The sequence below is a fragment of the Pelophylax lessonae genome (genome assembly GCF_965119305.1).
Source record: "Pelophylax lessonae genome assembly, chromosome: 13".
NCBI lineage: Eukaryota > Metazoa > Chordata > Amphibia > Anura > Ranidae > Pelophylax > Pelophylax lessonae.
In genome coordinates this window covers 150,261,041-150,382,936 of record NC_138780.1, presented here as the reverse complement: position 1 = coordinate 150,382,936, position 121,896 = coordinate 150,261,041, and the positions used below count along the sequence as shown (strand labels likewise).

The 121,896-nt window shown below is 42.5% G+C and overlaps 1 protein-coding gene across 1 annotated transcript; it reads left to right on the top strand.

The window, feature by feature from the left end:
• The first annotated feature begins 1,577 nt into the window (after window positions 1–1,577).
• On the top strand, window positions 1,578–80,985 carry LOC309569417 (coiled-coil domain-containing protein 170-like). The gene is made up of 13 exons (XM_082275236.1): window positions 1,578–1,718; window positions 6,388–6,440; window positions 19,365–19,404; window positions 28,283–28,396; window positions 46,512–46,756; window positions 48,949–49,093; window positions 52,905–53,090; window positions 61,789–62,106; window positions 66,695–66,895; window positions 75,677–75,850; window positions 78,231–78,470; window positions 79,993–80,229; window positions 80,688–80,985. The coding sequence occupies exons 1-13, from the start codon at window positions 1,599–1,601 to the stop codon at window positions 80,904–80,906; spliced, it is 2,292 nt and encodes a 763-aa protein (XP_082131362.1). The 5' UTR covers window positions 1,578–1,598; the 3' UTR covers window positions 80,907–80,985.
• The last annotated feature ends 40,911 nt before the right edge of the window (window positions 80,986–121,896 follow it).

Sequence of the window (121,896 nt, the reverse complement as noted above, 5' to 3'; positions counted from 1 at the left end):
CTCAAATCTCACATCTACACTAAAAAAGAAAAAAAAAAAGTCATTTTATTTCATGATGAAAAAAAGGGGCTCTTTAAATCTGTTGCTAGTAAACGACATATGATGTTGCTCCGGTGTAACGTTAGAAAACCATACCTCGTCACTTCCGGTGCCACTTCCGGTGCACATACCTCATGCAACAGCTGAGCAGGTTACCATTGCGCATGCTCAGAGGTCCGGAGGGTAGGGAATTTTGACGGGGTAGTGTGTTGTAACGTTACACCGCATCAGCTGTTGCCGCGGTAACATTAAAACATCTCGGCTGCAACATGAAATCATCTCCGCTCCTACCCCTGTCACTTCCCTGATCTCGGCTACTAAATGTAAAAGCGGAGGCGGGTCTATGAAAATATAATTCACGGAGGCGAGATCTCCGTGATTTATATTTTCATACACCCGCCGCTTTTAAATTTAGTAGCCGAGATCAGGGAAGTGACAGGGGTAGGAGCGGAGATGATTTCATGTTGCAGTCGAGATGTTTTAATGTTACCGCGGCAACAGCTGATGCGGTGTAACGTTACAACACACTACCCCGTCAAAATGCCCTACCCTCCGGAACTCTGAGCATGCGCAATGATAACCTACTCAGCTGTTCCATGACATAGGTGCGACGTAGGCGCACCGGAAATGACGAGAGTAGGGAATTTTCAAGGGTAGGGTTTTTTCACAGAACACCGGTCCTCCAAGGCCAGAGAGTCAAGTGAGGGCCATCTTGCCCTCACTCGATTTCCTGCCTGAGGGGACAGCGGACCGGATCGTTTTCCCCGCTACCGACGGGTTCGATAAACGGGTGAAAACGACCGGGAAGGGGGGGGGGGCACCTCTCTCGCCACCCATAAGGGTGATCTTGCGGCGAATCTGCCTCTGGGACATCCTTATTTTAAAGCTGACTGCCCACCGTTAAAAAAAAAATACCGGGGTTATGGCAGCTAACATCAAAGTACCGACATAAATACACGATGCGCGGTCTGTAAGTGGTTAACCTTAAATAAGGACATGCATGTTCCAGTGCGTTTTCTGTGCATTCCAGTGCATTTGTGATGTGTTTTACAGTGTTCCAGTGTGGGGAAAATGCAGCATGTTCTACTTTTTTTCTGGAACTAGAAAGGCACTGGAACTGCAAGCACTGGTGTGAACTATGCCATTGAAAACCATCTAACATACTTTCCATGTGTTTTTGATGCAGAAAAAAAATGCACTTTACTGCATGTGGTGTGAACTGGCCCTAAAGTGTATGGAGGGATGCACTGCAGGTAAAGGACCCCTTGTGCAAGGGGCCTAATCCAACACTGCATAGGAGTAGGCCTGCGCTTTAGAGAAATGTGATGAATATACAGTAGTGCATTGTAAACAAATACTAGCGTTACCAGTATGCATGGCACTTGGTGACAAGAGGTTACCACAACAGTCAGGTATGAGGATAGGTGTTGTCAGGTCCCTATAGGAACACACACCGCCCTCTGCTCTGCTAATAGTAACCTGTGTGCATTCATCCCTCAGCTACAAGCCTGTTCTACCTGTGAGTATCAGGGCACAGAAATCCCAACTCCCCTGCCAACATGTCTGACGTCTCCAATTCGTACAGCTATGATGACAGGATTGACAGGCTGTTCGACAGCAGTGCATCCCCCCACAGAACGCGTCCTAAGTTTGGAGATTCACGCAAGAAATTTTATGAGGTATGTGTGAATGGGATATATACTGAATGATAAGGCATCTCTATGGGTCCCTTCCAACAGATGCATAGACCCACACATCGCAGCAGACGGCTGTGTCTGTGTACTCAGGGAGTGACATAATCAATGACAGCCAGAGAAACGTAGTATGGATCTTACCGCACATTCCAGTGTATACGTTTGTACAGGAAAAGGGTGCACAGCTCTGGATGTCATCCATGTACCCATCCTGTACAGATATCACCACTGGGATATGCGGAAAGATCCGTACTGCGTTTCTCTGCCTGTCAGTGGTTTTGACAGGCTGTCACTCCCTCAGTACATAAACACAGCCGTCTGCACAGATGTACGGGTCTATGTACCCATGTCAATGATCCACTATGTGTAGGTTGGTGATTGCAGCGCTGCTTAAAATATACTGTGCAAATTCTCTTACAAATAAATACTAGACAGTGACAATGATCCCCTATGTTGGCCATAAATGCTTCGATTTTTTTATCTGTCCAGTGTGTGATATGATCAAAACGACTGAATCCGCAAACAAACAATAGCCAAAACTTCCCTTCTTGAGTAGATTGGCCACGATCAAAAAGTTATCAATCGTTTGTATCAATCAGCAGCACTGAGATACTTTTATTTATGAGTATGATTGTTTTTCAAGTGATCAGATTGAGAGATTACATGGTGGAAATAGAAAATGTGATTAATTACTTATGATTATATCCTAAAGTGGTTGTAAACCCTTACAGTACACAGTTAAGTGACTGGCCTCAGGTGATACACAGAGATGAAACAAACCTTCCTACATAAGTTGTACCTGTTTATCTGCAGTAATCTGCCCTGTACATCCATTCGGACTGCAGAATTTATACAGCTTGTCCGAGTACTCAAAAAGCAGGAGGTGGGGATCTGACGTTACACTCTGCAGAGCTCTGAGAGCTGATTGGAGGGCAGGGACACACCCCCTTCACACAGCACACAGGAACAGAGCTGATGTTATCAATCACAGGTTGCGTGCTGGAGCTCCCTCCCCTCACTGTTTTTTTTTTTTTCTTGGTGTCAGGAAAACTTGTTAGTAGTGATTCATGCTGATAGCAGAGGAACAAAGCAGCAGACAGAAATTACACTTTGTGCTCTGAGACAAGTACACACTATAGAGGAATATGCTTTGTTCATATTTTATGTCTGAGGTTTACAACTACTATAACTATAGGTCAAAATCCACTTCTCCTGTGCATATCAATTGAATTGATTGTCAACTGTGAAGAGACCAATTTGAAAAGAAATTGGTTGTTCTTTGACGTATGTTTGGCTGCCATAAAGGCTTGTTCCACACCGTGTCAGTTGATCTGTATAGATAAAGTTGTTTTCTCTGTGCCCTGTCCACGCCATGCATGTGTGGTAGTGTGCTCTCTGTACAAGTGTGACGTGTATACATTCTTACGCAATGTAACTCACTACACTGCATAGAGTTGAATGAGGTTTCAATTTTGTGACACCATAAGTGCCCGTTCACATACGAGCGACGCTACTTCCAGGGGCGACCTCGGAGCAGCCGGCACGGACTTCATAACATTGAAGTCTATGGCGGTCGCCTCCGGGTCGCCCCAAAGAAGCTCCGGACCCTTTTTTTAAGTCGGAGCGACTTGTGTCGCTCCTATTAGAACGGGTCCGCAGCTTCCCTATGGAAGGCGACCTACGGCGACCTGTGAGGCGACCAGGTCGCCTCACAGGTCGCCCCAGTGTGAACGGGGGCTTAACCATTTTACCATAAAGTTAAAAAAGTAAACAGTTTGATGCTTTGTAACAATGCATCTCACTGTCCCTACACATTATTTTACACTTATTTCAGTGCCGGGACCAGTGTGAACAATTTTCTGCTGTCACTTTGTCAGTGTAGCAGGTACTCTTTAACCACTTCTGGACCGGAAGGATTTTCCCCCTAAATGACCAGGCCATTTTTTGCGATTCGGCACTGCGTTACTTTAACAGACAATTGCGCGGTCGTGCAACGCTGTACCCAAATAAAATTGATGTCTTTTTTTTCCCACAAATAGAGGTTTCTTTTGGTGGTATTTGATTAACTGTGCGATTTTTATTTTTTGCGCTTTGAACGAAAAAATAGCGACAATTCAGAAAAAAAAACCTATATTTTTTACATTCTGCTGAATAACATTCCCAATAAAAATAATTTAAATATCAAATTTTTTCATCATTTTATGCCGATTTGTATTCTGCTACATATTTTTGGTAAAAAAAAAATCCCAATTTTGATTGGTTTGCACAAAAGTTATCACATCTAAAACTTAGGGGATAGATTTATTTAATTTTTATTTATTTATTTATTGTTTTTACTAGTAATGGCAGCGATCTGCGGTTTTTAGTGGGACTGCGTCATTGCGACGGACAGATTGGACCCCTAACTGACATTTTTGACACTTTTGGGGGGACCAGTGACATTACTACAGTAATCAGTGCTAAAAAATATACACTGTTACTGTACTAATGACACTGGCAGGGAAGGGGTTAACCCAGGGGCAATCAAAGGGTTAAGTGTGAGCCAAGGGGGTGTTTTCTAACAGTGTGGGAGAGGGACTTGTGGAATCAACACAGAGACCTGTGATTCTAAATAGGAGTATCAAAGGCGCTCTGTGTTCAATCCAGAGAGAACAACGGTCTGCTGTGTTTACAACAGCAGACTGTCGTTCTCTCTCCACGGGGAGCGATCGCGGGTGCCCGGTAGCAATTGCTGCCGCCGGCCGTGTGGATCGGCTTCCCCGCTGTCTAATGGGGGCAAGTGGGGGCCTCTAACGGCGCGTGCGCTCCCCCAGGAGCGCTCCCGTGAACCTACATACCTATACTTCGGTCCGCGCAGCCGAGCCAGCCTGCCGCAGTATAACGGCAAGTGTTTAAAGTCTGCAATCCCTACTACTTAGACCATTCACATTAAAGTGGTATTAAACCCAAAAGCAAACATTTACTAAATTGCAACTTACGAATTCTTAGATGTGATGGCTGCATTAGGCCCCGTTTACACTGGGGCGATTCGACTTCCCGGGGCGACCTCAGAGGTCACGGCGCGCTGCTCGCACCGCGACCTCGGAGCGGCCGGCACGGACTTCATAACATTGAAGTCAATGCAGGTCGCTCCAGGTCGCCCCAAAGAAGCTCCGGACCCTTTTTCTAAGTCGGAGCGACTTGTGTCGCTCCTATTAGAACGGGTCCACAGCTTCTCTATGCCAGGCGACCTACGGCGACCTGTCAGGCGACCAGGTCGCCTGACAGGTCACCCCAGTGTGAACGGGGGCTTCATTTTCTTTTTTAGTCTCTTTCCTTTTTCCACCTGGTGATCAAGCCAGTAAGTCTGTTGATTTTCAACAGAAGAAGTTGTCCGTCAGATATAGTAATTAGAGGTTTGAAACAAACCATTTTCCACTGAGGGGTGCTTACAGTCATCAGCTTTTATTTATTTCTATAAAACATTTATCCCAAAATAAACAAAACAGTTTGCTGTAACTGTCTATAAATGATTAGCTGGTGTTAGGCTTCAATTTGTTAGTGTTTCTAAATCTTCCAGTACATCCATTACTCCCCTCCCCCAGATTGCTGTCCAAAGATGTCTCTGTTCTTTATCCAGAGTTCGGGATTTCTAATACAGGAGGTGTGTTACAGGACAAATCATCAGGTAAATACAGAGGGAAACAAAGCCTAGAAAAAGAAAACGAATGCAGCCACCACACCTAAGGATTAGTAAGCTGCAATATATTACATTTTTGTTTTTTGGTTTAATAATGCTTTAAGGGATATCTAAACCCAGGAACAAAATGTAATACATTGCAGCTTAGCGGCCCTTAGATTTGGTGGGTGCATTCGTTTTCTTTTTTTTTTCCATGCTAAGAACATTTTCAGCAAGTATAAAAAGTAACTGTTAAGCCGGGTACACACGGGCCAAATGTTAGTAGACATTTGCCGGTTCAAAAAAACAAATGTCTGCCATTCGGCCCGTATGTATGTCGGTCTATCCAATTGAAGCCGGCTTCTGTCAGACAAGCATGCTGGAAAACCAGCAGTCTGCCGACTCCAGATCAGTGCTCTCAGCCAATGACAAAGAGCTCTTAGCCAATGACAAAGAGCTCTTAATTTAGTGCTCTGGTGGGGGTGGGGGGGGGGTCGCCTTCCCCTGTCAGAACACAACAGCTCAGCGGGGGGGGGGGGGGGGGATTGCTGTACTAATGTCGGATGGTTAGTACAGTGGCTCAGACCATGTGTACCAGGCTTTAATCTGGACAGAAATGCAATGTCCTTGTTACTTCCTGTGAACTGATAAGAAAGCACAAACAATCTTATCTTTATTGTGTAATTACTAGTCCCATCAATCCACCAGATAATAGAGATGAACAAAGGCAGGCATGTTTGAATTCCAGCCTGTGTGACAACCATGACTTCCTCCTTAGATACAGTGGAGATCTGAAAGTAGACGTGAAAGGACAGGATGTGTCTTATTCACCAAGTGGAAGAAAAAAAAAAAAGAAAACAAAGGCAGCCACCACAATAAGGACCAGAAGGCTGCAACATATTACATTTTTCTTTTTCGGTTCACATAGACTTTTTAGCAAAAATTTAGATGTATTAATATTTTTTAGCCTAAATCTGCTGTGTTTCATTTCTGTAGACTTATGATAAAGACGATGTGTACACCCCTGATGGCTCCCCGAAGATCCCAAGGTAATTCTTTCTTTCAACTAATAAATGTATTGGAATGTAAGTGGAAGGATTATAGTCTTATCTCTGGAATACATCCCTTTCTTTATGCATGCTAATATTCTGCTGGCTTTGGCAGCTGCCGCTTGAAATTGCATGCTGTTGCCTAGTCTATCATCCACCAATACTCCCAGATCCTTCTCCATTTTTGATTCCCCCAAGGGTTCCCCTCCTAACGTGTATTGTGCTTTTATGTTTTTAGTCCCCAAGTGCAAAACCTTACACTTCTCTACATTAAACCTCATTTGCCATGTCGTTGCCCACTCCGTTATTTTGTCCAGGTCATTCTGTAGGATATCTGCTTCATGTTGTGAAGTTATTGCCCTGCCCAATTTTGTGTCATCTGCAAAAACTGATATCGAACTACTGATCCCGTCCTCAATGCTGTTTATGAATAAATTGAACAAGGTTGATCTCAGGACTGAGCCTTGGGGGACCCCGCTTACCACCTCAGACCAGTCTGAGTATGCGCTGTTTATTACCACCCTTTGGACACGCCCTTTTAGCCAGTTCCGTATCCAAGAGCAAACCCTGCTATCGATAACTGCAGACCTTATTTTATAAATTAAGTGCTTGTGGGGAACTGTATCAAACGCCTTAGCAAAATCCAAGTACACCACATCCACTGGTCTGCTACTATCTAGCTCACAGCTCACCTCCTCGTAGAATGTTAGGAGATTGGTTTGACAAGAACGCCCATTTGTAAACCCGTGCTGGTTACTGCTGATGATGCTGTTGTCTTTAGCAAACTCTACGATATAGTCCCTTATCATCCCCTCCAGAAGTTTACATACTATCTATGTCAAACTGACAGGCCTATAATTTCCCGGGATATGCCTCTGCCCCTTTTTGAATATTGGAATCACGTTAGCTTTCTTCCAATCCCCTGGTACATCTCCTGTCCTAATACTGTCAGCAAAGATCAGGAACAGTGGTCTGGATATAACCTTACTGAGTTCCTTGAGTACTCTCGGATGCACGCCATCCGGGCCTGGGGATTTGTTTGTGTTAAGTTTATCCAGCCTTTCCCTGATTTCACCCTCTGTTACCCATAGTGGCAAGTCCTGTGTTTTACTACTAACCATACAGTCATGGTCAGTGTACCCCTCCGTTTCCTGTGTAAAGACTGACGAGAAAAAAGCATTCAGCACGGTTGCTTTTTCAGTGTCCTCTGTAACCATCCTCCCATCATCGTTAATTATGTGTGCAATATGCTCTGCCCTAGTTTTTTGCTGTTGATATATTTAAAGAATTTCTTTGAGTTTTTTTTTACTATCCTCCGCTATTTGTCTCTCAAAGTTGATTTTAGCCATTTTGATTTCGTGTTTACTTTTCTTATTTGCCTCCTTGTATTGCTCGAAAGCCGATACTGTCCCCTCTGATTTATATTTCTTGAAGGCTAATTTTTTTCCCCTAATAAGTTTTTTAACGCTACGGTTTAGCCAGCCAGGTTTGGCTTTGTCTCTTCTAAATTTATTTCCCATAGGAATGCACTGCAAGATGCCTTTGCTTAATATGTTCCTAAAGCATTCCCATTTATCCTCTGTGGTCAGGGATCCCAGGGTTTGGTCCCAGTTTACCCTTTCCATCAATGAGTACAATTTTGGAAAGTTTGTCCTTCTGAAGTTTAGAGTTCTTATGTTCCCCACTTGCCTTGTTATATTGTTATTTATACTAAATGTGATCATCCTGTGATCGCTAGAGCCCAGGTTGTCCTGGACTCCTACCTCCGAGATTAGGTCTGGGTCATTAGTGATCAATAGATCCAGGACTGCGTTTTCTCTAGTTGGAGAATCCACCAACTGTGACATGTAGTTATCCTGTAAGGTTTCCGTGAATAGACGGGCCTTCTGTGAGTGTGTAGTCCCCTCTTCCCCTCTTCCCAGGGATAATTGAAGTCCTCCAATATGATGACTGATCCCAGTTTTGCCACTTTACCCAATAGTGCTAAAAATTCCAGCTCTACTTCCTCCCCTTGGTTAGGTGGCCTATAGCAAACCCCCACAATTACTTTTCCCCTTTCTCCTTCCCTATGGAGTTCTACCCACGCGGATTCTAAATCCATACTCATCCCTTCCGTAATGTCACTCCTCTCTATCACCCTTACATTGTTCTTGACATAGAGACATACCCCTCCCCCTCTTTTTCCTACCCTGTCCTTCCGGTACACCGAATACCCTTGGATATTGGCCAGTCATATGAGGGGTTGAACCAAGTCTCCGTTATTCCCACAAGGTTTATGTCATCCTCATGTACTAACATTTCCAACTCATCCATTTTATTAGCTAGGCTCCTGGCATTAGCATATACCCCTCTTAGTTTTACGGAAGTTAATCGTGTATGGTGATTATGTTTATTCCTGTTTGGTCTGAGGTTTTCCCGCACAGACCTTCCAATTGACGTTATGGAACTACTGTCGCTGCTGACTCTACAACTGCCTTCAGTCCTTTGCTCCCTCCTGACTGACTCTACTTCTGAGCCCTCCCCTCGTCTCCTAGTTTAAAAGCCCCTCCAACTTGGTGGCCATCTTTCTCCCCAAAAGAGCTGTACCGTCCCCATTAAGGTGCAGCCCATCCTTACTAAAGAGCCGGTAGCCGACTGATAAGTCAGCCCAGTTCTGTGATATACCTGGAATGAATTTCGTTGAATTAAACTGAGAGTGTGTTTAACTTTAATAATAATACTGAAGTCTTTTAAAAATGAAGGGTTTGTTCCAACTACCTTGCTGAATTTGACAACCAGTTCTCAGCTATTGGGAAGCAGAAACAAAGGTCTTAGTGAGACTGATGTCTTTGCTGTTATGAATAAAAACAAGGCCAAGCAGCTCAAATATTATGTGTCTAAACTACAACACCACACAGTAATCCCAACCTAGAACTAAGAGCGATATGCAATAAATTATGAAACACTAGAATTGAATTTTTATTGAATTCATAAATTATATAAAAGTTATAAGACAATTTCTACAAATGACAAGGTTATTATAGCCTTCTAAGGGATATTATACAAAAAGTTGTTAAGGAGAAGAATGTAGGTGATGGCCGGTGTGAATCTAGTAAGAACAGAAGGATAGTTGTCCAGTTGTCACATATAAATCATGATTTTACCTTGGAAAGGATGTCCCAGTATCTCTAGGATGTGTTTCCCCCCTGTTTGTTTCCCCCCTGTTGAAATGATGTTTCAGTATCTCTAGGATGTGTTTCCCCCTCGTTGGTGCTGAAGGTCACATAATTCATATATGCTGATCTTGCTTTTGTGTTTGCTCAATAAAGTGTAGTAAAGTCTTTTTTTAAACTTGTACATACAGGTAAGCCTATAATAAGGCTTACCTGTAGGTACAGTGAATGTCTTCTAAACTTGCGGTGTTTAGGAGATACAGTAATCACACTACATGCAGCCGCTGACGTTACTGGCGCATTTGCTCCGGAGGGGACAGCATGCCCGTGCCTTCCCTTCACATCTCTGTGCTGCGGCTGTGACTCCCACGTGCATGCGTATGAGTGATGCCATTGCAGCTCGGCCAATCAGGCGACCGGAGTACCTGAACCCAGAAGAAAGACTGGGTGAAGATGGAAGCCCTGTCAGAGATGACAGGGCGCTGCTAGAGGGCTTTATTCTAAGATAAGCGAACGTAATTGAAAAAAAGAACAAATGTTAAAACCAAACAAAATTTTGAAATATTTTAGAACGGCATTCGTCAAGTCATCCAATGTACTGAGAATATTCATATGAATGTTTGGAGGCACATTTGTTTGCAAACTTATTAGTTTAAGGCCAGCTTAGCCGCTTGTTGACGGTCTCACGTAGGAGTACGGTGGCAATGCGGCTCTCCCGCACTGGATCACATACTAGATTTGTAATCTAGCACTTCTGAGTAGAGGTCGTGTCCAGGTGGGGCCGCCACACCCACTGTGCTGTGATTAGTTACATCATAAGCTGATCACTGGGGGCCCAGCCAATGGATGACCCACAGCACCCCGCTGATCATCGTAGAGGATGACAGGACAGAACTCTATGAGTTTAAACAATATAGAGCTCTGTCCTGTAAACAGGGATGTGCCATTTTTTGTTTCCCTGCAAAGCACCTCGCAGTGAATGCACCAAACACTGTTAGGCACACGTTTAACCCTTTGATTGCCCTAGATGTTAACCCCTTCCCAGCCAGTGTCATTAGTACAGTGACAGTGCATATTTTTAGCACTGATCACTGTGTTAGTGTCACTGGTTCCCATAAATTGTTAGCTAGTGTCAGATTGCCCGCCATACTATCGCAGTCCCGCTATAAGTCACTGATTACTAGTATAAAAAAATAAATAAATAAAAATTCCAGTATATATGCCATATAGACGCTATAACTATTGCGCAAACCAATCAATATATGCGGATTGGGATTTTTTCAACAAAAATATGTAGCAGAATACATATTGGCCTAAATTTATGAAGAAATTTGATTTTTTTTTTACATTTTATTTTGGATATGTTTTATTGCAGAAAATCTTTTTTTTTTTTTTTTACCAAATGTATTTATTTTTTTTCATTTATTGTGCAAAAAAATAAAAAAAACAGTGGTGATTAAATACCACCAAAAGAAAGCTCTATTTGTATATAAATTATATAAATTTAATTTGGGTACAGCGTTGCATGACCGCGCAATTGTCAGTAAAGTAACGCAGGGCCAAAAAGCAAAGAATTGTCTGGTCATGAAGGAATGTAAATCTTCCAGAGGTCAACTGGTTAAAGTAGTAGAGCCTTCTTGCTTTATTATTAAGTAAGTACCTGGAGCAATGATGATGTGCAATAACGTACTAATCTAAAATCAAAGCACAATGAAATCTGGTTCCTATGGATTAATGACTTTGCATGTTAATCTTTTAAGTAAATTTGTTTTTGTATGTTGTATTTAAATACTATAATAATCTGAATCCTCTGTGATAACTGAGAATGAAAGAACACCATTATGCAGCCTAATGACCCTGAAAGGGAAGAGATCACCCGTCTAACCAGCTCTGTGACTTATTTCTGGCAGACACATTTGTTTTGGTCAGAGGTTGTCGTGCTATCAGACACTGGGGCTTTTTTAGGGATTTTGTATGCACAGCAATAGTGAACAAAGGTTGTCAGGTCTGCTGCTTACTGCAAGATACAAATGCACACACACCTTTATGATTTAGTTCAGACTGTGACAGAATGGTGACAAAAATTAAATGGTCAGCTAACCCAAACTGATTTAGTTTTGGATGGATGGTAGTGAGTTTAGATCCCCAGAAGTTCCTTTTATTGAACATTTGTTTTCAGCTCAGCTACGTTTTGACACAGGAGTGTATGAGGCATGGGCGTCTGCAGAAAATTTTCCAGGGGGGGGGGAATTATGTTAAGGTCAGCCATGCTCCGCCCCTTTTCAGCAATGTCATGAAGGGGAGGGGCTTAGTCATTAAAACATAAAGCACGGTCATTCAAAGGTTTGAGAAACCTGATGCAAAAGCAAAGCTGACCCTCTCTGATTTGGGCTTGTGCAGGCGGTGCATGCAGGCACGTAACGTCAGTACAAGCTGTGACATCACGTGCCGTGCCTCTGTGCATGGGGCCACAAATCTCCTCAGTTTTCTTGCCCCGGGCTCCCCCTCTCCTGGAATGATAGCACCGGGCCCTGGGGCTGAGGACAGTGGTCCGCTCGGCTGCTGATGTCAGTCACCACACAAGTCGCAAATCGCGAATATTTGTTTTTAAAGGGGAAAAATAAGCCACTTTTTACCAGTTTTCAGAGCGCTGATCGCCGCTCATGTGACCCGCTGCCTCTCTCCTCCTCTCGGCCTCTCCTCCTCCCCTCCCAACTGATGTCAGATCATGTCCTCGGCCCCGCCCACTGCAGGCAGCTGTCAGACAGGGAGAGGAGAGAGCTGGCGGGTCACATGAGCAGAAAACTGGTAAAGAACGGGTTATTGTTTTAAAGCACATACACATACACAGGGGCACGGGCAGACAGGATTATTAAACAGACCAGACAGGATAGTATAAAGTGGCTTAACAACCACTTTAAAGGGGAAGTTGAGATTCCAGGGGGGGGGCACTTGCCCCCCCCCCCCCCATGCAGACGCCCATGGTAGGAGGTGTCAGCAAGGATAAAGGCAGTTTCATGCTGCCCTGCTGTGGTTTGGCCACAGTGGTAGTGCAGCGCATTGTACCCATGATTTCCTATAGACTTCTATCACATCATGTGTTTTTGGTGCATTTTCTGAAAGCGCACCACAAGTCCTGCATGCTGCATCTTTGTTGTGCTTTCAGATAACGCACCAAAAATGCATGATCTAATATAAAGTCTATGGGAAACAAGGATAACCCTCAAAAAACCCACTGGAACACTATGCTGCAGCCAAACAACAACAAGGCAGTATGAAAGGGGCCTAAAGTGTTCATTGGGTAAAGCTACCCAAACACTAGTAGAATTTTGTTCAAATATTTTCCCTTTAAAAATGTTAATTCAATTTTCTAACCCTTAGTGTCCATTCACACTAGTCCGACTTGCCAGGCGACTTGGTCAGCCTGACAAGTCATGCACTGTCGCGGTCCATTGACTGGTACAGGAACCGTTCTAATAGGAGCGACACAAGTCGCTCCGACTTAGAAAAAGGGTCCTGTACTACTTTGGGGCGACCTGGAGACAACTTGCATAGACATTCATTTTATGAAGTCCGTGCAAGTCGTGCCGAAGTCGCGCTGCACGCGACTTCACAGGTCGCCCCTAAGTCGGAGCGACGTAGTGTGAACCAAGCCTTAATGGGGTGAAATTGAAGTTGCCAGATAGCAAGGATAACTTGCGTCAAATTTGTTGCAGTGTTGAATTGTAAGGCTCCTTTCACAACAGCGGACCGATCGGGTCCGCCTGTCTGTTTTTCAGGCGGACCCGATCAGACCACCTATTTTTCTCTATGGGGTGGCAGATGTCAGCAGACATGTGTCCACTGTCACCCGTCGGCATTCGATCCTATCCGATCCGCTAAAGAAAGACGAATGGGGATACGTTTGCCATCTGTCCGGGAGATCGGATGACAATCAGGTGGAAACAGACATTAAGTCCGTAAATGATGTGCGCTCGATCTACCTTTCTGAAACACTGTATCCAGACTAACCATTTTGTAAACCAGACAGACCTTTTGCTTGATGGTATTTTATGTAGAAAGAAAAAAAAGACACACCCCTAAGGGTAATAGGACTTTATAGGCATCCACTGTTAATCTCATAAAGAAATATTCGATACTCAAGTGTATAAAAACATACAACATTTTTCGTGGTAGCATATTAGAAAAGTTCAATTCATAAAAACTTGGTGGTATTTTATAACCACTTTTTTTTTTACTTTTTACTATGTAAAAGAAAAAAGACCAAAAACTTTGAAAAAAAAAACTGTTCACCAATCACCATACTTTGATATAAAACATATCACATAAAAATGCCAGGACAGTATGAAAGTGTCCAAATCAACCCTTTTTCCAAAGTAGACACCCGAAGGTGATCAAATTTTTGCCACTATTTTTTAGAAATTAAAAAAATGGTATTAAGGGGGTAAAAAAATGGAACTTGGTTATGGTGTTCTGGATAAAAAATAAAACAAAAAAGTTGCATTTAAAGTGTTACTAAACCCACAACAGTAAAATCAGTCGATATATGCAGTAAAGCATGTATGCAGGTTAATCCTCCCCATTGTGTAAAAAAAGGCTGCTTCTCTGATCCTCCCCTTCTTCCACTGTCCCCAATCTATCACCTGATAAGACAGCCTTTGGAGTCACTCTGCACATGCTCAGTTTGGTGTGTATTGCTAGCGAGTTTTTTTCTTGGGAGTGTGATCAGCACAGGGCTAACCAGCATGATCCAGTTAGAAAGTCAGGGGTCCTGCAGCCTCAAAGGACAGTCAGCGGAGAATGAAACTCCTCCTACAAGCTTTAACCAGACACTGATAGAAGTTACAAGACTGCTAAACAGGGATTTTTTTTCTCAGAAAATAGGTGCAGGAACTCCTCCCTTTTGAGTCACCCTTTTGTTTCTGCCCCCTACTCACCTCTGAGCACCGTTCCTTGGTTCCACCCCCTACCCACCTCCCTGAATTACCCCTTTTAGAAAATACAGAACCAAGTATCATTTTGTGCTACTAAGTCATTTGTATGGAACGTGATAGACCCCACCCCAGCAACAATAGACCTCCTAACAACAATAGATACCCCCCAGCAACAATGGACCCCCAGCAACAAAATACTGCTCCGGCAACAATAGATGCCCAGCAGCAACATTAGCTCTACCAGCAGTCAGCATCAATAGACCCTCCAGCAGCCAGCAGTAATAGGCCTCTCCATCAACAGTAGATCCCTCACAGCAACAATTGACCCCCCCAGTAACATAAGACCCCCTGCTAGCAACAAAAGCGCCCCCACACAAAAATTGATCCCTACCAGCAACAATAGATCCCCCAGTAGGCAGCATCACTAGACCCTCCAGCACACCTCAGCACTCCTTACCATAAAATACATTCAGCGCCGGATTTACTGGAACTGCTTTCCCCTGCGTTCCCACTGAAAAAAAGCCCTGCTGCTATATACTGCTGATGAGAAAAGGTATTTATCAGTTTATATTTACTAAAATAATTGCATTTACATGTTCTGTGTACTGTGGGAGACCAGATATAGTGAATGCAGGGTCCTGGGCCTAATAACACTTTAAGTCTGGGGACTCCTGAGAAGAGTACTGGGTGCTGTGATGTTTGTACAGCCCCACAGAACAGCACAGAGACCTAGTGATGAAAATGGAAAAGTTTTTCTTTTTTTTCAAAATTTCACAAGCCATGACAGGTAAAGGAGGAACCAGGCAAGGCAAAATATAAACAGATTAAACGCCAACTTTTATAAAATAGTGAAAAAAACAATATGCAGTAAAATGCTATCGCCAACCAAGTTTTACCTTTCATCTTTACAGAGAAGCTGGAGAAATGAAATATGATCTTTGGTTGGTTAATATATCTTTCTGGTACTTTGCATTTTGCCCTAAAGTATATTCTAAAGCCAAATGTTTTAATGTTTTGGATAGGTTGCAGAAGGGTTAGAATACCTGTCAGGTTTTTATTACTGTTTGGGTCCTTATTATGAAGATTTAATAACCCTGTTTGTTGACCATTGTCACTGAGGCAGAACATGATGTAAAGTCCAACATTTTACTGTTGCCTTTAAAACAAGAATAATGGGGAAATCTTCCAGCAGTTCTGATGACAGCCGTCTACTGCTGGCCATACATTATACAATTTTCCTTTAGATTTACCAAAACCATATAATATGAGGTCAAGCCAAACACTTTCAATTTGTATGCAAACAGACAGGCCCTTCCACTACATAGCTGAAGGTAAATCCAAAGGAAATTTAATAAGAAAATTGTATAATGTAGGGGCAGCCTAATGGTGGCCATACACTAGCAGAAAAATCGTTAGAAAATCTATAATGGCGATCGTTCGCCCGATATTCTTATAGTTATTGGGTGACGAACGGTAATGGCTTTCATCTTTCCGGCCTTAAAAAATTGTTTGAGAAATTGGAAATATTTTTGCTGATCTACCGACATTCTTGTGTTTTGTGGCTGCCTCGCCCAAGAACAATCGTGCGACTTTTCTTGCGCATGTGCCAAAACCTTTAACCCGGAAGGTAAACATATTACAGGATGATCATAATAATAAAAGAAATGTATGATCCCCCAAAAAACGTTTTATGTAACGTGCATTTAATTTCCACGAACGTTCATTGCTAAACTCATCAAACAAGGGCACATTTAGTGGTGGGATTCAGCCGGTTCGCACCGGTTCGTTGGAACCTGTTACTAACATTTCACAAGTTCCCTGAACTGGGGCAAGCCAGAGATCGGGCCAGACGTTGTTGCCACCCAGCTATGATGGCCTGCTGGCGTCTAGCAACCAGTGGTGTGCAGAGGAGGAGAACGGAGAAGACCCATCATGCACATGAATGTCTGGCTCCACCCACCTCCTCCCTGCATCTTCACAGTGTGGCCTCTGCAGAAAGAAAATTTGCCTGACAGAAGACACAAACTGATGTTTCGGTGAGTCTCTCCCTCTCACCCCTCCTCTCTCTCCTCCTTCTCTCTCTCCTCCTTCTCTCTCTCTCTCTTCATCCCTCTTTCTTTCCCTCTGTCTCCACCTCCTCTCTCTCCTCCTTCTCCCTCTCCCTTCATCCCTCTCTTTCTCTCTCCCCTCCTTCTCTCTCTCTCTCCCTCCCTCCCTCCCTCCTTTCATCCCTCTTTCTTTCCCTCCCTCCCCCCCTCTCTCTCTCCCTTCATCCCTCTTTCTTTCCCTCCCACCCTCTCTCTCTCTCCCTTCATCCCTCTTTCTTTCCCTTCCCCCTCTCTCTCCCCCTCTCTCCCTCCCTTCATCCCTCTTTTTTCCCTCTCTCTCCCTCCCTTCACCCCTCTCTCTCTCTCTCTCTCTCTCTCTCCCTCCCTTCATCCCTCTTTCTTTCCCTTCCCCCTCTCTCTCTCTCTCCCTCCTTTCATCCCTCTTTCTTTCCCTCCCTCCCTCCCTCCCTCCCTCTCTCTCTCTCTCCTTCTCCCTCTCTCCCTCCCTTCATCCCTCTGACTTTTGTTCTTTCTTTCTCCATCCCTCTTTCTCTTATACTCTCAACCTACCTCCCTCTCTTTCTCCCCCCTCTCTCTCTCTCTCTCTCTCTCTCCATACAGGGGAAGGGGGGAGGTTGCTGTGTCCACCACCACTTACTGATGTACTAACTCCCTGCTTTTAATTTAACCACTTCTAGAACGGAAGATTTCCCCCCTTAACCTCCCTGGCGGTATGATTCTGTCAGGAATTACATACCAAAAGCGGTACAATTCTTTTCATGGAAATTTGGCGTTATGTATTATAGGCCTACAATTCTTAGTAATTACTGACTTAAACCTGACCAAAACAAGACTCTAGTAGACATCCCAGATGTGATAAATTTGAAACACAAACGCATGAATTATAATCGAATCAATAATATAATTTTATTATATAATATATAATATATATAATAAAATTATATGTGTGTGTATATATATATATATATATGTGTGTGTGTGTGTGTATATATATATATATATATATATATAAAATATATAACGCATGAATTATGATCGAATCAATAATATAATTTTATATATATGTGTGTGTATATAGGTATATATATATATATATATGTGTATGTGTGTGCATATATATATATATATATACATATATATACACATATATACATATATATATATATATATATATATATATATATATATATATATATATACATATGTATGTATATATATATATATATATATATATATACATATATATATATATATATATATATATATATATATATATATATATATATATACATATGTATGTGTATATATATATATATATATATATATATATGCATATATATATATATATATATATATATATATATATATATATGCATATAATATATATAATATAAAATGTGTAATGTGTTTTGTGCAACTTTTTTTTTTTTTTTTTTAATTTCCCTCCCTAGTTCCGCTCCCATGCAGCATTGCTGCTGCAGGGAACGGAACTAGGAAGTGATCACACCGACGGAGACCAACGGAGAGCGGCGGGGATCTCGGCTGGCGGTCACAGCAATGAGAGATCATCGCTGGATTGCCAGGAGAAGGTAAGAGAACACCGCTGCACTCTCTGCACATCCACCCCGAGCGTGACTCTGGGTTACCGATCCTGGTATGAAAAATCAACCCCGAGTCACGCTCGGGATGACCGCCAGGGAGGTTAATGACCGGGCCATATTTTGCGATTCCAGACTGCGTTACTTTAACTGACAATTGTGCGGTCGTGCGACGCTGTACCCAAATAAAATTGATGTCCTTTTTTCACAGAAATAGAACTTTCTTTTGGTGGTATTTGATCACCTCTGCGACTTTTATTTTTTGTGCTATAGTCAAAAAGAGCGACAAAAAAAAATCCCAAAAAGGGTATTTTGATTGGTTTGCGCAAAAGTTATTGCATCTACAAACTAGAGGAAATATTTATGTTATTTTTTTTACTAAAAATGGTGGCAATCTGCGATTTTTAGCGGGGCTGCGACATTGCGGCGGACAGATCGGACCCCTAACTGACAGATAAAAAAAAAAAAATGACACCATGCTTGAAAGTTGGAACTGGTTACTAAAACTTTTGAATCCCACCACTGGGCACACTGCTAGCTTTTGCAAATATAGAGTATACAATAACCAACCAAAATTGTGCAATAATAAACAAACTTTATTGCACATAAAGCACAGCATGTCACAAACATGCTATGGTCCCAAAAATACAATGATCATTATGTAGGTTGTAATGTTCTACATTGATTTATTTTCAAATAAAGTCTTTTTTATTCAAAACAATTATTTGCAGTTATTATTCTTTCAATATTTTCACAACCAAACTAAAGATAAAATGGTTAATTTATGTTCATGGAACTTTTATCTTTCGAAATTTGATCGTTCCATGATGGTAGTATCTTTTGCCATTCCGATAAATCATTCGATTTTAAAAAAACTCGCACAGCCGATTTTTCTGCTAGAGTATGGCCAGCATAAGAGTTGTCACCCTGCCCTGTTGTGTCCCTTGAACAAGCAAGGGGAAATCTCCCTAATGGAATGCAACTTGCAAAAAAATCAAAAGTTTGGCTTTAGGTATGTTTTAATAGCAGTAGGGAGCGCTATTTCTGTTGTTGTACAGGGAAAGCCCAGGTACTATAGGGTGACTTGATCCTGAAGAACTTTCTAGCTAACAATTATTGCTCTGTAAACAGAATGTACATTTTGTAACTCATTGATTGTGTTGTTTTTCAGACATTACCATGACCTGCCTAATGGCCGTGGAGAAGCTAGGGTAAGTTGTGGTTTGCATTTAATAAAAATATATTAGATAGTTCATGCAAGGTAAACCTACATCATGTAAATAGTATTTGCAGGTCTTTTACATTTTGATCATGAAGCGACTATCAATGAAAGACCTACATTTCCTGTTTAGTAGTTGCAGGCCATTTGAATTAATGGCTGGCCTCTTATGTCTGTTAAGGGATCTCTGGGCTGCCGTCCTGTAGTTTTTAAAATGGTTAAAGTGTAACTCTAGGCAAAATTTTCTCTTTTTTCTAGTATTCATGTGCTGAAGGGTTAGGCTCTCTGACAAGTTTTTATTGCTGTCTGTGTCTTCACTGAGGCGATTCACCTTCTTATTTGTCCTGGGGATCATTTGTCATCTAGAAAAAAAAGCAAGGGAAAGTCTATCGTTTTGGAATTGTCCTCAGAACGGGAGATGAGGGGAAATCTTCCAATGGGGGACACCAGTTCCAGGAACAACTCTCTAAAGCTGGCCATGCAAAAGAGAAAACTGAACCATTTCCGCCATCCACACAATTGAAGTGGCTAGGGGAGTCCTCTATACTGCACTTTTGTACTCCTCCACTGTCAGAATACACTGATTACTGCTGCAGCCTCTGTTGGAGCAGCTTTATTGCCAACAGGTCCGTTCAACAGAAGTCAATCAAAAGATCGATTTCTGTTGAGCAGCAGTGGCAACATTTAGCGCAAAAGCAACATTTGGATCGAAATTTGGCCAGTCCCTGCTGAACCGGGGAAGTCTGAGCAGATCCAGTGTGGTTCCCCTACCAGCCAGGAGGCTAAAAAAACTTTTTGCTGTTTATTGGACTGCGCCAATCTACCCCGGGGAGGGAAAATCTGGAGTTTTGGTCGTGTTTTCTGCAATGCTGATTAACAAACATGGGCAGGGAGTCCTTAAACTTGCCTTGGTAATCGGATTACCTCGCCGCTTGAAGCTGATCACCCCCAAGTCCTATGAACCTGCTCCAAGAAACCACTAAAAAGTATAAATATCTAGTATATACAGTAGCTGTGTTCCTTGTGGCCTGGTTTGCTGGAAACCTCAATCTGAGCCCATCTGACATAAGGTGTTCCGACCTACAATTGCCTACAACATATGAGGCTGCAAATTCAGCAGACGATGCTATGGTGGCTGGTTGGCATTAAGGATGTCCCATAATCGGAGTTTCCTATAAGTACCTGGTCATATTTCATTGCCGATGAGAAGACAGTGATAAAGATGGCTTGGAGCCTTTATGGATATAAATGCTGATTATGACCCCCTGTAATTAAGGGGTCATATTCCTCTGGTAAGAAGTACCTAATCAGAGCACTGGGTGAAGGTTTTGAGGTGAAGGTTTTCCATCATTTCCACCAAGTCCACGCTGTTCACTTTGCTGAGAATATTCATCACTTTGAATTGAGCACTTTAAGGACTTTATCTATTTATTACATACAAGCTGGTATTTTGCTTTTATCCATTGTTGTAGTTGATGCTATTAATGATTTTAGCAATTTTAGATCCCATATCGGCTATTATATTTATGCACATTAGCACTTTATTGTGAGCAATATTGTTGAGCGCAATATTCACCCCTTTTGTTTCATATTTATCACGTTTCACACGTTTTTTGTTGCTGCTCACAGTGCGGAAGAGATTCCCACAAACCGCATACTCACCAATTTAATATTTATCAATTTTACAAAAGTCTATTTAGCACTTATCAGTGCAACATTGCCAAATAATATCCACTTTGCGCAGTTCATTTTTGGTTAATTCACCAATTTTTCCTATAAAAGAAAAAAACTGAACCATTTCCGCCATCCACACAATTGAAGTGGATAGGGGAGTCCTCTCCACTGCACTGTTGTACTCCTCCACTGTCAGAATACACTGATTACTGCTGCAGCCCTGTTGGAGCAGCTTTATTTCCAACAGGTCCGTTCAACAGAAGTCAATCAAAAGATCGATTTCTGTTGAGCAGCAGTGGCAACATTTAGCGCAAAAGCAACACTTGGATCGAAATTTGGCCAGTCCCTGCTGAACCGGGCAAATTTTTTTTTTGTTTTTTCCCAAAAGCTTTATTAAACAAAGTGCACATTAAAGAAGAGTACAACCGTTGGATCATTCCGATCAACATTCTCGTTGATCCAAAACTAACTAAATAGGTAACAAACCTAAGATACATAATATAACATGGAAATTATCAGGAAAATAAGTTCAGAGGTAAATGTCTTGGGTATATTGAAGTGAGGCCAGGAGTATATCATTGGATGTTCACTTTTGAGCCCCTAATGGTGATATCACGTGATGTTTATATCCCAAATGGCAAGCTCCTCAGGATGTTCCTTTAAGAATACTTCGCTCCCAGGTTTATGTGTCTTTAAAACAGTTCCCAGAATCCTTGCGAGAAGCAGAAGTGATCTGTAATTTGCAGCCTCAGGACCCAGATGAAATTTGGGGACCAGGAAGGAGTATAAAGGCTACAAGGGATCCTCTGCAATAAACCCAAGAACTGACCCATTGTGACGGGAGGAAAGAGCCCCTTTCCTCCCGTCACGCCTCGGATTTTTATCCATCTGGTAAGAGGCCTCATATATCTCTTCCACGAGGTATGGGAATAATGTATTACCTCTCACAGCACAAGGAGTCTACATTTTTGAGGTGGCTGTTTTTCTGCCTTTAACTTCTACCTGCTGGTAAAGGCCTGTACACACGAGTAGAAATTCGGCCGGGAAAATTCGTCTGACGACCCATCTGCCGATTTTCGGCTTGTTAGTATGGTGCTTCCAACAACCGACTCCGACTTTTCGGTCGAAAAAATCCTGGTGTGCAGGCTATATAATTTTTGTCGACCGTCAGCACACGTCCGATTTTCGTCTCGTTAGTAGAGATTTCGACAGGGAAAAATCTTATGAGCAAGACTAGGCATGCTCCGAGATGAAAGAACACATAGAAAGCAATCCAACACATGACATCACTTTTGAAGTAGAATTCTGTCGTACAGGAAAATTTGTGTGCAGTCTAGAGCACATTCCATCCAACCGACACGCACTCTGGACAAAAGACGGGCGACCGGTTGGCGGAAATTCGTTGAGTGTGTACAAGGCTTTAGAAGTAAATCCTTAAGGTGGTGGGACACAAGATATAAGCACCCGACACATGGTTTTGTTTGGAGCACCTATTATACCTTATTTTCATCTCATCACCTGGAATTGTTCACATTTGTTTTCTCAGTATTTGGAGTTATCGGACGTATATTTGAGACACCATATATGGGACTTTTGCACACCTCTTTTGGGATTATTGCACATTTATATAACAATTGTTAATTATTCATTAGTGTTTTTATATATCACTACATATGATTTATTGTTTAGTAACTATATGGTTACATTTGTTGGAGTGCACCTATAGTTTCTTTGCCACTCTGTGTGTTTTGACAATTTTAGACTGACACCAATATTATTTAGCGCACCAGACTATCTATTTCTATTATTTCCAAACCAATATTTGGATCTTTGGTTGCAGCAAAATTCACCATATCAGCGCACCCTTTATACACTTTTAAAAGTAGTTTAATATTGACTGAGATAGTTTGGTTCCGATTTAAGTCAATTGGCACTGTCAATATTGAACCACTAGAGGGAGCCCTTGTAATAAATATAAAAAATATCTAAAAAATTTAAATACAAATGAAATATAGAGCTCTCACAGTTCAGGGTTGCAGCGCAGCCACTATTTCCAGTAGTTAAATCTGGTGGATTATTACAAAATAAAAAAAATATATTCTGCCCACCTATTTATAAAAAGTGCAAATTAAATTTAACATGACCATCAATTCTCGTTTATGTGCTCTATTACGGCAAAAGAAAAATCACCAAAGAGATGTTTCATGGTTGTTGTCTGAGTGCTCACTGGCCTGGGTACAAATGGCTGAGTGGTGTATGACTGTTGAATGTTAGGGATCTACCCAAAGCCGCTATGATGAGTTATGTATTTTTCAGTGGAATACTGTGAAGGCCTCTTCTGGGAATTATTCAATTTAACCCAGGAGAATGTTTTTCTATTTATTGAGTTGAAAAATATGCTTCATCCCATTCTGAAGTTTGCTTTGTACTTTTTTTTTTTTACTATGCTCTATGGTCTTCTCACATGTTAAGTCATTCTGCTAGTATTATACAACTGTTAGCCGCATGAAGGAGGGCAGTTAGGTCTAAAGTAACCCATAGCAGCTTAATGCACAATAAAAAGCTATGTACATCATCAGATTTGTTCTTAAAATAAAGTTCCATGTTTACTTTTTACTTTAAATAGTTTGGACAAGGCTGGCTCAAACAAATTATTTCCATTACAGGACAGCCTGGCCACCAGGGCCCCTGTTAAAGACTATAGTGTATAGCTTCTTCAGATTGACCAAGGTCAAGAGGTGGGCGGAGAACGTCTTCACAGTCTCCACTTCACCCAATTAAAGTGGTAGTATACCTTGTTTCGAAAAAAAAAAAAAAACTGCCCCCCCTGCAGGCTCGTGTCATAATGTGCTAGTATGTAGGGCATGTATGTGTACATGTAGCACATGCACATATACTATATTACCAAAAGTATTGGGACGCCTGTCTTTACATGCAGATGAATTTTAATAGCATCCAAGTCTTAGCAAGATTCAATATTGAGTTGGCCCACCCTTTGCAGCTATAGTAGCTTCAACTCTTCTGGGAAGGCTGTCCACAAAGTTTAGGAGTGTGTCTATGGGAATATTTGACCATTCTTCCAGAAGCACATTTATGTGGTTAGGCACTGATGTGGTTGAGAAGGCCTACCTCACAGTCTCCACTATAATTCATCCCAAAGGTGTTCTTTCGGGTTGAGGTCAGGACTCTGTGCAGGCAAGTCAAGTTCCTCCACCCCAAACTCGCTCTTCCATGTCTTTATGGACCTTGCTTTGTGCACTGGTCCAAATCATTTAGTGGAGGGGAGATTATGGTGTAGGGTTGTTTTTCAGGGGTTGGGCTTGGCCCCTTAGTTCCAGTGAATGAACTCTTAAGGTGTCAGCATACCAAGACATTTTGCACAATTTCATGCTCCCAACTTTGTGGGAACAGTTTGGGGATGGTTCCTTCCTATTCCAACATGACTGTGCACCAGTGCACAAAGCAAGGTCCATAAAGACATGGATGATCGAGGCTGAGGTGGAGGAACTGGACTGGTCTGTCCTGACTTTAACCCAATTGAACACATTTGGGAGGAATTAGAGTGCAGACTGTGAGCCAGGCCTTCTTATCTTCCTATAGACACACTCTAAACCTTGTGGACAGCCTTCCCAGAAGAGTTGAAGCTGTTATAGCTTCAAAGGGTGGGCCAACTCAATATTGAACCCTACGGACTAAGACTGGGATGCCATTAAAGTTCATGTGCGTGTAAAGGCAGGCGTCCCAATAATGTCCAAATTGGGCCCATTCAGCCCTCCTCAGTGTCATGTGACTCATTAGTGTTACAAGGTCTCAGGTGTGAATGGGGAGCAGGTGTGTTAAATTTAGTGTTGTCGCTCTCACTCTCTCATTCTCATACTGGTCACTGGAAGTTCAACATGGCACCTCATGGCAAAGGACTCTCTGAGGATCTGAAAAAAAAATTGTTGCTCTACGTAAAGTTGGCCTAGGCTATAAGAAGATTGCCAAGACCCTAAAACTGAGCTGCAGCATGGTGGCCAAGACCATATAGCGGTTTACCAGGACAGGTTCCACTCAGAACAGACCTCACCATGGTCGACCAAAGAAGTTGAGAGCGTCATATTCAGAGGTTGTCTTTGGAAAATAGACGTATGAGTACTGCCATCATTGCTGCAGAGGTTGAAGGGGAGGGGGTTAACCTGTCAGTGCTCAGACCATATGCTGCACACTGCATCAAATTGGTTTGCTTGGCTGTTGTCCAAGAAGGAAGCCTCTTCTAAAGATGATGAAAAAGAAGGCCCGCAAATAGTTTGCTGAAGACAAGCAAACTAAAGACATGGATTTCTGGAACCATGTCCTGTGGTCTGATGAGACAAAGATAGATTTTTTTGGTTCAGATGGTGTCAAGCATGTGTGGCGGCAACCGGGTGAGGAGTACAAAGACAAGTGTGTCTTGCCACAGTCAAGCATGGTGGTGGGAGTGTCATGGTCTGGGGCTGCATGAGTGCTGCCGACACTTGGGAGCTACAGTTTACTGAGGGAACCATGAATTCCAACATGTACTGTGACATACAGAAGCAGAGCATGATCCCCTCCCTTCGGAGACTGGGCCGCAGGGCAGTATTCCAACATGATAACGACCCCAAACTCACCTCCAAGATGACCACTACCTTGTTAAGCTGAGGGTAAAGGTGATGGACTGGCCAAGCGTGTCTCCACACCTAAACCCTATTAAGCATCTGTGGGACATCCTTAAATGGAAGGTGGAGGAGCGCAAGGTCTCTAACATCCACCATCTCCATGATGTCCTCATAGAGGAGTGGAAGAGGACTCCAGTAGCAACCTCTGAAGCTCTGGTGAACTCCATGCTCAAGAGGGTTAGAGCAGTGCTGGAAAATCATGATGACCACACAAAATATTGACACTTTGGGCCCAATTTGGACATTTTAACTTAGGGGTGTACTCACTTTTGTTGCCAGCGGTTTAGACATTAATGGCTGTGTGTTGAGTAATTTTGAGTGGGCAGCAAATTTATACTTTTATACGAGCTGTACACTTACTACTTTACATTGTATCAAAGCGTCATTTCTTCAGTGTTGTCACATGAAAAGATATAATAAAATATTTACAAAAATGTGATAGGTGTATTTACTTTTGTGAGATACTGTATATAAACCCTCCTATACAGGGAGTGCCTCAGTTTTTTTCTACAGTGTCTTAAAGGTGATGGTCACAGTTGGAGAAGCTCTCCATGTTTTATGTTTTTTTCAAAGAAGAAGAAAGAAGATTATGCTACAAACCCGATCAAGGTCTCTGATCTAAGAGGATTAGAAATCAGATCCATCCGAGAGTAGAAGACTAAAAGGATGGTACCCGAGCCTCGGTAAAGGAGAAACAAGGTTTTGCCTGTAATGTGACCTTAGGCGCTGAACCCTGGGATATGGACCCTTGGTAAACCAACCCCAAAGGCGTTCCGGCAGGGTGCTCTACAGGTCCAAGGGAGTGGCCCCTAAAAAACAGGGGGACCCAGTCCTTGAAGGGCGACAAGTGACAGAAACCTGCCGTGATGGGTGAAGATTGGATTCTTGTTATAAGCAGAATCCTGCGGCGGGAATAGTAAATTCACTTTAAAAATATATATATTTTTAAATATTTTTATGTACTGTTCCCTTCTGAGTTACAGATACTGAGTGCTATGTTTAGTCTCCACCTGAGACAATAGGTGTATCAACTGTGACAAAGTGTACCTTGTTTGCTTACATTCTGCTCTCACCCCCTGGTGCTTGGCGTGCAAAATTTTACCTGGGCGCAGATGCGCCTGCGCATTCTTCCCCTCTGTGGCTCCAGGTCAGGAGCGCCTTCAGTGGCATCCCTGTGGCGAAGGATAGTATGCGCGCGCGAATATTCGCTATTTACAGGCACAGGAGTGCATGTGGAGCCGGGAGGGGCATGTCTTGACGCGATTGGCGTGCACTTGGATGCGGACATGCACGTAGCAACCCGCACATGTTCAGTAACAAGCGCAAATGGCGTGACTTTTTAAAGAAGTGTTCCCAGCGTGTGAGCTTCTGTCAGAGGCTGGAGGGGATGCAGAGCAGCAGCAGCTGAGTGCGCGAGTCACTGTGGGTGCATGTTTACATAGATAGACAGGTTCTGTTACTTTTGGATAAGTAGTGCTGTGTGTGATAAGCTTATAGCTTGGCGCAAGCCTTAAGTGCACTAAAGTTAGTACCTCAAGTTTTCTTGCCTGGAGCAATGTCCTTCCGAAAGAGGAGTGGGGGGGGGCATAGCTGGAAGGGGCACTATGGTGCCACCATCAGGATTAGAAGATCCTATCCGTGCTGCCTCTGTGTTTACCTCCCCTGAAGGGCCAGAGGTGACTAGCCAATCTGAGCCATTACGGTTGTCAGGCATAGTAGCCACATCCAGTGCTTCTGTATCAGCTTGCATCACTATGGACATCGGATTTGGCATCGGCATCAATTTAGGAATTTAGCAGGAATTTTGTGAAATTTGCTGTGTTTATATTTGCTAAAAATTAGTTTAGAGAAATTTTAGCAAATATATAGTTTTGATAAACATTTGTGCAAATATCGCAGGGTGTTAAAATCAGTAGCACCTTCTTTTTATCCTACAGGTCATGTGCTTTCAGAAAATATATGGTTTGGGGGGTATTAAACAAACTCTGAAAGCTGTAAGGGAAAAATGAAAATCTCTAGATTTTTTGAGAAATTTTGTATATTTCCATTTTTTGCATATGTTCGATTTTCCCCATTTCAAAAAAAGGCGCAATCTAAATTTTATAAATAATGGGTATTTATTAACTCAATACAGGTTAGCTTTTATATTTAGCAGGAATTTTGTAAAATGTGTGGTGTTTTTATCTGCTAATAATGATTGTAGTGTATTTTTAGCAAAAATATTGTTTTGATAAACATCTGCCCAAATATCATTATGCCCTAAAAATCAGTAGAACCTTGTATGAATTCTACTGGTCACATGCTTTTCGGAAAATATATGGTTTGGGGGGGTCTTTAACAAACTCTGAAAGCTGTAAGGGAAAAATTAAAAAGCAATGGAAAATTTGCAAAAATTGCCTAGCCAGCTAAGTTTAACAGTGGAGCACAGGGCCTGGCAGCGAAAGGGTTAAATTGTTATTTGGGCAAGCTTTTATGCACTACATAGAAACTTTAGTTGAGAACTCTTTTTTCTTATAGACTTCTTATAATTCCGGGATTGAAGACCAGTTTGTGAATTACAAGATTATGGCTGAAGCTGCCCAGAGTGAACATGCTGCATTGCTGGTGAAGAATACAAGCTTGCTGGCTGAGGTGAGGTCCATATAGGTATCACTGACTGAGAGCAAACAATACATGATGATAAATGATTTAGACTAGAGCAGTATTAAACCCAGAAGCAAACATTTATTGTATTGCGGCTTACCAATTCTTAGATGAGGTGGCTGCATTAATTACTCATTAAAACTTTTTTTCTTTTATTTTCCCCTGGTAATCTATCTACTAAGTCGGTTGTTTTTCAACAGAACAGGCTGCCCTGCAGATGTAAGAGAAAGTTGAGACAAACCCATGAACACTGATAGTGATGCTTAAATGATCAGCTTTTTTTATTTGTGTAAAACCTTTTTCTCTATCGCTCATTGACAGACGTAGTCTTCTTGATTCTCAAGAGCTGGGTTATGTTGTCTCCGCAGGAGTAGGACTAGGCAGAAAGACAAAACGTTCTGGCTCCACCTTAGGGGCAGTCCCTGAGGGTATATCCTCCCTCTCTCTGCTACAGGGAATCAGTTTTTTTCTGTCTAGTCAGGAGTAAGGACCTAAGTTCCTTGCTGGGATCTTTTTGGTCCTGGCAAGATTTTTTCTTTAAAAAAAAAAAAAAAAAAAGATTTTTTTTTAGGCAGTTTTTCTCCAGTGTTTTTTTCCTGTGAGATCTTCAAGCAAATACGCCGGACTGGGCGACACTAGTGGTCACCCCAGCCGGCCTACGAGCGCGCGCAGACCATTGCATTGCGCTTGGTCGGCCGCGACACATTCAAGTAAGTATGCGGGGCCGGGCGACGGGCTGGGTGTTGAGATCCAGTGGTCACCCCGGTTTCTGCCTACGAGCGTGTGCAGACCAGAGCTCCGCGCTGGGTCGGCCGCGACGGAGTCCCAGTGGAGGGACTGACCTGGCGAGTTAAAAGTCTCGCTTGGACGCCAGGAACCAGAGAGTCGAGGCGTCCGGAGTGGTCCACAACCCCCCACCCCGGTGGAGAGGGTATTGTGAAGAGAGGGTGCCTGTCGGTTCGGTATGGTGAGTAAAACGTTCCCTTTTTTCTTTCCTCGTTATGAGGCAGTATGTATTATGGGCCCCTCCATACATGGTCAGTATATATCTGACACTAAAAGTCCCCCTTGTAAATACAGCATGTGTTTGGTGGGAAGTGGACTTGGTTTGAGAGCTAACACTCTACCCAGCAGACTGTAGTATTACAGCAGACATAGGAGGTATAATCCTACCTTATTTGTAGTGTATCTCCTGTAGATCAATAAATCGCCACTTAGCAGAGATGCAGGTGGATGTGCTGGGAAAACGATTTCGGCGGTCCGCCACCATTTTGCCGTAGACCAAGTGCATGTATGTCCTCAGGTCACGCCGGCCGCCATGTTTTTGGAGTCTATTGTCTCTTGTATGGGGGCGGCCATGTTTCATGAGCCCAGCTACCTCGTGGAGAGCTGGGAACGCCGGAAGGCGTACACAGGGGGCGGAGCCACGTCCTTCTACCCGGGAAAAAGCAACAGCTCCTTCCAGTCTGTAAAAGACAGACGCTGACTGCAGTTGGTTGGAAACTTCACTGCATCGGTTGGTGAGCCTTGGGGGTCCCTCTCTCTCTCTGTGGGGATCGAGAAGCAGGTACTCTGAGGGGCGCTATTGCGCTAGGGGGAGACACATAAAAAAAAAAAAAAGTTTTTTTTTTGTTTTTTCTGGCAAAGGTGTCCTGAATTAACATGGACCCTGCCACTCATGTATCTCCTCCGGATCCCCTCGAGGGGTCTGCAGGATCCTCCAGCACCCCACTGACGATTGAATCATTGTCAGCTATTATGGAAACTTTTGTGTCCCGGGTGGAAGTGGCTTGTCAGGGACAGGGCGCAAGAAAGCGACCCCCGCCTAACCCCTTATTATCTGAAACCTCGGATTCAGACTCTGAGCCTATTTCTGCAGTTGCAGGTACTTCATCTGGGATTGGTGTCTCGTGTACTGTCTCTTCAGACAGTGAGGAGGATGTTTCGGCATCAGCCATAGCCAGAGAGGAAGCGTTGGTAAACGCACTCATTGTATCTGTTCAAGAAACCTTAAGATTACAGGGTATTCCGTCGGAAATAGCTGAAACTGAAATCCCTTTTGGGACTAAAAAACGCATCAAAGTGGCGAAGGTTTTTCCATTGCCCAAATGTTTTGGCAATCCAATCGAAGAAGAATGGCGTCTGCCAAAACGCACTTCTGCTATTTCTAAACGCATTAACAGGCGTTATCAGTTTGAGGAAACCCTCATTAAGAAATGGATAGAACCACCTGTGGTGGATTCACCAATTGCTAGATTGAATAAAGCCACGGTTATTCCTCTAGAAGACGCTCCGTCTTTTAAAGATCCAGTGGATCGCAAGATAGAAGCTATGTCTCGCACCATGTTTACCTTGATTGGATCAGCTTTCAGACCAATAATTGCTATTGGTCTGGTTTCGCAGGCTGTAACTGAATGGACCAAGTGGTTACGCCGGGACTTAGAAGAGGTCCCTCAGGCGGTATCAGATTTGTTGGAACAAATGATACAGGGGTTACAGTTTGTGTGTGATGCGGCGTTAGACGCCACTCCATTATTGGCGCGAGCATCAGTCTCAGCGGTGGTTCTCAGGCGTACACTGTGGCTAAAAGGTTGGTTAGCCGACCAAGGTTCCAAAAAAGCATTGGCTAATATCCCCTTTTTAGGGGAGCATCTTTTTGGAGCCAACTTAGATGAGATCATTAAGGATCTCACGGGTGGAAAGAGCACCTTTTTACCGCAAAATGTTAAAAGTAAAGGAACTCGTCAAAAACGAGGGCCTTCTTTTGCTGCTCACAAAAGGTTTTTTCGTCCCGCGGGTGAAAAAATTAAGTCCTCCAAAGCTCCTTCAGGAGGCTTCAGGGGACGTTGGTCGGGCAAGCAAAAGCCCGCCCCCTCCAGACCTGAAGATAAATCGTCCAAAGCCTGAAGGTGCGCCCCCACCCATAACTGGGGTGGGGGGACGTCTTCGCCGGTTCCCGGATCCATGGCTTTCCAGAATCCCGGACAAGTGAGTTTGCGAAGTCATAAGGTCAGGGTACAAGATCGAGTTTCGATCTCTCCCACCGGCGCGATTCTTCCCTTCCAATATTCGACTATCCCCGGATCGTTTAGAAGATCTGCGGAGAGCAGTCACGGATTTACTACAACAAGGAATGGTAGTCCACGTTCCTTGGACAGAACGTTTTCAGGGGTTTTATTCAAACCTATTTACAATACCCAGGAAAGAGGGCAAAGTGCGTCCAATTCTGGACTTAAGGGCACTCAATTCTTTTGTCAACATAAGAAAATTCAGAATGGAGTCCATTCGCACAGTAGCAGCCTTCCTGCATCCAGGGGATGTCCTAGCATCCATAGACATCAAGGACGCATATCTTCACATTCCCATTTTCGCAGGACATCAGCGGTTTCTACGCTTTTCCGTAGAAGAGAACCACTATCAGTTTGTGGCGTTACCTTTCGGTCTCGCCACGGCTCCTCGGGTCTTCACGAAGGTGTTGGCCCCAATGTTGGCACTACTGCGCCAAAGAGGCATATCGATTCTTGGTTACCTAGACGATCTTCTGCTTCATGCAGAGTCTCCTCAGACCTTGCTACAGAACATAGGAATTACTATAATTTCTTTACAGGAATTCGGGTGGCTGGTGAACCAGCAAAAGTCATTTCTGGTTCCCACCCAGAGGCTCGAATATCTGGGTCTAATTCTAGACACAGTCAGGACAAGAGTTTTTCTTCCGGTAGGGAAACTCCGGAAGATTCAGTTAGCAGTCCAGTTGTTACTATCCAACAGCTGGTCTTCTCTTCGAACTTGCATGAGGGTTCTGGGGTTGATGGTGGCTTCCTTCGAAGCAGTCCCATTTGCCCAGTCCCATACCCGAATTCTTCAGCAAGAGATTCTTCTAAGATGGAATCGGAATCCGGAATCCCTGGACAATCAGATCCGATTGAGCAAACAGACCAGAGATCGCCATTTTATAGAATAAAATGGCGATCGTTGCAATCTTTTATGACACACTGTTTTTGCGCAGAAGTCTTTCAAACTCAGTTTTTTGGGGGAAAATACACTTTAATGAATGAAAAAAAAAAAACGAAACAGTAAAGTTAGTCCAATTTTTTTGTATAATGTAAAAGATGATGTTACGCCGAGAATCATGAGAAAATCCTGATCTTTATTCTACGGAAAAAATCGTGATTCTCATTTTATCCAGAATTGTGCAGCTCTAACATTAACCCTGGTGTTAACGTTTATCTACCTCCCTTTCTTTTTTTTTTTTTTACTTTTTATTAATTTTTGTACACTTTTTTGTTTGTTTATATCTTTTTCTCCTGCATGAAGAAAAATATACATTGGGGTTCACTTTTTAAAACTGGAGAGTGCAAAATCTGGTGCAGCTGTGCATGGTAGCCAATCAGCTTTTAGCTTCAGCTTGTTCAATTAAGCTTTGGTGGAAAAAAAAAAAACCTGGAAGCTGATTTTCCACTCTCTAATTTTAGTAAATCAACCTTAATGTATCTTTCTCTCAATTTAGAGGAGAAAGAAAACACATGGTCGATAATCTAAGGCTATCACAGCGGTCAGTCGGCTGGGAACCCAGAGTCCTGGGTCCCAAACGTTAGTATGGGACCCGGGCCCTTGGTAAGCACAGCGCGCTCCCAGCACAAAGCACAAACAAAAGAGTGATAACGCTAATGCGCACTGGATGATTAGGGTATGCCTAGGCCATCTGGCACACCCTGTGCACACCCCTATGCTGCTAGTATATCTAACACCCCCCCCCCCCAGACTGACAATGCTGCTGTCCAAAAGTGTCTCAGTTTCTCATTCATCCAGAGTGTAGGCACAGAGGGGAAAGGCCTAAAAAAAAAAAAAAAAACTGATACAGCCACCACATCTAATGACTGATAAGCTGCAATATATTACATTTTTGGTTTTGGGTTTAATGCCACGTTAACATTTTATTGTAATTTAAATAGTTTCTGAAATAATTTTAAATCTGCAGCATTCATTAAAACATTATTTGGTAAACCTATCATGAAGATCCTTGCTCAGGCATAAATGCTTTGTCCTGACTTCTAGTGGTGCTTCTGTATTGTCACCATGTCACACACCCTTCTGATGGAGACTCCAAGTAACTGTTTCCACACATTTTGCACGGATGGGCCACTGTTGCTATACAATTTATTTGTGGCAATTCTCTTCATCTGAGGTTTGATAACCAAGCCAGATAAGTGACCCACAACACTTCATCTATTGAATAATCTCCATATTGATTACATGAAAGGAAATGTGATACAGAAAACATGTAAAAATGTGATAGTTGCATAAAAATATACTTCAAAGATGTATGCTGTGTAGCTAAAGGCCTTGTTCACACCGGGTGTTTTAATCTGTGCCCCATGTGGGCTGAGTCTTACCGGCATAGGGATGCACAGATGCCACATGCATCCCCATGCTGGCAGTCCCATTGCTGTCTGTTGGGAAAACAGCATCTACATGGACACAATTACATCTCCGAATGTGACATCTGTGCAGGTGCACAGCCCCGAACACAACCTGGGAGCACTAGCACGAATGTCACATTGGGAGCAGCGGTTGTGTCCGTGCAGCTGCTGCGTCCCAAAAGACAGCAATGGGAGTGCCAGTAAACATGACTCTTCACAGGGCACAGATTTAAATGCCCCATATGAATAATTGCAAAAAAAAAAAGCAAAGCTGATTTCTATGCAGCTAAAAAAATTATCTATAGAGGATAAACTGGAGGGTTGGCATAGAAGGGCTACATCATTAATCAGGTTTATAGCTAAATGGAGGACTTTGGGGAGTGTTGTGGACAGTAGTAGAGGAAGTACAGTGGAATCTCAGAAAGTCCTGTTGCCACCTTTTTATTAGATTATAAATATTGTGTTTGTCCAGATTAAAGATGTATAGGCTAAGTTATTGCTATAAAGCAAATGCTATTTAAAAAAATAAAATACAGTATATACAGTTTACTAGGGATCTGACACTCCATTAAGTGTATAGGATTCTGAAGATTTAGGTGGCTTTTCTCTGCATTACAACAAAGTTTTGTATTTTTTTTTTTTTTTAATCTTCTTTTAAAAGTATACTTGGTTTACATTTTTATTTTCATATTCATTTATTGAGGGAAACAGGAAGTCTTTAGCTGTATTATTAATATTTTACAGGATTTATATAGCACCAACAGTTTGCACAGCACTTTACAATATAAAGGGAGACATTACAGCGATAATACAATTCAATACATTTTTTTTGTTTATCAGTGTCCAATCCTCCTGCAGGCAGCAGTATAACTTTGTTTAGATTTTGTGAAACTTCAGTGGAAACGCATCAAAAATGCATCAGTGCACTTTTGTAGTATGATTCCGGCGTGTTTTTTTTCTCCCAACTTTTCTCCTTCTCCAGAAATCGCAGTAGTATGAAAATCGCATCAAAATGTGTTAAAGTCATACTGCAGTTGATACTGGAAATCAGATAAATTCACAGTTGCAGCAGTGTGAATCAGACCTTAAGAAACATTTCTTTCATTTTACCACTCCCTCAATATCCTGTTTTTTACCCTCGAAACTTGGTTCTCAGTCTGCCTGCAAAGTTTGGCAGTACAAGTCTGCCAAACCCTCAGACAAGCCACACCCACTTTGTGTGTAAGGATGTTTGTTAACCTTTGGGGATGCTTAGACAGCTTGCTTCTCCAAGGCTTGGGTTCATGAGGTGGTATCCCAGGACTACAAAGTAGAATTTTTGGGGGGATTCTCATATCCAACAGTGCTCATATTAACAGTGCTCATATTAACTACAATGAGCCACCTCAGGTCTTCTGGTCCAAGGTGTCATTGCCCCAGTTCCTTTGGCAGAATGGTTTCAAGGATTTTACTGCAAGCTGTTCATCTGTGCTTTTGTGGCATCCCTATTGTGGGATATTTGGATGACCCCCTGTTAAGGTAACAGTCGGTGTGGGCTCCACTGGAAAACATGACTATGACTGTACAGATGATGTTACAGCTGGTAGATCGTGAACCTTCAGCACTCATTGCTGGAACCAACTCATTGTTTACAGTATCTGGATCTAGTCCTGGAAACAGCTGAGGCCAGAGTGCTTCTTACAAAGCAGAAACTTAAGATTCTATGATCTAAAATTCAACCTCTTGAGTCCAGGATTCGTCCAGTTCTCCTATTTTATTTATTTTATTTTATTTATTTCAGGTACTTATATAGCGCTGTCAATTTACGCAGCGCTTTACATGTACATTGTACATTCACATCAGTCCCTGCCCTCAAGGAGCTTACAATCTAAGGTCCCTAACTCACATACATACATACATACATACATAGTAGGGCCAATTTTTTGTATTTTTTTTATACAGGATCCAATTAACCTACCAGCATGTCTTGGGATTTTAAACAAGAGTTGTGGGCCTGATGATAGCCTACTTTGAAGCAGCCCCATTTGGACGAATTTACTCTAGACCTCTATAATGCAACATTTTGTCATTGTGGAATGTCAATCAGATCTTTGGACTGATCTGTTTGTTTGGCATTGAGAACCAAACTGTCCCTGTCTTGGTAGCTCAGGAATCCAGCTCTCAAGTGTGGGAAACCTTTGCTTACCACCTATTCAAGTATCCTCACAATGGATGCCAGCCTGTCAGGCTGGATAGGATTCCTAGGCACCCTGTCTGTGCCAGGCACTTGGCTGTCTTTAGAATCTCGCCACTCAATTAACATGCTGGAGCTTCATGCAATTTGACTTTTTCTGCAGCATTGAGTTATCCTAATGGAAGGTCATCCGATCATGATTCATTCAGAAAATACCATGGCAGTGGCGTATATCAGCCATCAGAAAGGAACCAGAAGTCTCATTGTGGCAAGAAAGCTAGATCTGATCCTGTCCTGAGCATAACTTTGTGGGCAAACCTTGCCCACTATGTACATCTTAAGCATAGAAAAGTGACAGCAGACTTCCTCAGCCAGCAACATCTAGATGGATGGGGAACATGGGATACTCCAAACTTTAGATCTTGAGGACTGCTTGCTTTCTGGCTGCTCTATACAAATTGCTGTCTGTATTGTTCAACCTTAGGCTGCACTGTACTATCTTTTTGATGACTTGCACAACTCCTGGCTGTATTACATAGCTCCTGGCTGCACGAGGCACACTTAAGCAATATGGCAAACTCCTGGCTGTCCTGCACAGCTCCTGGCTGCACTGGGCACACTTAGACAGTATAGCATGCTTCTGGCTGTCTTGCACAACTTTTAGCTGCACTATTCTAGGTTGTAAGGTAAAACACCCCACAGACACTTCCCCACTGTGTAGCAGGATCAAGTACTCACTCAGTCCCAAAATAGTAAAGCCTCCTCACACCAGCTTTCCTGGCTCTATCCAGACTCTGATCCAGACTCTCTTTGGTATGCCCCCCAGCTAAACCTAGCTGGGACTTCGATGTCTCCAAAATGAATCCTCAGGTTTCTCCTCCCTGTCTCTTTCTCTGCCCTGGGGGCAGAGCCCCCAACATAGGGGTCTCCTCCAGAAGGCTCAGGCTGGACCCTGGAGTTCTGCTCCTTGGCTGCCAGGCCTCCAAACATTTATGGTCTCTTCCTTCAGAGACCATAAAAATAAAGACTGCCTGCCCTGTCCTCGGGGGGGGGGGGGGGGGGGGTGAGTAGCAAAACAGAAGTCTGCGAGACACTGAACAGCCTAAAACAATCAAGCTCTCCTCCTCTGCTTACAGAGGAGTTAAATCAATTTACCAGAAGCCTGCTCTAAACTAGGAGGGTGTTACACTTGTAAGAAAAATATATAGGCCTGCTTGTCCTGAGCCTAAAACTTAAATATACTGAAGCCAAGCAACTAGCGCTTTGGAAGGAGGCCAGAAATGTTGGTCTCCATATCTCTTTATTAATTTTAACAACAGTCAATTTATTCACTGAAATAGGCACAGTGAGGTGAAGATCGGGGACGTGGCCTTGGATTATATGCAGAGTTTGTTATCCAATTGGGATAGTGCTACTTATAACAGGAGCAATTTCCAGCTACACATTGTACCTGACCTTCCACTAGTTCCAAAACAGAGCCTTTTCTACTATGTCAAGTGAGATCAGTGTGTCATTTTTACTTCCATAACCTTTACTTCCTTTCATCATGTAATGGGCTCTGTAAGTCCACCCCCACCTAAATCAACAATGTAACATTTGGCTTTAATCTAAGATTGTTCTATCTCATCTCCCTTTTCACTCAACAAGTTCTTTTTTATTAAATGAATCTTTTGCAGGCAATAAGATTTTGTTGGCTTCTATAACTTGCTGTAAAAGCTGTAAAATTTGTGCATGATGGAAGCCACAACTGTGTTTTGCTGTAAAAGCCGTAGGAAAACAGAAAGGGTTATATGTAGAGATGTGAAAAATGTGTTTAGTTTCGGGATAATTCCTTAAGTCATTCATTTCATTTAGTTATATTTGTTATGTTAGAATGATTCATTTTCTGGAACTTGTTTTGTACATTTGTTGTTCCAAATTGATTTGGATTTTCGGAAGTTATTTTGAAAGTTTCAGATTCATCCCTTATGCTTCCAGTGGAACTTCACATTGACTGCGCAATTGTACATTTTCAATTAAAGTAATGCAGTGCAGTATCCCAAAAAATGGCCTGGTCATGAAGGGGGGTAAACTTTCCAGAACTGAAGTGGTTAATGCAGATAGAACTTCCTGATAAATATGTGCTTGTAGTGGCATCCTTACCACCATACTCATTTTGCTTTTACTCATTGGGGATTATTTACTAAAACTGCATTGTGCAAAATCTGGTGCAACTCTGCATAGAAACTAATCAGCTTCCAGGTTTTATTGCCAAAGCTTAAAGCGTTTGTTACCCCATAAAAAAAAAAAAAAAAAAAAATCGATCCTGTTCCCTTAAAGCATGTTATACAGCACAGTGCTTGTGCTGTGTAATTTGGCCCTTTGTATCACCTAAAAAATCAAATCTGGCTGATCCTGCCTGGTTCTGCCTTCCCCCCTGTAATTTGACCATGGTATATCATGGCTGCTGAGCCCTGACACCGTGGTCAGTTTATGTGCCTCCGTCATCTGCAGCCCTCTTCTCTGCTCTCCTGTGTCCCCATCTATCCTCCTCCCCCATCCCTGACTGTCAGCTCTGTGTCAAGGCTCACCCGCCACTCCTGCTGAAATACCTATTAATGTGTTTTTATTAAAGAAATGCTGTATATACCTGATTTCAGTGTGCTGCTCGGTGATCACGTGACTCACCGGCTCTCTCTTTCTCCTCCTCTCCTCCCAAGTGACGTCAGTAGGGGAATCTCGGCCCCCGCCCCCTGCAGCTGTCAGACGGGGAGAGGAGAGAGCCACCCGGTCACGTGATTGCCAAGCAGCACAGTGAAATCTGGTATTCACAGCATTTTTTTTAAACACATAGACAGAGGTACACAGGCCTAAAAAACAAAGATGATTATGCAAAGTGATGCAAGTGGCTTAAGAACAACTTTAATTGAACACGCTGAAGTTAATAGCTGATTGGTTAACATGCACAGCTGCATCAAATTCTGAGTTCACCGGTCTTAGTAAATTTACCCCATAGTGCTGGTCTCCTGATTCATTGTGCACTACTCAAGAAGGTAAAGCTGGCCATACACTGCTTAAATATTATCAGATTCTTGCTGGTTTTGACTAAATTCGGGCAGTTTATGTCCCTGCGGCACCATTTTGTTTCACAAAAGTTAATTGTTCAGTCAACTTTTATCAAAAGATACTTTTGAAAAAAAAATTTCTAATCAGATGTAGGCCTTGTTTGAGTATTCTGACTGCTGGTGGAGCCAGCTCCCAGAATACAATAGCCCGGCAGGGGAGATTCAAACATACGTGCTATTAGCTTGGATGGAGGAACCTGTTCTTTAGTTCAGCCTACAGGCTGACCAGTTTTGGAGCAGATGTAAGGTTGGGATTGATCCAGAGCCTGGACTGGCAGATTGATGTTAGCTGAAAGTGGGCTTTTGCCCACTATTGCCTAAAAACGGGTCACAGAAGTGCAGAACAGACTGCACTCTCCTGACCTACAGGAGCAGTATAGCCAAAATAGCTTTGGCTATACTTCCCCTTTAACATGTGAAAATGTATATAAAATATTATTGATTGAGTTTACATGTACATTAAGTTGCAAAAATGCTGCTATAGTCAAAAAGAGTCCTTCAGAAACTCAATAGGGTGACATTTTGCAGGCAACACAATTTGACAGAAATCAGGCTAACTCTCATTTAGCATAGTATATGTGACAGCTTGCGACACCTGGGCCTAGAATCCCGAGTCAGATTTGCTAAGATTTTTACTTCAAACAAGCACACAATAAAGAAGTGGTCAGGGGTTGGTTTTAATATGTCATAATGCTATTTAAAGCAGCAACAAAGACTACATAGCTTTATCATTTCAACAGAAACGAAAGGCAAGAAAACGCGCTCTATCAAATACCAAATCTATAAAGTGATATGCTAAAAATGAATGAAATGCATATAATTGATAATGCTCTATAAACAATTAGTAAAGTGCTGGGATTTTACTTAAAAAATGCTCCTTGCAAAAAAATAATTTATAACACCATGAAATTAATATAAGACATTCCATAAAGTTCTTAATAAGGTGCTTGCCGTGACATCCGTGAATTCCTGATTGTGAGGTGCTTGTTAGGATTTAATCTCAGAGTGGTGATTTAATGGTAAACAAAACCCACCAATCTGTGTTCCCAAGTGACAACACTCCACACTTACCAGAAGAACCTGACCTCTTTTCTCAAAGAAGGTCAAAAATGCTTTAGGTACAGTAAGTGTGTCCTCAGTTAGAAAGAGGGAAAGAAAGAGGGATGGATGGAGAGAGAAAGAAAGAGGCAGGGAGGGAGGAAGGAAGGCACTTCTAGCAATTTTTAAACATGTTGGAACATAACACACTTCTCAGTTGCAGAGCAGCTCCCTGCCACTTCACAGGAAGCCTGCTGGAAGTAATGGGCAATGCACCCATTGGCTGAGAGGCAAGGGAAGGCGGTGCAGCCCGCCTCCTGCTACCTCCTCAGCCAATAGGTAGCTGAGTCTCAGCCCAGCCAGCTTCCTATTGAGGAAAACATCAGTGCCAACCAGGAAGCAAAGTCTGCCTGCAGTGCAGAACTTATACTCGGCTCGTGCAGGACAGGGAGAGCGGAGTGCTGCAGCCTTTTTTAGGAGAATCGGACCGGCCCAATATCCGGCTTGTATTGGGTCGGCAAACTTGTAAAATGTTAATAACAGGTTAGAACAAACCAGTGCGAACCGGCCGAATCCCATCACTGCCTAAATCGTTTTTTACCTTCTTTGAGAAAAGAGGTCAGATTCTTCTAGAAAGTGTGAAGTGCTGTCGTTTGGGAGCATGGATCAGTGGATTTTGTTTTTACATTTAATCGCCACTCTGAGATTTTATCTTAACAAGCACTTATATGTCACAAAAAGGATTTCAAGGATGTCGGGCAAGCACCTTATTAGGGATTTATGGATTGTCCTATAGACTTCATGGTGTTATAAATAAATATTTGGGCAGAGCACTTTTTTAACCAGTTGTCACCCGCCCACCGTCAAATGACAGCAGAGCGGTGCGGCTCTCGTTCTGGGCCGACGTCATATGACTTCGGCCCATTCAAGCAGGACATGCACGCAATTGGGTATACGCAGCCCTGCACTGTCAGTGGCGGCGTGTCCCAGAGACACAGCTCGTCACCGACAGAGGGTAAACAGCCAATGAGGTTATCATGTGATCGGCTGTGATCCAATCACAGCCAACCACATAGCTCTGCCTCCTGTGTAGACTGCACATGCGCACGATCGGGAGTGCACTGTGCAGTCATGTCGGTGGTGGCATGTTTCCAGGAACACAGTTCGTCACTGACAGTGGTAAACAGCCAATGACAATGGCTGTTTACCACGTGATTGGCCGTGATCCATTCACAGCCAATCATAAATGTAAACACAGAGCAGTAACTGACTGTTACCAGCTCTTCTCTCCTCACAAACCATTTCCAATGTGAGGAGAGAAGATCCAGGAGCAGTGAGTTACTAATCTGTGTTTGTCAGTTTACTCTACGCTAAACACAAATAAAGGGAACCTGTCCCTATCAGATGTGTACAGTCTTCAGCCCCCCCCCCCCTGTACCTGTCACCCAACAGTCACCACATCAGTGCCCATAAAGTGCAACTGTCACCCATCAGAGACTGCCATCAGTACCATCAGCGGTGCATCTGTCACCCATCAGTGACCATTGCCTGTCACCTATCACCCATAAGTGCCGTCTCCAGTCACCCGTCAGTCACCCATCAGTTACCGTCATCAATCACCCATTAGTGACCGTCACTTGTCACCCATCAGTGACTATCACCCATCAGTGCCATCACCTGTCACCCATCAGTGACCATCATCAATCACTCATCAGTGACCATCATCAATCACTCATCAGTGACCATCACCTGCCACCCATCAGTGGCCATTACCTGTCACCCATCAGTGACCATCACCTGTCACCCACTAGACACCCACCATTGACCGTCACCTGTCACCCATCAGATACCCATCAGTGACCATCATCTGTCACCTATCAGTCACCATCACCTGCCACCCATCAGTGAACGTCAGCAGTCATCTGTCACCCGTCGCACAGCCCATCACCAAACTACCGTCACACAGCCACCATCATGTCCAAAAAAGTTTACAGCAGTGAGGAGGCGTTTCAGATCCTCTCCATGACGGATGAGAGCAGCGGGGAGTTCTCATCAGATTCCAATTTCAATTCAGAATCCAGAATTTGAACCAATTAATAGCAGTGGATCGGTGATGGAATCAGAGGAAAAATGGTTCCCTCGTAAAAGAGCACAGTAGAAACCAGGCAGCCGCCAGCAATAGACCCTAGGATTAAATGCCCAGGCCCAGTACCAGCACTGCCACCAGCGATAGACCTAAGGATCAAATGCCCAGGCCCAGTACCAACACTGCCACCAGCGATACACCCCAGGATCAAATGCCTAGGCCCAGCACCAGCACTGCAGTATCACCCCTTAAGTAGCAGCGCAAGAATTTCAAATCCCCCAACTACCAGCACTGGAGTGTCACATCCCCCAAGAGTCAGGGCCCTTACATACCTCCCAGATGCTCTTGCCAACCCAACATGGCTGCCTTCCAACTCAGGATCAGCAAGCAATCACCCGTTCACCGCACAGCCAGGTGTTCAGGCCAATCCTGAGAATTTTTCAGAAATTGATTTTCTTTATTTTTTTTACCCTGCAATTTATTGCGGACCAGACCAATCTCTAAGCCCAGTAGTATATTGCAGACAACCCCCAATCATCCTATGCCCATCCATTTGAGTGGAGAGATTTGACTTTGGAGGTGTTCAAATTGTTTATGGGCCTCAATATAAACATGGGGCTTCCAAAAAAAAAAAATGAAAGACATGCCTATTGGTCCACCAACTCTATCCACCACATTCCCATTTATTCTGCCATAATGTCCAGGTCCCGATATGAGATGATTATGCACTTCCTTCACTTCAGCGACAACACCCAGTGCCCTCCCCGAAACCATCCAAACAATGACAAATTATGTAAAATTTTGTTCCCAAAGGGTGGCAGAATTTTATGTCCTTGATCAGAACATATGTGTGGATGAGTCCCTGGTACACTTTACAGGCCGGCTAGGAATAAAACAATATATTCCTAGCAAAAGGGCCAAATACGGGGGTCAAAATTTACAAGTTATATGAAAGAGCCATGGTATATCTGTATGCGTTCCGCATATATTAAGGAAGAGATTCCCAGCTCCATCCCCCTGAGTGCCTGGCCTACATGGGCACAACTGGAAAAATTGCATGGGACCTGGCATACCCACTGCTGAACAAAGGTTATTATATATATCTGGATAACTTCTATACCAGCCTGCCCCTTTTCCAACACCTACACCTTGCAAAATCTCTGGCCTGCAGAACCACCAGAAAGAACAGGAAGGGCTTTCCACAAACTTTGGTCAACAAAAAAATGTGAAGGGGGGGAAAAAGCAGCTTTGAGAAGCAACGAAGTGCTGGCTTTGAGGTGGAAGAATAGCAGGAATGTATATATGATGTCCACCATCCATAATAACACCACAGTTGAGGTTTAAAGAAGACGAGGTCCCATTTAAAAGCCAACGTGCGTCCAAGAATATAATCTTTACATGGGGGGGATTTCAATGACCAAATGCTTCAGCCCTATTTGGCAACATACAAGAAAGTAGCGATTTATTTAATTAATTTGGCCATTTATAATGCATATATTATCTACACCAAACCCACAGAAAGTCCCACCCCCTTCCTAAAATGAATCAAAGAAATTGTCACGTCCCTCATCTCTCAACAAAGACCCCCCCTCCAGAAAACCTTTGCTCTGATGCTGTTAGCCGACTTCATGAACTCCACTTCCTGGACAACATTCCACCATTTGAAGCAGGCCGAAGACACCAAAAAAGATGTTGCATATGCAGCAAAAGAGGATTTTGTAGAGATACCAGTTACGATTGTCCCCAGTTTCCCTCCTAACCGGCCTTTGCATTGGAGAATGCTTCTGACTTTATCACTCATCCTTAAAATATTAGCCCATATTTTTAATCATTTCACAATTTTCATCATCTGTGTTGACCATTTTCCATGTTTTCTCAAATAACCATGCCACTGCCTTTCAGGTAAACTGACCATGGCCTGTTTTTCGACTATGCCTCTGCCTACCGTTTGGACTGCTTTCACGTGAACTGACCCTGGCCTGTTTTAACGATTACACTTCTGCCTACCATTTGGACAGCTTCCCCGTGAACTGACCCTGGCCTGTTTTATTGACTATGCTTCTCCCTTCCGCTTGGACTGATCTGTTGCCCTGCTACTGTAGTACACAGGGGTCTGACATATGTGAGGGGCTCAAGAATTGTTTTTTTACAGATCGAGAAAACAATATTTTGGTTCTCTCCAGGTTTTGTAATTTCCGGATTAGGGTCTGGAGTCCAGAGGCTTCAAAGAGATTCAGGTGGGAGAAGCCTCTATCCCTGTGCCCAGGTCTTACCTGACAGAGGACCTCAGCCTGCTGCTGACTAGTAGCCATCATGCCTCTGCCTGCCACATGAACTGACCACACCTCTGCCTGCTATTTGTACTATGGGAATAATGTAGCAAGAGGCAGTATGTTTATGAAGGGCTGGAGAGCGGTATAATAATGAGTTTCTGGACCAATATTAAGGCTGTGCTGACCATGTCTCTGCCTGGCCAATTCCTTTGGACAAATGCTTTGGCTGTGCTGACAATATCCCAGTACTGAAAGTTCCTGCTTGCTGCCTGGATAATTAATATTGTTGTTGCTAAGCATGTCCCTGTCTGCTGCCTGGATTAAATCCTCTCCTCTATGGACAATTGCACTACTAAAACCACGGGTAATTTTTTTTTTTTTTACCCTTTCTTCAATAGAATGTATTTTGGAGTGTAATTCTTGGTATGTACATGCTATGTGGGGCCTTCAAAAATGATAGGTTGTCAGGAAATAAGATGTGTATTTTATGTTCCTAGAATGCGTGATGGTGCTACTTGAATGTTGGGCTTCTGTATGTGGCTAGGCTGTGTAAAAGTCTCATGCATGTAGTATCGCCATAATCAGGAGGAGTAGCAGAGTGTATTTTTGGGTGCAATTTTTTGCTATGTTCATGCTATATATTAGAAAATTTGTATAAATGGACAACTTTGTGTAAAAAAAAAAAAAAATTGTGTTTTCATTTTCTTTCCACATTTTACAAAAACTTGTGGAAAAAAAATGACGTATTAAAAAGACTCATTATGCCTCAAATATTATGCGTTGGGGTGTTTGTCAGGAAATTATATGTGTAATTTATGCTCCTAGAACACCCGACGGTGCTACTTGGATGTTGGGCCTCTGTATGTGGCTAGGCTATGTAAGTCTCACACCTGTGGTATCGCCATATTCAGGTGTAGCAGAATACATTTTGGGGTGTAGTTGCAAGTATGCATATGCTGTGTGAGAGAAATAAACTGTTAATACAACAATTTTGTAAAAAAAAAAAAAAATCTTCATTTTGCAAAGAATTGTGAGAGAAAATTACAACTTCAAAAAACTCACCATGCCTCTTACTAAATATCTTGGAATGTCTACTTTCCAAAAAGGGGTCATTTGGGGGTTTTTGTACTTTCCTGGCTTGCTAGTGTCTCAAGAAATGAGATAGGCCTTCAGTACATCAGGTGTGATCAATTTTCAATAGCTTGTAGATTCTATAGCTTTCACAAAGACCAAATAATATACACTTATTTGGGTTATTTTTACCAAAGATATGTAGAAGTATACATTTTGGCCAAAATGTATGAAGAAAAGTTATTCATTTGCAAAATTTTATGACAGAAGCAAAGAAAAAATGATTTTTTTCACAAAACTTTTTGGTATTTTTTTATTTATAGCACAAAAAAATAAAAAAAAAAACAGTAGTGATTAAATACCACCAAAAGAAAGCTCTATTTGTGTATAAAAAAGGACACAAATTTTATATGGGTACAGTGTTCATGAGTAATTCTCATAAAAAGTGTGAGAGTGCTGAAAGCTGAAAATTGGTCTGGGCAGGAAGGGGGTGAAAATGCCCTGTATTGAAGTGGTTAAGTAAAATCATAGCACTTTACTAATTTTTTTATAGAGAATTATGAATTATATGCATTTAAGTAATTTTTAGCAGAGCACTTTATAGATTTGGTTTTTGATAGAGCACGGTTTCTTGTCTTTGGTTTTTGTTGATTTTGTCCAGTTTTCATAACTGTTAAGACACACACCTCTTTGCACACATTTTAATATTGCGCAGGTACCTATCATAAAGCTTTATAATAATCTTAATCTTAAGAAGCTAAGTTCTTCAGCTGAAATGCCCAGTTTATTCATCCATGTAAAAACGCTGATGGGTGATATGAAAAGTGGTTCAACCCATTATTATGCCATCCACCTTCTCCACTTTGTGTAGGTGACTAGTGCTGTTTATAATACATCATATACAGTATGATGACTATGTACAATTCTGCCCTTTTCAGGTATCTGATCTGAAGGATAAATTGTCTGTCAAGGACGCCTTCCTAAAAGAACTAAAAGAAGAATTAGAAGGCTTCAAGGAGAAGAATGCTTTTCAGGCTTCTAAGATTAAATCCCTGAAAGACCACATAAAGGATCTAAGTCATGTGACCAGTGGGAAGGCTGAAGCAAATGCTGAGATATATATGTTAAGGAGAGAGAATAAAGAACTAAATGAAAGGATAACTGAACTGGAGAATAGAGTAAGGTGGGTAGAACTTTAACATACAAATGCTCCCGAAATCGGATCCTTTGGTTCTAAATGAATGTCAGTAGGTTAATTACTCTGTACTCTGTTCTTATACGTCCTAAGGGCAACAATGGTGAGGCTTTCCCGAGAAAAGTTCTTCCATATGTGCAGTGGCCAAGATAAAACCAAGCATGAGAGTCTACAACACCTAAAGGTGCTGTATTCTCTGTAACGGAAAACAAATACGAGACGGAAATCATCCATAAAAACTACAGCAGGTGCAAGGTTCTGGGAAGTCTGATGTGGAAATTCCCCATCTCACCTCTTTGTCTGTGTTAGAACTGAGCCATTAGTTCTCTGGTCTTTTGGTGAAGGGTTCCTAGATCAGAGGATAAGGACATTGAAAATGCCACCCAAAAATACTTTGCACTGTTACAGCTTTCACTACTCGTTATACTACCTTTCCCTATTATGCTATATAGAAATGAGCTGGTATCAAATAGAAATCCTCTGAGAAACAAAACTAGGTCTATACCGATAATTACAAAAAAAATATTTGACCTTAAACACTCAGTATTGTAATTTCTTAAATATGAAGACCTGAAAAAAGCTGAACTGAAACAGATTTAAAACAAACACTAGTTAATGCAATTATGTAACTGCAATTGCAAAAAATAAATAAAAACTAATGGAAGCTTAAAGCCTAAGTTTACCTAACAAAGAAAAAAATCAGCATAAGGTATATTACTTACCTTCAGTAAGATGTGTCCCTGTGGTGCTGTGTTCCTACCGCCTAAATCTTTCTCCTCCAATGCCCCCCGCCCCCCACCATACATAATCTTCCTGTGCCAAATGGTTATCAGAACTAAGGGGCTGTGACAGGCTCTCATCAAGAGTGTCCGACTATGCCTGCCCTTTCTGCCTAGCTACTCCATTTAAAGAAGCAATAGTTCAACTTCCATGAATGAAACCGGATCTGTGAATGGAGGATGGATAGATGATTGATCGGTCTATTCCCTTCTTTCAAAGATCCTATTTCATTCATAGAAACTGTTGTAACAGATTCTATGAATAGGGAAGCTGGGTGGAAAGGGCTAGCATAAGTAGACACTCTTAATGTGTGCCTGTCACAGCTTCTAAGTTCTATGAACCCTGCTGCAACGTGAGATTATGGCTGTGGGGTTGGAAGACATTGGAAGAGGAAGAAGCACAAGGGACACATCTCACTGATGTTAAGTCATGGTTCTTGTGCTGATTTTTTGTTTTGTTTGATGCCCCATACACACGTGCAGATTATCTGCAGACTTTTGTCTGCAGACTTACCTTTTCTATGTAGTGTAATGCCCCATACACACGTGCAGATTATCTGCAGACTTTTGTCTGCAGACTTACCTTTTCTATGTAGTGCAAGGGCCTGCCGGATTGCATACAAATTGAAAGTGTTTAGGTTTGACCTCATATTATATGGTTTTGGTAAGTCTGCAGACAAAAGTCTGCAGATAATCTGCATGTGTGTATGGGGCATAAGGGCCTGCCGGATTGCATACAAATTGAAAGTGTTTAGGTTTGACCTCATATTATATGGTTTTGGTAAGTCTGCAGACAAAAGTCTGCAGATAATCTGCACGTGTGTATGGGGCATTAGGTAAACTAAGGTTTTAAATGCAGCCAGTGTAAGTGCCTGAATTCATCTTGGTATTGGCCTCCCGTAATCACCTGTACAGCTCATGTTCTTTCAGATGTCCGTTTGTAAAAAAAATTGTCTCAACCTACTCATGTGTAATGTACAGTAGTGATGGTCTTCTCCATCTGATGTGCACACTACTTAATTCAATGTTATCCCACTAGAACGTGCTTGAGAAATCTGCTAAGGGGCTACAAGGTTTTGACTACCTAGGGGCCTCCACAGAGTTTATTCTGGAACTATCCTCCATATATATTTCAACCAGTAGCCATTTAGGGCGCAGGGGCACTGCTCCCCAATCCATGTGTCCGGTCCCCTAATCTACATGCAGGGTGCCAGATGCATGGATTCCAATGGGTTTTTTTTTTTTGAAGCACATGATTAGAGTCAGAGGCTCTAATAGGCTTCAAAAAAGGGTGGGCTTGGGCCGCAGAGCACTGAAAAAAGTTTGAAAAAACACTGACCTAAGGTATAAGCTATTTTAAAATGATACAAGAATAATTCTTAATGTGTCCACCATATACAGGTTACACTTGATGGAAAGAGAAAAGGCTGAACAAAGAAGTTTTAGCTGGGAGAAAAAGCTCCAGGAGAGTATTGGCAGGCTGTCCTCATGTCTGAGTGTGAATGTTGAGGAACAAGAAGATCCCCTCAATGTTTTGGTGACAAAGGTAATTCCAATAACCAAAGGCAGTTGTCTTAGTTCATTTGACCAGTGGGATTGTTGTTTTTCCATCAGTCATAAAGTAGTTATATAGTTAGTAAGGTTGAAGAGAGATGAGAGGGTATGAGAGATGATTAGGGCCACACACACCTACACAGGTTGAACTGGATGGACTATTGTCTTTATTCAACCTCAACTACTATGTAACTATATGTAACTATGAATAAAGACACCAGTTAATCCAGTTCAACCTTGATATGATACAAGAAAGTCAGTCAAACTACACTCAAGTATGTAGATCATCCCTGTGTACCACATGTGATAAGAACGGGAAAGAAGTTTGTCTGAAATTTTTGCAAATGTATTAAAAATAAAAAACAGGAAAAAATGTACATACGTTTTCACAGTCTTCGCCATGACACTCAAAATTGAGCTGAGGTGCATCCTGTTTCCACTGATCATCCTTGAGATGTTTCTACAACTTGGTTGGAGTCCACCTGTGGTAAATTCAGTTGATTGGACATGATTTAGAAAGGCACACACCTGTCTATATAAGGTCCCACAGTTAACAGTGCACGTCAGAGCTCAAACCAACCAATGAAGTCCAAGGAATTGTCTGCAGACTTCCGAGACAGGATTGTAGCGAGGCACAGATCTGGGGAAGGGTACAGAAAAATGTCTGCAGCATTGAAGGTCCCAATGAGCACAGTGGCCTCCATCACCTGTAAATGGAAGAAGTTTGAAACCACCAGAACTCTTTCTAGAGCAGGCCGCCCGGCCAAACTGAGCGATCGGGGAGAAAGGCCTTAGTCAGGGAGGTGACCAAAAACCCAATGGTCACTCTGCCAGAGAACCTTCCAGAACAACCATCTCTGCAGCATTCCACCAATCAGGTCTATATGGTAGAGTGGCCAGATGAAAGCCACTCCTTAGTAAAAAGCACATGACAGCCCACCTGGAGTAATACAAAAGGCACCTGAAGAACTCTCAGACCATGAGAAACAAAATTCTCTGGTCTTATGAAACAAAGACTGAACTCTTTGGCCTGAATGGCAAGTGTCATGTCTGGAGGAAACCAGGCGCTGCTCATCACCTGGCCAACACCATCCCTACAGTGAAGCATGGTGATGGCAGCATCATGTTGTGGGGATGTTTTCTAGTGGCAGAAAATGGAAGACTAGTCAGGATCAAGGGAAAGATAAATGCAGCAATGTACAGAGACATCCTTGATGAAAACTTGCTCCAGAGCACTCTGGACCACAGACTGGGCGAAGGTTTATCTTCCAACAGGACAACAACCCTAAGCACACAGCCATGATATTTGAATGTCCTTGAAGGATAGCTATTGCTGGAGGGATGGACTTTGTCGGCACAGTATCTGACAGCAATTGTCATAAAAATAAATATTTTATTAATAGTTCATTAAAAATATTTCCACAAGTATACAAGTATCTCGACAGTACATAGCAGATATAATTAAAGCTAAAAACAGATCAAAAATGTTACACTCATGTTAGTGTGGATATCCCTCATTCACCGCTATACTAATCTAATAATCTTATAAACAACTGATACTTAGAGGAAGATCCTAGTAGATGCGGATATATTTCGGATGTTGAGGGAGCCACAATGGTGTAAATTTCCTCTACATGTTTTGCGTATGCTTTTACGCTTCTTCAGGAGGATTAATACAATGCATTTTGTTATATAAAGGTAAGATCTGAAGAAAACAAAGGAAAAAGTGCATGAGTACCATACAGCATATCCTAAGTTCATACAATGTCCTTATAGGGCCTAAATGAAAAGCCCATTTGTCTGTATTAATCCCAAAACATTTGTTTTGATACATTATAGCAAGATGTGAAATAACAATTTATTTGCTTACCAATGTAGAATGTATGAATCCCAAATGACAACAGGTCACAGGATGGACTCAAATTAAACCAGTTTGTATCTAAAGTGCTGAGTGGATGGACATCCAGAGCTATAAGTAGATAGAGGTGGGAGGCGTTGTATTTAGACTTATTATGATTCTAGTAGAAAAGAGGTCTATTTTAATTGTATACCATCTATTGATTAGATGGTACCAATAGAGTACTAATATATTGACCAGACTTATAGAAATATATATAAATGACTTAACACTCTTTTATGCTGCCTTACCTATAAAATATTCTTGTGTTGGAAAAAAGATATTTTGATGTAAAGTAGTGAGTTTAAATAAACAGGTTTATATGTTTTCTCAACGTCTTGAATCCTGTTCAAGAAAAGAAAATTGTAAAATGTATGATACACTGTAGATATATGTAGTGAATGTATATACTAGCGCACACCAATAGGGTACCGCTGTAGCGTAGAAAACTACAGAAGTTTTTATTCTAATATATATAAAAGCATAATTAGCGTACATATGTATTAGTTTAATTGATTAAGTTCCAATACCTGTCCAGTATGGGGTCTAGTTAATCCCTTGCCCTTGGAACATAAGGTGGTGATTAGGCATTAAGTAGCGTCAATGTTTTTCAGGTATAGATTAATTGTAGTATCACAGGATCGTCCTTGAGTGGACCAGCCATAGCCCAGACTTGAACCCGATTGAACATCTCTGGACAGATCTGAAAATGGCTGTGCACCGACGCTCTCAATCCATCCTGATGGAGCTTGAGGGGTCCTGGGAATGGGAGAAACTGCCCAAAAATTGATGTGCCAAGCTTGTAGCATCATACTCAAAAAGACTTGAGGCCATAATTGGTGCCAAAGGTATTTCAACAAAGTATTGATCAAAGGCTGTGAATACTTATGCACATGGGATTTTTTTCCTTTTTTATTTTTAATAAATTTGCAAAGATTTCAAAACAAACATCTTTCCCGTTGTCATTATGGAGAAATGTTTGTAGAATTTTGAGGAAAATAATTAGTTTTATCCATTTTGGAATAAGGCTGAAAAAGTGAAATGCTGCGAATACTTTCCGGATGCACTGTAATAGAGTTAAAAAAAAGTGTGAAAACTTTTTGAAGAACCCTCGTATTTTCTAATCTTATTACATTATTACATTTGTTATATGTATCTGTTATTACTTAATAAAATGTTATACTTCTAAGTATTTGTGTGATCTCTCTTTGCACATCTCGAATACAACTCCAAAAACATAAGCTCATGTAACCGTGAAACAATATACTTCATAAACAAGGTATAAAAAATAAGAGAAAGGACTGAAGTTTATTAGAGTTTAAGAATTCAATGCAGGTACACCATATTTTCATCAATTTAGCATGGCCTTCCTGTAAGATAGTAGGTAAATCCTCCATCCTCATGATATGATTAAGCTCAGTCACCCATTCTTTCACATGGGTACTGTAGTTGATCTCCGATGCCAAGGAATCAAAGTGCGGCCTGCAGTTCAGGAATTCAGAGCCCTTCTTAACCTTGGTGACCGACCCAGGGATGAGTAAGAGAAGTTTTGCTTATTTTTAGATCATCCCCTTAAAATGAGAAAATAATTCATCATCAGCTGGGCAGGCACAATTTTATAATTGTATTAGCTTCCTGGAGTTAAGCTGTAAGTTGTCCATACACCCCTATGATTTAAGTCAAAAAGGCTTTCCAATAAGAGTAATAAGAGCAGTTCCTGGCAGTAATAACTATAGGGAAGATTTATGAAAATTGTGCAGTAGAAAAAATTTTTGATGTCTATAATAACTAATCTGAATGCTTGTTGCAGTAATTAAATGTCAAAACCAATGGCTTGCTTTGGGCAACAAAAAAAGTTTCCCTGTAGCCTACTTTTCATACAGCTCCTATGTGTACTCTATTCCAGGTAGAAAAGATTGTGAGAGAATATATTTTGCAAAAGTCCAAAGTGACAAGTCTTGAAGACACCTTGGCCAGCCAACAAGTGGAGTTTAAAGCCAGTCGGGATACCATAGTGAAGCTGGTCTCAGAGACTGAGAAACACAAGAAATCCTTATCCAACTTTCCAGCAGAGCTTAAATCGCTAAAACAGGTGAGAGAGTGCTCCTGGGTTTGTCTCTTGTCCTCTGACACACAACAGTCACAACATGAAACCAAGATGTATTCCTTGTCTTTGTTTCCACGTTGAGTGACACAGTGGGTCTCCATAACCCAAGGTTACTCTTTATAGTGGATGTCTGGAGAAAAAAGATGATCAATTTGACTGTTTCTTCTACAAATTCCAGGGTCACATTTCATGTCATTTTATTGCTTAGCAGATATAACTGCATTTGTGACCCACATTGTCATGAGTTGGGTCACACTTCAATCTTATCTGATGTGTTGTTTTCCAGTAAAATATAGAGGATGTTGTGTTACTATAATGCCAAAGTTTCTTGCCCTTGTTTCAGAAATATGTGATTTTGTTTGGAAAGAATGGGTACATGCTGTATGCTGTTTTATTTATTAAAGAAAAAGGTAAAGACCTTTATCTTCAAGGTAAAACCCAGCCATTTTTAGTTAAATAGAGTGGGTAAAGAATTAGCTGACCATACACTGTACTAATTTCAGCCGGTTCGTGAGGAGTTGTCCAAAATTTGCTCAGTGGGTGGCTCTGTTGGCCACCTTCAGCCCGACATTCCTCAATTTAAAGTCAGGCAGAAATTGACGACCAAAAAGCTGCTACATCCAAATAGATGCAGTGCTGTAAGGGTGTTTTGACAGCTGGCGGGACAAGCTGTCAAAACACAATACACACTCAGGGACATTCATCCATGCACACTGTATAGCGTGGATGGAAGAATCTGTTGTTTCAACCTGCAAGTTTCAGTATACGACCAGCTTTAGACTCTGTTTCCTGTTTCTGTTACAGAAAACGAGAGCGAGAGGGAAGAATTTTTTGGGGGGGGGGGGGTCAGATAAAGGATTCCAAGCCTTTCCACTCTATACAAAACAAAACAAAAATGATTTGGCTGGAGTTGGGGGTTAAAACATTTAAGGACCTATGATAGCATACAGTATCTCACAAAAGTGAGTACACCCCTCACATTTTTGTAACTATTTTATTATATCTTTTCATTTAACAAAACTGAAGAGATGACACATTACTACAATGTAAAGTAGTGAGTGTACAGCTTGTATAACAATGTACGTTTTCTGTCCCCTCAAAATAACTCAACGCACAGCCATTATTTGTCTAAACTGCTATCAACAAAAAAAAAAGTGAGGGGCAAGTACTATATTGAGGAGGGGTGATGTATAAGTGATTACCATACAAAGGATTTTACAACTGTAATTCCATTACCTCTTGGTAGAATCTTGAGATTCACTTGGAGATACATATCTAACTTATTTTGAACGATATTACAAGGGTATATATCCCCTATTCCCTTATTGTTTGATTTTTTGACCTGTATGGGAATTGCAATAGATACATACACAATTACAAGGGTATTACAAGAGTATATATCCTTTATTCCCTTATTTTTTGATTCTTTGACATGTATGGGAATGGCAATATCTATATATATATATACATATATATACACATATGTGTGTGTATGTATGTGTGTGTGTGTGTGTGTGTGTGTGCTGTATACAGGTATACATTTGTTTCTTTCTTTTCCCCCATTTATGGGATTTTGTTGGCTGTCATCTAAACTATTTTTTCAGCATGCAAAACAACTAGATTTTTAAAGATTTGCTAATCAGAAATGTAAAAAAGGTGAGGACAACTAGAGCAGACTGTGAAGTAAATTGTTCACTATCCTATAATAATCGAAAGAGATAAAAACTATATAGTGTGGTGACTTCAAATGTATGGGTTGTACAGTGCCTTGCAAAAGTATTCACCCCCTTGTATTTTTCGTGTTTTGTTGCCTCACAACCTGGAATTAAAATGGATTGTTTGAGGATTTGCATCATTTAATTTACAGAACATGCCCACAACTTTGAAGATGTTTTTATTATTTTATTTATTTTTTATTGTGAAGCAAACAACAAATAGGACAAAATAACAGAAATAGTCAATGCGCATAACTATTCCCCCCCCCCCCCCTAAAGTCAATACTTTGTAGAGCCACCTTTTGTGGCAATCACAGCTCCAAGTCGCTTTGGATAAGTCTCTATGAGCTTTCCACATCTTACCACTGGGATTTTTGCCCATTCCTCCTTGCAAAACTGCTCCAGCTCCTTCAAGTTGGATGGTTTGCGCTTGTGAACAGCAATCTTTACGTCTGACCACAGATTTTCTATTAGATTGAGGTCTGGGCTTTGACTAGGCCATTCCAACAAATTTACATGTTTCCCCTTAAACCACCCAAGTGTTGCTTTAGCAGTGTGTTTATGGTCATTGTCCTGCTAGAAGGTGAACCTCTGTCTTAGCCTCAAATCACGTACAGAGTGGTACAGGTTTTGCTCCAGAATATCCCTGTATTTAGCACCATCCAGCTTTCCCTCAACTCTGACCAGTTTCCCAATCCCGGCTGCTGAAAAACATCCCCACAGCATGCTGCCACCACCATGTTTCACTGTGGGGATGGTGTTCTTTGGGTGATGTGAGGTGTTGGGTTTGCGCCAGACATAGCGTTTTCTTTGATGGCCGAAAAGTTCAATTTCAGTCTCATCAGACCAGAGCCCCTTCCTCCATACATTTTAGAAGTCTCCCACATGCCTTTTCGCAAACTCAAAATGTGCCATTTTGTTTTTTTGATGAAAGTAATGGCTTTCTTCTGGCCACTCTGCCATAAAGCCCAACTCTATGGAGAGTACGGCTTATTGTCGTCCTATATACAGATACTCCAGTCTCTGCTGTGGAACTCTGCAGCTACTCCAGGGTTACCTTAGGTCTCTGTGCTGCCTCTCTGATTAATGCCCTCCTTACCCAGTCTGTGAGTTTTGGTGGGTGGCCGTCTCTTGGCAGGTTTGCTGTTATGCCATGTTCTTTCCATTTGGTTATGATAGGTTTGATGGTGCTCCTGGGGATCATCAAAGTTTTGGATATTTTTTTATAAACTAACCCTGACTTGTACTTCTCAACAACATTGTCCCTTACTTGTTTGGAGAGTTCCTTGGTCTTTATGGCAGTGTTTGGTTAGTGGTGTCTCTTGCTTAGGTGTTGCAGCCTCTGGGGCCTTTCCAAAAAGGTGTAATGACAGATCATGTGACACTTAGATTGCACACAAATGGACATTATTTCACTAATTATGTGACTTCTGAAGGTAATTGTTTGCACCTGAGCTTTTTATGGGCTTCATAACAAAGGGGGTGAATACATACGCACATACCAATTTTCTGTTTTCTATTTCTAAAAAATTGTTTTATGTATATATTTTTCTCATTTCACTTCACCAACTTAGACTATTGTGTTATGATCCATCACATAAAATTCAGATTAACAAAACATTGAACTTAAGGCTGTAATGTAACAAAATAGGTAACAAAAAAAAAGTCAAGGGGGGTGAATACTATATACCATATTTTGCGATTCAGCACTGCGTTACTTTAACAACAATTGCGCTGTCATGCGATGCTGTACCTAAATAAAATTGATGTCCTTTTTTTCCCACAAATAGGGCTTTCTTTTTGTGGTATCTGATCGCCTGTGCAATTTTTATTTTTTGCGCTATAAACAAAAAAAAAAAGCGACAATTCTGAAAAAAACAATATTTTTCACATACTGCTATATAACATTCCCAAAAAAAAATTTTAAAATCTAAATTTTTTAGCATTTTAAGCCAATTTGTTTATCGCGTCTACTAACTACAGGAAAGATTTATGTAATTTTTATTTTATTTTTTATTTTTTTACTAGTAATGGCTCGCCCCCTAGCTGCAGGCGTGCGACCGACGTATACCTACGTCGGTTTGCGCAGGAGCGGCTGCCTGCCACAGAATAACTGCGGCGGGCGGGCGGCAATCGGTTAAACAACTAAAATAAAAGCTGTAAGGACTTTTTATAATTGTCTCTGTTATAAACATATATAGTCACCTTAAGTCCCATAAACATTTTTGCATTATCTATTGTCTGAAATTATAAATAGGGCTGTTGGTTCATGACTTTACGGCCCCAGCCTGACTGGTAGTTTGTTTAAAGTATTAACTTTAAAGTCTATGTAAAGCCACAAATGTTTTTAGTTTTAAGATAGATAGATAGATAGATAGATAGATAGATAGATAGATAGATAGATAGATAGATAGATAGATAGATAGATAGATAGATAGATAGATAGATAGATAGATAGATAGATAGATAGATAGATAGATAGATAGATAGATAGATAGATAGATAGATAGATAGATAGATAGATAGATAGATAGATAGATAGATAGATAGATAGATAGATAGATAGATAGATAGATAGATAGATAGATAGATAGATAGATAGATAGATAGATAGATAGATAGATAGATAGAGTAAATAGATCGATTTCCACCAGCACAGCTAAAGTCTCATCTTTGTGAGCAAAAGCTGTCCATACTTATAGTTTTATGTAGTGTAGGAAAGGGTTTACCCCTCTGCACTTTCACTTAATCAACCATGTTCATTACTAGGTTTGCACCGATACCACTTTTCAAATACTGAGTACAAGTACCGATTATTTTTTCAAGTACTCGCCAATACTGATTGCCGATACTTTTTTAAAATTTTTATGTGACCGTTTTCAAAGCACAATACACTGATGGGGTGGCACTGATGAGGAGGCACTAATATTCAGCACAGATGGGCACTGATGAGGCAGCACTGATAGGGTGTCACTGATGAGGAGTCACTAATATGCAGCACTGATGGGCACTGAACTGATAGGTTGCACTGATGGGCGGCACTAATGGGATCTGAAAGGCAGCACTGATTGGCAATAGGCATAATGAGACAACTAATATTTATAGAAGGAAAAGTCAGCAATGAAAGCCTTAACAAAAACTGTTACTTCTGAGCAGCTCAACAGAGTACTCCTTTTTTTTAGTATGAAATATTATTGCCAGATTACCCATCCAGTTTTATGTATGTTGATATACAGAAGACCTGTCATATTTATTTAATCAAAAAGTTAGAGTGGGCTACAAGTCTGCCCATCTAGTTATTTGAAACGGTCCAAAAACCTTTTTCGCATCAAATGGCCTTTCATAGGTTTTAAATGTAACTGTAAAGGGCTGCTTTAGATCCTGAATGCAAAGTATGGGAAGCATGTTTGCCATTGTCTAGATTAGAAGAAGTGCTTTACTTACTGCATCTTATTTGCTAACTGGATTTGTTTCAATTCTGCTAGTAGGACAAATGCCTGTTCCATCAGAATCAGCGACCTGTCAGATTCGCTCACCCCGCACTCGGCTGCAGTAAGCCTGCAGTCAGAAGGCGGCAGCGGACATCTTGTTACACCCAGCCAGCCAATATAGTTAGTGAACAGTATGGGCTGGGCGTAACAAAATGTCCGCCTCCGCCTTCTGACTGAAGGCTTACTGTTGCAGAGTGCAGGGTGTACCAATATGTGTTCTGACAGAACGTCACTTCCATTACCGAATGTGACGGGTCGCAGATTCTGCTGAAACACATTGGGAAACAAGCTGAAATCGAGTGTGGTGCCGCATCTGAGGGGGGGGGGGGGAAAGGGGCGCCGGAAGGCAATGTTGAACGGGAGCCGATTCCCCTCCCAGCCACCGGCCCCTGTCATTCTCCTAGCAGGGCCTGGCATACAGCAGGAGCAAAGAACTAGATGAGGTGGGGGTGGGGCGGGGAGAGGGGTTGGGGGGAGCTGCCAAAGTTTAGTTTTCCTATTAACAGGTTGGTGATTGGTTGCTCGGACTGCCTAGCAAGCAATCCCCAGCTTGTTAATAGGAAAAGTTAACTTTGGCAGCTCCCGCTCCCCTGTCCAGTGCTGTGCTCCCCTCTAAGTCTCTCTGCATTCTTAAATCAGTGAAAGTGTCATTCATTGGTTTTATTTTTTATATATACAGTATATATATATATATATATATATATATATATATATATCTATATTTATATAGATATATATATATATACAGTATATAGCACTGCCCCCTAGAAGACTGCTGAGAATTGCACTTTTTGGATTCTCCTGGGTTACCCTTAGCAACAGATAGCAGACAAATGGCATTGAAAGTCCTTGGCTCAGTCAATAATCAATCCAGAGGATGTGAGTTCTTTTGTATTTTATTTAGAACTTGGATGGGAGAAGGGATGAGTGGGATACTCCAACTTATGAACTATGTACAATCTTGAGGACAACTAGCTGTTTATTATCATTAGTCATTTAGGTCAACATTGGATCATTCAGAGTTCCTCACTGAACTTCTGGAGAGAGTTTGCTGCGCTGAAAGTAAAGGGGCTGAATAATTTTGCACGCCCAATTTTTCAGTATTTTATTTGTTAACAAAGTTTGAAATATCCAATAAATTTCGTTCCACTTCATGATTGTGTCCCACTTGTTGTTGATTCTTCACAAAAAATTACAGTTTTATATCTTTATGTTTGAAGCCTGAAATGTGGCAAAAGGTCGCAAAGTTCAAGGGGGCCGAATACTTTCGCAAGGCATTGTGTATATATGGCTTTTTTTCAGGTGGAACTGGGTGGAACCCAGTTCCACCACATTTGGCTCAGATCTCTGCTCCCTACTCACCACTATCACTTGTAAACACAGAAGTCCGGCTTCTGTGTTTAAAAATGACAGCTTGTCTCCCAACAGTGGAGAGCAGGATGGGGACAAGAGACATGCATGTTCCTGGGGTGCAATGCAGATGCCGACACCCCCCCCTGGATAATGTTCCTAAAAGTGAAAGAGGCAGAGCCAGCTACAGTGTGCGAGGAGGAAGAAGAGACTGGGTGTTTCAGCTTAATACAGCAACAAATGTATGACATGTAGAAGATGGTGGAGCCTTTAAGGAGATGAGGAGAAGATGGGGGCAGTGGAGTGGGGTTGCATGCAAAGGTCAGAGCTGAAGAGGGGTGAAAGTGAGATGTGGATTAGGAATGCAGAAATAAGCAGCTGTGGAAGATGTGTGTAATGCATCTGAACTCTGCACTCTGTATGCAGCACACCCCCAAACTCTGCACTCTGTGTGTAACCTCCCCCAAATTTTTCACCCCATACATAACACACTCCTGGTATTAAATGCCCCTTTAAGACCCTCCCTCTTTTAGTGAAATTTGGCCATGCCCACTATTTGATGCAGTTTGGAGGCTGCCTGTGTGTGGGGGAGGAGGATTTTGGGGGGGTCCTGGTTGAGTTCCTGTACCTATTTTCTGTGAAAAAAAGCACTGTATATATGTCATATATAATATAGCATTAAAATATTTACTTAACCAATTCTGGACCAGAAGGTTTTGCCCCCTTAATGACCAGGCGATTTTTTGCGATTCAGCACTGTGTTACCATCATTGACAATTGCGTGGTCGTTCAACACTGTACCCTAATAAAATGTATGTCCTTTTTTCCTCACAAATAGAGCTTTCTTTTGGTGGTATTTGACCACCTGTACGATTTTTATTTTTTGCGCTATAAACAAAAAAGCGACAATTCTGAAAAAAGAAAACAATATTTTTCACTTTCTGCTATATAACATTCCCAAAAAAAAAATTTTTAAATTACATTTTTTCAACCTGTTAGGCCAATTTGTATTCTGATACATATTTTTGGTAGAAAAAAATCCCAATGATTGCTTTGCGCAAAAGTTATCACGTCTACAAACTAGGGAAAAGATTTATGGTATTTTTATTTATTTATTTATTTACAAGTAATGGCGGTGATCTGCGATTTTTAGCGGGACTGCGACGTTGCGGCGGACAGATCGGACCCCTAACTGACATTTTTGACACTTTTTGGGGGACCAGTGACATTACTACAGTAATCAGTGCTAAAAATATGTACTGTTAACTGTAATAATGACACTGGCAGGGAAGGGGCTAACCCAGGGGCGATCAAAGGGTTAAGTGGGAGCCTAAGGGAGTGTTTTCTAACTGTATGGGGGAGGGACTTGTGGAGTCAACACAGAGACCTGTGATCCTAAATAGGAGGATCACAGGCGCTCTGTGTTCATTACAGAGAGAACAACAGCAGACCATTGTTCTCTCTCAGCAGGGAGCGATCGTGGGTGTCCAGCGGCAATCGCAGCCGCCAGCCCCGTGGATCAGCTTCCCCACTTCCTAATGGGGGTGGGCGTGCGACTCTGGTGAGGCGCTTGCCCCCAGGAGCGCTCCCGCGATCTGCTGCATAGGCCGATGGTCCACGCAGCTGAACCAGCCTGCCCCAGTATATCTCTAGCAGGCAGTTGGCAAGTGGTTAACAAGGCAGTAATGATGTGTACATTGCCGACAGTAGCCAATCATATTTTATTCTTATTTTATTTATCACAGTCAGATCAATGAAATATGCTTTATGACAATATTGTTGTTGTAGTTGTTGTTGTCAATATTTATTTTTGTAACTTAATTCTACATAAAACATTTAACAGTGTAATTTCATGAGATAATTTATGAGGGTGTGTTTAGGGGTGGGGCAGGGTAGGGGATGGGTGGGGCAACTGGTGGCAAGTAACCCTTTAAGCCTGGCTAGTAGCCCAGGACTTGAAATTTTGAGCCCTGCCTTATGTAATATGAAATAAACACAGAAACAATGTACTTTTAAAACATTATTGATTAGGTCATTTACATCAAACTGATCACTTTTACTTTTTTGTCTATAAGCAGTAAGGTCCATGCATTCCCTTTACTGCCCAGTGTTATATCTTGCATTTAGGAGCGAGATGAAGCCGTCCAAGCCAAGAGAAATGCTGAGAGAGAAAAGGAAATTCTTCAAGAAAGACTGAAGGACAACCATAAAGAATGGGGGAGCCTGCGCCAGGAACTGATGGAGAGGGAACAGAAGATAAACGATCTGGACAGGACTCTGCAAACTTCCGGCTATGAAGCTAAAGCTGCTCACAGCCTGCACCAGAGTTTTATAAGTCAGCTGGCCACCATCCTGGGCAATGGATTTACAACTGTGCAGAGAACTGAGGAAGCTGTGAAGGAGCGGATCCAGGAAATTTGCCGCAGTGAGCACACATGGAAGTCTGTGAGTGAGATGTGCTGAACCGTACTATATGAATAATAGGTGGAAAAGTTTAAAGTAAACTTTAGGCAGATAAAAAACAATTAATGCAGGTGTATTCATGTAAAAAAAACAAAAAAAAAAAAAAACCATAAAAAAATGTACAAAATGCAATTCCAGGCTACACCTACCAAATCGCGCCATCAACAGATGGGCCATAGGAACCTATGGGTTACATCACCGCTCTTAGGCATTCCAATAGTTGTCGAGTGCTCTCTCCTTTGCAGCAGCTGCAAGTGGCCAGAAAATGGGTAGGTTTACGTTGTATATACATCTTTCTTATACAGGATAGCCAGAATAGGTGTTAGGAGGGGGAGTGGGGGAATTTTGAAGATTAGTTAGGTGTAGCCATGAATTACATTTTGAACATTTTTAAAACAACTGAAATCAACTTGACTTGACTTGGTATTTACCTCTGCCAATGCTCCATATCCCTGGTGCCCAACCTGGGACCCTTTGCCATTTTTGCAGCCCTCAGAGCCCCTAAAAACAGTTCTCTCTTGTACCTTGCTTAGGTGCTTCACAGGGCTGGTTCAAGGATTTTTAACTCCCTAGACGAAACCTAATTTTGTTGCCCCCTGGCTATGCCGCTGACCCCACCCCCTTTGAACTGCCCATGTATATCCCAGCTTTTTAAGGACTGCTACCATTTTGGGGGTGGAGTCAGTCACCGGCCCAGCACATGATATGCATGCAGCATGTAGGAGCCTGGAGGTGGCGGGGGTGGCGATTTTTGTGGCGCCCCTCCACCTATTTCTTTCGCCATGGCCTGCAGGCCTGCGCCTCTGGCCCCGGCTGGAAGACCGAGAAGCAGTGGCATCACTAGAGTTGGTGTCACCTGGTGTGGTAAAACATGGTTTTACACCCCCCCCCCCACATGTTTTGTGGGCAGGCAGCCCAGAATTTGGGCTCATTGGCTTGCGCTCTGGCAGTCAATAAGGTTTGCAGGCAGTATTAGGGGCTAGACGAGAGCAGGTTAGGCAGTTCCCAATTGCTCAGTCCCTAGAACCAGTAATAGATAATGGCCGACAGGCCCTATTACCAGACCCAGTGAAACTGCAGCAGTGATCCCCCCAGCTGGATGTTCATTTACTATGGGTTGCCCGGGGCGACTCTGGTCCGTAGTGTAGCACATCTGCACCCTGGCAATGGCTCAGTTTTTCAATCTCTAGTGGTGCTGGCCAGTGTGGCTCTCTCTGGTGGTGCTGGCCAGCGTGGCTTTCTCTCATGTGTGCTGACCAGCGTGGCTCTCTCTCTGGTGGTGCTGGCCAGCGTGGCTCTCTCTCTGGTCATGCTGGGTAGAGTCACAAGCGCTCAGGGAGATCTAGTGTTACCCAAACAATTAATAATATTCAGCAGAGTATGAGTCCAAAAAAAGTTAGTGAGAAGTCTTTAAATATCTCAGAATGTTCACTGATGATAATTAAAGAATGAAACACTTGGGTATGGTATGGATTGGGTACACCTAATGTCCTGCTCTTGGTGGCTCAGTCCCTGCTAGCAGGATCAGAAATGGGTGATTAGCCCTTCCACCAGTCCCTGGGATGCTGCGGTGACCTCTCACTGTAAAAGGAGGGCCCTCTCAATCTCTCCCTGAAAGCCTCAGAGGATCGGCGGTGGGAAGCAGTGGGTGAGTGGATGCTCCAATCTTCCTGAAGCAGCGGTGCGGGTTCTGTGATGTGAGCAGTGCTGTGCTGCCCCCAGATGTGCTACCTCCTAGTCTCAGGCTTGGATCTAGACTGGCATGGTCTCCTGTTGGCAGGCGAACATCCAGACAGAGGTGCTCTCTGGCTAACTCCCTCAGTGCTAAGAGGAAGATATTTCCCGTGCAGTTTAATATAAATATTAATAAACTCTCCACTCCTCCTACTGCACATTGTCTATTGGGATCTGTAGTATAAGGAGTCTATTCATCCCATTATATGGCTGCCATCTCAAACAACAACTCCCAGGAGTCTCAGCTCGCTGCATATAAATCTATGGATTTGCTTGGCTTTAGCAGTCCACTTGCTAAATCAGTATCCGTATCAGTATCTCGGTAGAGGGAGAGAAGAATCAAAGGCAATGTCTCCTCCATATTGCCTTAACCCAGCACTTGGCTATACAGTATACTGTATATACACTGCAACCATAACAACATGACCACTGATAGGTAAAATGATTAACATTGATTATCTTGTGACAATGATATCTGAGAGTGGGTGAGATATATTAGGCAGCAAGCAAACAAGTTTTCCCTAAAGTTCATATGTTGAAAGTAGGAAAAATGGGCACATGTAAGGATTTGAGCTATTTTGACAAGTGCCAAATTGTAATGACTAAATGACTGGGTGAGAGCAACTCAGGATGTTCAAGGTCTGCAGTGGTCAGGACCTACCAAATGTGGTTCAAGGAAGGAAAACCGGTGAACCAGTGACAGGGTCATGGTCAGCCAAGGCTCATTGATGCACGTATATGTAAAGAGCTGTGAAAAGTTGTTGGTACTATATAAATACCTGTAATAAATAAAATAATGGATTACCAGAGCAATTTCATCATGCTGGATTTAAATACTTTGGGAGGAATTTAGTAAGGCCTAAACACCAGACTAATGATCTGACCCTGTTGTTATCTTGTGGGTCAAATTTACAAACATGTAAACCATAATTATGGCCATTTTTGTGACAGCAGTGCCAAAGCATGCCATTTGAGAGATGCACCATTTTCTATTAATAGAGCATGGCATACACTAAATTAACTAAGCCGATGCACCACTTTTCCAAATCTTTAAGGGCTCTTTCACACACGGACTCCGTTTTTCTCAGCGGGGAATCGATCCGCCAATCCCCCCGCTGAGCAGGAGAACGACAGCTGTTCTCCACTCTGTGTGTGGAGACACAGCTGTCAGAGCCCCATACATCTCTATGGGGGAATCAGATTTGACGGATCGGATTGGATGTCAGCAGACATGTCTCCGCTGACATCCGATGCCCCATAGAGATGCATGGGGGGACCGTTCAGATCCGCCAAAAAAACGGACAGGCGGATCTGAACGGTCCGCCTGTGTGAAAGGGGCCAAAGAGTTCTATTATATACTCTAGGGAAGCAGTGGTGTAAATATTAAGACAAGCTAAAGCTTGGGCATCATCATGTTTGAAATGGTGTGTTGTAATAACTTTATCTCTTATGTGCTAGATAAATGTAGATGTATTTCTTCACATCTGTTAAACATCTAAAGCAGAGCAGGAAATCTTAAAACAGTATTAAACCCAAAACTAAACATTTAATATATTGCAGTTTACTAATCCTTAGATGTGAAAGCTGCATTTTTTTCTGTTTTTAGGCGACTTTCCCTGTTTTCACATGGTGAACCAGACAGTTACCCCTGTCAGCATACAATAGCACAGCGGGAGAGATCACCACACCAACATTGCTTGTGTATAGCAATTTCCCAACGGATTGAACAAAAAAAAAAATGTGAAGCGTGTACCGGGCTTTTATTTGTTTTAACCACCTCCCGCCCGCCCTATAGACAAATGACTGTGGACTGGGTGCTCCCTTGTTCTGGATGAAGTCATTCCACTCTCCCTGATCTTGGTAAAGAGCCTTTGACGCCGCTCTTTACCCATGTGATCAGCTGTGTCCAATCACGGCTGATCACATGTAAACATGAAAATGCCGGTTATCAGCTTTCCTCTCCTCACACTGACAGAGTGTGAGAAGCGAAGAGCCGATCAGCGGCATTTCCTCACAGGGGAGACCTGCACAGATAATCAGAAAACTGATTATCAGTGCCCTGATTATCAGTGCAGCCCAAATAGTGCCCAGCAGTGATGCCAGTCAGTGCCCAACAGTGAGGCCAATCAGTGCCACCTATCAGTGCCCATCAGTGGTGCCCATCAATGATGCCAAGCAGTGCCTATCAGTGCTGCCTTTCAGTGCCCCCATCAGTGCCCATCAGTAGCGCCACATATCCTTGCAGCCTATCAGTGCCTATAAGTGCTGCCTATCAGTGCTCATCAGTGCTCATCAGTGCCGCATATAAGTGCCTCCTCATCAGTGCCCTTCAGTGACATCTCATCAGTGCCCATCAGTGCCACCTCATCAGTGCCTATCAGTGCAGCCCATCAGTACCCATCAGTGCAGCCTCATCAGCGCACATCAGTGAAGTAGAAAAATTACTTATTTACAACATTTTCTAACAGAAACTACAAAAAACTTTTTCTTTTCACATTTTTTCTGTTTTTATTTTTTTGTTTTAGCAAAAAATAAAAAAAAAACCCCAGTGGTGATTCAATACTACCAAACAAAAACTCTATTTGTCTAAAAAAAAAAAAAGATAAAATTTTAATTTGGTAACTGCGTTGCATGGCCACGCAATTGTCATTCAAAGTGTGACAGCGCTGAAAGCAGGACGAGGGTTGAAAGTGCCCAGTACTGAAGTGGTTAAATAACCTCTCTTATTAGACCCTACCAAACATAAAGTGACTAGCTTTGCTGGAAAAGCTTCTTTAATGTTTACTTAACTGTTGGCCTATATATATATAAATGTATAATCTGTGCATTCATACAGACATGTGAGGAGCTTCAACAGAAGAACAACAAGCTCAGCAAACAACTTGAGCAACAACGGGATTTGTACCACGAGGTCATGGCAAAGTCCTACAAAGCTGAGGAACTGGTACAAGAACAGCAGGATTCCATGAAGCATTTACAAGGCAAACTGACTTCCGAAGAGATGATTAAAGATGGTTTTAACACTGAGAGAAAAAGGGTAAATTAGTAGATTACATTTCTAGAATGTATGTAATATTTAGCACCAGGTTCTATAAAACCTTAAAGTAAAGCGTATTTCTAGTAGGGATAAATTTTGAGTTTTTTCACAGTTTGCCATAAAAAAAAAAACAAGATGGTGTACAAACATTGTGATAAGAAATTGTCCCTTAGCTAAGAGTATGACAAAGCTATACCATGTTGACTCACAAGTATCCCGTAGCCTTAGGGAATTTTTCCCTGTTGGAGTGAATTGAATCACTCTATATAAGATTGCTTTTGCCTTCCTCTGGATCAGCTGTGTGTTTAATGTTTAGGGATGCAAGATTTTGGTTGAATTTGATGGACTTGTGTCTTATTTTGAGCCTAACTGTGGAACTTTGTACTGTATGTCTGAAACGTATATGTGTGTATCCAACACCAGTGAATGATGGTAATATTGGGCCATGAGACACCTTGGGTCATAGCATCACAATTACGTATGGGCTAGAGACACATTCTAACGTGTATCTAAAACCAGAACTTTTTTTTTTGGGATAGAGTGGAGAAGGATTAGAGCCTTTTTCAGGTTTTTATTGTTTTTTTGTGCCCCCCCCCCCCCACTTAGGAGATTCACCCTCATTTGTCCTGGTGACCATTGCTGCCATACCTGAAAGTAATAGAAAATCCTAAATAGTAAAGAAAGGTGACCAGCGCTATGGACTATAATATATGAGGGGGGTGTGAAATGGAAGGTGTAAGCTGCCACCAATCAACCCTTAAGTGCAAGGGTGAAAGTGAAAAATAAAATGTGACGATTGGTATTGGCGCTACCTCACAGTGATACAATGCACAATGCCCAAAGGGGTGAGTGAAAAAAATAATAAAACACACAAATGTCAGAGTGTCACCAATTAATTGTGAGTGAACTCCTTAAGAAATTAAATAAACAATGTGTTTATTAAATTATATCAAATATCAAATCAACAGCTACTAAAGTGATATATGTACATAACAGAATATATACAATGGTGATGAACGTGAAAAAAAGGGGGGTTTTCCCACAACCACAAGTGTATTACCAGGTTTACACTTTCCTGGTATATGTGCCACACATGTGATAGAGAAGTGAATATATGCTGCTGAATAAAGTCCAAGTTGGCCACTAGGTGGCGTTTTCAATACAACCTGTGCAGCAGTATGGAGGGGGTCTCTTCTCCGTGGCGGGGGAGCAGCTTTGAGCCGGTGACTGGCGCCCTAGATGCTCACACAGAGAGAAGGCCCCATAGTGAAAAGTTAATCCATACAATAACGGCAAAAGGCGCAGTACACTCACTGTTTGGTTACGATGATCAGGATCAGAAGAAAGTCAGTGCGCACCGGGATGCTTCTGCGTTCCACGGCCGACAACCGGAAGTGACGTTAGATGTACGAGACTCCGCCCTACGCGTTTCGTCAGAGGCTCCAGTTGACGTCCCTCTGACGGAACGCGTAGGGCAGAGTCTCGTACGTCTAACGTCACTTCCGGTTGTCGGCCGTGGAACGCGGAAGCATCCCGGCGCGCACTGACTTTCTTCTGATCCTGATCATCGTAACCAAACAGTGAGTGTACTGCGCCTTTTGCCGTTATTGTATGGATTAACTTTTCACTATGGGGCCTTCTCTCTGTGTGAGCATCTAGGGCGCCAGTCACCGGCTCAAAGCTGCTCCCCCGCCACGGAGAAGAGACCCCCTCCATACTGCTGCACAGGTTGTATTGAAAACGCCACCTAGTGGCCAACTTGGACTTTATTCAGCAGCATATATTCACTTCTCTATCACATGTGTGGCACATATACCAGGAAAGTGTAAACCTGGTAATACACTTGTGGTTGTGGGAAAACCCCCCTTTTTTTCACGTTCATCACCATTGTATATATTCTGTTATGTACACATATCACTTTAGTAGCTGTTGATTTGATATTTGATATAATTTAATAAACACATTGTTTATTTAATTTCTTAAGGAGTTCACTCACAATTAATTGGTGACACTCTGACATTTGTGTGTTTTATTATTTTTTTCACTCACCCCTTTGGGCATTGTGCATTGTATCACTGTGAGATAGCGCCAATACCAATCGTCACATTTTATTTTTCAATAGAAAATCCTAGCTTTTTTTTTTACCAGAACAAATGAAGAAGGGAAAATCTTCTGAACTCCTTTTTTTTAGGTCTCTTTAAGAGAAATCCAAATTACTATTAAGCTCAATGGGGGATTCTAATCCTTCCCCAATTGAGTTTGGGCAAAGTTTGGTTTGGGCATACACTATCATTTTTTTATATTATGGAAACTTCAAAAGCTCTCCAACATAACCAGAGCTGGAAACAATGGCAAGAGATTCTCACCACCAAAGTCGTCAAGAAACCAAGGGTTGACTCCTTATACCAGGCTCCACTTATAAACACTTTCAAGGGTATCCAACCTTTTGACTTTCCTAGGCCGAAGAAGAGGTTTTCACTTCCGCCACACATAAAATACACCAACAATAAGGATAGCTAATAAGCAGAAAATGCCAGGCAGATTACAAGGTAACGATCACTGATATAGATAATGTACCTATCTGAGTAATAAAACGTATTTTAATGTAATATTTTTTATTATGAAGTAAAAGAGGGCAACATTAAACTAGTGCGATATTTGACTCTGTTTTTGATAAACTAACGCTTAAATATCTGGTTCGATGGATGTAGTAGAAATTCTCCATGAATTCTTAAGGTGCTCAATTGATTGTTTTGGTTCTAATTTTGCCCTTCATGTGCTTCATTCTTGGAAATAGTTGCTCACAAATATACAGTAGGTGCTGCTGAAAACTGATAACATGAAGAAGGCATGATAGAGAAGAGTGGGAATTTTTTCTTTGGTAAGATAAACCTTCTAAAAGTCCAGTAAAGAGACACTGTCAGTTTTTTCTTTTGCCTTATGTGTTCACTAAGAGCCGGTCCACATTAGCGCGACTTGTCAGCCTGACAAGTCGCGCTCCCTCGCGGTCCATTGACCGCTACAGGACCCGTCCTAATAGGAGCGACACAAGTCGCTCCGACTTAGAAAAAGGGTCCTGTACTACTTCGGGGCGACCTCGGAGCGACTTGCATAGACTTCCATTATGTGAAGTCCATGCAAGTCGCTCCGAAGACGTGGTGCATGGTAATGCACAAGTCGCCCCCGAAGTAGTACAGAGTCGTGTCGCCCCAGTGTGAACCGACTCTAAGTGTAAATGCATTTCCCCCCAAAAAATCAACATTTTTAAGTTTACGATTTTGTGTTGGGCCACATTCAAAGCTCTCTTGGGCTGCAGGTTTGACACCCCTTGATTATCCTTTTTGGGGGGGGCCTAACCTTTAAGGATGATATATGTTTTATCATATACTAAGCAATACACAATGCATAAATACATAACAGAAATCCCACTACTTGTTCTTTTTTATTTATTAACATAAAACCGAAAATTAGTTACTGAACATGAGATATCCTTTATTTACAAAATAAATCTATATATACAGCAGTAAGCAATTATAATGCTTTTAAACATCTCTAAAAGGTTTAATCCACTTTCAAAAGGTACCTTCCAACCACAGCTTCTAAATATAGTTCCCACCTTTCCATCCTTAACCAGTTGCCGACCACCTACCACAGTTTTACTGTGGCAATGTCGCTTGGCTGCGAGAACTGACGTGACTGTATGACGGCGTGTTCGCGAGCGCGCCGTCCCCGCGATACGCTGATTCGGTTCAGAACCGATCAGTTATCAGGTCCAGGCCAATGATTTTTTGCCTAGACCTGGTGATCGGTTCTGACCAATTGCAGAACGTTCTGTGCCTGTGTAATGTAAACACAGGCACAGGAAATTATGCAATCTTCTCTCCTGGAGCCCTTTTCGGTTCCAGCGTGAGAAAAGAGAGCATCAACTGTGAGTACACAAGCACTACACTGACACCTATACACATAGGCACATATTTAACCCCCTGGGCACCCCCCCCCAGTGAACCCTTTCACTCCCTGTCACAGTGTCACTATATACAGTATACAGATAATTTACCGATCACTGTATTAGTGTCACTTGTGACTTCAGTTAGTGTAAGAGACAGTTAGTGGTAGTTAGTATCTGTCCCAGATAGGTTTAGGGTACTCGCCATACATCCCCTAATAAAGATTTAACCCCCTGATCATCCCCCAGTTAACCCCTTCATTGCCCTGTCACAGTGTCACTATTATAGTGTACAGATCTTTTTTCTGATCACTGTGTTAGTGTCACAGGTGACATCAGTTAGCGTTAACATTAGTTATCGTCATTCCATGACAGCGTCAGATTGCCTGCTGCATATGTAGTTATACCTGCGTTTAGCCCCTCTGCCCATCCCCCAAGAAGTGCAGTATCAGCAGATTACTGTCACTTCCAATACACAGCACAGCACACTAAACCACAGCGTTAGCAGAGTCAGGCCTGATCTCTGCTAGTACTAGCAGTCACATTTTTTGGTAGCGGTTCAAACAGTCCTTGACAACCAGGTGTTTTGTTTTACCTGTGAGTCACACTAGGTACCTATACATTTATTGGCCAAAATGTCCAAACAGAAGTACACTAGTGAAGAGGCCTACACAATGCTGAGCATGACAGATGAGAGCGATGGGGAAGCTTCACTGTCAGAATCAGGCCCAGTATTCGAACCTGTAGAGAGCAGCGGCACCCTGACAGATAGCTCTGATGAAGGAGTAGTGGTCCCTGCTAAGGTCCCCGTTCTTCTGTTGCTGAGTTGCAACAATCGCAGGTTTCTCATATGCAACAGTGTCGGTGCTAGGACCGCTCAACTTTCTGGTGAACTGGCAAGCACCAGTGGTCTAGTACATCCTGGACATAGTCAAACCAGCGCTGCAGTATCACTTGGTGACGTGGCAAGTCCCATAAGTGCAGTTCAAAATGGTACTGTGGTTGGCACAAGTAGTGTCCCGCAGCTACCAATAATTCGAAGACAGGCCCGTAGAGCCCATAGTGTCCTTCCTGATGCGCTTGCAAATCCTGATTTGAGCGCCCAACACTTCTGCAGTGCCTGTACTTCCCTCATTCACTGGCCAACCCGGAATTCAGGTGGAAACAGATGATTTTACTCCTGTTGATTTTTATGAGCGTTTTTCCGGTCAAGAAGTGGTTAAAGAGGTTTACAAGCTTATTTATCTGTGACTCTGTGTATCATTTTTCAGTATTAACTGCATCTCTGACATCTAAATTATAATGACTTCTCAAAATAATACTCAAGAAAATGCAATTGTTTCTAGAAAAAAGCCTGTATTATTGCATCTCCTATGTTTAAGTCTAACCCACTCAGCTTTTAAATTGCAGGTTTTACAAACACTTCCCCAGACATAAATTTGCTTTTACTGACAATTTACCTCTTTCTACTTACAATTTAAACTGTATGTAAATCCCAACAATTAATTTATTTTATTTTCTCTAATTCAATCTGGTAAATATACCATTGAAAGTGTGTTGTCTGTTCAATAAGTGCACAAAATGCCTTTTGATCCTGCCAGAACTTCTGTGCTGCATTCTGCAGGCTTTTCTCAAACAGACAGCCATGCGCATTTTAACTATGTGATTTACAGAACACCACCTCTTTATGTTGTAGAGATGAGAAGGGGAGAAGTTTTGTAGTCCCTTCCTCTTCTAGGATGACAACACTGATCATCCATGGATACAGTACAATAAATCGACATGGTGATCCTAGGACAGGAAGTGTTTTAGTGGCTGAATTATCAGGTGATAATAAAGGGCAAAAAAAGCCTGGGACAAGAAATCTAATGCCGCCAACATGTCTAATGACTGATAATCTACAATATATTACATTATTGTTCTTAAAATAAAATAAACTTAGTGCTGTTTTAATAAAATTAAAAATTAGCTGTACGAATGCCTCAAGCATTTGCACAGCTGTCAAGAAAAATTGTTGTAATTCGCCTAAAATTTTAACTTTCTATGATCGTCCCCATCTAGTGACCCTAATGCAGTATTTTCCTGAAAGACACCTCAATCAAATGTTCTAATCCCTCTCCACTCTATCTAAAACTAAGTGCTGGTTCACACTATAGCGACTAAATCACATGCGATGTCTTTGCTATGCAAATTCAGCCATACAGATTGTATGGCTGAATTTGCATCGGATTCAGACAGAACACGCAAAGGACCCTTTTTTGGGTCCGCAGCAGATTTAGATCGCATGGTGGTTCACACCTATGTGATCCGATTCTTGTCCGAACTGATAGTTCACACTGCGATTTACGAACTGATCTGGGGGTGTTGTTAACTTCATATTGACACCCCCAATTCCATTTGCATATGGCAGTGTGAACTGCCTGCGATTTGAATAGGATGCAGCCTAGAGCACGTGTCAAACACAAGGCCTGCAGGGCGAGTGCGGCCCCCAGGCCATTACATATGGCCCTTGCACCTCTCCTGCAGCTGCGGCACCCCCCTTGTCTCTGCCCTCACCTTGTCTCTGTAGTCGACAGCAGAGAGGACAGAACTCCTTTGCCAGATCCTGCACTCCTCTGTGCAGCTGCAGAAAGGCTCATCTTTGCCCCCCTCTTCTCAGCAGTCCGTAGCAGAGAGGAGGGCAGAACACCTCCTGCAGATTCTGCACCTCTCTGTGCAGCCACAACACCACTTTGCCTTTGCCTTCCCTGGTCTAAGCATTCAGCAGACTCTGGAAGCTGACTCCAGCCCTCCTCTGGTTCTCCACTAGACCCTGTACTTTTTCCCAGATCCACCCGCATCTTCTTTCTGGCAGTAGCTCAAGGTAAGGGGTGCATTTTGATGTAAGGAAGGGATTCTTTACTTCTGATGGTAGGGGGGTTCTTGACATCCCATGTAAGGGTGTATGGGCACGTGGAGTGCTCTTGACATCTAATCCTACAGATATAACCGGCCCTTTGAGGGCAACCATAATGCTGATGCGGCCCACAATGAAATTGAGTTTGACACCCCTGGCCTAGAGGCAGGGTCTCTTTAACCTCCTTAGCATTACATTTCCTCCTGGAAAAACATGCAAAGAAAATTGTATTAAAAATGTGTTGTGTGAAAAAATGCTTCTTTTTGGCCTGAAAAGTACTTAAAACCCCAAAACTTTATGGATTTTTTTCTGAAAGCAGAGAAGCTGTAGAATAAAAATATAGTAGTTGCAAACTTTTTTTTTTAACAAGATATTTGCACAACTGTTTTTCATACCTATATTTTAAGTAAAATATACACAATAAATAATTGTAGGGCACACAAGCACATTATAATTCATATTGTTTTAAAACTTAAAAGATAATACTGTTTTGCATAAATAAGTTACTGTACATATGTCAGGCCTACATTTGCATAAACCATAAATCAGCAAACAATTGCAATAGTCAAGCGATGTTTGAAAGCCTTTAAAGCTCATCATTTAAGTGCCGGTTCACACATAATGCAATGCGGGAACTCTGCGAATCCACTGCGGGTCCCCGCATCACACTAGACTCACAGGCATTTCACACTGCCATATGCGAATTGCTGGGGGGTGTCAATACAAAGTTAACGACACCCCCAGATCAGTTTGCATATCGCAGTGCGAACTGTCAATTCGGACATGAATCGGATTGCATAGGTGTGAACACCCATGCGATCCGATTCTGGTGTGGACCAAAAAAAGGGTCCTGTGCCACTTTGGTTTGAATGTGATGCAATTTCAGCCATACAGTCTGTATGGCTGAAGTTGCAAAACACAGACATCATATGTGATTTGCAGAGCAGTGTGCTGCGAATCACATGCGATGTCTGACATTGCATATGTGTGAACCGGCACTTAGTGTTAATAATGGCCCTAGAGTTATTCTCCTCAATCCAGTGTGTGTGGCAATACCCAATATGTGTTGCCCAGTTGCTGTTACCTATACTAGAATCTGACAGCCATGAACCAGTAAGCTCTCAGGTCAAAGTACTTCCATGTTCATAACAAAGTGGAAGAATCCCAATGTTTAACAGTCCCCATTCTGCTCTCCTTTCTGAGATATGGCCTTCATAGCATTTAACCTGGCCATTACTCAGGCTTCGGGAACTGGTTACTCCAAGCAGTGCTTTGCATTAACCATTTAAACATAGAACTTCGAGCCTGAGTACATTTCATGGTGAACGCAAAGGGGTTAATTTAATTTGTTACATCATAACAAATGTCACATAAGCATGTTGGAAGATAATCATATTGCTTTACTTTACTTCCATGTCTCCATCTAGCAAGGGAGAGGCTCTATAACAAATAAACAACAGTATTTGTATCTGTAGGGATCTGACACCATAATGTAAGCAAGCCATGCTTCATAACCCCTTAAATAGATTGTAATAGTTATCCAATACATCTCTGCTGTTTTGAGAATTGATTGGAAAACTGTTGTTGAGACAGAGTGATATTTCAACTAAGTTATGGTTTTGAGATTTTTTTTAACTTTAAAATCAATTTTCAAATTCACAATGAAGTCACCAGTTCCCAGCCAAACGGTATGTACTCGTGAACAATTTTTCTAGCTCAAGGGGCTTAGCTTCTTCTGTAAATGTACGTAAACACTTAGAAATAATAATACCTGTATATGTAAAAAAAAATGCTCAAGGTTATATTTGAGCTCTTTTGAATTTTGCATTTGTTGTGTAGATATTATGGTTTTCTTTTTTATATTTTAAATGTTCTACTTGGCTGCTTTTAAATGTGCTATTCTCCTAACATTTGTACATTCGCCATTTCCATTTTATAGTTCAAGAAGTTCTTACTGCAGATGGCAGAGAAGTTGAAAATCAGCCAAGATATATCCTGTGAGAGTCTCATTTCCCAGTACGACATGCTACTGCAAAGAGCAGAAGATTTTTCTAAGAGGGATAAAGAATTTCTGAGTGACAATAAAACCCTCATCTACAACCTTCAAAAAAAGGTACCGAAACAAATTTGAGAATTTCCAAAATGACTTCCAGTAAGTGAAAGCAGAATAGATAGGGGTAAGAATACTGTTCCCATTTGTTCCAATGAAGAATAGGCAAGGTCCTTCAATCCAGTTGGTTTATGTAGAAATATGTAAAGCTCAACTTGCAACTTTTTTCAGTTCTGGATACAGCAGTGTGGAAGATTTAAACTGCTGTCAACGCACAGCAGCCATTGAAGAGAAATCTACCTAGAAGTAACTAATATGCAACAGTGTGTTTTGCACGCCAATGCTTGGAGACAAAAATGTAGAATACCATCAGTTTAAATCACTTTGTGGTTGATTTGCTAAAACTTAAGAGTGCACAATCTGGTGCAGCTCTGCATAGAAACCAATCAATTTCCAGGTTTTTTGTCAAAGCTTACTTGAACAAGCTGACAGGGTAACTCAACTTTCATGGAGAAAAAAAATAGCAAATAAAGAAAAAATAATATAGCGTATACAATTGCGACACAAGTCATATTGTAATTGAATGTTATTAAAAAATACCTTTCCTTTTCAATCTGCAGCCACTGTAATTTTCTGAAAATGCAATGCAATATGGCTACCTGGAGGTGTACACAAAATGTTTACAGAATACCCCCAGAAACATAATTTCCTGCTTGTGTGATTGGTTTACTGATTTTCCCAGACGTCTGCCCTAAGATGCCAGTCAGATTTCAGGCATCCCCTGCATGTAATTTTTGGTGAGATACTCCCAATAGGAACATGTCTAAAGGGATGCAGGTCCAGCAGATTTCCTCATTAGTGCTCTGCAGCTGATTAATAATTATGAAACCACTCCAATTAGACTCATGCAGCTCATGGGCACAGAGGAACAAACAGTGATTCCTTCAGAATAATAAAAGGTAAAACCTGCAACAAAGTTTGTTAAAATCCTTGCAATGTACACAGATCACCCAGAGGGGAATGTTTTTTTCTCAACTAAAGTGGAGTTACACTTGAAGTTAGAATCTGATTGGCTACAATGCACAGCTGCACCAGATTTTGCACTCTCCAGTTTTAGTAAATCAATCCCTTTGTGTTTTTTTTTTTAATTCTTTATTTAGCAGTCAAGAAATCCCACAATATAGGATAAAACAGAATGAAAATAATATATGACAGCTCCATATAATCAAGTAGGACCAGGCATTACAGAACACAATTAATGATACAGAGCATATACAAACAAAAGAGGGGGCTATGTAGTCTGTATAAATGTCACTAAAAGTGACCAGGAGCTGGAAATATTCATCAATAAGAGTCGAATTCGGAGACTATGTTTATAGTTTACATTTATGTAAATAGATCATACAGCAGGAGGTTTAGTACAGAAAAAACTTACCTGAAGGGGGGGGGGGGTCATAGAAAGCAAAAAGAAAAGGGGGAGGGGAGGGCAATGAAAAGGGGGTAAATGAAAATAAAGAAAAGAAAATGTTCTCCCTCTCGGTCAATGCCACGTATCAGGTTAAGGAATCCAGACACTTGCAACAAGAGCAGGTCATGATTGAGAAGCAAGAGAGGTCTGATCTCTGTAAAAGAAATAGGGATTCCAAACTTTCCTGTAGTTGTCTTCCCTTTCCTTCAGATCCCTTTGTGTTCCTTGTTCAATAATGTGACCTTAATGGAGGACAAAAGCTACACACTAAGTGTTGACAGCCTTTTGTCCCCTTGAAGGTCAAATGCAAGTCAGAAGGATTTCCACTGCAAGTCAAATGCATCTGTCAATGAATTCCATTTCATGTCAATACAAGTCCATTGCTCTTTGACACAGGCACTAAGTTACATATACCTTGTAAAGTAATGCAAGGTGCAGTGCCCGTGTGCCTATGTACAAAAGCTCTGAAACCCATAGCAACCAATCAAAATCAATCTCTTATTGCTTTTTGTCCAGTCTACTGAATATTTGTTAGTTGATTTAGAGTTACTTTGCGAGGTTTATTGAATTTTGCACTGCCTTATTACATGAGGCTATTGATGTGTATCAGGCTTTGGTGGAGGACTAAATTGATGAATAAAGGTCAGTGATGTTTTCGAACCGGTGCTGCAGCTAGTAGGCTATGGAAAGGTTGAGGCACATATTTCTGATTTGATAAATTGGGGACCCAAAAAGCAAAGAAGCCAATCTGAACTCCCACTAACTTTCACCTGCCCTTTCTGTATTTATTGCAAGGTTGCTGGGCTCTCAGGCCAAGCATTCTCATACCATTGGAACAAGACAAATAAAATGACCATTAAAAGGAATATTGCTCCAAAATCTATATGATCACTTAGTCTTCATTTGTAAAATTTGTCTAGCAAGTTTTATATTAGTTCTGTACTCTGCCCAGCTAAGCACATTATATACCTGTAGGTGAATTCCCAGAGAGAAAAAATAGAGTTAAAATCTTCCCAGATTGAAAAACTGGAGACGAAGATCAAACAGCTTGAGAGAGAAAAAGAGCATCAAGCCTTACTGAGCTCCGAAAATTCAGCCAACGTGACAGCCCAAAAATTGCAGAAGAAGGTCGAGAGACTCCAAGGACAGCTCACTGACATGAAAATTGCTAATCAGAACCTGACGGCTCAGCTTGTCGATATGAACGATTTAAAGGTGAGCTCGCCACTTTAGGAAGTTTAGAGAAGAATTATGCAGTGCCGCTATCTCTAAGATCTACAGTGAGAGGTAAAAAAGTCACTAGTTAGAAGTTTTAAGATAATTCTTGCTGAAACTAAATTGACGATAATATAGAAATATACAGCACTGGCATATTCTGGAGTGCTTTTCAGAGAATACCGAACCACTCACCTGTATCAACTGCTATAAATCTTAGCATGCCTTCCCAATGTAAAATCAAAGTATGAGAAGTAAAATGGAGTTTTAGCTTACTCCTTAGTTACAGGTTAAAAAAGAGATGCAGGAGTAAAAAAAAAAAAAAAAAAAAGAGAATGGTAAGTAGTAGAGGTTGCTATAGCTGAATATTTTGTGTGTGTATATGATCATAAAATTTACAATAATATCGTAATATAGAAGGCAGCTTATATTATTCCAGGCAATAGTGTATGATGGTAGCATTTACATGCACATGCATGGAAATGTGCACATCCCTACCACACATACAGTAAAAAAAGGCTCTTAGTAATATGCAAGGTGTCTGGAATGCATGATCACAGGAAATATGGTGGCAATAACCCGCGCATGCAACAGCAACTTCACACTCTGATTCTTTTCCCATCACCCCTATATTTGCTGTGAGCATAGACAAGTCCATGAATAGGCAGTTGGGAGAGGCAAAGTGGCAATATGGCATGCTGCTAATGTGCATGCTAATGGAGAAGGGCAGCTACAATCTTTTTTTCCTAACGTTTCCCAGCAGATTTGTTCACCAGACAAATGGGTCAGGATAGGAAGCAGTCCACAGCTAGCATCTGTTTCCCTGCACTCCCACCACTCGGCCAAATGCCCCCTGCCAGATGCCACCCCTCACACTCTCATCATTATTCCAAACATCCTTCCCTGCATTTACCACTCTACCAAAAGTGCCCCCTCCCCACTCTGGGATATGTCTCGTCCACCATCACCACTCTGCCAAACACCATCCTACTGCTCTCCCCACTCAACCTAATGTCCCCTTCCCTGCTCTGACCACTCTGCCAAACACCCTTCCACCCTGCTCCTACCACTGTACCAAATGCCCCACCCCTCTCTTACCACTCTGGAATATGCCCCCCCTCACCCAATCTCTCTAATATGCCAAATACCCTCCCTGTTTTCACCACCCTGCCAAACAATAGCCTTCCCCTTTTGCTTTTGTCACCAATCTACCAAACATCCACCACCCCTTCCCCTTCAACACTCTGCCAAACACCCCCATCATCTCTCACCAATTTGCCAACCGCATTATGAAAAATGCTGCCTTTACACACACAATTTAAATATGTTTAATTACTCTTGAGACAATTAGACAATTATTTAATGTGTCTGCATTATTATTAATTAACTTTTTCAATCTATTTATGTTCCTTATTTCAATTTTATGTTTAGTATACGTATATCATATAGGACCATGTGCTGTCTTTGTACTTTTACATTTCAGTCTTCATTTTTTATTTTATTTTTTTGTGTTTGTTTTAAGGAAAAAAACAACCAGCATAAAAAAACCATTGAGCTGCTGAGCAAGTCTTTAGAAAAACTAGAGAAAATTAAAGAGAAAGCTGCTAAAAAGGTGGTAAGCTTGAAAACAGAACTGGACTACACGGAACATGAATCTGTGGGGGAAAAAGCGAGGTGTCAGCAGATGGTAGATGCAGTTACTAATGAGCTGCTCACAGCCACAAGAGCCCTCGAGGAAGTGGCAAGGAGAGAAAAACAGGTACACTTTGCTTTTAAAGGAAATCATTAGTATCTTTTTAGCAACCCTTTAAAAAAAAAAAAGAGCTCATTAAGTAGTTTTGGGGCTGCAACTTGCAGATACTTGAGAACTTTGAGAGACTTTATACAATAACTGGAAATAGAAAAAGGTTTTTGTCCCGTACTTCTTGTGAGATGTCTTTTTTTGGAAAAAAGGGTGTAAAATTTGTCTTTATAAGGACTGTAACAAGAATTGCATGTTTTTTTTTTTTTTTTTGTCTCCTAAAAATGTAATTAGGAGGTGTTTTAGACAGGTGGTATGAGTACCCGTGAAGATTTTTTTTACAAACTAATTACAAAGTTGTCACAAAAAGGGATACTTTTCCCTCGCTTAAGTAACTCTTCATAAGTGTCTCATGGGGAAAGATATTAGGAAATAATAGTATAATGTTCTTCATTGATCTCTCATTCGTTCTACAGCATATTGACTTCAGAGAAACCATTACCAGGATGATGGGTTTTAAAATTAACACAATGGCCGTGCCGGATCATGAGATCTTCGACCAACTCAAGAGAGTTCTACGGACTCATGGGCCTGTTGACGTCAGTAGGACTGATAGATCAAAGCTGCCGTATGGGTTCCGGACTGGGGACGGTATACCTGAATACACCGTACAGCACATGAATCCCAAATATTAGCTTGGGCAGTCAAGAGACATTTCACCATTAAGTGTTTATTTAAATCAAATTTTTAAAATATTAAACAGACTGTCACTTTGTAGTACCCATGTATTAGTGTATATATAGTTATACATATGTGTTTGTATAGTTAACACTTTCAGTAGTTGTATTTATTAAGTTGCACATAGTTTTTTGTAAAAATAAAAAAACTCTATCACTTTGCTAATTAGGGGTCTATTTAAAGGCCACCTGACCCACTTATACTTATGTTTAAAACCCTCCATCACTGATCTGTTTCTCCTCTATCCTCTCCTTGAGTAACTTCTATATTGGCTGCAGTTGAAGCTAAAGCCGGCCATAGACAGTTAGAATCTCATCTGGTTTAGCAGGAACCGACCTAGATTTGAATCATGTATGAGTAGGCTGAATGTACCCAAGTTGAATCGATCAACTTGGGCACAACTAGCCGGCTGGATTTTACATACGATTATCGTTAATGGCTGGTATAGCCGCTAGCAATAATCACTGTCTTCTCCTGGCGGGTCCCCGCCGGTACCATACAAAGGCTCGGCAGGAGGGATTCCCCTGTCAACACTGTGTTGATGGAGAAATTGAGTGAACTTCACGGGTTTCAGGAAAGAAATTTGCTCCATATTTGGCCGGCCTTAGGCAGGGATGATGATGTCACACCCTCCCTCATGTGACAGTATTCAGGTTTGGCGATTGGATGCTCATGTTCATGGGTTGTATCATACATGGAGGTTAAATGTTTCCCCATACCCAGTAGCACCAGGCGTTTTACAGCAGTTTCAGTAGGATGGTGGAGGAGCATAGGCAGGATGTATATAGGGGAGTGTTAAAGGGACTTTGTCATGTTGCCCTGAATGACAGAATCTGTTTAAAAACATGTGAAACTTTAAAATATACAGTATATACATGAATACATGGGTAATGCAGTACTATTGCCATTGTCATTCCAAAATTGTTATATAGGAGGTCCCTGGGTTACAAACATCCGACTTACAAATGACTCTTACTTACAAACGGAGGGAGACAACAGGAAGTGAGGAGAAATCTACCCCTAGGAAGGGAAATTCACTCCTGTAAGAGTTCTCATGGGAAAAGGTGTCTCCACTGAAGCTTTATCACCAATCCTTGTTTCTACAATAACCCAGAATTTTCAAAATACAGTTGTCATAGGGACAGAAAGTGAGGTGAAATCTTCTGAACAGGGGTACAGACAAAAAAACAAATGGTACAGGGGTGTTAACCCTTCCCTATGCTATCCAAAAATTATAAATTAAAAATTATTCTTTTGGCTGGAGCTAAACTTAAAAAATGTACCTGTTCCAACTTACAATCAAATTCGACTTAAGAACAAACTTACAGACCCTATCTTGTTTGTAACCCGGGGACCGCCTGTATATGTAATTCAATTTGATGAAAAAGCAGAGATAGTATTAAAACAAACAGTTGCTAAATATAACTAAGTAAAGCTGGGCATACACTAGTTCAATTTTGTTTGAAAAGTTTTGTTTTAAAAACGCTTGTTCAATTTTCTAATTGTTAGTGTGGTCAATTCAACATTTGTTTTTGCAGTGACAAAAAAAATTGAAAGAACAGGGAATTTGGTTTTTGTTAAAAAAACTCCTTTCACTCCAAAAAACAAATGTCACAAGCAAATTTTTTTAAAGTGCTTTCAAAGGAGATTTGTAATGTTCTTTGTGTAAACATTTGTTCCAAAATCTACTAGCATATGGCCAGCTGAAATTGCAGTCTGTTCTATGACATCTCAAAAAATGTTGTCTAAACCCACTCTCTGTACAGGCAGTCTTCGAGTTACAAACATCCGACTTACATACGACTCATGCTTACAAACGGAGGGAGACAACAGGAAGAGGAAATCTACCCCTGGGAAGGGAAATTCACTCCTGTAAGAGTTATCATGGGAAAAAGGTGTCTCCGCTAAGGCTTTATCACCCCACCCATCCTTGTTTCCACAACAGCCCAAAATTTTCAAAATTCAATTTTCACAGGGACAGAAAGGAAGGTGAAATGTTCTAAACAGGGACACAATCAGCAAAACAAACATTACAGGGGTGTTAACCCTTCTCTATGCTATCCAAAAAAACATAAGAAAACTATTTTTTTGGCTGGAGTTACTTTTAAAGGGATTGTAAAGGCAGAAGGTTTTTTTTTTTTTATCTTCATGCATTCTATGCAATAAGATAAAAAAATAAATAAAATAATTCTGTGTACAGCATCCCCCTTCAGCCCCCACCCCCCCAATACTTACCTGAGTCCATCTTTATCCAGCAATGTTGCAGGAGTGTCTAAGCTGCCTGGGACTCCCCTCCTCGTTGCCTGAGACAGGGGGGCAGTGCGATTGGCTCCCGCTGCTGTTAACCAAAATCATTCAGCCAATCAGGAGAGAGAGGGGGCAGGGCCGGGTCATGGCCTTGTGTCTGAATGAACACAGGGAGCTGTGACTCGACTTGAGTGCCCCCCAAAGCAAGCTGCTTGCTGTGGGGGCACTCCACAGAAGGGAGGGGACAGGAGAGCCGAAGAGGGACCCGAGAAGAAGAGGTTCCAGGCTGCCCTGTGCAAAACAAACTGCACAGAGCAGGTACAGTAAGTATAACATGTTTGTTATTTAAAAATAAAAAAGACAGACTTTACGTTTACTTTAAAGCATTTACCTGTTCCAACTTACTTACAAATTCAACTTAAGTACAAACCTACAGAACCTATCTTGTTGGTAACCTGGGGACTGCCTGTACATTTTAAATCAAACTTTTCAGTCTTAAAGCGGAGTTCCGGGCACAAAATCGATGTTTTTTTTTTGTGCCCGTCCGCTAGTTCTGGATAACCTGAAAAGGAATTGGATAGTTAGGTTTTTTTTTTTTTTTAAAACTCACCTTGTAATTGTAGATCGTAAATACTCACCTCAGGGTACTTCCTCCCTCGGAGCCGCGGCTCACCCCGTCACTTCCTGCCTCGCGATGATTCCTGGGAGCTGAACGTCATAGCTCCCAGGAATCAATGCGACGGCACCGGCCCCGCACGTCATTTCCGGGTGGCGCCACACCGGAAGTGACGAGAGGGGCCGGTGCGGCGCATTCTGGGAGAAGAAGACGCGGAAGAAGACGCAGAAGAGGACCGAGCCGGCTTCAGCTGCCCACAAGAGAGATGGGAACGCTGTGGAAGAAATTTTATAAGTAAGTATTTCTTCTAAAAGGTAAGTGCGAACCGGGACAGATCAGAGGCTAGCCATTGTGGAATGTGCTAGCCCTGACTGTCCCGGGGGTATGCTTATTGAAAAATGACATCTGTGCCCGGAACTCCGCTTTAATGTTTTATAGTCCTATCTTAGAGTAGCTAATACAAGGTCCTACTTTCACCTTTTATTAAAGCAGTATTACACCCAAAAGCAAACATTTATTATATTGCAGCTTACCTATTCTTAGATGTGGTGACTGCATTTTTTTTATTCTTTCTTTCATTTTCATTTGGTGATCTTGCCAGTAAGTCTGTTGTTTTTCAACAGAGCAAGCTGTCCTGCAGATGTAGCAGAGAGTGGTAAAGTAGAACTATAGACACAACTTTTTTTTAAATTTTGGATAGAGTAATGCCTCGTACACACGTTCAGATGATCGTACGATGAAACTCGCTTTCGACCTGATCGCACGATAATCTGATCGTTAGTACACAGCTTTCGACAGCCGATCACGACAGTTCGTCCAACTAAATCCGAAGGGACAAACAGGAAAACTTCTGTTGTACGATAGCCTAGCGAAGGACAATCCTTTAATCAGTACACTATGCGTCCGCCAAAAATTGATCGACAAAGATCAGAAACACTAAAATAGCACGGAAAAAGCCTGGCTGCCATTGTTTTTGTTTTGCACCATCTGATACGTAGCTACGCAACCAGGAAGCTTTTCCAAAATCGTACGGAAGTGAACTCAGAGAAAATTATTTTACGGTGAGTACAAAAATCCTATTTTTGCCTTTAGTTATACTTTAAGTGCTTACAATGATCAGCTTTTATTCATTCATGTATAACCTTTATCCCAAAATAAAAACTGTTGCTGTACCTGCTTGTGTAACTGCAGTGTGTGCTGAAATTTGTCTTCAGTATGTTAGTGTATCTAAATCTGCTAGTGCAAACAAACACACCCCTCCCCGCAGACTGACAATGCTGGTGTCCAAAGGTGCTCCTGTTCTCCTTCATCCAGAATAGGGGCACTCTATGGCTAGGTTCACACTGCTGCGATACCATTTTTATCTGACTTTTAGTAGGATTATGTAGTGCAACTTGGATGCAACTTTAATAAGGTTTGTATATTCTATGGGGCCAAAATCGCACTGGAATCGCACCAAAGTAGTACGGGAATCTTTTCCAAAATTGCTCTGTGGTGAGTCACATTGATGTGAACAGACACCATTGAAATCAATGTGATTTCCCTTGTCAAGAGATTCTGTGCGACTCAAGTCACATCTGAAATTGCACTAGTGTGAACCAGTCCTAATACAGGAGATGTGTTACTGGCCAGGTCACCATTTGAAAACAGAGGGGGATAAAACCTAAAAAAACGAATGCAGCCACTATATCTATTGATTGGTAAGCTGCAATATAATATATTTTTGGTTTTAGGTTTAATACTGCTTTAAGCTGAAAACTCTCTTCTTCCAGCTTTAGGCTGGGTTCACACTTATCCAAATTGGATGTGGGTTTCCCTGCATCCAAATCCAATGACAGGAGACAGGAGAGCTGGTTCACACACCTCCGGGGCGGCCCTGGTCCGCACTGGCAAAGGGTCTTTCACTCCTTTTCTGGTCCAAATTCAGGCAAAAATTCAAACCTGATTCGCACCTGAAACGGAGAACAGGGACGCACCAAACCCCCTGCTGCGAGCCATGGCCACAGCTAGTGTGAATCCGGCCTTAGGATCCTAGGTGCTCTATGCCACTATGACCTTGACTTCCCCTACTTAAGAAATAAGCAACTCCACCAGGTCTAAGCCACACCCATCATTCCAGTATTTAGACTACAGCTTGTCAGCAGTCAAGAGCAGTACTCTCATTGGATAGGATTTTGAGTGGGTGGGCTTAACCCTGGAAGTTCTTAGATATGTGATTGCATTCCTTAATGTTGTGTATATTTTATTTTTTGACAGTATAATGTATTTATGTGACAGTATATGTTTTGACAGTATATGTTATTAAATCATTTTCCCTTGTCCTAATGCCAAAATGTAACCAATAATCTAATTGTTACAGTACATTTTATATAGAAATTTAAAACTAAAAAGTATATAAAATATATATTTTACTTAATAGAAACATATTATTTAATAAAACCTGGTTTGAGAGATTAACATTTTTATCTGTGCTTATTGTATATTATTTATAAATGGGTGTGTGAATTGCCCCTTTTTGATTGAGGGATAATTTTAATTGTGTCTAAATCTTAGTAAACAAAATGTAATATATTGCAGCTTACAGTGCTTAAATATGGTGATTGCATAAATGTTCTTTTTCCTTCATTTTTACTGAGTAATCCTTTTAGTTACACATCTCCTATCCTTAGGGCTTTTTTTCAGCGAGTAGGTGCAGCAGGAACTCTTACTTTCTGAGTCACTCCTTGTCTCCACCACCTACCCACCTTTGAGCACCATTCCTTGGTTCCACCCCCTACCCACCTCCTGTACCGCTCCTTTTAGATAATACAGAACCAAGTATCATTTTATGGTCATACATTTGTATTAAATTTGTTAATGATAACAAGAAGCACAGTAAAATAGATACCCTGCAGCCAGGAACAATAGATCACTCCCCAGCAATAATACCCCCCCCCCCACACAACAATAGACCCACCAGTGACAATAGTTCCCCCCACAATGATATAAGCCCCCAAAAGCAATAGATCCTCCCACAACAATGTACTCCACAAGCAACAATAGATCCCCACAACAATAGACACCAAGCAACAATAGATCCCCCATAATAATAGACCTCTAGCTGCAAAAACAGATCTTCCAGCAGCCAGCATCAATATACCTCTCCTTCAACAGTATATCCCTCCCAGCAACACCCCCCCCCCAAGCAACATAAGACCCACCTTCCCCAGCAACAATAGATTTGCAACCAGCCACAATAGGCCTGCTTAGCAACAATAGACCCCCCATATAAAATAGACCCCCCACCCCCAGCAACACTACACCCCCCAGTGACAACAGATCCCCCAGCAGCCGGCATCAATAGACCATCCAGCACACCCCAGCAGTGCCAGCACCCCTTGCCATTACATACATTCAGTGCTGGAGGTTCTGTAACTGCATTTCTGCTGAAAAAAGCCCTGCCTATCCTAAGGTAACAACACTTACTCACGGCACTATATCTCTGGAAAGATAGGGTTGTCGCTGGAGGACAGGAAGTGTGTTAGGACTACAAAACACCCCACCCCACCCCTTCTCCTTTCCATAACATAAGAGGGAGGTTCTGTACACACTTCCTGGTAAAGCTGTTTAAGATCCCACTGTTTGAGGTAAATAAGAGAAGTCCATTTTTAGGGCTTACATACACTTTAGGGTTCAAGTTTAATTCCTATGTTAAAGTAGAAGCTTACCCTAAAACTAAAATATCTAAATCTACTTGCATCCACATTCTAAGATTAACCTATCTAACCATGTAAAGCAAAAGTCGCTATACATACCTTTTCTGAAGCCAACCCGACCCGGTCTCCATATGTGGATGCTGTGTGCAGGGGAATCACTGCAAACTCACGGTATATTCCCATGGCCAATAAGTTTAAAAGGCTAAAAATAAAACCTATGTGGCTCACAGCCAAAGTTAAAAAGCTATAAATAATAAGAAAAGAGCTTTTAAAAAAATATAAAAATAAAGGAAATGTATAATTGTTTAAATGTTACAAAGAATATAGCAGTACTGTATATGTAAAAAGGAAATCAAGGATGCAAAAATTCAAAACAAACAACAGATTGCAAAAGATAGTAGGACAAACCCCCCAAAATTATTCAAATATATTAATAGTAAAAAGGTCAGGTCTGAGCGTGTATGCTCTTTACAAAATAATCTGGAGACTGGAGACTGGGGACAAAGAGAAGGCAAATGTATGAAATACTTTCTTCAGCTGTGTGTATACAAAGGAGAATGGGGGAGCTCATGAGTCATGATCATGTGCCAATGGGGATGACCATGACCAATGGGGATGGTATTGACACAGCCCCAAATTATCCACAATGGCTCAAAAGTGATATGGTCCAGAAATGTTTAGACAGAATAAAGGTGGATAAAGCACCAGGACCAGATTCCATCCTCCCACTGATTCTAAAAGAATTGAGCTCTGTAATTTCAAAGCCATTGTTTCTATTTTTAGGGACTCGTAAATGATTGGAATAGTACCACTGGATTGGCGTACAGCCAATGTGGTGCCTATATTTAAAAAGAGATCAAAGATTACGTTTACCAAGTAACTATAGACCTGTTAGTTTAACTTCTATAGTTAGGAAGAGTTTACTAAAAGACCACTTAGATTAGTTCTTGCTGGAAAAAAATATTTTAGGCAACAGACAGCATGGATTCATGAAAGACAGAAGTTGTCAAACAAACCTGATTTATTTTTATGAAGAGGTAAGTAAAACCTTGGACAGAGGGGTGGCTGTGGACGTAGTATACTTGGACACAGTTCCCCACACGTGGCTAATGTGTAAGGTAAAGTCTATATGCTTAGAAAGATTAGTTTATAAATGGTTAGAAAACTGGCTAAAACACAGAATTCAGAGAGTAGTGGTTAATGATGCTTACTCTGAATGGTCTAAGGTTATCAGTGGTGTACCCAAAGGTTCAGTGTTGGGACCCTTACTTTTTGATATATTTATAAATGATATAGGGTCTGGGATTATAAGCACCATTTCAGTCTTTGCAGAGATGCAGTGGAAAAACTTCCTTACAGGATGTCTCCAATTTACAAGACAGCCTCAGTGCACTGTTTAATTGGGCAACTATGTGGCAAATGAGGTTTAATTTTGATAAATGTAAAGGTAAGGCTAAGAATATGCATGCATCATACATACTAGGGGGAGTACAACTGGGGGAATCCATGGTGGAGAAAGATCTGGGGATTTTGGTAGATCATAAGCTTAATAATAGCATGCAATGCCAAGCTGTTGTTTCCAAAGTGAGCAAAGTCCTTTCTTGTATTAAGAGAGGCATGGACTGCAGAGAGAGAGATAAAATGTTGCCCCTGTACAAATGAACAGTAAGACCTCATTTGAAATATGCAGTTCAGTTTTGGCCACCAGTTCAAAAAAAGGATATCGGGGAACTGGAGAAAGTACAGAGAAGGGCAACCAAACTGATGAGAGGCATAGAGGAGCTCAGCTATGAAGAAAGATTAGAGGAACAACATTTTTTCTCTCTTGAGCAGAGGAGATTAAGGGAGGATATGATCAACATGTACAAATACATAAGGGGTCCAAATGGTGAACTTGGTGTTCAGTTATTTACTCTAAGATCATCACAGAGGACAAGGGGGCACTCTTTATGTCTAGAGGAAAAGAGATTTCTTCACAATAACAGCTGTGAAAATGTGGAAAAGAACTCCCTCCAGAGGTGGTTCTGGCCAGCTCAATAGATTGCTTTCAAAAAAGGCCTAAATTCTTTCCTAGGTGTACATAATATAACTGGGTATCAATATTAATATGTAAAGTTTATCTAGGGAATATCCAATTGCCTCTTGGGGGATCAGGAAGGAATTTTTCCCCTGCTGTAGCGAATTGGATCATGCTTTGCTGGGGTTTTTTTGCCTTCCTCTGGATCAATTGTAAGTATTGGATTGGGTATATAGGATTTTTTGGTTGTGTGGGGTTTTTTTGGGGGAGTTTTTTTATTGGTTGAGCTAGATGGACTTGTGTCTTTTTTCAACCTGACTATGTAACTGTACCAGCCGACAACAGCTGGAAAATGCCTAAGAAGTGAGATCACCCACAGAGTTACTATGGGGCTTCCGCTGTTTTTCTCTGCACATGCCTACACAGAGAAGCCGCCGCTGACAGCTCAGTTTAGGAAATGACTGGAGCGGCTTCAGAAAAGGTATGTATAGCGATTTCTTCTTTACAGGGTTAGATAGGTTAGTCTTAGATTGTGGACGCAAGTAGATTTAGAGATTTTAGTTTTAGCCTGAATTTCTACTTTAAAGTGGTTGTAAACCCCATTCATGAAATTTGACCTAATCACACTTATCTGTAGTGTTTACTTATGTCTCTCCAAAGCTACTCTGTTATCAGCATGAGTCACTTCTGACAAGTTCTTCAACACATGAGATAACATGAGATAAAAATTTGTGTCGGGAGGGTGCTTAGAGGGAGATTAGCAGGGAGCTTGTCTATTCAGACTACAGCTCTGCGTGTTCCTTTGTTCCTCTGCCTATGTGGAAGGGGTGTGTTTCTTTCCTCCAATCACAGTGCATGTCCAGACTCCCCACCCACTCCTATGTACTGCTGAAAGAGGAAGAAAGATTTCTAACACAATCTGCACTTTCCAAAGCATGTAGAAAGCTGAAGACAGCATATATACATGTACAACTCATGTAGGAGGATTTGTTTCATCTCTGTATCATCTAAGGCTATTCACTTCACTGGGTGATGTGAGGGTTTACAACCACTTTATGTTCCATACATGTATAGTCCTATACATGGCAAAGAGCAATGTACAAGGCGTGGTAACTCACAGCACCCTAACAGGTATTGTCTTTCTTTGGAATGACAGCTCTAAGCAAATGAAACCTAGAACCGTGGATTGAATGTGATGAATTTTCTAAAAGGGGTAACAACTTTATCATTCAAGGGAGCAATGGCATGGTGTCTGCAGGCAACCAAGTCTATAAATTGGGGGTAAATTCTTATTTTAGGAAACTGAGCGAAGTTTCATGCAAATACAGACAAGATATGGGTGTCTAATGGATGGTGTTTACAATATATGATTACGGGAGGAATGTAAATTTGTCAGGAAATGACATGGAAATGACATAAAATGTTGAATGTACCAGAAGGTTACAGTGACACTAAAAGTTATCCTTATTCTCCAGAAATAACCCATATGCATTCACTACTTATTGGCCCTATTAACTAGGGGTCGACCGATTATCGGTTTGGCCGATAATCGGCGGCCGATATTACTTTTTTGAAAGTATCGGTATCGGCCACAAACTTGGCCGATATGACCAATATTTTCTTAGGGTAGGGCTGCCTCCGGAGGGGAAGGGGGATGGGAATTAGACCGCCGCCTGATTACACAAAGAGCAGGGTTCTACTGCTTACCCGGTGCGGGCGCTCTCATACGAAGTCCTGTCTCCTGTACCGGCTCCTACCTATGATAGACAGCACACTGGTAGATGTCTATCATAGGAGCCGGTCCAGGAGGCGGGACTTCGTATGAGAGTGACCATGCCAGATAAGCAGAAGAACCCTGCTCTTTGTGTAATCAGGCTGTGCTCTAATCCCCATGCACTGGTCACTCTGCATTGGATGGGGGCACTGGTCACTCTGCATTGTTGGGGGCACTGGTCACTCTGCATTGAGGGGGGCACTGGTCACTCTGCATTGAGGGGGGCACTGGTCACTCTGCATTGATGGGGGCACTGGTCACTCTGCATTGATGGGGGCACTGGTCACTCTGCATTGGATGGGGCACTGGTCACTCTGCATTGGATGGGGCACTGGTCACTCTGCATTGATGGGGGCACTGGTCACTCTGCATTGTTGGGGGCACTGGTCACTCAGAATTGTTGGGGGCACTGGTCACTCTGCATTGTTGGGGGCACTGGTCACTCTGAATTGTTGGGGGCACTGGTCTCTCTGCATTGATGGGGGACACGGGTCACTCTGCATTGTTGGGGGCACTGGTCACTCTGAATTGTTGGGGGCACTGGTCACTCAGCATTGTTGGGGGCACTGGGCACTCTGCATTGTTGGGGGCACTGGTCACTCTGAATTGTTGGGGGCACTGGTCTCTCTGCATTGATGGGGGACACGGGTCACTCTGCATTGTTGGGGGTACTGGTCACTCTGCATTGGCTATGGGGGCACTGGCATTGGATGTGTGATTGAATGTGCAGAATATCGGCCGATACCAATACGTTGTGACCAAAATATCGGTATCGGCCCTGGAAAAACCATATCGGTCTATCCCTACTATTAACCATTGTTAATGAAATTGTTTCTAACTGTGTTTTTCTGCTTCCTCCTCCATGAGCTCTCAAACTTCTTCTTTTCCCCTTACAGAACACAGAGTTCATGAACCAATCAGACCAGGGTTTCTAGTTAGTGGTAGTTTTATTATAATTACCGCTGTTAAAAGCGAACATGGTCTTATATGCAGGGCTGCTATTAGAAATTACGGGGCCCCATACAGCCTACCTGATAGGGCCCCTCCCAGCCCCTTGGCCGGGAGGGAAGGGCCCTGTCAGGATTCTGAATCTAGGTGGTATCTTATTAATGTCTATAGAGAAAATGGCTAAACTTAGAGACAGTTGCAGGAGTACGACAATTACTTGAATGATTGTGTGGAATATCTTTGACTACAATTTGGAAAGACGAGGGCATGACCAAAATATGTAAAAAATGGTGCCAGGATGGTTACATCCCCTCCGGCAGAGAGGAGATAGGGTAGTAGCAACACTTTGACATATGATAGGGAGTCAGGTACCATCTCAATATAATTTTGTGCATTATCTCCCAAAGGTTGACACATTTAAGGGCTTTCTGCCATTGGGAGGTGGAGTATGAGTATGTTAGATCCCTTAGGAGGATTTTTTTTAGGAGGATCAATAGGAGGAGTTTTCGGTAAAGCAGACTTTTCATTTAAGAATGAAGATATACCACCTTTATTTTTTAGTGTTGTAGCATCGTACTGTCCAATATGCCTGGGAAGGATACAGGTCAAACAAGGATGTAGATTTAGATAAGACAAGGTACACAGGTAGGTGTATAGCATCTTATCTTTTAGATTCAATTCTGCCCTTAAAGTGTAAAAGGGATTCAGCTTGGAACCAGTGTACAATTCTTCCAATGAATGTACGCCACAATCATGCCAATCTTTAAGTGATAGATTGGCTTTCAGAAGGGATAGGGTGGAAAGAGGAATCGTCATTGATAAGCCTAGTGAGTCCTGTATTGGGGTCGAGCATAATGTTACTCATGCATCTAACCATGCATCTAACCATGCACGCATGGTCGGGGAGAGGTTTAAGGTGGTACATTTAAAATGCATAGAGCCCATCAGAAAGGAATGTAGGGACTTGCCAGGAATTTTGTATTACTCTAACTCACCTCATATTAATGTCTGCTTGGAGCCCCATACTTTTAATAAGATAAAAATAAAATCTGAGCATGAGCATCAATAGTTACATAGTTAATCTGGCTGAAAAATTACCATCCAGTTCCACCACAAGAGAAAAAAAATAAAATAAAGAAAACAAACACACTCAAATAGAAAACCTCCATATACACTGTCCAATAACCACAGATGATCAAGAGGAAGGCATAAAAAAAAAAAAAAAAAATAAAGCACGAGTCAATTTTCTCCAGCAGGGGACAAAAATTCCTTCCTAATCCCCCACAAGGCAATGGGATATTCCCTGGAATAACTTTACCTATAAATATTAGTATCCAGTTATATTATGCACATTTAGGAAATAATTTAGGCCTTTCTTAAAACAATCTACTGAGCTGGCCAGAACCACCTCTCGATGGAGTTTATTTCACATTTTCACAGCTCTTACTGTGAAGAAGCCTTTCCATATGTGAAGGTTAAATCTAATTTCCTCCAGACGTAAAGAGTGCCCCCTTAGTCCTCTGTAAAGACCTTAGAATGAATAACTCTACACCACGCTCACTATACTGACCACTTATGTATTTATACATATTGAGCATATCCCCCTTAACCTTCTCTTCTCAAGAGAGAATAAATTCAGATTCTCTAATCTTTCCTCATAGTTGAGCTCCCCCATGCCTCTTATCAGTTTAGCTTCCCTTCTCTGCACTTTCTACAGTTCCCTTTTTGTGAACTGGTGCCCATAACTGAACTGCATATTCCAGATAAAGTCTTACTAATGATTTGTACAGGGGCAAAATTATATCTTTCTCTCTCTGGAGTCCAAACCTCTGTTAATACAAGAAAGAATTTTTCTTAGTTTTGGAAACCGCTGCTTGGCATTGCATGCCATTAATAAGCTTATGATCTACTAGAACACCCAGATCCTTCTCCACTATGGATTCCCCCAGTTGTACTCCCCCTAGTAAGTATGATGCATGCATATTCTTAGCCCCCAAGTGAATAACTTTACATTTATCAACATTAAACCTCATTTGCCACAAAGTTGCCCAATTAAACAGTGCATTGAGGTCGGCTTGTGATTTGTAGACATCCTGTAAGGATTTTATTCCACTGCATAGCTTGGTGTCATCTGCAAAGACTGAGATGGTACTTTTTTAATCCCAGACTCTAAATCATTTAAAAATACAGTTCAGGGGCGGAATGACCATTTGGACACTGCCCGAGGGCCGGGGACAGTAGGGGGCCCAGTTAGGTTTGTCTAAATAATGTGACTGCCTGACACATTTTTTAAAAAGGAATGTGGCACGGAGTGGGACCTGGCAGGAAAGTGAGGGGAGCGCAGGATGGGAACGGACGAGGAGGCAGGATGAGTGGGGGACTGCGAGAGATAGTGAGGGGATCGGCGGAGGAGGCGGCGGCACCTGTATTACTGCTGGAAGAAGCTCACCTCCTGTGAAGTAGGAGAGGGTCAGGTTCCAAGGCTGTCGTGCCTTTATTTCACCCCTCCCTCCTCTCACTCTCTCACTCCCTCTCTCTCACTCTACTCTCACCACTCTCGTTCTCTCTCTCACCACTCCCTCTCTCTCTCACCACCCCATCTCTCTCACCCCTCTCTTTCTCACCACCCTCTCCCCTTCTCTCTCTCTCTCACTCCCTCTAACCACCCCCTCTCGCTCACCACCCTCTCTCTCTCTCTCTCAATCCCTCTCTCACTACCCCCTCTCTCTCATCACCCCCTCTCTCATCACCCCCTGTCTCACCACCACCCCTCTCTCTCTCCCCCCTCTCTTCCCCTCTCTCTCCCTCTCTCTCTCATTACCCCCTCTCTCTCTCCTCTTTCTCTCTCACCACCTCCTCTCTCCCACCACCCCCTTTCTTTCTCTCTCACTCCCTCTCTCAACACCCCCTATCTCTCTTCCCCTCCCTCTCCCCACCTCTCTTCCCCTCTCTCCCCCCTCTCTATCTCTCTCCCCCTTTCTCTCTCACCCCCTCTCTCTCTCTCATCCCACTCTCTCTGTCACCCCCTCTCTCTGTCTCCCCTCTCTCTCTCCGCTTTCTCTCTCACCCCCCCTTTCTCTCTCCCCCTCTCTCTCACCCCCTCTCTCTCTCTCACCCACTCTCTCTCTCAGCCCCTCCCCCCTCTCTCCCATCCCTCTCTCTCTTACTCCCTCTCTCCCTCCCTCCCTCCCTCCCTCCCTCTCTATTTTAACCCCCTTCTCTCACCCCCCTCTCTCTCACCCCCATCTCACTCTCTCACTCCTCTCTCACCCCCCACTCTCTCTCTCTTACTCCCTCTATCTCACCACCCCCTCTCTCTTACCACCCCCGCTCTCCCCCCTCTCTCTCACTCCCTCTCACCACCCCTTCTCTCTCACCACCCTTTCCCTCTCTCACTACCCCCTCTTTCATCATCCCCTCTCTCTCTCACCCCCTCTCTCATCACCCCCTCTCTCTTCACCCCCTGTCTTACCACCCCCACTCCCCCCTCATCCCTCTCTCTCTCACCCCCTCTCTCTCTCACCACCCTCTCTCTCTCATCATCCCCTCTCTCTCAGCCCCTCTTTCTCTCCCCTCTCCCTCTCTCTCTCTCACTCCCTCTATCAACAACCCCTCTCTCTCCCTCTCTCCCCATCTCTCTCTCTCTCTCTCTCACCTCCTCTCTCTCATCTCTCTCTCTCACACACACCTCTCTCTCACCCCCTCTATTTCTCACCCTCTCTCTCACCACTCCCCTCTCTCTCTCTCTCTCTCTCATCCCCTCTCCCTCTCACTCCCCTTTTTCTTGTTCCCCCTTCTCAACTTCCTCTCACTCTCACCCCCTCTCCCAACTCTCTCACCCCCCCCCTCTTTCTCCCCCATCCCCTTTCTCTACACAAGGCAGTTAACCTCTCAGGTAGTTTTACTGCACTATGTAACCCCCTCTCTCTCCCCCTCTCTCTCTTTCTCACCTCACTCTGTCTCACCCCCTTCTCTCTCTCCCTCTTTCTCTATCACCTCTCTCTCTCACCCTCTCTCCCCCCTCTCTCTGCCCCTCTCTCTCTTTCTCTTACATTCCTCTCTCTCCAACTCTTTCTCTCTCACTCCCCTTCTCTCTCTCTCACCCTCTCTTTCTCTCTCCCCCCTCTTTCTCTTTAGCCCCCTCTCTCTTTCCCTTTCCTCTCACCCCTGACTCTCTCTAACCCCCTACACAAGGCAATTAACCTCTCAGGCATCTTTACTGCTTATGTAACCAGCAGGTGCTACCTACAGCCCCCAAAAACCACACTCAATGTTCGCCACAGCACGCGGAGCGTGCTGCACTTTTTTCTCTGATATTAGGGCCCAAATCATGATCTCGCAAACACGCCCACTGTTTTTATAAAATGCTACAAGTGGCATCAGAAAGCCTGGAAGTGCCCAATGCCTTCTACAGAAAGAAGGTGGGAACTTCCATGCAGGCTATGCTGCAGTATATATTGAAATGCTCCCTCTCTGCAGCTGAGCTGCAATTTGTAGGTGGGGCTTGGTGTGGGTGTGGCCTGAGTGGGGAAAAAGGGGATCCCATGATCTCCAATTGCCCAGGGGGCCAATTAGTTGTCAGTCCACCCCTGATACAGTATATTAAAAAGAAAGGGTCCCAGCACCACTGATAACCTTGGACCATTCAGAGTATGAATATTTAACCATTACTCTCTGAATTTGTTCTTTTAGCCAGTTTTCTATTCATTTACAAACTGATCTTTCCAAGCCTGTAGACTTAAACTTACACAATAGCTGTGTGTGGGGAACTGTGTCAAAAATCCAAGTATACTTTGATCACATAGACCTCCTTACCTCCTCATAAAAAGAAGTCAGATTTGTTTGACATCTTCTGTCCTTAATAAATCCATGCTGGCTATTGCTTAAAATCTTTTTTTCCCAGCAACAACTCTATGTGGTCTTTTATTAAGCTCTCCAGTATCTTTCCAACTATAGAAGTTGAACTAACCGGTCTATATTTACTTGGTAAAGACTTTTATCCCTTTTTAAAGACAGGCACCACATTGGCTTTATGTCTTACATCTAATGCTGACCATACACACACAGAATTCCGTCCGAAACTGGTCGTTTTCAGAAAGATCGCTCGACATTCGTGCCATTAGTGAACCCAACTTTACCAATGATTTCGACCATGGGTCTGGCTAATGTCGATGGATCTGAAGCTAAAACTTTTACCATTTCAACTAAAGTGTATACGTGTATGTTAGAATCGAAACAAAAATAATATTCTGTCTTATATGTTTTTATTATTATCGAATGATCACTAACATGCAAATTATCATATAAACGAGTTTATACTATCAGCTAGTGAACAATTTACTTTCGAACGACAAATAATCGTTCAGTCTGCAAACGGACAAAATTCTGTATGTGTATGGTCAGCATAAGTTTCCCAAAGCCTAAGGCCCCTTTCACACAGGTTTTCAGGTCCACCTGACAGTTTTTCAGGCAGGCCTATGCAAGTCTTTAGGCGGGCAAGCTGTTAACCTCCAGCCACCAACAGAGTCCTCCCAGGTTCACCAACATTCTCTGTCAAAATGTAGACAAAAAACTGAACAGGCGTGGATGTCGTAAAAGTGACATTTGTTCCATTCAGCTCCAAATTAGCAGGGGATATGTTCATGGATCCCCTGCTGAATGAAGCAAATAGAACCTTGTGAAAGGACCATAACTTACTAGAGCTGATATGGTAACAAGCATACAATGAGTGGATCCTAGTGTGCCACTGCTTATTCAGAGAAAAGCGATCACTTGTGTTTTCTTAAAAAAATGGCCCATGCCTTACAAATTCTACCAGGAGTATTTACAAATTATGAGCACATTTTTACATCAGTAATTTTTTTTTTTACTACAAGAAGTGTAAGTACCAAAATTTGACTTGATATCAGCCTCTCACAATCCTTGTACAGCAGAGTTCACACTGGGAGAAGCACAAGGATCAAATCAGTCAAGCTGCAGTGCTAATGTGCTAATAGGGAATGTGCTTATAGGAGGACAAGAGCTCATCTATTCTTTCACTGTCTGGTGACAAGACCTGTAACCAGTGCCGGGACAAGGTCATCCAGCGCCCAGGGCAAAGATGCCAAACTGTGCCCCCTTTCCTTAGGTTTAGGGTGAAGGTGCCCCCCTATCCCTGCAATAAGCCATTGTGCCCAGGGCAACCTCCCCTCCTGCCCACCCCTTGTCCCGGCCCTGCCTGTAACTGCTACTGAACTGTAGCAGAAAAATAGGTCTTCTTCCCTGCAAAGTAGGGCTGTGCTGTGTGACAGGGCAGTGTATATGTCAAAACAGGAAGAACAAAAATTCAAATCTTTTGGCAGCTACAACATCTCCTATATTGTCAGGATCCAGATCAGAACCTGGGACCTCTGCAGTGTCTGGCTGTGGCTCTTCTCACTGTACTATCTGAAATGCTGGACAGCTCCTTCTCTGATCCTGTGGACTTTCCTGCTTTATACCTTGTCTCCGTTGCATCTTGAACTCTCCTCCCATGAACCTCCTATTTAAAACTATGTCCTTGCACTTTCTATTTGCCCAATTATTGTGCTTTCTCTACAGCGAAAATCTTGCTCCTTGCATACCTGCTGCTGTCTTTCGATACTACTCATTATTGACCATTGACTTGTTCATTGACTACACTTCTGCCTGATCCTATCCAGCTACTATTTGTTACTGACTTTTTACTTGTTCGTCGACTATACTTCTACTTGTTTCAATCCAGCTACAATTTTTTTTTTTTGGACCTTTTGACGTGTTCATTGACTAGGCTTTTGCTTGTTCCCTATCTGCTACCTGATCCCCGCTTGCTTTCATCCTGCCGGATTAATCCAGAAGGCCTCGATCTGGCATTAGCAGCCAGCGAAACCCATCTCCACCATCAGGAGCTCTGGTGAACACCAGCTAGTGCTTAGATTGTATTCTTTGGGTGAGCTTGCATCATCCTCTAGGGGGATCTGCTTGTGTATCAGTCCAGCTGACTACTATGTGAACTTCTCTACTGCTACAGCCACTAGCCCCCAAACCTGATCCTAGACCATGACATATATGCATATTTGTGTCGTTAGCTTTTTGCCTGGAGTCAAGCTTTAAAAGAACTTGTGAGTTTAAAAAAAATAAATGTATCCTTTAATTTTTTCAGTGTGAGAATTAAGATAGCAAGAACACACTCAAACATACATTTCCAGTCCTTTTTCTTTTCTGCTTTCTGCCTGCTACATTGTGACAGGTCCACTTTACAGGAAACCTAGGAAAAGTTACAGTCAAACTTCCAGAAACCAGTTACATGAAGTAGATATTTCTCATTTAGTATGAGCATAGTAATAATAAAGCAAAAAAATCTAGCTAAAGAGATATATTTTAAAGAGTGGTTAACAATGAATTGTCGGGCCTGTAATTCACAATCTAATTTGTTAAATTGATCAAAGTCTGACAAGAAAATGTTCCAGATGTAATGGTGAGATTTCACACTGGCCAAAAATGATTAGGCAAAAATATCACACGAAATGGCACCGGCTCCAAAAAAATATATAGAAAAAGTGGAAAAGCACAAAAGATCCTCAATTACTTAGGATGATATTCAATTTGAAAGAAGATGTCTGATTTTGTAGGTTGTTGGGTTCACTCCTCCCGTGAATAAGTAACCATCGAAGGTCATTTTCTTGCAAAATGAAGAAATTTATGTGAACAAACTAACAATGGCAGGCTGCATTTGGCCTCTTGAATCCTCATTGTGAAACCCATTTGCAGATATTTCCTGGATTCTCTAAAGACCAACCTTTTTTGTTGGTGGCTTTATGCTGAGTTTCCAAACTCTTTCTTGTGTGACTCACTTTGTAGGATATACAGTTGAGTTCCATATTTTATGGAAGACACATAGGTAAGAAAGACAGTCCAAATCAAGAGTATATAAAAAATATAAACATGTATATGTGTGTTTGATCACATTTAATAATAACACATTATCATTAGTGATGATCAAATCAGAATAATCACATATTAATCACTATATTATTTTACTTTTGACCAGACCTACATATTGCCATTCCAAAAACTGTGAAAGCTGTGTCCAAAAATGGCAAGCAGAGGGCAAAAAACAATTTACTGAGGCTGCCTGTGGGCATGCTGCAGCTATTTTTTTTACCAGTATGAACTTAGTGTAGCACCCTCCTAGGTAGGTGCTAGTGAGATAGTATAGTTTTTGGCTCTGCCTATCAGAGGAGCAGCAGGGACATCTATATTGTTTTCTGCCTACCAGGGAGCAGGATCTGTGAATTAGGTCTGCTTGGTGTGCTCAGTGTGTGATTCATTGGGTCTGGATAGTGTTTAACATTGATCAAATAGGGAGGCATGTTGGACAGTGGGAGGAAACCTGACCAATGAGTACACAGGCTTTGATACAGTCCCAGTGATTGGTAGAGACTGGCTGTCCCGGTGCATTATGGGATACTGTATAAAAGCCAAGGCACATGTGCTGTGGGGTCTTTGGCTGGTGAGCAGAGTCCCAGAGGGAGGGTGGCAGCTGCCTCCTCTTCTTTAGCAGTGGCACGTGGTTGCAGGCAGTCGGCTTGGGGACCAGAGGAGGGGAACTGAACCCAGAGGTCCACAAGAACTGACTGGAGGGGTAGAGACACTGGGGACCCTGTAAAAACAGTATTGTGAGTACAGGGGATCGTGTCTAGGGGCCTGACCTGACGGGGGCCACCCCAGTGTAAGATAGTCAGAGGACGGGTGTCAGCCTGTGGAGTGAAAGGGCATACTAGGCAGGTACCCTGAAGACAATCTACCCAACTAAGTCGTCTGAATAGAGATTTGACCTAAATGAATCTAGTGGCAAGGTGAATCTGCAGCCTGGCTGTATCTTCAGACAAGAGTCCTCATCCTTTGTGAATAGTTCAATTTGGAGTATCCCACTTTTCCCTTCTCCCATCCCTGTTTAAGATAAAATACCAAAAACAACTACATACCCCTGGAGTGATCATTGACTGAGCCAAAGAAGTAAAGTGTTAATCTGTGAATGTCAGTGTTTCTAACGGTAACCCAGGAGGACCCGAGAGTGTATTATACAGCAGTCCTCAAGGGGGCAGTGCTACATTAGCATGCCTTGTTCTGCAGTGTGTCACTTTGCAGAGGCAGCCATCTTTAAAAAGGCAGAGCTTTGCTTCCTCATATCAGAGATGGCCACTTCCTAATTTAGAAAGATTGTGAGAGAGGTGGAGAAAGCACAGATCCATGGAATTGATGAATCAGAAGTATGTATGTCCTTGCATTGCAGGTAATTAGGTCTCAATTCATCTCCAGGAAAAAAACAGCTAGAAGCCCAGTTGTGACCTTACCAAATCTCACTCTTGCCATAAGTGTAAATGCTGTAAATGCTGTATGCTCCATATTATAGCATGTTATGGCAGATTACCTTCTAGTCTGCTCTCCTCCAATGCTGGAAGGTCAATGATCGCTGTTGCCACTGCCACCACTGTTTTCTCCAATTCTTCTTCCATATTCTGTATTCTTCCTCTTCAGCCATTGGGTGACCTTTTATATTGTGTCTCAATAAAGGCTGAAAAAAATACGAAACCATTAAAAAGAAAAAAAAAATTGGACCACCACATCAGGTCAATTGCCAAAGTGGTGGTAACACAAACTGTCACTGAACCTCATTGCTGAACCGCAAAACGCTGAGTACTCCAAATCTAATACAGTGTGCATCCTCTTTTTTTTTTGTGCATAATTTTTGGTGCTCAGTAGGGATGAGCTTCGAGTTCGAGTCGAACATAAGTTTGACTCGAACATTGGCTGTTCGCTCATTCGTCGAATGACAAACAAATGTGCTTCTTCGCCGGAAATTAGAGCGCCCGCGTCCATAATGCACTGCATGTGCTCAGCGGACGCAGTGCATTATGTGATTGGCCAAAGCATGCACCCTGACCTCCATGCTTTGGCCAATCAAATCATCTCTGCCATGATTGGACAAAGGCAGGCTGCCTTTAGCCAATCATGGCTCAGGGGCTAAGTACACGCCCTACACTATATAAAGGCTGCTCGCACAGCCACAGCGTGTAGTGTGACTGTGCAGGCAAGATATCAAGTGATTGAGACAGGGAGAGGAACATGATTGAGGCAGGAAGAGAACAGTAATTTGCAGTATATCAGACAGTGCAGAGTCTAGAGACATTGCTAGCAGTAAATTAGGCAGGGAAAGGATTGTGTTTTTCAGGCAGGGAGAGGAAAGTGATTTGCACTTTATCAGACAGTGCAGTGTAGTCTAATTAGAGACATTGCTAGCAGTGAGTAAGGCAGGGAGAGAGATTTGTGCTTTTTACAAATTAAGAGATCAGATAGTGAAGTATATTCAGTAGTGCAGTATATACCATAGACCATATACCATATATTGATCTCTATATATATAGGACAATTGATTAAATAGCAGCCCATTTAGTATCTATCGGTCAGTTCAGTATACCATAAATTGATCTCTATCTATATATAGGACAATTGATTAGATATCAGGCTATTCAGTATCTATCGGTCAGTGCAGTATACCCTATATTGATCTCTATCTATATATAGGACAATTGATTAGATAGCAGCCCATTTAGTATCTATCGGTCAGTTCAGTATACCCTATATTGATCTCTATCTATATATAGGACAATTGATTAGATAGCAGCCCATTTAGTATCTATCGGTCAGTTCAGTATACCCTATATTGATCTCTATCTATATATAGGACAATTGATTAGATATCAGGCCATTCAGTATCTATCGGTCAGTTCTGTATACCCTATATTGATCTCTATCTATTTATATATAGGACAATTGATTAGATAGCAGGCCATTCGGTATCTATCGGTCAGTGCAGTATACCCTATATTGATCTCTATCTATATATAGGACAATTGATTGGATATCAGGCCATGAAGTATCTATCGGTCAGTGCAGTATACCCTATATTGCTCTCTCTCTCTATATATATAGAACAATTGATTAGATCTCAGGCCATTGAGCATCTATCGGTCAGTGCAGTATACCCTATATTGATCTCTATCTATATATAGATCAATTGATTAGATAGCAGGACATTGAGTATCTATCGGTCAGTGCAGTATACCCTATATTGATCTCTATCTATATATAGGACAATTGATTAGATATCAGGTCATTCAGTATATATCGGTGAGTGCAGTATACCCCATATTGATCTCTATCTATATATAGGACAATTGATTAGATAGCAGGCCATTCAGTATCTATCGGTCAGTTCAGTATACACTATATTGATCTCTATCTATATATAGGACAATTGATTAGATAGCAGGCCATTCAGTATCTATCGGTCAGTTCAGTACATGTCAGCAGTGCATTTTATATATATTGATCAACCAGTAATAAAACCCCCCAAAATCCACATCATGTCCGAAAGGCCGACAAAGAGAGGGAGACGCTCACAGGTCACGAAAAGAGGGCAAGCAGCCTCTGTGTCCACAGTAAAAAGTGGCAGTCACAGTCAAAATGGTGCATCCTCTTCAGGTGGGGCACGCCCATCCTTTTTTTGAGGGCTGGCTGTGTTATTCAGCCACAACATGGTGGAGTGGATAAATAAGCTGTCCTCCTCGTCCTTTCACACCCACGCTCACACTAGTTTGCCTTCCACCACTGCTGCCAAAGCGGCCCGTTCCACAGGCTCCTTCTCTACAGCTACTCCTTCTGTCGCCCCACCATCATGCACGGAGGAGTCACCTGAACTATACAATCATAGTGTCAGTGACATGCTGCTGGAGGATGCACAGCAATTTGAAAGCTGTGATGTTGGTTCGCAGGTTGATGAAGGGAATAACGTGAGCCTAGAGAGAGGGGGTGACAATGACGGACAAGAACCTAGCAGTTATGTTCCCACAGCTGCAGCATACTGCCAAGTTTGCCCCAGTGACGAGGAGGGAGGGGATGATGAGGTCACTGACTGTACTTGGGTGTCTGACAGGATAGAGTAGGAAAGTGAGGGGGGGGGGGAGGAGGCACAAATCCAATGAGGCAGGATGTGCTCCAGGGGCCGCCATAGGAGTAGCCAACCTATTGCATCACAGCACAGATCTCCACAGGTGCAGGGTGCTGCAAACTCCCCGTAGACTTCCAAAAGTTCATTAATGTGGGCTATTTTCAGCACATGTGCAGTAGACCGCAGCGTTGCTGTTTGCAACATCCGTCTGAAGCTGATCAAGCGTGGCCAGAACACCAGCCACTTGAGCACCACATGCTTGACAAGGCATATGAAGACCTGCCATGCAGTCCATTGGCAACAGCACCTGAAAGAGCCACAAGATCAAAACAAGATACTTCACCTTGTTCCTCATCTGGGATCTCTAACCCTACTATACCTCATGTCTTCTCAAATACCTGCATTGAGAGGGATGATGGTATAGAAATGAGTGCCACAGAGACTTGCACCCAATCTGCTAGCAGTACACCACCGCTTGATTTGACCATCAGGCAAATTTAACTACCCCAATTGCTGAACCGAAAGAAAGAAATACTGTCCCAGCCATCCACATGCTCAGCGTCTTAATGCTAGCTTGGCCAAATTGCTAGCATTACAATTGCTGCCTTTTCATCTGGTAGACTCGGCTCCCATCCGCGAATTTGTGAAATGTGCTGCACCACAGTGGCAGGTACCAAAAAGGCATTTATTTTTGCATAAGGCCATTCCGGCTCTCTACTGTCATGTGGATGGTAGTGTTTTGGCCTTGTTGGACAGGGCAGTCAGCAGGAAGGTGCACATTACTGCTGACTCTTGGTCCAGCAGGCATAGACAGGGACGTTACATTTCCTTCACGGTGCACTGGGTAACTCTGCTGGCAGCTGGGAAGGATGCAGGACAGGGTTCAGTGTTGCAGCTTGTTTTGCCCCCCACGTCTCCAAAAAGCTGGTGCTGGTTCTGCCACATCTGGCTACTCCACCACTTCCTCCTCCTCCTCTTCCTCCATGTCCTCTTCTGCTCAATTGTCCTCTGAAGCAGCAGTGCTCCCTAAGCGTTCATGGGGCTACGCAAGCTGTCAGGCTAAAAGATGCCATGCCATGCTTCAGTTGGTCTGTCTAGGGGATAAGAGTCGCATCGGGGCAGAGATTCTGTCAGCTTTCCAGGGGCAGGCTCAGAGATGGTTGACGCCATGACAGCTTGAGCCAGGAATGGTTGTAAACGACAATGGCACCAACCTTCTCTCCGCCCTCCGACAGGGACACTTGACACATGTTCCATGCTTGGCACATGTCCTGAATATGGTGGTGCAGCATTTCTTGACCAGATACCCGGGCTTCCAAGATCTCCTGAGGCATGCCAGAAAAGTCTGTGGTCATTTCTGGCGTTCATACAATGCCAGTGCTCGCTTATCTGACATTTAACGGGAATTCCACATGCCCACCAACCGCCTCATTTGTGACATGCCCACCAGGTGGAACTTAACATTGGCACTGCTGCAGTGGCTGCACACGTAGCAGAGGCCATCATTTAGTACCTGTGTGAGTATGGCACAAGGACAGGGTCAGGGGAGCTTGGCTTTTTTTCGCCACGCCAGTGGCTTTTCATAAAGGATGCATGCACCGTCCTGTCACCATTTGAGAAGGCCACAAGGATGGTGAGCCAGGATGATGCATGCATCAGTGACACTATCCCTCTAGTCTACCTGCTGGAGCACATGCTTTGTAGAATCCTTGACAGGGCACTTGAGGCAGAACAGCGGGGGGGGGAAGAGGAGGACTTCCTTTCCTCACAAGGCCCCCTTTATGCAGATATCATTCCTGCAAGGCCACAAAACACACAGGAGGAAGAGGAGGAAGAGGATTGCGGCAGCATGGATGTAGAGGATAGCATCCAGCAGTCTTCAAGTGGTGGTTTTGATTCCCCAAGAAACCCCAGGAGTTGTACGTAGTTGGGGAGAGGTTGCTCCTGACAATGTCATCTTTAGTGACCCAGAGGACTCAGAAGCTCATGCCTCCTCCAACTTACGTTGCATGGGCTCCCTGATTCTGCAAAGCCTGCGAAAGGACCAGAGGATTTGTGCTATCAAGGAGAGGGATAATTACTGGTTAGCAACCCTTCTTGATCCACATTACAAGGGTAAAGTTGCAGAGCTCATTCTGCCTTCGCAGAGGGAGCAGAGGATGAAACATCTTGAGGAGGCCTTGAAAAAAAATTGTGTACCACCTTTCCAGACACTGGGAGGTTAATATTCTCTGGACGTGTTTCTGAGGCATCATTCAGCCAAAGGAGGAGCGGTGGAGAAGGTAGCCGGTTGACCAATGCCTTTAAACAGTTCTTTAGTCCTCAGCAGCACCCAGGGCTGTTAGGTTTAAGCAACCATCGCCAGCGTCTCCATCAAATGGTGCATGATTATCTAGGGGCAAGAGCAGATTTGGAGACCTTTCCAACTGAGCATCCACTGGGTTACTGGGTCTTGAGGATGGACCACTGGCCAGAACTTGCTCAATATGCAATGGAGCTACTGGCCTGTCCTGCTTCCAGCATGCTTTACAAACAGACGTTCAGTGCTGCTGGAGGTTTTGTGCTGGACAAAAGAGTGTATCGGTCCCCAGCCTCTGTTGACCAACTGACTTTTATCAAAATGAATTAGTCCTTGATCAACAGCAGCTATCAAGCCCCTAATGCTGATGTAACTGATTGAATTTGCTAGGGGTCTGCCATCCCTTGAAGACTGCATATGCTGCCTATCCTATTCCTCAACCTTGATTCTGCTGGCTTCCAACAATGTTTTTGGTTTAGGTCACCACCAAACCCCAAGGCCTAATTTTTCTGCACTTGTATGACAGGTGCATACAATTTAAATTTGGTATTTATTTTTTAATAGAAGGCCCTGTCCCTGTGCCCTGCTCCCAGCAAGAGTAACTGTGAGGGGTTACGGTGTTCAGGCACCACCAACACCAAAGGCACAATTTTTGGCACCTATATGACAAGTACACTCGATTTCAAATTTGTATGGAATTCTTACCAGCATGTCCCGTTCCTGTGCCCAGCAAGAGTAACTGAGAGGGTTTATGGTGTTCAGGCACCACCAACAGCAAAGGCCCAATTTTTGGCACCTGTATGACAAGTACATGCCATTTATAATTTTTATGGAATTCTTACCAGCGGGTACCGTTCCTGTGCCCAGCAAGAGTAACTGTTAGGGGTTATGGTGTTCTGGCAACACCAACAGCAAAGGCCCAATGTTTGGCACCTGTATGACAAGTACATGCAAGGAGGAGCACTGATGTTGCACTGATGTTCACTGTAGTTGCACAGTAGTGGGACTGATGTGACACTGGTGGCACAGATTTGACACTGATGTGACACTGATGGGCACTGTAGTGGCACAGGTGGCACAGAGGAGCACTGATGTGTGACTGATGTGGCACTGGTGGCACAGATTTGACACTGATGTGGCACTGTAGTGGCACAGGTGGCACAGAGGAGCACTGATTTAGCACTGATGTGCACTGTAGTTTGACAGTTGGCACTGACGTGGCACTGTAGTGGCACTGATGTGAGACTGACGGCACAATGTGGCACTGATGTGAGACTGATGTGGCACTAGTGGCACAGATTTGACACTGATGGGCACTGTAGTGGCACAGGTGACACAGATGAGCACTGATGTGCCACTGGTGATAAAGATAGGCACTGTAGTGGCATTGGTGGTAAAGATGAGCACTGATGTGGCTCTGATGAGTACTGATGTGGCACTGGTGGAACAGATGAGCACTGTAGTGGCACTGGTGGCACTGATCTAGTACTGTAGTGGCACTGGTGGAACTTTAGTGGCACTGATGACACTGATGTGGCACTGCTGGGCACTGAAATTACTGACAAGGCAAAGAAAAGGCTTACTGTAACACAGATCTCTCTCCTCTCCACAAACGCTGTATCGGTGTGAGGAGAGGAGAGAGCTCAACCCCTGCCTGACCCTGCTTTGTTGACATTGTGTTCGCTCCGTCATTGGACGGAGCGATCACGTGGTAAAGGACCGCGCTCATTGGTCCTTTACCCTGATCCGTGATGCGTCGGGTCCCCGGGACCCGGCGAGCACGGACACTCCCGTGTGCGCGCCCCAGGGGGCGCACAGGAGCGCGATTCTGGGAGGACGTCCATGTACGCCCTCCCAGTACTAGAAGACCGCAATGCAGCCGTTTTCCGACCATAGGCCGGTCGGAAAGTGGTTAAAAGTTAAAAAGTGCATTTTATATACAACTATATAGATCAGACCAAAATGAGGGACAAATAAGGGGGAAAGAGAGACAGAGGGACTTTGTTCCAAATCAGGGACTGTCCCTTGAAATCAGGGATAGTCCCTTAAAATCAGGGATGATTGGGAGCTATGTAATTGTTGTTTGCAGGATCACTAGGTGAAAACAAAGGAAAAAAAGGCCTGAAGAAATAAAACAAATGCAGCCACCACATCTGGGGAGCGGTAAGCTGGTACCCTTTAAAATAAAGATTTAAATATTTGTTCCGTTGGTTGTATTTTACTTACAGTATCTCACATTTTTGTAAATATTTTATTATATCTTTTCATATGACAACCCTAAAAAATGATACTTTGCTACAATGTAAAGTAGTGAGTGTACAACTTGTATAACAGTGTACATTTGCTGTCCCCTCAAAATAACTCAACACACTGCTATTAATGTCTAAATCGCTGGCAACAAAAGTAAGTACACCCCTAAGTCAAAAATGGCCCAATTAGCCATTTTCCCTCCTCGGTGTCATGTGACTGGTTAGTGTTACAAGGTCTCAGGTGTGAATGGGAAGCAGGTGTGTTAAATTTGGTGTTATCGCTCTCACTCTCTCATACTGGTGATGGGAAGTTCAACATGGCACCCTAATGGCAAAGAACTCTCTGAGGATCTGAAAAAAAGAATTGTTGCTCTACATAAAGATGGCCTAGGCTATGGGAAGATTGCCAAGACCCTAAAACTGAGCTGCAGCACGGTGGCCAAGACCATACAGCAGTTTAAGAGGACAGGTTTCACTCAGAACAGGCATCACCAAAGAAGTTGAGTGCACATGCTCAGCATCATATGCAGAGGTTGTCTTTGGGAAATAGCCAATCAGTGCTCAGACCATAAGCCACACACTGCATCAAATTAGTCTACAAGGACATGGATTACTGGAACTATGTCCTATGGTCTGATGAGACAAAGATAAACCTCTTTGGTTCAGATGGTGTCAACTGTGTGTGGCGGCAACCAGGTGAGGAGTACAAAGACAAGTGAGTCTTTTTTTCCTGCAGAGGGTGGCATTTCTCCATGTCCCCAATGACAGGAGGAGGCTGTCATTTGCTTTTGGCAGATTGATTGTGGGATCTAAAAAGCACCCCACCTCTTGCCCTGCCCCTCTGGGAGGATTACCTGGTCCTCTGGTCCTGTATACCTCTCTGGGACTGAGGAACTGCACAACAATTTTTCTCAAGGGGCTGTTTCTTCTTAGAAGGAAAGGCTTTCTTCCTATCAGCTGTTTTATTCAAGACTTTTTCCAGATCTGGACCGAAAAGGGAAATTGCAAGGAAACGGTATTCTGCACAACTTGATCTAGGACGCTGAGTCACCTGATCATGTTTTATCCAAACTGCGCGTCTGTCCGAGTTGACCAATGCTCTTGCAAATATTTTGATTGATTCTATCGAAACATCAAACATATATTTAACTACTTTCAACAGCACTGGGAAGGACTCAAGCAAATCTTTCCTTAATGTCCCAAACTCTACGTGCCATTTAAGCTGTTCTAACCAGCACTCCAAGTTCTTGGCAACCACCGTGGATGCCATAGCCGGCTTAAGGCTGGATTAGGTGGAATCCTATGCTTTTTTGAGAAGAGAATCTGCCCTCTTGTCCATTGCATCTTTTAAGACATTCAACCTGGGCCTTTTAGTCCACACATGGGTCTCATGCTCTTTAAAGGGGAACTTTCTCCTAAGGATCTTAGAGAAGAAAGAGGCCCTCTCAGGATCTTTCCATTCTTTTTTAAAAGACAGAACCTTATGGACTGGGAATACCATGTGTTTAGATTTATCCAGACCCTGATTCATTCTGTCATGTACAGAGAGTTAGACCTTTTCCTCCTGGATTTCGAGGGTAGTATATATTGCTTTAGGCAAATCATCTACTTCCTCTAAGGATAATTTGTATCTGGATGTTCTACTGGTATCCTCTTCTTCCTCCTCATCTGTATGCTTGAGGGAAAGTAGAGTACTCCATCCTTCTTCCTCCAAGTCGCTGGCCTCTGCCGAATTTGAGGTGGATGCCAAGGAGCTGGACAAAGTACTTTGCTGGGAGTCTGTCCATGTTGCTGGAACTTTAATTAATAAGGAACATTGTCACCCAGGGTGTCAACCTGGAGTTCTCAAAAAAAAGTCTTCCGCAATGATGTCCCTTTTACATGAGCTGATGCAGCAGGAAGTTATAATCCAAGTCCCCATGAAACAGGAAGGCCGGGGCTTCTATTTACACATCTTTTTGGTAAAGAAACCCTCTGGCAAATATCGTATGATCCTAAACCTAAAAATTCTAAACAAATCAATACGGTACAAACATTTGCGGATGAACACAATTTACTCAGTGACATAGCTTCTTTCCCCAGGGTGTTTCATGATGTCTTTAAACCTGAGGGATGCGTATCTACACATCCCAATAGCCCAGTCTTGTCAAAAGTTTCTCCAGCTCACTGTCAACTTGGGGAAGTCTGTATGGCATCTTCAATTCAGTGCTCTTCCCTTGGGACTGTCATCTACCCCCAGGGTTATCACAAAAGTGATGGCAGAAGCGCTGGAACCGCTGAGATTGAGGGGGATCTCCATTGTCCCCTATCTAGACGACCTCTTGCTCTTCAGACTCAAGGAATCATATGTTAGCAAACCTACAGGAGACCCAGACTCACCTCAAAAGCTTAGGGTGGCTTCTAAACTTGGAAAAGTCCAACTTGATTCTGGCACAGGAGGTTTGGTTTTTGGGGTACACGATAAATTCAGTACTTCAGAAGATTTTTCTCCCACAAGAAAAAGTATTTGGAAGGATTGGGAAACAGGGATTTCGGGCACAAGAGTTTGTTTAAAAAAATTATTTTATTCAACAAAACAATATATATTTAAAATCATGGAAAAATACAGGCAAATAATTGTGTGTTGAGGACACAGTAAGACCAATAAATGGTCTATACTATACAATATCTCAGTACATAGAACTTATAACAGTAATTTACATGCAGTTCAAAGTACAAGATCATTAGTAGTTATATAATTCTTGGAAACGTGTTACTCGGTATCAGAAGAGGACCGCCGGCGGACACCCAAAAAGTAAGGTGCCGGTCAGCGGGGTCAACTGAGAGTATAGATTAACATTCACCATGTAACATATGACCTTTGCTCAACATGTTTCGCTTTCTTAGACAAAAAAGCTTCATCTGGAGCATATCATTTCTTTTGTCTGTACATATAGTAGTCAGGCACATATCTCAATTTCCATAGGGAATTCTTTAACGAAGAGGACTGTGCGTTTTGGGAAGCTCAAACATAGGCAATATATAGTGACATAGTAGTGAGGGTAATCACTCCATGTCTATTATCAAACTTGGAAAGGACGAGAGCTTAAAGTAGGGAGCATATCTCCTCTGCTTGTATGTCGGCCCTTGCCACGCTGTTCCCAGCTTCCGCACAGTCCTCACCGGATGGGGAACCTCCGCCATGAGCTTCCCAAAACGCACAGTCCTCTTCGTTAAAGAATTCCCTATGGAAATTGAGATATGTGCCTGACTACTATATGTACAGACAAAAGAAATGATATGCTCCAGATGAAGCTTTTTTGTCTAAGAAAGCGAAACATGTTGAGCAAAGGTCATATGTTACATGGTGAATGTTAATCTATACTCTCAGTTGACCCCGCTGACCGGCACCTTACTTTTTGGGTGTCCGCCGGCGGTCCTCTTCTGATACCGAGTAACACGTTTCCAAGAATTATATAACTACTAATGATCTTGTACTTTGAACTGTATGTAAATTACTGTTATAAGTTCTATGTACTGAGATATTGTATAGTATAGACCATTTATTGGTCTTACTGTGTCCTCAACACACAATTATTTGCCTGTATTTTTCCATGATTTTAAATATATATTGTTTTGTTGAATAAAAGAATTTTTTTAAACAAACTCTTGTGCCCGAAATCCCTGTTTCCCAATCCTTCCAAATGAATTAGTCAATTGAGGATAGGGGCACACCCTAAATAGATACGTCATGGCCAAGATGGCTGCTATCTGTGGACACATGACTTGTAAAATAACACAAGAAAAAGTAGAAAAGGTCAAGTCCGCTGTGGGTTAGATTCAGACCAACCTCACGGCGTCTGTGACTCATGGCAGTGCTAGGACTGCTTACCGCATCCATACCAGCCATCCAGTGGGCCAGACTACATTCTCGCCCTCTGTGGATGGACATTATACAGAAATGGTCATATCTAGAGCCTCTGGAGAAGCCAATCAGGATTGCTACAAGGGTAAAGAGGGCTCTCTGGTGGTGGCGAAATCTGGCCAATCTGACAGAAGGCCTTTCATGGTCTTTCCCTCTAGACAAACCGTTGACCACAGACGCAAGTGCGTGGGGCCCATCTAGACAACCGTACTGTACAAGGGTCGTGGTCTAAGATAGAGGCCAGGAATTCACCCAACTGGTGAAAGTTAAAGGCCATTTTTCTAGGCCTCTTGTCCTTTCAACAAACTATCAAGGGTCAACCTGTTCAGGTCCTGTCCGACAACATGACGGCAGTGACTTATGTGTCGAAGCAGGGGGGAACCAGGAGCAGGAGTGTCTTGGATCTGGAAATGCAGCTACTTTCCTGGGCAGAGCGAAATGTGGCTTCTCTAACAGCAATTCACCTGAATGGATTCCAAAATCTCCTGGCAGATCTCCTAAGCAGAAGAAGATAGAAGCAGAGTGGAGCCTAAACCAGGAAGTTTTCTTGATTGTTGCTGAAGTCTGGGATCATCCTCAGGTCGATTTATTCACGATCAGGGACTAGACGCCTTTGCTCATCCATGGGACTTCACCTTGTGCTATGCGTCCCCCCCCCCCCCCCTCCAGCTGATACCTCTAGTCCTCAGCAAATTCAAGGAAGCGTTCACCAATTTGATCTTAATCACTCTCTTTTGGTCGATGAGGCCATGGTTTGCGACACTCCTAAATCTAGCCACGAAACCCCCCTGGAAACTTCTGCTCAGGAGGGACCTACTAACGTGGGGAACCCCGAGCCGTCCAGAGTCGGATTGTCTAAAGTTGACAGCTTGGTTTCTGAAGAAGACCTCTTAAGGGTCAGGGGTCTTTTAGAAAAACTTATTGCCACCCTTCTTTCTACTGAAAACAAGGTGACGAGAGCAATCTACATGAAGGTGTGGAAGAAATGTAATTCCTGGTGTTCTTCCAAGGGGCTTCAAGTTAAAAATACAATTTCAATTTTGAAGTTCGTCCATGAAGGAATGGAGAAGGGGCTGGCAGCAAGCACCCTAAAATCCCAAGTGGCAGCTGTTTTTTTTTTGATTATTAGTTTTTTCAGGTCTTTAGCATGGAATAGGCCAGTGGCCCTTAAAGTTTTTACCAAATGGGATTTGTCTCTTGTGTTACAAGGGTTTCACAAAAGATCTGTTTGAACCCTTATAGGAAGCATCTCTGAAGAATTTAGTTCTAAAGACAATTTTTTTGGTGGCGATCACTTCGGCCCAAAGAATAAGTGAAATTCAGGGCTTGTCAGTCGCACTTTCTTTTTTACAATGTATAAGTGTTAAGCAATAATATATTTATTTATACAGTGCATTGCGAAAGTATTCGGCCCCCTTGAACTTTTTGAACTTTTGCCACATTTTGGGCTTCAAACATAAAGATATAAAACTGTAATTTTTTGTGAAGAATCAACAACAAGTGGGACACAATCATGAAGTGGAACGAAATTTATTGGATATTTCAAACTTTTTTAACAAATAAAAAACGGAAAAATTGGGCGTGCTAAATTATTCAGCCCCTTTACTTTCAGTGCAGCAAACTCTCTCCAGAAGTTCAGTGAGGATCTCTGAATGATCCAATGTTGACCTAAATGACTAATGATGATAAATAGAATCCACCTGTGTGTAATCAAGTCTCCGTATAAATGCACCTGCACTGTGATAGTCTCAGAGGTCTGTTTAAAGCGCAGAGAGCATCATGAAGAACAAGGAACACACCAGGCAGGTCCGAGATACTGTTGTGGAGAAGTTTAAAGCCGGATTTGGATACAAAAAGACTTCCTAAGCTTTAAACATCCCAAGGAGCACTGTGCAAGCGATAATATTAAAATGGAAGGAGTGTCAGACCACTGCAAAACTACGAAGACCTGGCCGTCCCTCTAAACTTTCAGCTCATACAAGGAGAAGACTGATCAGAGATGCAGCCAAGAGGCCCATGATCACTCTGGATGAACTGCAGAGATCTACAGCTGAGGTGGGAGACTCTGTCCATAGGACAACAATCAGTCGTATACTGCACAAATCTGGCCTTTATGGAAGAGTAGAAAGAAGAAAGCCATTTCTTAAAGATATCCATAAAAAGTGTCATTTAAAGTTTGCCACAAGCCACCTGGGAGACACACCAAACATGTGGAAGAAGGTGCTCTGGTCAGATGAAACCAAAATCGAACTTTTTGGTAACAATGCAAAACGTTATGTTTGGCGTAAAAGCAACACAGCTCATCACCCTGAACACACCATCCCCACTGTCAAACATGGTGGTGACAGCATCATGGTTTGGGCCTGATTTTCTTCAACAGGGACAGGGAAGATGGTTGAAATTGATGGGAAAATGGATGGAGCCAAATACAGGACCATTCTGGAAGAAAACCTGATGGAGTCTGCAAAAGACCTGAGACTGGGTCGGAGATTTGTCTTCCAACAAGACAATGATCCAAAACATAAAGCAAAATCTACAATGGAATGGTTCACAAATAAACATACCCAGGTGTTAGAATGGCCAAGTCAAAGTCCAGACCTGAATCCAATCAAGAATCTGTGGAGAGAACTGAAAACTGCTGTTTACAAATGCTCTCCATCCAACCTCACTGAGCTCGAGCTGTTTTGCAAGGAGGAATGGGCAAAAATTTCAGTCTCTCGATGTGCAAAACTGATAGAGACATACCCCAAGCGACTTACAGCTGTAATCGCAGCAAAAGGTGGCGCTACAAAGTATTAACTTAAGGGGGCTGAATCATTTTGCACGCCCAATTTTTCAGTTTTTTATTTGTTAACAAAGTTTGAAACATCCAATAAATTTTGTTCCACTTCATGATTGTGTCCCACTTATTGTTGATTCTTCACAAAAAAATTACAGTTTTATATCTTTATGTTTGAAGCCTGAAATGTGGCAAAAGGTTGAAAAGTTCAAGGGGGCCGAATACTTTCGCAATGCACTGTATATACATATATATATATATATATATCTATATAAATATATATAGATATACAGTATATACATATATATATATATATATATATATATATATATATATATACAGTATATAAAAGCTGTGTTCCACGGGCCCCCCAGCCAAAGTGACTCCTGTCACAATATATATATATATATATATATATATATATATATTGTGACAGGAAGTCAGGTAAATCTGTGAATGTAGTCACAGACAGGAGCTACACTTCCACCTGGGTTAGACAAATCACCAATTACTATAGGGTGTCGGCTGCAGAGGTAGCCAGAACTGTCTAAGGAAGTTGAAAGGACTTCAGCTGTTCAGAATGAGGAAATGAAGGCCTCTATAATTGTCCAAAGGAAGTCTAATGGATTGCTGCCTCCGGAAGCTGTCTCCTGAAGCCATGTGGGCTGGGAGAAGGAGGACAGTCAGATGTGTGCCTCCCGACAAGCTGGTGAGCATGGGAGAAGACCCCCTGAAGTGATGTGCGCTAAGGAGGGTAACCAAGTGTGAAGACGACTCAAAGGTGAGAAAACGAACTATTTCTATGTGAAAGAAATAAAGGAATGTTTGCCATGTGAAGAGGCAAGCCAAGAGACATTCTCATTGTGATGAGTTAAGGACATGTTCAATGGACATTTGTGCTGTGTGAAGAGATTATAAATGGACTATTGAGTGTCCGCTGTAGGACAAGAAAGTCTGCCCAACAGTAGGTTGGAGACAGACTCTTAGGTAGGTTCCAGAGTGAGAAGGTAGCCGCCCACAGAGGCAAGGATTTATTTTCTGTTTTATTTTATTTTGGATGTTTTTGCTGCATGCAGTCTGGTGAAGAAAACACCATTAATAAACCAAACTGTTGTTTGCAAGCACTTGTCGGCTATCTCTCTGGGAAAACGCACCCCCCAAGGGGTCATCTACGCCTACCACCGAGCTAATCCCTCACAATATATATATATATATATATTTTCGATCTTAATTGCAATACAGGATAGGACATAAGGGTATTATGTACAGTATACTGTATATATAGATTCATATCCTTTTTTTCATACTATCTTATGATAAAAAACCTATTGTGGTAGATCCATAAATGTGCATGTATGTACGTGTTTAATTGTACGTTTATATATAAATATACACATCGACATCGAAAATTCACCTTATTTTATGATTTGATTGTATCAGCTCGCCCATTGTGGGAGGGGCCTATGCTAGAGATCATGTGACATTCTGATCATGTAAAGACCAGCTACCTGTATTCCAAATCCATCTCTGAAGAAGAGGGGACACCCTCAAAACAAGTTAGATATTTTTGGAGGTTTACATTCCACAACTGTTTTTAACTAGCAGACCATGCTGAGTGGATAATCTTGGTGGACTTACACTTTTATTTTCGCTTGACATTTCATCTCGTTTGTGAGTATGATGTACATACTTTTTTTCTTTTCAATGATTTTTATTGAAAGTTTTCAGAGTACAAATATGTAAAATAAAGCAATAATTGAAAACGGTACGTAACAGTATAACAATCTCAGTGGTCGGCTAGTACAGCCTGAAGTAGGCAAGCATAAGAAATACATCAGAAAACTTGTTACTTCCAACAAGAGAAACTATGGGGAGTGAGGGCCCGAGGGCCCCCACACAAGTAGGTATATAGAGACATCTATCCGCATTGCGCTAGAACCCTAATAACAAACAATGACCTCTACCGCAAATTGGTAAGCATACAGGCTACTACGAGAAAACTGGGCTGAAACCAAATCGGAAGATTGAGCCGCAGCGGGTGACCACTGAGAGAACCTGAGAAAGATAGACTGCTGAGAGACTTATATAACGGATAGAGAGAAAGGAGAAGATAGGGAGAAATGGAAAGAAAGGCAAGAGAAAGAAGAAGAAATGGACCCAACCCTGCTCACCGGACCCCACCCCCAGACTCAAGCGGACTCCTCACTCGTTCCCAGTAAGATAGTTGAGCCAAGGTTCCCACACTTTGTCGAATATGTGCATCTTATCATCCAGTTGAGCCGACAGTCTCTCATTCATCATTATCCAGGATATCTTATGCCTAAGCTGCTCAAACCGCAGGACAGGAGACCTCCAAGATCTAGCAATCATAATTTTGGCCGCAGTAAAAATAAATGTTATGAGCCTCCTCTGTGCCCTTGTCGCTGTGTCCACCTTTCTGCCCAGTAGGGCCTGCTGCGGTGACTTTGTCAGGTTTACCTGCGTAAGAGAGTATATACTGTTATACACTCTGATCCAGAAACGTCTCACTTTGGGGCATTGCCACCAAATGTGGAACATAGTACCAACATGACCACAGCCTCGAAAACACTGAGGAGACGCCCCGGGCACAAAGGATGCTATCCTGGCCGGCACCATGTACCAACGCAGTAGTACCTTGTAATTCGCTTCTATGATTGAGGTGTTGATTAGTGATCTGGAGACCTCCTGAGCCATGGCATGCCAGTCCGCCAAGTCAATGGTTTCTTGGACATTTGCTTCCCAACGCTCCATGTAAGGGAGTTTCAGAGGCGAGTCCGTCAACATATTGTAGATCATGGAAATATAGCCCCGCAACTTGTGGTGTTTGCGACACAAAAATTCCATAGAAGTCATGGTGGTCAGGTCAGAGAGGCTTGATAGGGATCTGAGAAAATGATCTATTTGAGTGAACCTAAAATATTCAGAGACAGGTAATTCATATTTGTCAATCAACTGCTGTTTCTTAAGAATACCTCTATGATCACAAAAGTCTGCAATGCGGAGCAGTCCTTTATTCGTCCACCACTGGAACGATCTGGGGGAGAGACCCGGGGGGAACCCGCTATTGGTGAGAATCGGGGCCAAGTGGGCATGCGGAGACCGAAAGCCATGCGATTTAGACAACCGATCCAAGATGGCTAGGGAATGAGACAAGGCCAGACAGAGAATAGGAGGACGATCTCTGGGTGGTAACTACATAATATAAGAGATCTCCTGGTCCGAGACGGAGCTAGCCTCCATTGTCATCCAGGCTGCAGGGGACTGATGAGTATGAAATTTCACTAATTGGGCTAGCTGTGCAGCGTAATAATATTTCATCAAGTCCGGCACGCCCAGACCGCCCCTGATTATAGGTGTGTAAAGCGTTCGCTTGTTCACCCTGGGTCCCTTGTTCCCCCAGATAAATGCGAGAATCTGGCTCTGAAATCGAAGCACCTCAGACCTTCTTAGTGCAACAGGTAGTGTGCGAAACAAATACAACACCCTCGGGAGGATGTTCATCTTAACTGAGTGCAGTCGACCAAACCACGAGGGGGGGTGTATTGACCATCGTTCCATGTCAACCTTCAAACGGGCAAATAATGATGGATAATTTTTGGAATATAATGTGTGCAGGAAAGGAGTCAAATTAATACCCAAGTAGGGCAGGGAATACGAGTGCCAAACAAATTTGTATGCGTGCTGTAGCGTTGTTACTGTCCGTGCATCAAGGGAAACGTTCATGGCCTGCGATTTCGCTTGATTAACTTGCAGTCCCGTTATGCGTGAGAAGGTCTCTAACAGTGCAGACAAATTAGGCAAGGTAGTGATGGGTGAGGAAACTATGGCCAAAAGATCATCCGCAAAAAGGACACACTTATGTTCCATACCTCCGCTGACCACCCCCCGGATGTCTGGTGAACCTCGGAGTTTAGCCGCTAGTGGCTCTAGGGCTAAAACGAAAAGGAGAGGAGATAGGGGGCAGCCTTGGCGGGTGCCCCTACAAATACTTATAGCGTCCGAGGAATAGCCCTTCAACCTAAGTATAGCCTTGGGTGTATCATACAGGGCCCGCAACAAGGTTAGAAAGGGAGGGCCAAAACCAAACCGGTGCAACACATCGAAGAGGTATTCCCATGATAAAGAATCAAATGCCTTGTGGATATCTAACGAAAGGAGCATGCCCCTACGAGAACCTCCCCCATCCCAGTTCGAGCGAATAGCGGAGATGATATCAATGACCCGCCGAGTCTGATCCGAGGTCTGACGACCCGGGACAAACCCAGCTTGGTCAGGGTGTACATAGCTGGCCAGAAATGAGCTAAGTCTAGTGGCCATGATTTTGGCTAGGATCTTCAAATCAGAGTTAATCAAGGAAATCGATGTAACGCTCCTGCGTTTTGCGTATGAAGTGGATTTTCAGCTGCAGAAATATTCCACTTCAGTAGTCATGTAGAGAAACGCTGAGACACCAATCCCAACTCTCAATGACTCATCATGTGTGGATGATCTCAATTCAGCAAGTAAATACACACACTCAATAAGATGTTTCCTAGAGTGACTTATGTATATAGTAACACAGTGATGATAGTCTGAAGAGACAGGTTGGGTAGAGATGGTAGATGACAGACACTTGAAAGGAAATGTTCTTGAAAGTAAGATAGTAGCAGATGGGATGCAGATAGGTTTAGCAATCATGTATGGTAGCAGATGACAGAGTAGCAGGTGGACATACAAGAGAGATCAACCCAGTGCAAGAACAGGTGGTAGTAGGCTCAAGAGCTAGCAATCTTAGATAATGCAGATGTAGTAATAGTCCTTAGTATGCAGAGCTAGATAGTGTAAGCTTTAGTATAAAGGTTATAGAGGTTTCCCCTGTGGGGTACTTATCACTAATAGCAATGTAGCAGAGGAGAGGTTCGGCAAGAGCGGATGATCCGGTAGCGGGATACAGGGATCAGCGCAGCGTGGTTCCGACAGCGAGGTATGCTTGCAATCATGAGAGCTTCAAGACAGGTTAGCATCAAGGCACAAAGCAGTTTGAACGAACACATGTGAGTGAGAGCCGGCGATCTAAATAGCCATCCAGTCCGGCGCTCAGTGATGACAGCATCAGTCTTAAAGGTGTATGCGCACCTTACCAAAAGAGAATGGTGGGGCGCATACACTTATGAAAGAGTAATTAGGGTACCCAAAGGTACCAGAACATTACAATCGGGCTATAATTCTCACACAAACTATGATCCTTACCCGGTTTTGAAGGGACATGAATATATGCTACGTTTTCCTGAGGCGGAAGGGACCCACCGTCACGAATAGCGTTAAATAAGGCACAAAGATGAGAGGATAATACGTCCCGGAATTTACGATAATAAGCCCCAGAAAAACCATCAGGCCCGGGGGCCTTGGTGGGGTGTAAGCCTTTGATTGCCTGTATCACCTCCGATTCCGTAATCGCATCGTTCATGAGGTCGGCATGAGCTGTCGACAACCGCGGCAGGTTCAGATCCATGAAGAAATCGTCAGCTAATCCCCGCTCGTAATTCGACGGAGCCCTGTAGAGTTTAGTGTAAAACTTCGTAAATTCCTTCGTTAACAGATCAGGATTGCGGGATAACTCGCCCGTCCGCAATCACAATCTGGGTAAGGCTGATGTGAAGGGGTGGGGGGCCAGTTTCCTTGCCAATAGCGTAGTCGGTTTGTCCCTCATAGCGTAATAACGATAACGGGACCATCGGAGATACTTCTCAGCCTGGGTCGTAAGGCTCAGATTCAGTGCCAGTCTAGCAGCATCTATCTTGTGTCTAATATCCACTTGAGGATGTAACTTCTGTTCACTGAGCAATGCAGTAAGCGTTTGCTCCTGAGATTTTAAGACGCTCTCCCGAGTACGCTTTAATCTAGCTGCAATCTGAATCAGTTTACCGCGGATCGTAGCTTTGTGCGCCGCTCAGGTAATGGTCGGGGACGTAGCTTCCAGGACCATTTTCCTGGAAAAACAATTTTATGTCCCGTTCTACCTCCTGCAAAACCCCAGGATCATTCAAAAGGGACGCGTTGAGCCGACACGGGGACGGGCCTGGTTTAGACCACAAAGCCGTGAATTGCACCAACACCGGGGAGTGGTCAGACCAAGGGGTTGCCAGAATCCGCGCCAAGCACACGTTCGGGGCAAGAGCGGAGCTGGCAAACACGTGGTCTATTCGGGAATAGGTACCATGAACATGAGAAAAATGTGTATAGTCCCGCTGAGAGGGATTAAATTCCCTCCAGAGGTCCAACAAGTCCCAGTCGTGCAGGAGGCGAGCCAATTTATGCCCGTTCCTCGGAAAATGCCTAAATCTGGGTTTGCCCGGGGCGGATTTATCCAATGTCTGTTAAAGGGGGAGATTGCTATCGCCCCCCAGAA

Coding starts and splice junctions, on each gene's coding strand:
- LOC309569417 (XM_082275236.1), top strand. CDS start 1,599: ATGTCTGACGTCTCCAATTCGTACAGCTATGATGACAGGATTGACAGG. Junction 53,091..61,788: donor AGCTTAAATCGCTAAAACAG/GTGAGAGAGTGC, acceptor TCTTGCATTTAG/GAGCGAGATGAAGCCGTCCA. Junction 66,896..75,676: donor TTAACACTGAGAGAAAAAGG/GTAAATTAGTAG, acceptor TCCATTTTATAG/TTCAAGAAGTTCTTACTGCA.